The 139,346-nt window shown below is 58.2% G+C and overlaps 3 protein-coding genes across 3 annotated transcripts in view; 1 reads left to right on the top strand and 2 right to left on the bottom strand.

Moving 5' to 3' along the window:
• Positions 1–11,501, top strand: part of RHPN1 (rhophilin Rho GTPase binding protein 1) — a 20,584-nt gene extending 9,083 nt beyond the window's left edge. The window contains exons 4-19 of the mRNA XM_069465589.1: positions 110–185; positions 996–1,073; positions 1,484–1,608; positions 1,690–1,856; positions 2,049–2,242; positions 2,661–2,817; positions 2,896–3,009; positions 3,471–3,665; positions 4,474–4,550; positions 4,805–4,951; positions 5,035–5,196; positions 5,622–5,769; positions 6,399–6,622; positions 7,298–7,416; positions 7,643–7,739; positions 11,469–11,501. Of these exons, the coding sequence (XP_069321690.1) occupies positions 110–185; positions 996–1,073; positions 1,484–1,608; positions 1,690–1,856; positions 2,049–2,242; positions 2,661–2,817; positions 2,896–3,009; positions 3,471–3,665; positions 4,474–4,550; positions 4,805–4,951; positions 5,035–5,196; positions 5,622–5,769; positions 6,399–6,622; positions 7,298–7,416; positions 7,643–7,739; positions 11,469–11,501 (2,113 nt within the window). The remainder of the gene's footprint in view (positions 1–109; positions 186–995; positions 1,074–1,483; positions 1,609–1,689; positions 1,857–2,048; positions 2,243–2,660; positions 2,818–2,895; positions 3,010–3,470; positions 3,666–4,473; positions 4,551–4,804; positions 4,952–5,034; positions 5,197–5,621; positions 5,770–6,398; positions 6,623–7,297; positions 7,417–7,642; positions 7,740–11,468) is intronic.
• A 34,183-nt stretch (positions 11,502–45,684) lies between these two features.
• On the bottom strand, positions 45,685–46,728 carry MAFA (MAF bZIP transcription factor A). The gene has a single exon (XM_069465909.1). It carries the CDS (start codon positions 46,726–46,728, stop codon positions 45,685–45,687), a length of 1,044 nt encoding a protein of 347 aa, XP_069322010.1.
• An 8,281-nt stretch (positions 46,729–55,009) lies between these two features.
• Positions 55,010–137,100, bottom strand: ZC3H3 (zinc finger CCCH-type containing 3). The gene is made up of 12 exons (XM_069465908.1): positions 137,054–137,100; positions 134,368–135,685; positions 132,435–132,631; positions 104,634–104,784; positions 78,310–78,497; positions 72,356–72,398; positions 72,123–72,281; positions 71,976–72,045; positions 69,480–69,611; positions 57,772–57,956; positions 56,868–57,202; positions 55,010–55,097 (listed from the first exon to the last, which is right to left on the bottom strand). Exons 1-12 carry the CDS (start codon positions 137,097–137,099, stop codon positions 55,066–55,068), a joined length of 2,856 nt encoding a protein of 951 aa, XP_069322009.1. The 5' UTR covers position 137,100; the 3' UTR covers positions 55,010–55,065.
• Positions 137,101–139,346: the final 2,246 nt, after the last annotated feature.

Raw genomic sequence — 139,346 nt, 5'->3', positions numbered from 1 at the left:
CACTAGGACAGGTGATGCATCCGTGTGGCGGGAGATGTGGGGTGGAATCCAGGCGCTCTGGACGGCAGGGCCCAGCCTGAGCATTTGCGGTTGGTTCTTCTGGTTGTAGTGAAGGTGTTGCTGCCCCCATGATCCCCCTGGGTCTGAAGGAGACCAAGGAGCTGGACTGGGCCACACCCCTGAAGGTAGGTCCTAGCCTGTGGGCTCTGAGGGACAGATGAGGAAACCGAGGCCCAGAGGGAGTACCCAGGGACCTGACAGGAATGTCCTGCTCTTGGCTGAGCCTCCTGCTGCTTCCAGGGCCTGCACTGGGGCCCACGCCCCGGCTGTAGGTTGACCCGAGTGGGTGGGTTTGGACACATGCCCTGCTCTAGGACACTTGATGGGGCCTGGTCATCCTGCAGGGAGCCCCAGGATGGCCACAGGGTCCCGGGCTGTCCTGCTGAGGGTCCTGCTGACTTGGGGCCACTGCCTACCGCTGGCTCACAAGTGTCCTGGAGAGGACTCAGGCCCAGAACAGGGCCCATGGGAAAGTGACCTGCACTGTGCCTATGTCCAAGCCCCTCAGGTAGAGGATGGCACCTGCCTCTCGGGGTTGCCATGGGGATTAATAAGGGAATATGCATAAAAACAGCACCACTGGGTTTCCTGGCCCCACTTCTGTGGTGGGGATGGGGGTGAGGGGAATGCCAGGGCCAGACGGGCAGGACCCCTGTCAGTACCCAGCCCCAGGGCCCACCAGGCGCTGCATCCACACCGGCCGGCAGCCCTTCTCTGGGGCTTCTAACAAGAAGGGGGGCCATAGCAAGAGGCCCCCGAGGACGCACTGCTGGGCCCGGCCAGCCTCTCTGCCCCCTGCAGCCACTGCAGCCAACTTGTCCCATGGCGTGGACCCTACTCCCCACTATGGGTCTTCCCCCACAGCGGGCTGGGAAACCCCAGGGAAAGTGGCCAGGCACAGGGGTGGCCAACACCTGCCCCACCGTCCCCGCCAGGAGCTGATCTCGGGGCACTTTGGAGAGGACGGCGCCTCCTACGAGGCAGAGATCAGGGAGCTGGAGGCCCTGCGGCAGGTGTGTGGGCTCCTCCCCCACTGCAGGCCTGGAGACAGATGAGGAGGCTGAGGCTTGAGTCAGGAACTGCGAGGGTGAGATCGAGCTCAGTGTAGACACTCACGTGGTAGGAATCCCCACATCTCGGGGAAGCTGGAGGACATCGGGGAGACAGGCACTCCCAGGGGTCCCCTTATGTGCAAACCCTCCCAGTATGCAAGGAGGGGCTCACAGGTGGCTCTGTGCACGCCACACACTGCTGGCCTTTGGGAATGGCAGCTCCCCAGGGCCCTGCCTGCCTCTCCCCCACACTGCCCTTCCCTTGCCCCCCCTACCCCCCAGGAGCTGATGCTCAAGGGGCCTCCCGAGGGTGCATGTGAGTAGGGTGGGCCGGGGTCGGGGTTGTGGGCCCAGCGGCTCCTGCCCTGCAGGCCATGCGGAACCCCAGCCGAAATGAGGCAGGCCTGGAGCTGCTGGCAGCCTACTACAACCAGCTCTGCTTCCTGGACGCGCGCTTCCTCACCCCTGCCAGGAGTCTGGGACTCTTCTTCCACTGGTAGGAGGCTTGGCAAGTGGGGTACCCTGGGGGGGGTGGCTGGGCTTTGTGGGAGCTCTGCCAGCCTGACCCACCCCACAGGTACGACTCGCTCACGGGCGTCCCGGCCCAGCAGCGTGCCCTGGCCTTCGAGAAGGGCAGCGTGCTCTTCAACATTGGCGCCCTCCACACGCAGATCGGGGCACGCCAGGACCGCTCCTGCGCCGAGGGCACCTGCCGCGCCGTCGAGGCCTTCCAGAGGGCTGCTGGTGAGGGCAGCCCGGACCCACAGCGGGGCCCACCTTCCATGGGGGCAGGGCATTGCAAAGTCCCTTGTCTGGGGCAGGAACGGGGAGGCGGTCAGGATGTCCCCCCAGTGTGAGGGGCCAAGCACTCAGGTGCCCTCCTTTGGTGCTGTGTGGGACCAGAACTGCCCCCTCAAGCACCCGCTCCCTCTGCAGGGGCCTTCAGCCTGCTGAGGGAGAACTTCTCCCATGCGCCGAGCCCAGACATGAGCGCTGCCTTGCTCTGCGCACTGGAGCGGCTCATGGCTGCTCAGGCCCAGGAGTGTGTCTTCGAGGGCCTCTTGCTGCCTGCCCCTGCAGCCCCCAGCGACGGCCCTGCCCAGCTGCATCTGGCTCAGGAGGCTGCCCAGGTGAGTTCAGGGTGCACTGCCTGGATCCCTGGACAGCCTGGCCAAGCAGCAGTGGGCAGTGGGCAGGGACTGGGGTCAGGGCATCAGGGTTAGGGGTGAGGGCTGAGCTGGGGTCAGCCCGGGAAAGGCAGGGCTGGGGTGCCCGCCTCCTCTGTGTGTCGGCTCCAAAGCCAGCTGCATCCTGGTCCCTGTGGGGTCCTGAGCCCCTTCCTCTGGGGCACCATGTGAAGTGGAGTAGGCTCTGACCCCTGAGCTTAGCTCAGCGTGGCTGATGCTCCTAGGACATGGTCGGGGTAGATGGAAGCAGGGCCCAGGGCTTAGGCTGACTTGGGGTACCAGGCTGGCCTTGTCCTTTGTGTCCCACGGAACCTCCAAGAGGAGAATGGGAGGCCCAGAGCACTCACTGTGTCCACGACAGGTGGCAGCCGAGTATAGGCTTGTGCACCAGACCATGGCCCAGCCGCCTGTCTGTGACTACGTGCCCATCTCCTGGAATGCCCTGGTGTGCGTCAAGGCCGAGTACTTCCGCTCCCTGGCCCACTACCACGCTGCCGTAGCCCTCTGCGACGGCTCCCGTGAGTGCCCCGCCCCGCATGCCCCATGTGTGCTGCAGAGGCCCCGGCGCTGGGGCTCACAGCCTCTCTGACCCCCAGTGGTGGCCAAGGGAGAGCTTCCCACGCACGAGCAGGTCTTCCTCCGGCCCCTGGAGTGCTGCACACCCCAAGGACCCGCACTGCCACAGGAGCCCGAGGAGCGCAGGAGACTTGGTGAGGCATCCATGGACAGAGGGCACTGGGCTCAGTGGCAGGCCAGGTCCACAGGGTACCCCTGCTGTCACTTGCATCATTTAGCACCTGGTGTCCCGGTGCCGGTGGGTGGGGCCACTGACCTGTCCCCTAGCCTGGTGGGTGATGGCCAAGAGCAGTGGCCCCAGGAGCACCGGGAAGCCTCTGGGCAGGTGGGCACACCTGGTGGGCATACTTGCAAGGCAGCTCTCCCTGCCCCTGGCAGAGCCCTCCTGGACCACCCTGCCCCTCGTCTGCCCCTGTAGCCATACCCTGTTCTTGGCCATGGCTGCAGACCCTCAGGATGAACCTGGGAACGCTGGCCTTGCCCACTCCTCGTGCTGCACCCTGGGGTGGGGGAGCTGGGACTCATCCTGGAACGGCTGACTGGGCTGGGGGCCTGGGAGCCCTCTTGGTGTGACAGCACTGTGCCCCACCTGCAGGCAAGGCCCACCTGAAACGCGCCATCCTAGGGCAGGAGGAGGCACTACGGCTACATGCCGTGTGCCGCGTCCTGCGCGAGGTGGACCTGCTGCAGGCTGTGGTGGCCCAGGCGCTGCGGCGCTCGCTGGCCAGGTACTCGGAGCTCGACCGTGAGGATGACTTCTGCGAGGCTGCTGAGGCCCCTGACATCCAGCGTGAGCAGCCAGGGCCAGGATGGGGTGGGAACTGGGTCCTGGCAGAGGGTGGGAGATGGGCTGAGACCCTGCAGCTGCTGTTAAAGGTGCAGTCCCCATGATTAATAAAAAGAGCAGTTGCGCTTTTTTTTTTTGAGACAGAGTCTCACTCTGTTGCCCAGGCTAGAGTGCCGTGGCATCAGCCTAGCTCACAGCAACCTCAAACTCCTGGGCTCAAGTAATCCTTCTGCCTCAGCCTCCCAAGTAGCTGGGACTACAGGCATGCACTGCCATGCCCGGCTAATTTTTTCTATATGCTTTTAGTTGTCCAGCTAATTTCTGTCTATTTTTAGTAGAGACGGGGTCTCGCTCTTGCTCAGGCTGGTCTCGAAATCCTGAGCTCAAACTATCCGCCCACCTCGGCCTCTCAGAATGCTAGGATTACAGGCATGAGCCACCGCGCCCGGCCCCATTGCACTTTCAACGGCTGGGATCTCAAGGTCCAGGAGCTGTCAGTCCTGCCGGGCACCTGGAGGAAGAGTCCCACAGGCTCTTCCGTTCCTCAATGCCTCCCTCCCCGCACCTGACTCTCTGCAGACCAGGGACAGGCCCAGCTGGGACTTCAGAGAGGGCTCCTAGAGCCACCTGGGGCAGGTCGAGAGTTATGTGTTCAGGGGACCCCGGGCAGCTCCTCCCACCACTAGGGTCAGGCAGGCCTGGAGGTCCAAGGAAGGGCCAGTGTGCAGGCAGGCTGCCCTCACTGCAGTCTGGCTAGGTCCAGTCCAGTGAGCCTCGGCTTAGTGCTGCCCCCCCTCGTCCCCCCTTTCAGCTAAGACCCACCACAAACCAGAGGCCAGGACACCCTGCCTGTCCCAGGTGAAGGTGGCTGACATCTTCCACCGGCTGGTGAGCACACCCCTGCCAGCCAGCGCCTCTCCCAGGCCGCCCCTCCCGGCAGGCTTGGGCCGCTGGCTCTGCACTGCATTTTCACTGAGGGAGGGAGGCTGGGGCAAGCCCTCTGTAAGGCTGCAGCCGTGCCCGGCCTCCGTGGCACCATGCTGGTTCCTGTCCTGGGAAGTACGGGTTGGGCGGGGGTGCTGGACAGACCTGGGCTCTTCAGACTGCGGCCCAGCCAGGTTTCTGACCTCTGACTCCCTCAGGGGCCCCTGTCCGTGTTCTCAGCCAAGAACCGATGGCGACTGGTGGGGCCTGTCCATGTGACCCCAGGAGAGAGTGGCTTCGGCTTCACACTTCGGGGAGACTCACCCGTCCTCATCACCGCTGTCATTCCAGGGGGCCAGGCTGCGGTAAGGGCCTTGCCAGCCTCTAAGCCTGAGCCCCTGGGCAGCCAGCCATATTGTCCCCACCTTACCATCCATGCTCCCCGCAGGCGGCCGGACTCAAGGAGGGTGACTACATTGTGTCGGTGAACGGGCAGCCGTGCAAGTGGTGGAAGCACACGGAGGTGGTGGCCCAGCTGAAGGGCGTGGGCGAGGCAGGAGTGAGCCTGCAGGTGGTGTCGCTGCTGCCCGGCTCAGGACCGCCTGGCACGGTGAGCCCCTGGGTCCCTGGCAGGGTGGTCCTCAACCTCCTTGGACCACCCTGGCCCTGGGCCTTGCCCTGGGTACTTCAGAGACTTTGGTAAAAGGCAGGTGGGGCGCACCCTCCCTGGGGGTGGCCTTATACGCAGTGGCCACCTATGTGGCTGCCTCCACCTGGGGGCCACTATTCTGCCTGAGAAAGCCCCACCCACTCCTCAGTAGGCCTCTGTGTCCCCAGACTTGAGGCCTCCAGGCCACAGGCTCCATCCCAGAGGTTCACCACCCAGCATGGCCTACACGGGATTCGGTGAAAACCTGTGGGGCCCCTGCTGCATGGCTGCCCTGACAGGAGCCCCCAGACAGCCATCTCCCAGATGGGCCACAGGCAGGGGCAGGCCAGCAGGAGCTGACCATAGTCTGTCTGTCCTGGCTGCAGGGGGACCGCCGGCCAGCCCTGCTGGGCCCCGGGGCACTTCTGCGGAGCCAGAGGGAGCGAGGTTGCAAGACACCAGCGCCTGCTCGGGGCAGCCCCCGGCCCCTCCTCGGCTGGAGCTGCAAGGCAAAGCGGGACAACAGCAGAGACAGTTCCCAGCCCTGCACCCCAGCGGGGGCTGCTGTGACTGTCCCTGACCCACAGGCACTGCCCTCACCCTCTGAGAGCCCAGGGTGGCCGTGAGGGGCCGCTCCTTGCATACCTTGCCCAGTACAGGCTCCAGCTGTCTGGGAGCAGCCGTCATGCCCTCCCCACCCCAGAGGACCTTCAGGCGGTGCCTGTCCCCTCAGTGCCTGAGGCTGCATGGAGTGTGCCTGCCCACCCATTAAAGACCAGGAGCAGAAAAGGGGGGACTGGGCCCAGTGCTGGGGCCTGTGACCACTTCACCCACACAGGAGCATCCCAGTCCCCTCTGGGCAGTCCTCACACACCCCAAGTCACCATCTGGGGCAGGAGGGGGTGGGTTTAGGGGGCTTAGCACAGTCTCTGCCTGCAGACTCCGAAGGTGCTGTCCTGGGGAGCCAGGGCTGATGCTGCACCTGCCACAGGCTCCCTTGGCTGGGCCATCCCCTGACCACCCTCCAGGACCCTCTCCACCCTTCTACTGCCCTGGGCACGGACCCTCCAGTCTCAGCCGTGGCCTGAGCCAAGCTTCCACCATTCTAGCTGGACAGGGCTCACTGCTGCCCACCTTCAGGTCTCCTTCCTGCCCTGCTCCAGGTCCCAAGAGGGGTGGGCTGAGGACCTGGGCTCCAGGGGGTGCTGACAAGGGCCGAGTGGGCAGGCCCGAGCTGCACCTAGGAGAAGCCATGGGGGGCTCTCCCCTGAGGGCCCCAAGGCTCCTGCAGCCCAGGACGGGACAGGGCCAGCCAGGAGTCGCCCTCAGTGGCCACCAGGGGGCAGCCGCTACCCGCTCAGGAGGCAGGAGGTGGTTCTTCCGGAAGGTGCGATTTGGGGAGGGGCAAGCAGTGCACCCAGGAAAGCAAGGGGCCCCCCTTGCAGTCTGAGACCCCCGCCCTCTCATCCAGTCCCTTCCAAGGGTCCCCAGGTGGGAGCAGCCTGCTCTGCGTCAGAGCTCTGAGTCCAGGGTCCTGCACCAGTCACCTGCGTGCTTCTGCATTAGTGCAGGTCTTGGGGCAGGGGTGTGTGACTATGGGCTGGGGGGGTGGTCAGGGGAAAGGCCTGCCTAAGGCTGGGGGCAGCGCAGGTGCTTCCCTCCTCCTTGGGAGAAGCCCATCTCAGCAGAACGGCCAAGGTCACACAGGTCTCAGCACTTATTAATTTGATTAATAAAACTGTGCGTCAAAGAGGTTATTACTTGCTAATCAGAGACGACAGGGTGGCAGGCCCTGTCGAGGAGGGCACGGTGACTCCCTGCCTCCTGCGGCCTGTCCAGATGGAGGGCCAGGAGGGGACAGGAGCTGCCACCTGCCTGGTGCACTGACCAGCTCTGGGCCACCATGGGCTAGCAGGGAGGAGGCTTTCCCGCCAAGAGCACAGCCCTCCCCGGGGCCAACAGCCTGGTTGTCCCCCTGCCCTGCTCTGCAGGCCCCTCCTGGTCTCTGAACAAGGCTGGCCTTTGCTCCTGGCCCCTGCTGGCCATGTCCCCCACCTCTCAGGCCATCGTGTCCCCTGCCCCTCTGCTATGGGGGAGGCTCCTCACAGCTGGAGCTGGGCACAGCTGGGACCAGGCTCCTGATGGCTGTGAAATGGGAGTTACTGCCAAGTTCTCCCAAGGGTAATGAGGAAGCCTGGAGCACATGGGTTTTCAGGAGCTGTCAGTGGTGGGTCCCTGAGGTCCAAGGGGGAGCTCGTGGGGTCAGAGGCCTCTGGGGAGTTCTGGGCCAGGCAAGGGTGAGCAGTGGAGAGAGCCCACCACGCCCTCCTAGGGCAGCAGGGGCCCCTTTCTGAAGGGAAAGTAGCTGCTGAGGCCCACCTGAGCTCCTTGGGCCTGGCCCGCACAGCTCTGGCCACTGCGAGGGCCTGCTGGAGAGCCGCCCGGCTGTGGGAGGGGGCCGCCACCCTGTCCTCACACCGCAGCAGCTGGCGCCTGCCTCCTGGGTACGCGGGGATGGATTGCCGTGTCCAGCCTCCCAGGCCCTCCCAAGTCCACCCAGACAGCTGAATCGGCAGTGGGTGGAGTCCGCCGGCCGGCTCCAGGAGGCCTCAGGGACCAGCCAAGGCCATGACTCCAGGCCTGGCAGAACCCTCAGCTTTGCCCCAGCGGCCAGTCATGGCCTATGCCCCGACATGGGGGCAATGCTGTACCCCCCCAGGGCAGCACCTGTGGGGGAGCCCCACCACAAGCCCCCTCAGCAGACAGCAGCTCAGGGTCCAGGGTTGGTTCTGCCCTGCCCAGGCTGGGAGCAGAGCAGGAGGCCCTGGGCTGTGTGGGCCTCCAGGCTGGACGCACAGGGCTGGCTGCACAGGAGCCCTCCCGGGGGCTGTGCCCTAAGAGCTGCCCAGGGCCAAAGCTTCCCCAGTGGGCAGCAGCTGCCCTGAGGGCCGCGGCCTGCGCGGGTGCCTGCCTGCTGCGTCCGTGGAGTGCATTCTCGCACACGGGCCCCGCTCACTTGTTCCTGGGCTTTCCTGGCTGGCACCTTCTCCAGTCTGGCCTGAGGACACCTGCGTCATACATGGCCTTTAGCCACATCACCATTTGTCACTGTGTGCCACAGACGGGTCCCTGGGCTGTGGCAGGGGCTGTGCCAGCTTGTCCATGAGCTCCATGAATACCTGTGGACAGTTCCCACCCATGAGCTGCAGGCGAGGGGAAGGGCCCAGGGACTGCTGAGGCGGGAGTATGGGGCCCTGTCCCTAGCGCCCACAGAGGACGTGGAAGAGGGCAGGGCTGGTAATGCATGGGGGCTGCGTGTGCAGGGACGTCTTAGCCAGGACGCCCCAGCGCCCCACCCAGGTACCCTGGCCCACGCAGGGACACTTCATTTCGGAGTGCCCCCCCGCGGGAGGTTGGGCCAGTGTGCGCTGCAGTCCTTTTTGCTTTGCCAACAGAAAACTGCCGAGAGAGGAGAAGGCAAACTGCATTTTGCTTGGGTCAGCAGTGAGGGATTAATGCCGGGAGTGGGGCCACGGGCGGGGGCGTGGACAGGCTTGGGGTGGGGGCTGGAGGTAGACAGGGTGAGCCAAGCGAGGGCAGGTGCCAGGTGTGGTACTGGGGAGGATCCCGCATGGCACGCACCCCCTTGCCCCTCCCAGCCCACGCCACCCCCACGGGGACCCTGGGCCAACTCAGCTGGTCGTCTTATTCAGCTCTTTCTCCCTCTGCCTGGTGGCTGCCTCAGCATACCCCACCTGGAGGGAGGTGGCTGCAGACAGAGTATCTTCTGGCCTGAAGGCCGGGGCAGACAGTGGCAGTGGAGGGAAGGGTTTCCCAGGGCACAGCCAGCTGTGGGGGCTGGGCGGAGGCCCTGATAGGGAACTGACTCAGAAGACCGCAGACCCTTGGGTGGGCAGAGTGGAGGGGTCCCAGAAGGAGGGGGTTGGTGGTGGAGGGGCAGGTGAGTATGTTAGCCTGTCAGTGTGGCCACTGGGCAGAGGGCGGATGGTGAGGGATGTGGCACCAGGGGCCCAGGACCCACCTGGAAGCACTGCCGTCCAGGTGACAGATAGTGGTGGCCAGGCCAGAGCACAGGTTTAGAGAGGGGTGAGTTTTGCCTCAATTTCCCAGCACGAGGAGGAAAGGAACAAAGGCTCCATGGCAGCCTCCTTGAGTGACCTCGAGGTGGCCTCCTGGCATGTGTGTGGTCACCTGCCTGCAGGTGTGAGTGGGGGAGTTGGTCTCCAGAAAGCCACCATCAGGCCCCTGTGAAGCTGCAATCCCAGGAGAGGGTGGGGACCAGGCCCGAAGGAGCTTCCTCCCTCCCTGCCATCTGCCAGGCCTCGTCCATGAGTCCCCCTGGGAACCGCTTGGCGGGACCCAGGCCAGCGCTCTGCCAGGGCGGGGCAGCGAGTCTCCTGGGGAGGATGAGGGCATGCCCAGCCTGGTTTCCATGGTTGGGGTGGGGTCCTTGTCCCTGCTCAGAGAAGACACTGACCAGACCCACCCAAGGCTCTGCCCTGGGGTCAAGGAAAGGTCCTCCAGGGCTTCACTCCCCCAGATCCCTCGGGAAATCACCAGCTACCTCCTGTAGGCTAGAGGAGAGAGGAGCAGGGCCTCCAGGGCAGCGCATCCGAGTCCAACCCTGGGCACCTTGTGTTCACCAGCCATAAACCTCCCCTAGCTGTGGAGACCTCCAGCCCCTATGCTGCTCCAGCTGCTGAGAACAGCCTCCCCTCCCCTCCCTTCCTCCCAGAACTCTCCTCTCCTCCCATCCCCCCTTCCCCTCCCCTCCCCTCCCGCCCTTCCTCCAGGGAGCCTGCACTGTTTAGTGGCTCCCTTCACAGCTTGACCACCTGTCTGCCTGGTGGCCAACTCCTTAAGGAATACGAGGACCTCCTGGACAGGGTCTGAATCCACCTCACCTGCTGAGGGTCGGTGCTCCTGATACCTGCCCCTTGGTGGAGCAACTGTCGGGTATGTGGGAAGAAAGGCAGGTGGATTCAGAGGGGACGGGGAAGGACAGGGCAGCTGAAGCCCAGGGTCCCTGCCAGAGGTGCTGTCCCAGGGGAACCAGGCCAGGTGGAGGGCATTCCATTCCCAGCCTGCAGAGAGGGCAACTCCGAATGAGTTGCCTCAGGGTCCCCACCAGCAAGCTTAAGCTGTGTCCAGAGCCTGTCTGAGAAGCCTGCTGGAGGGGACAGTGTGGATCCTTTGAGGAGCGGAAGTGCCTGCTGGACTGATCCCCTCCTCACTTCCACGAAGGCCAATCGTGAGTCATCCAGGCCAAGGGCAGCCCATGCATCAGGTGGCTCAACACAAGATGACCACACACACCCACAGCCCACGCAGACACACCCGACACAAACAAGGGAACACACACAGAGGACAGCACATGGACCCAGGAGATGAGGCTCAAGGGCAGGGAGACAGGACCAGCCTCTTTCCCTGACTGGATTGTCCCATGCTTGCACTCTGGGTGAGGCCAGGGAGGCAGTGAGGCCTATTGCAGAGGCACAGAGGGGCGGCCAGCCTGGCCCACCTGCCACCTCTCCCTAAGTGCGAGAGTCCTCTTCCCCACCATCACCTTGCCCGCCTCAGATCACCAGAATTAGGGTCAACATGAACATTACCACAAGTGACAGTGCCACCTCAGTCCTCATGAGAGCCATTGCTGATGTCAGCAGAACCATAACCACCCCATTACTGTCCCCCATCCCTGATGTCACCTCACCCATCACTGTCCCCCCTTCCTGAAGTCACCTCACCCATCACTGTCCCCCCTTCCTGAAGTCATACCACTGTTCCCTATCCCTGGTTTCTCATCACCCATCACTGTCCCCCCATGATGTCACCTCACTGTCCCCCATCCCTGATGTCACATCACCATCTCCCCATCCCTGGTGTCACATCACTCATCACTGTCCCCCCTCTCTGATGTCACATCACTGTCCCCATTCTTGCTGTCACATCACCGTTCCCCATCCCTGATGTCACATCACCCATCACTGTCCCCCTCCCTGATGTCACATCACCGTCCCCATCCCTGCTGTCACATCGCTGTCCCCACCATGGTGATATCTGTTGCAGCATGACCTCCTCTATCACCACAGCTGTCTCTGATCAGCATCAGGCCGTCATTGGTGGCGTCAGTATCAGTGTCACTACATACACCACCACCCCCTCACTCTTCGCCACACTGGTCCTGTCACTGTGGCGCTCCCCTACTGCAGGGCCTTCGGTCCTCCAGCTTCATTGCCTCGTGAGCTTCACTGTCACCACTGTCCTTTTGTTGGCTACGCAGAGCAAGGCAGGACAGGATAGGGGGTCTCACATTGGGCTGAGTTGATATTCCCAAGTGAGGGGAGGTCAATGGGAGGAGGAGGGACCGAGGACCTCTGGGAGTGGGCTCAGAGGTCACAGCACATCCCTCCACCTTCCTGTCCTACCCCAGGGCCATCACCGCCCGGCAGCAATTACAGAGCTCTTGCTGCTGGGACCCTGCTCCTCGGGAAGCCCTTGGCAGCTAGCCCCTCTCTGCACACTCTTTTTACTTCCTGTACCACCTAACGACAATCATGAAGAATGTGCTGCACTGGAAGTCAGGAGACCAGGGCCCAATAGCTTTGCCACTGGGGCCCCAGGCTCTTCGTCTGCAGGATGGAGCTGCTAAGGCAGCCTTGCAGATTCAGGGGCTGGCAAGGTCCCTGACACTCCTGAGGACCAAGATCCAGCCTCAGCCACACCTTTGTTCTGCCCACAGCCTCCAGGGGGCAGTAGGTGATGGGGTGGGAGCCGGCAGGGGTGGGCAGCACAGTCAAGGTGTGGGGTAGGGGGCAGGATCCACTCAGGAGAGCCACCAGGGACCCTCCCAGCTGGGCTGGGCTCTGGGCACTAGAGGCTGAGATAGGCCCTGGCCCTGAGCCACATCTGGGGGCTGAGGTGGGCATCCCCGGGCAGAAAGGAAGCTCTGGGGGTCCTGAGGGGTTTGTTCAGGTTGGGCCTCCCAGGGAGTGGGGTGAGGAGGACGCAGAGGGAGGAGTAGCCAGCTTGGTGGAGAGGCAGAGGTGGGGCCCAGGCAGGGACGGGGAAGAGGGCCGGCCACTGTGGAGGGCACCTGGAGAGCTGCACCCCACACCTGGAGGTGGCCCTGGCACCCTACACCCTGAGGACCAGGGGGCACTGACCCAGCAGTGCGGCTTGCAAATGTACTGGGCACGGTGTTGGGGTGGGGGAGACATCCCGGCTGGGCCTGGGCAGTGGTGGGGCTGTGACTCCAGCAGGACGAGGGGTGAGTTAGGGGCAGGGGTGAGCCCGACGTGGCCCTGCTGGTCATGGGATGCCAGTGGGCACAGATGAGTGGCACCCAGGAAGCTGTTGGTGCATCCTCTGTGGCTGGAGGGAGAGTGAGGTGGCGCAGGGGGCGGGGTCTCCTGAAGCCCTTGGAGAGGGGTGGGGGCTGGAGTGGAAGGGAGGACAGCCGGGCCACCGTGGGAAAGAAGTCTGGGGAGAGTGTGGAGGAGAGCAGAGGTGGGCTGTGAGGGGCAGGGGCGAGGGGTAGCGAGCTCGCTCTCTGGGGCTGGGAGAGCTGGCACTGCAGGGCCTGGGCAGTGCAGTCCCTGGCACCCCAGAGGAGGGCAGTGGGCTGGGCCTGCGGGTTTGGCAGCCCAGGCCAGGGTGGGGGCTGGCCCTCCTGGGGTCCGAGGGGCCCTGAGCTTGTGGGAGAGGCCAGACAAGAGGCCTGGCAGGTCCCCAGTCAAGGTTGGCCCATCTAGGGTCAGGGCTCTCGCCCAGCCTCAGCCACCCTTGTGGGAGCAGGGCCCCCAGCCCCGGAGGTTGTGCTGTCTTCTCAGGAGCCAGTGGCCTGCGGGGCCAGGTGTCTGAGGCCCACACTAGGGAGAGGCCCTGCTGGCAACGCAGGCCAGGAGGCCCTCTGGGTGCCCACCCCAGGGTGGCCTGGGCTCCGGGCTGATGCAGCACTCACCTGGGGGATGATTGGCAGCCCCCGCGGCTCCGGCTCCCCCCGCGGCCCCCAGACAGTGAGCCAGACGTGCATTAAGGCGGCAGTGACTTATCGAGCTGTCAGGGGGAGGTTTTAAGACAGAATTATAGGGGAGAGGAAAAAGATTTTTACCAAATTAATGAAAAATCAATCTGGCCTCAAAAATCCATTAGCCTTCATAATGCACTGGTTCCAGGCTGAGCCGCACAATCCGATATCAGCTGTTAAATACCGTGGTGGCTGCCCCGCTGCCCGCCGTTCATTACTGGATGGTGTTTACTTCGGAGAGTGACACCTGCCCCCATGGCCAGAGCCCCTGGGGGCCCAGCCCTGGCCCACCATGTGGGGCATAGCCATCGGCACCCCCAGCACACACACAGACCAGCAGAGCCAGGCTGCGGCCCAGGGAGGTAGGGAGGCCCAGGGTGAGGGAGTGTAGACTCAGGCAGACGGTGGTGTAGACTGGGAGATGTGCTGCTGGTTTGGGTGGTGGCCATGGTAACCAGCGCCATGTGGCATTGCCATGGTGGCAGAGGGCCCGGGTGTGGTGCTGGTGAGGGCAGCTAACAGAGATGGGATGGGTGACTGTGGGCTGAGTAACCCTGAGGTGGGTGACCCTGGGGTAAGTGACCTTTGGATGAGTGACCCTGGAGTGAGTGACCCTTTGGTGAGTGAGCCTTGGGTGAGTGACCTTTGGGTGAGTGACCCTGGGGTGAGTGACCATGAAGTGATTGACCCTGAAGTGAGTGACTTTTGGGTGAGTGAACCTTGGGTAGTGACTCCGGGGTGATTGACCGTGGGGTGAGTAACCCTGGGGGGAGTGACCCAGGGGCAAGTGACCCTTGAGTAAGTGACCTTTGGGTGAGTGACCCTGGGGGGAGTGACCATAGGTGATTTCCCTGGGAGGAGTGACCCTGGGGGTAGTGACCCTTGGGTAAGTGACCTTTGGGTGAGTGACCCTGGGGTGAGTGACCATGAAGTGATTGACCCTGAAGTGAGTGACTTTTGGGTGAGTGAACCTTGGGTAGTGACTCTGGGGTGAGTGACCCTGGGGTGTGTAACCCTGGGGGGAGTGACCCTGGGGGGAGTGACCCTTGGGTAAGTGACCTTTGGGTGAGTGACCATAGGTGATTTCCCTGGGGTGAGTGACCCTGGAGGGAGTGACCCTGGGGGAGTGATCCTGGGGGGAGTGACCCTAGGTGGGGTGAGTGACCACAGGGTGATTTCCCTGATATGAGTGACCATCGGGTGAGTGACTCTGGGTGAATGACCCTAGGGGGAGTGACCCTGGGTGAGTGACCCTGGGGTGAGTGACCCTGGGGTGAGTGACTGGGGCAGTCTTGCTCTGACCATGTTGCTGCATGGAACCAGGGCAGGTGACATGGAAGGCTGTGGGTTCTGAGGCTGATGGCTCTGGTGACAGTGCTCTGCTACATTGGTGGGAGGTGATCGTGAAGGCTTAATGGTGACCACTGGCTGTCTGGGCACCCTGAGCAGGACGTGGGCGGCTCTCCTGGGAACGGACTCCCTACAAAGGCAGGTGACATGTCTGTTCCTCCCTCCCACCACTTGGGAGTACAGCTGGGACCCAGGGACCCTGGGAAGGTCAGGACTGGAGGTCCTTTGCCCTGCTCACAGGCCTCGTGTCACAGCCCAGGGAGGCCACAACCCAGGGAGGCCGAAGGGGCCAGGCAGGACACCAGGAGAGCTGGTGAGAGCCTGGGATCAGGAAGAGTGATCACCTGCCTGACCAGGCTGGGACGCTGCCCGCTGTGAGATCGGGCGGGCAGGGGCTGGGAGTCTACATCAGTTTTTCATTAAATTGGCAAAAATCTCTCTTCTCCATGTCTCCTGGAACCCTGCCCTAAAACTCTCCCAGCCACCCTGACAGCGGCGTCGGTCGGCAGCCCCGTCCCTCTGACCCCTTGCAGGGAGGCAGGACCAGCACCTCTCCTGCCCTTGCCTCCCCAAAGGGGTCTCCCTGGAGCTGGCCTTGGTCTGGAGCTCTGGACCCTGCTCCAACCAAGGTCACAGTGGCCTCTGTGGTCCCCCTGCCCTGGGCCTACCCAAACCTCATTCTGCAGGGAGGTTAACTGCCCTGAAACTGTCCATTCCCAAGAAGTACCACTTCTCAAATTCTCTTGTTCTCTCCCCATCTCATTTATTCATCTATCCATCCATCCCTTCACTCATTCATCAAAGGGTCCCCCAACCCTCCTCAGAATCAGTCCTGCCGGGTACAGATGCCCAGAAGGGGCTCAGGCTGGCTCCTGCCCTCAAGGAGTGGGTGGGCTGGAGGGGGGGTGCATTGGGGTTGAGTTTGGGACAGCGTGGGGGACTCGGGGACTCCAGGCCCTGTGCCCACACCCCAGCTGCCTGGTCTGGCCTGCTGCAGGACGCAGCTCTCACAGAGTCCTGGTGGCTGCAGCCAGGGAGGGACAATGCTGGGGGCCGGGAGGAGGGGACACTCAGAGATCTCCCCACCTGCGTGCAGGTGGGGAGCCACAGACCACAAGGGGGGATGTTGCCCAAGGGCACGAGCCTGCGGGTGGTGGGCAGCTCACCTGGGGGCTCCGTGCACGGTGCCTGCTGCCTGTCACCCTCACCAGCCTCGCTGGAGCCAGGCAGGTCCGCTGTGGTCTCATAGGTCAAATCCCAATTCATTAGTGGTGGAGCTGAGCGGGAGGGGAGGCTGTGGCTGCCCGAGGCATGTCTGCGGCTGTGCCGGTGGCCTGGCGGCTGGCTCCAGAGCCTCCCAGAGTTCCCACAGCCCTGCTTCCATGCAAGCTGGAGGACGATGCCCTGAATCCCTCAGGCTGCAGGGTCCAGGCAGGGTCACCCCAAGCCTCCCAGGCCTGGTCCCACCTCTGAGGGGTGCCAGAGGGGGGCCCAAGTCATAACAGGCCCCGTTGCTCCCTCCCCACTCCCTCCTGCAGGAGAGACCCCTACGCTGCCCCTCACTGGCGTCTGTCTCTGCCTCTGTGGTTCCCAATGTCTCTATTGCTGGGTCTCAGTTTGGTGTTTTGGGGTGTCCCTCTCCGTCTTCATCTCTCTAAGTCTATGCCTGCCTACGCCTCCTGGCCTCTGGGTCTCGGATGCTGCCTCTGTGGCCCTCCCCCCGTTGCTGCCCCCCACCCCTGGTGGTCTCCCATCCGTCCTTGTCTCCTCACACCTGGGAGGTCTGGGGTGTCCAGGACCAACCTGCCAGTGAAGGGGGGTCAGGTCCTCAAGACCAGCAGGCCCCTGGGAACGGCCTGCAGCTGCCTGCCAGGGAGTGGCCTGGGGATGGGGTCCCCCTGCCCAGGCCTGGGCATTGCTGAGTGTGGGTCACAGCAGGGATGAGCCGCCCGGTGGGGCAGCGAGCTCAGGGAGCGGGGATGAGGGGGCAGGCCTCAGCTCTGTCCGCTGCCCCAGGGCAGTATCAAGACCCCGTGGGCCTCAGGGTCAACCCAGTGCAGCTCAGTCCCTGCCTCCCGCCCAGTCGGGGCAGCGTCCGTCTGATCGATGGCCAGGCACATCCTGAGCCTAGAGCGGATCTGCTGACCCAGGCCCCCGGCCCACCCCGTCCCCACCTCATCAATAGCGGATCATCCGGTACGTGCTGTCCTCAGCCCCCTGGGGAGTCGTGGCAGGACAGTGGCGCCGTCCTGAGGCAGAAGCCAGGCAGTCAGCTGGTGGCACCCAGCATTGAGACCCTGCCTGTCTCCCCAGTGGGCTCCCAATCCCAGCAGGGTGGGTGCCCCTAGGCTGCCGGGGGGCCTCGCCACCAGGACTGCTGCATAAGCACTTGGGCCACTGACCTCTGAGGTCAGGCCAGCCTCAGAATCCAGCCAGGGTCCCTGGAGGAACTCCTGGGCCAGATCACTCATTTTGGAGAACTTTCTAACGCGCAGGGATGACCCAGACAGTGTGGGCCAGGGAGGGGGAAGGGAAGTCCCCGTCACAAGGGTGTCCACGGAGAGGCCAAGTGACCCTGCCTGGTCAGAGGGCCTATAGCTCACTGTCCCCAAGAAGAGGGGTCAAGGCAGCTCACTAAGCCTGCTCATCCCCTGCCACTCCCCTTGAACAGCCCTGGTGACAGTTCACATGGGGACACTGAGGCCCGAGTCACACAGAGATAGAACAGAGATGAGGTTAATCCCTCTGGGGTCAAGGCAGACTGTGGGTGCTGCCCCTGCTCCTGGGCCTCTCTGCACGGCCCAGATGAGGGTGGGGGCCACCCGGCCTTCCCACAGGCCCACCAGGGGCAGCGAGAGGGAGTGTGTCTGTCCCGCTGGGTGAGGGCTGTGGAGGGACAGGCAGTTGGTCAGGGGCAGCTTCCCAAGGAAGGGCCACGGAGTGGGGGGCTGGGGGCGGGACTTGTGAGGGAAGAAATGAAGGCGGCCCCTCCAGCCCATGCCCAGCAGTCCAGAGGTCAGAGCCCCGGCCCCAGCTGTTCCCGGTTCCTGGTTCACGCTGTGGGGTGACTGGGCAGAAGGCGTTCCCAATGGAGATGCCCCAAAGCCAGGCCGAGCACATGTGACCTTCATTTCCTGACCAGTGACAGTTCTGGCTGACTCCAAGGCAGAAGCTTGCAGGAGTGGGAGTGGAGAACTTGCATTCGCACCTGCTTGTACCTCGTTGCGTGTTTTATGATGCACATCATATATAAGTTCAGTTGAACAGATAAATTCTTAAATAAGTTTGTGTGTTTCTGGCTTTGTGTGTTTCATAATGTACGTAATATATTAATATAAGTTCAGTTGAACAGATAAATACTTAAATGTATAAACAAGAAAAATTGCAGATTGGTTTACCAACCCACTCTGTAGAACCTGGGTCTTTGCTTGTCACTGAGGCAAGCTCCATCCCTATGGGGGGGCGAGGGGACAAGGGGCGCTGCCCAGGGATGAGGATGGCATCTGGTGCTCAGAGCATAGGTGCCAGGATAGAACTATCCAAAGGGGAGACCACAGTTCTACCTGGGAAGGGGCAACTACAAAGGGTTTTGAAGAATGAATAGGCATTCTCTAGGCTGACTGGAGGTGGGGAGGAGGAAGAGAATGTAGGATGGGCTGGTTCACGGGGCTGCTGAGGGGGCTTCAGCAGGGCTGGGACTGTGGACAGAAGGTTGCTTGGCCACTGTGGGAAGTGCATTGGAAGGGCAGCTGGGAGGTGCCCTGGGACCCTCAGGTCCATGGGACTGGGCTTGGCCTCCTGTTTTAGTGGCAAGAGAGGTCCAGAGACCAGTCCAGGTCACATAGCATTTGGGACCCGGCTTGGTGGGACCTAGACTCTCACCTCCTGGCCTGTTCAGGGTGGTTTGTTGGAGTTCGGGGGCCCTCATCCCTCCCCTGCCCTGCCAGGTGTCCCAGGTGTGCACAGTGAGGATGGAAAGAGGTGGGGGGTGACCCCTGCGTGTTGGGGCTCCTCCAGCTGCCCCTCTCCACTGAGTTGGTGTGGGGGCTGGGATTTATCTGTTCTTGGAACCGGTTTGTGAATATTCCTAAAGAGGAAAGTCAATCAATTATCCCAGAGGATGGCCATTTTTCTAACTGGGAGAACAAGCAGTTTCATACACGTCGGAAGAGCCTCCCAGGGCCGATCGATGGCCAAGCAAGCTGCCTTCTGGATCCTTTCCAGAGCTGGTGGCCGCCCCCAGTCACCATGGGCAGCCTTACATCTGCTCCCCGGGCTCTGCCCCCTGCCAGGTCAGCAGCCCCGCTGCCTGCACGTCAGGAAAACCCGAGGACTCCAGGGCTCCAAGCAGGGAGCTGAGACTCCTCGGGGGCCCCTCCTGGGACAGCACCACTCCTTCTGTTCAGCCCAAAGCCCCCTGCCCAGATGGGGTCCAGGCCTGAGGGCCTCCCTCTGTCCCACCAAGAGTCCCATGCATGTTGGCTCGGGGGTCAAGTGAGGAGCCCACAGGGCTGGTCTGGTGCTCCCACCCTGCCCCGTCCCAGACCCTGCCCCGTCCCAGACCCTGCCCCAGCAGGCATCCCAGGCTCTCTCCAGTGGGGCGCCAAGGGCAGAGGCAGACTCAGGTAACAAGTCCTGGACTCCCAAAAAAACCTCCAGCCGCAAACACCCCTCCCCCAGCAGACCCACCCCCTGCACCCCGCTGTGTCTGCCCATCCCAGTGGCTGGTCGCCAACTGACTGTGGTGCCCCAAGAGCCCTCAAAGAAGAGCCAGGCTGGCCTTGAGCACCCTGGCGGCCTGGGCCGCGGCAGAAGTGATGCCTGAGACGGTTCCCGCTCTGAGCCCAGGGTGGGCCTCCACAGAGGGTGGTGCGGGACAGCCAGATTTTTTTTTTTTTTTTTTTGAAACAGAATCTGTTTCAACTCTGTTGCCTGGGCTAGAGTGCCATGGCATCAGCCTAGCTCACAGGAACCTCAAACTCCTAGACTCAAGTGATCCTTCTGCCTCAGCCTCCAGAGTAGCTGGGACAACAGGCATGCGCCACCATGCCTGGCTAATTTTTTCTATATATATTTTTATTTGTCCAGCTAATTTCTTTCTATTTTTAGTAGAGACAGGGTCTCGCTCTTGCTCAGGCTGGTCTCGAATTCCTGAACTCAAATAATCCACCCGCCTCAGCCTCTTAGAGTGCTAGGATTACAGGCATGAGCCACCGCGCCCAGCCTTTTTTTTTTTTTTTTTGAGGCAGACTCTCACTCTGTCACCTGGGCTAGAGTGCCATGGCATCATCATAGCTCACTGCATCCTCAAACTCCTGGGCTCAGAATATCCTCCTGCCTCCACCTCCCGAGTAGCTGGGACTACAGGCGTGTGCCACCATGCCTAGCTAATATTTTGTATGTTTAGTAGAGATAGGGTCTCGCTCTTGCTCAGGCTGGTCTCAAACTCCTGAGCTCAAAAGACCCCCTTGCCTCAGCCTTCCAGAATGTTAGGATTACAGGCGTGAGCCACTGTGTCCAGCCATCAGCTAGATTTTTGTAAAAATTTTTGTTGTAAAATATACATAACATCAAAGTTAGGATTTTAACCATTTTTGAGTGTGTACTTCAGTGGATTTAAGTGTGTTCACATTGTTGTGTAGGTATCATCACTGTCCATCTCCAGAACTTCTTCATCTTCCCAAACTGACGCTGTCCTGGTGAACGCTGACACCCTGTGCCCCGGCCCTGGCCACACCATTCCACTCTAGTCCCTAGGAATCTGCAGACTCAGGAACCTCCCATCAGTGGCACTGGTCCTTCTGCGCCTGGCTTCCTTCCCTCAGCATGGTGTCCTCCAGGTGTGTCCATGCCACGGCACGTGTCTGAGGTTCTGAAGGAGGGGTGGGTTTACTGCCCAGGCCAGGCAGGTCAGAGTCAGGGCCTCACCCAGGAGGGGTGGGGGAGCAGAGAGAGACCCAGAGAGGGGAGGGTTGAGGGTTTGATGGAGGAAGCACAGGGAAGGGGAGGAGGGAAGAGGGGAGGGGGAGGGGAGCGGCAACCACAGTCCAGCAGCAAATTGACGTTTGGAAGAGGCCGGCGGCTGGGAGCGTTTCTAATGGCCCCTAAAGCCCGGGTGAGCCAGCGCTGAGCTCAGCATCCTCCCGATGAGGCTGGGAGGGGCGTGGGCAGCCCAGAGCCCACCTCGGACCTCAATGCCCGCCCTGCCTCCTCCTTCCCTAACAGGGCCCCAAACTCCATTAAGACCTTGCAGGGAGTGGGGAGGCAGGATGAGCCCTGCCCTGTGGGTCCCTAGGCTCCCTGCAGACCCTTCAGTGCTGGGCTGGGACTGCTCTGCCCTTGGGGCTCTGCCGGGGTAGGACAGGGACAGATCAGAAGCCCCCACGCCCCCACCCTATGTGTCACAGGCCCGTTAACTGGCGGCTGCTCCCCATCTGCCCAGCTCAAGGCAGGGCTGGCTCCCACCAAGCACAAACCCTGGGGTCTGCAGCTACTTCTGCTGGTCTGGGCTGGTGGCCTCCGAGGGCAGCCTCCCGAGGGATTGTCCATCTGGGAGGGACATGGAGGAGGGAGCCAGAGCTGGGGGGCCAGGCCAGGGCGGGGGGGGGGCGGGGAAGAGGCCATCTGTGCCCAGCACCTACTGCAGCCCAACCCTAGTGGGTGTCCAGAGCCCCAAGGCACCTGCCTGGGATCCGGGGCCTGGTTTGTCAGCCCGCTTGCCCCTCACAGCCCACCCAGCTGGGGCTCAGGCCCAGGCAGTCCAGACAGGGTCCAGCCACTGGCCTTGTGGGCCTGAGCTACTGGCCATGGGTGTCCCCAGGGAGAGGGGAGCCAGTGGCTCCTCCGGCCCTCTGCTTGCCGGGGTCCAGGGCTTCCGGGAGCCTCCTCCGAGCCCATGGGTAATGTCTGGAGGCTCCTTTGCTCTTCTTGGAGGCTGTGGGCAGGCCCTGGGAGCAGGGGACAGCCTGGCCGGCCACTGCAGCTGCCCCGGGGTCGGGACTGCCCAGCAGGCCGTGGTTTATTTATACAACACAGCATATTTATTTATAGGGCTCTTGATGGGAGGTGCTGGCCTCAGCCTGAGCCCTGGAGATGCTCGAGCCCACTGCAAGGGGCAAAGAGGCCCCCTGGACTATGGCCAGTGCCACCAGCCCTCTGGAAGCCGTCCCCAGTTGCCCCTGGCCTGGCCTCCTCCCTGGCAGGGAAGCGGAGGACACAGAGGTGAGGTCAACGGAGGGCATCAGTCATGGGGTGGGACTATGGTGATGACAGCAGCCTTGTGTGACCACGTTCACCCAGCCCCTGGCCTGGGCCCGCTCTCTGTGCTCTTTGTAGACCTGCTAGTTTGTGCTTCGTGAAGGTGGCGCGTGCCTGGGGCACGGGGCTGGGCAGGGCTGGGGGGCCCCAGCCAGGCTCTGTGGCCACCAGACTCCCCTCCTGCCCTTCACACCAAGGTCTGCAGACAGATCAGAGGACGCTAAGCACTTGGGCGTTTTAGGTAAGCAATGAATCATTTTTGGTGTAAGTATATCCCAAACACTGCATGGGACGTACTTACACTAAAATGATTTTGCTGTTTTTATCTGAACCCTAAATTCAATCAGGCCTCTCGGGTTTCTATTTGCTAGGTCTGGCTGCCCTCCTAGCTGGGCAAACCCCTGCAGGGAGGCCGCTGAGGAGAGCAGGAAAGAAGCCCTTACTTCAGCCCAGAGGGCTCCTGAGGGCTGGGAGGTGCTGGCACGTTGCTGTCCCTGCCCTGTTTCCTGTCATATTTCAACTTCCCACTTGCCCTGTGCCCCCTCCCGGAGGCCCAGATTAATTTGGGAAGGACAATGTTTATATTAGCCATTCATTTATCGACATCTGCTTGCCGGTCAATGGCCGAATTTATTGTCTCGAAAGACGGGCTGCATCGAGCTGAGTGCAGCCCTCCCTCCCGGCCAGCCCTGGGTGGGTGGACGCTGCCAATCCGCAGCCAAAGCCGCTGACCTTGGGCCTGACGTCTCTGCGGGGGCTGCGGACATCCCTGAAGGCTGCTGAGCAGGGGAGGGGAGCGGGCAGTGGGCCCATCCTGTACCCCACATTGCTGTGGCTCCACAAGGGGCTCAGGGGTGGCACTGACACAGGCAGGGGGAGTCAGAAGCCCCAGAAGATGGGGGCCTGGGGGCCTGGGGGACAGCAGCCCACTAGGCACTTGCTAAGGGCCAGCCCTGCTGCTGGTCTGAGGGGCAGGCAGTGTGATCAGAGGACCCGGAATCCATGTGTAAGTATGAGTGGCTCATGTGCCAAAGGAAGTGGCTTCCGGGGGTCTCAGGCCCCCTTGGAGACACAGCCAGGGACCCCAGAGGGGGAATCTGGAGGAGGGAGAGGCAGAGGAGCCTGAGGGCAGAAGGAACTGCTGTCAGCTCCTCCTGGGCCACTGGCTGTGTCAGCTGGGCAGAGGAACATTGAGGAACTGTGTTCTCGTGGGCACAGGCCAGGGGACACCTGTGTCTCCAGGCCGCCCCACAGCCTGGCTAGGGGAGGGAGGACCCTCAGGTTGGAGCTGTCCCACAGTTTGGGACTTGCCTGGATGCAAGGCGTCAAGGTGGGCCTGCTGTCCCTGTCTGCCAAAATCCCTCGGTACCCCAGGTGCCACTCAGCATCCGCTCCAAGAAGGACCCCGGCCCCCAACTCCTGGGAACCCTCCCAGCCTCAGCAGACATGCCCGGGAACGGGAAGCTCCTCAGGTGAGCAGCTCGTCCTGCTCAAGGCCACTGGAGGAGGAAGGGTGCTGGGGTCCCTGCCCCGGATGTCCTGCCCCTGCCCTCAGCTCCGGGCTCGCTCCTACATCCATTGGCATTTACAGCACGTCCTCTGTGTGCCAATCCTGAGGAACAGCCAAGGCCCAGCACACAAAGCCCCCTGCCCTCTCGGAGCGGCCCAGGGCCAGGGTGTGGGCTGGGCAGCGGCAGTCCGCAAGGCGGAGGGGCTTACAGACCCTGTGGGACCTGCAAGTGCAAAGGTCCTGAGGCAGGAGGGAGCCTGGAGCAGAGTGGGGGAGGGGTCTGCCCAGGGGGTGGGCAATGGGCGCGGGTGGTCCCAGGGCCCAGAGGAGGCTGTGCAGGGGTGAGGGGGTGAGAAGAAGGTCAAAGAGAGGAGCCTGAGATGGAGGCCTGTGCTGGGGCCTCCTCCAGACTGTCCAACGCCCGGACCTCACCACTCCTCCCCGTCACCCCCTTGGCCCTCTGGGCTGTGCTGCGCCCTGCGGCCACCAGGAGGCGTGCAGAGCCTGGGCAGCCACCGAGGTCCTGTGGGAGGCAGGGGGCATAGCCAGTGGGCTCATTTGTTGGCCAGGGCCGGCAGTCGATGGGCCTGGGACAGCCGAGGCACTGATTAAGATGCCACATTTGAGTTAGAACCTCCTTTGAGCAGTGATGGGACATTGATCAGCTTGTCAGGGGAGCAGGGCCAGAGAGGGGAGGGGAGGGCAGGAGAGGGGAAGGGAGGGAGAGATGAGAAGAGACAGAGACGGGGAGATGGGGGGAGGTGGACATCCCAGGGCTCTCTGCTGCCACAGCGCTCTGCTGCCTGTGACCGAGCATGGGGGGAGGGTGGGTGCCTCTGGGCCAGGTGGTCCCAAGCCCCCAGACCTCCCCCTCGCCCTGCATCCCTTCCTGTAGCAGTGAGGCCATCTCAGGCCCCTGTACCTTTTTGTTGTTCCTTTTATGTGCGTAATTTTTTGTATTTACAAAAAAATAAGCAGAAAGTGCAGTGTTCCCATATCCCCTCAGCCCTTCCTGGTTTCCCCTATTAGCATCTCACACCAGAGTGGTCCGTTTGTCACTCTGCAGTGACACAGTGTCGTCACCCAAAGTCCACAGTTCACTCGGGGCTTCACCTTCGCTGCTGCACAGTGACATGTGTAAATGACATAACAGCATCACACAGAGCAGCGTCACCGCCCTAAAGTCCTCCGTGCTCCACCCATTCATCCCTCCCCCCGACCCCTGGCAGCCACTGATCTTTTTGCTGTCCCCACAGTTTTGCCTTTTCTAGAATATCATACAGTGGAAATCCCACAGTATGGCCTTTCCGGATGGGCGTCGTTCACGTAGTCATATGCACTGAGGTGCCTGCACGCCTTGTCTTGCCTGCCAGTTGTTTCCTTCCAGTGCTGAGTAATAATATTCCACTGTCTGCATGTCCCACAGTTTATTTTTCCATCCACCTACTGAAGGACATCTTGGCTGCTTCCAAGTTTTTGCAATTATGAATAAAGCAGGTTGTGGTGTGCACACAAGTTTTCCCTCATCCGGGTAAATACTGCGGAGTGCAGGTGCTGGGTTGGACGGGGAGACGTGCTGGTGTGAGCGGAGGCTGCTCTCGCTGCTCTCCCGCTGCACGGCGCCCTCTCCCCACCGCCTGCCCTTCCTCCTGTGCAACGCGCCTCGATCGATGGCCCCTCGCCCCTGGTTGCCCCTTCCTCGTCATCGCCACCGGGCCAGAGCACCAGGTCTGGCTGGTCATATTGGACAATGTAGATACTGCCCACAGCTCTGGCGCCCCAGGTTTACACACTCCTGAGTTAGGCTCTCTCCCTCTCCCTCTCTGTCCCCTTCTCTCCCCTCTCCCCCGTCTCTCTCCCTCTCCCTCTCTGTCCCCTTCTCTCCCCCCCCCCCGTCTCTCTCCCTCTCCATCTCTCTCCTTGTCTCTCTGTATGTCTCTCCCTGTCTCTCTGTCTCTCTCTGTCTCTCTCCATCTCTCCCTATCTCTCTCTATGTCTTTCTCTATCTCTCTGTCCCTCCCTCTCCCTCTCCCTCTCTGTCTCTATCTCTCCATCTCTCTGTGTCTCTGTCTCTCTCTCCCTGTCTCTCCACCTCTGTCCCCCTATCTTTCTCATGCTTATTCACCTGGCTGTCCTGGCCTGCATGTGGCCTGTCCCCAGACTGTCAGGAGCACCATGAGGTCAGGACCTGCTCTCTCCAGGGTGCCACCACGCTGGGATGCCCAGTCACTGTCCTGTGGCTGCTTCCCCGGTTTTCCTGGAACCCACGTCTTCCTCCTTCCTGGTTTGTCTCCCACGTGTGGAGCATGTTGCTCACTGGCTCCCTCAGGAAGGAAACTGCTGGGCCTTATTCTACGATCGTCCTCAGAATGGTGACGTTCCATGCTGATGTGTAGGTCTCTTTCCACCAAATGTCAAGATGAGGCCCAGAGGTGGGGCCTCACCACAGCCATTGGCAGGGCCGGGCTTGTCCTGTGCAATCCTTGGGGCTCTGGGGACAGCTACGTGCATCCTGGACCCTCCCAAGGAAGCTCCTACATCCCTCTGCAGTGTCCCCATCCCCAGAGAGCCCCTCCCCAAGCCACCCCACCTGTGCTGGGCTGGCCTCCCCCCAGCTGCTCTCCCTACTGACAGCCTTCCGGAGGACTGACTTAGTGGCGGAGGATGGGGGGCGGGGGCGGGGGGGCACAGGTGGCAGCCAGCTGGATGGCCAGGCAGGGTCCTGACTGGACCACCCCCCTACCTCATGTCCTGGTCAGCGGGGAAGAGAGGCTGGGGCAGGTGGGAGGCCCTGGGGGTGCCCCCTAGGCTGAGGTCACCTTCCAACCTCAGCTGATTGTTCACAGCCCAGCAGAATGGCCTAAAACCCAACCCCGAGGCTCCAGTGCCCTGTGGCTGGATGCGCCTTCCCAAACTCCCTCGGAGCCTGTGGGTGGTGGTGTAGAGGCGGTGGAGGGGTGTGCAGGTCAGAGGCAACCAGAGGGGCAGGACTGCCCCCCACCCAGCCAGCGCCCCACCTCTCCAGGCCCTGCCCCCACGGGCCCAGCTAGCCCCGGCCTCTCTGCCTGGCTGTGGGCCCCTCTGGGATCATGTCTAGCACTGCGTCCCCCAGGAAGCCCTGTTTCTCACACCTTCCCAGGCTCTGGTGATCCAGCCATGGCTGCGTGGTTAGTCTGGCCCCTGTGGGCAAATTCCAGGCAGGTCTCTGACCTCTGGGCTGTCCCCTTCACCAATAAAGTCTCCATGCCTTGGAGCCTTTCCTCCCCTGCCCTGCCCCTCCCTCCTGCACACCTGGCCTGAAGCCAAGTGTCTCCTTGGAGGTGGCAGCGTGGCTGGTGTGTAAAAACGCAGGTCCGCAGGCCAGCCCTGGGGATGTGCACTGGGGTAGCTCCTGGTGCCCCACTGCCCTTGACTGGAAGGAGCCTGTCGCTGGACTCCTCCCTGACCCTTCGCTGGGACCTCCACAGAGCCAGAGCCTCCAGGACAGCCTAGGACCTGCGGCTGAGGAGTCCCTGTCCCTCCCTCCTTCCCTCCCTCCCCACTCCCTGGCTGCCCCTTCTCAGCCTTGAGTACCCCCAACCCCCACAAAATCTATGTTAAATATATTACATTTTGGTCAAACGGGTTTGATTGGGAAAACATATTGAGCTGAATTTCATTGCTCTAAGAAAACACATTGAATGCTGCTTGGAATTAAATTCTCTTTGTTTAGATACGAGTGTACCGGCCAAGTGGTTTTTAGGAGAAAGCCAGACCCCGGTGGCCTCCCCGTCCCGCACCGCCTGGTGGCAGCACCCTCAGACCCAACTCCCTCAACTCCACTGCCTGCCCCACCTCCATCTGGGCCTGGTGGACAAGCTCAGCTGGCTCCAAGAGTCCAGGAACCTGTGCCCCTCAGCCCCTAGAGTGACCACCCCAGGGACAAAGCCACTATCCTTGGTCTCCCACCCTTGTCCCCATGGCCCCACCCCTCTACAGCCATGCATTGCTGCCTGTGCCCCTATACCTTGGGCTGTGTGCCCCTCTCCCCCTCCTGGGCTCAGCCTCTGGCCTGGAGCGGGGAGGGGGAAGGGGAGGGAGGCAGGCACCAGCCCCCAGCCCCTAGGTGCCAACCTGAGTGCCACGCCCGCTCCCTGGGTGGGGGGTTCTCCCCACAGGGCTGCTAGCTCAGACCAGGCTGGGGGGCTCAATCTACCAAGCTGTCTCACCAACTCTCCCCAGGGACCCCTCTCAGCAGGGACTCCCCACTGGGCCAAGCCCAACCTTCAGGAAGCTTCCACCTGGCCTGTGTGGAGCCTGCCCTCCCCCATGCACGCTGAGCAGTGCCCTCTGCTGTCAGGGACCAGATCGGCTCACGGGCACCCTGTTTCCCTGCAGATGCCCAGAGCTGGATGCTCAGAGTTAGGGTCTCTGTGGCAATGAGCCCCCAAGAGAAGGTGTGTGTCTCCAGTGGGGATGGTGTGGGGTCCATGTAAGCCCATGAGGAGGACATTGACCCCTCAGGTCCCCAGGATGAGACCTGCATCCCTCTCCCCTCCTCCTCCTTCCCTCCTACCCGGTGCCCCTCCCCGCAGGGACAGGCCTCCCAAATCGCACTGGCCACTGCCCATATCAAGCCATGCAGCTTTGGGGAGTCAGCTGTGCCTGCGCCGTCCTCACCTGGCCCCGCCCGCCCACTTTGGGACAGCCTGGGGCACCGGTGGTGGCAGCTTGGAGTGTCACCTCCCCCAACACCCATGAGGCACAGCAGGCACGTGGCCCTTCCAGATGCGCAGAGCCCTGGGCCCCAGCTCGCTTCCTCAGCGGTGGGCGGCCCTGGTAGGCGCCATCTGACGCTCCCCACCCCATTGCGCCGCCACCCCCTATGCCTGCTGCCATCTGTCAGCTGTGGAGCTGTGCCAGGAGCCCCCCCAGGTCCTGATGTCCCCAAACCCGGGCTCAGCTCCTCTTCGCCTTGCGACATCCCTGAGCCCAGGAATTCCAGGGGACGAGGTTGGGGGGCAGAGGGGGAACGCCCTGACCTCTGCGAGGAGCCCACCCACCGGGGTCCTCCCAGAGTCTCCCGCTGGGGCCTTCTCCTGGGGACTTCTCAGAGCTGCTGAGATCCGTTCAGTGCTAGCCTGCCCACCCAGCCCGCCCCAGTCAGCATGTGGACACCCCCATGCCCACCCCTGTGAGCCCCATCAAACCCCTCAGGTTTGTCCCTGCCCCTGGAGCCCCCTTGCTGCCTTCCCCACAGGGAGGCCGAGGGGCTTTTCTCCTCCTGGGGCCAGGACTGCTCGCAGGGCTCTCCAGGCCCCCTCCCCACCCCTCCTGCCTGGAGTGAGGCAGCTCTGCAGAACCGTGCAGGGGAGGGGGCCCACCACCTGCTCCTCCCACTAAAGGGATGGGGACGCTGAGGCTCAGCAGGGCCCTTCGCCCTCCTCCTGGGAAAGACAGGGTGTGGTCTCTCCACCTCCGTGACCCCAGCGGAGCTGGGATGTAGCCCAGGGCTGGCGGGCTGGACAAGAATGGCTGGCGAGAGGTCTCTTGGGACAGTCCCAAACCGCTGGGCTGTGGCACACCTACCCCCAGCCTTCCCTCTCTGTCGTCGCTCATCAGCCTTTCTACCCACTCCAGCCCCGCTCCCCACCTCAACAGCCTGGGGTCAAGGGGACCCAGAGGAGGACTCCCAAGGTGTAGGTCTGGCCATGCTCACCTGCCCTTCACCTGCCTTGGAGCTTAGGTCCCCCACGGGATCTGTGACTGCTTGGAGTGGGGGAGGGAGAGCCCTGGGGGTCACAGATGGCCCGACCCTGCTGTCAGGAGTGAGCTTGCTATGCTGGGCAAGGCCAGTGGCTGGAGGCTCCAGGACACAGCAGACAGGAAGCCGCCTGGAGAGGGAGTGAGGTCTCCATCACCCAACAAGCTCAAGTCTTGCTCCACTGTCTTTGGGCAGGGATGCTGAGGGGGAGGGCAGGGCAGGGACCAGGGTGTGTGTGACAGAGGAGAGCGGCCAGCACAGGAAGGGGTGATGAGGCCTGACGGTCAGACAGAGACAAGAGAGGCCACGGGCTGAGGGCCAGATCAGGGAGATCGGAGCATAAAGTAGGGGGAGCCAGGGTCAGGGCTGGGGGGACAGATGGCAGGGGGGGACAGGCCAGAGCTACAGACAGCACAGCAAGCACCTGTGGGGGCCCAAGGGCTGGAGGGGGCAGGGGTAAGGGCGAGAGGACTGGGCGCAAGTTGAGGCTGGTGTTGGGGGCTGAGGCCAGGATGGGGCCCAGCTCTGGGGTGCAGAAAGCAGAGCCCCCCCAGGCGGGGGAAGGTGCTCAGTGCCAAGGTTGCCCTTCACCCTCCTCCAGTCTCAATAAAGCCACTAATTAGCATCCTGACCACTCAATTAGTTAGGCTGCACGTGCTTAATTATGACAGAGTGTGTCAGTGGGGGTGGGGCAGCACCATCAGCCCCCACCATAGGAGCTGGGGTTTATTGACCAGAAAAGACACATGAGGAGACCACAGCCATCGGCAGCCCTGTTCCTGCAGCCGGGTAGGGGGTGAGCAGAGGGGCAGGGAAGTGGCCAAAGAGACCCTCAACCTGAGTGTGTATGGGGGATTCCCACATCTCCAGCCCAGCTCCCCCAGGACCCCCAGAGTGAGTCCTCCCCACTCCACACCTCTGGCCTCGGAGTCTATCTGTACATGCCTCTTGCCCTCAGTCCCTGGTTACCAGAGGTATCCAAGGCAGGGGTGGGTTCAAGGCCAGGGTCTCATCCCACCCTTTCCTACTGGGGTCTAGAGCTGGTGTGTCCAAGTCAGCTTCTCCCTGCAGCCTGTCTTCTGCTCACGGTGACACCAGCAGTGCTGTCCTCCCATTTGCCCCAGACCTCTTGGCCACACTGTTCAATTTATCAAATGTTCTTGCGACCACCAGCCACGGTGGCCAGCTACAAGTCCCTCTTGGGTAACCCTAGCTCCAGAGACACCTCCCTGTTTGCACTACTCTGTGGACAAAAATAGTCCATTCGCCTGTTAGTTTTTCTCAGAATTGCAAGAGGTTGTGTCTTCTCTCCCAACTAGATCATGACACTAGCAAGGCCCTGATCCACAGTGGGCACTGATGGTAAATTACGCAGTGCAGGTGGTGGTGGTGGTGGTTATAGAGGTGATATGGTCTGGACGTCTGGCCCCTCCAAATCTCAGCTTGAAATTTGATCCCCAGTGTTGAACTTGGTGCCTGGTGGGAGGTGTTTGGGTCATGAGGGTGGATCCTTATGAATGGCTTAATGCCCTCCCCACCATGCCAATAATGAGTGAGTTCTTGCTTTATTAGTTCAGGTAAGAGCTGGTTGTTTAAAAGAACCTGGCACCACCTCCTCCCTCTCTTGCTCCCTCTCCTGCCATGTGATGCCTGCTGCCCCTTTGCCTTCTTCCCCTATTGGAAGCTCGCTGAGGCCCTCACCAGAAGCAGATGCTGCCACGATGCTTCTTGTCCAGCCTGCAGAATCGTGAGCCAAATACACCTCCTTTCTTTGTAAATTACCCAGCCTCAGGCGTTCCTCTATAGCAGTGCAAATGGACCAGTACAAGAGGCAAGGCACTCTTGGGACCTGTGGCTGGGACTGAGAATGGTGAAGGTGTAGCCCACCCTGCCATAAGGGCTCTGTCTGGGGACCACCTCACAGGCTCTAGCAGTGTCTGTCCTGAATACAGCTTGGCACGTCTCTGAAGGAAGTCCCCCTGGTCCAGCCAGGCCAGGCAGGGCTGTGGGCTTCAGAGGACCCAGTGGCTTGGTGGGGTCTCCTGGGCCTGGCTTCACCCTCTCCTCAGGGTGGGGTTGTATCTGGTCCCTGACCTCTACCTGGGCTGGCACGTCTCGGGAACACAGGGGGGCTCAAGTGATGTTGGGGACCCCAGTGTGCTCTGCTCGCGTGGGTCAGGGCCTGGAGATGATAAGGCCCTGGGAGCAAGCCCGGGGTGTAAAGAGAGCACAGCAGGACTGGGGAGGGCCTGGGAAGCAGAATGAGCCCAAGGTAGGGCCCGAGGGGTGCCAAGTCCAAGCCCCCAGGTGGCTGAGAGGTGCAGCAGCTCCCGGACAAGCGAGACCAGGGGAGTAAGTCCCTCCAGGCAACTGCCCTGTGTAACTCCTGCTGTGACTGAGCTGCAGGCCTGGGCTCATGCCACACCTGTAGTTCCGGTACTCTGGGAGGCTGAGGCAGGAGGATCGCCTGAGCCCAGGAGTGTGAGGCTGCAGTGAGCTGTGATGATGCCACTGCACTCCAGCCTGGGCGACAGAGCAAGACCCTGTCTCAAAAAGAAAAAAAAGAAAGTTTCTGCATTCATTTGACACATATCTGTGACCTTCGTGCCATATGCCAGGCACTTCATGTAGCCAGACCAAGGCCCAGGAGGGTTCAAGCCCCAGCAGAGACAGAGGCCAACCAGGGCCAGCCCTGTAAAGCCAGGAAGTCCCTGGGCTGTGCGTGACTAGGGCCTCAGGGCCCGTTGGGGAATCTCAGTGCCCAAGTCAGACCCAGATGGGAGCCTGGAGCCGCCCCAGGAGGAGGGGAGGGAGGCTCTATCGGGGTGCAGCGCCTTCTCCGCTCTGGTAGGGTGTCTGGGGTGAGGCCCCATCAGCTCCGGGAAGCTGAGAGCTGGAGTCTGGGCTGAGGGCTGCGTTCCCCAGATGGCAAAGCCAAGGAGGACCCCGCTTGGGGTGGGGGTGCCCTGTGCTGGGTCAGCCTCGGGCAAAGGGCAGAGCTGTCTGGGCTGAGAGGGCAGAAGGCAGCGTGCCTCCCCCGGTTGCGGTGGGCGCTGGGAGTCAGAGACAATTACTCACTCAGTGTATCATAATTACCGCAAATAGCCCATTAAAGAGAAATTATCATCAATATGATATTAGCAGACAGTGGGGGAAATGAAGAAAGAAAAGTGCTTATTCTCCCATTGTCCCCTTAATGGGTAGGAGGTTGTGGAGAGGCAGAGCCCGGCCATTGACACAGACCCCTGCTCACTGCCTGGAGCCATGAGGGCCTCCGGCAGGCCCAGAGCCAAGGCCAGGTCCTGTTACCTGAGCAGTGGGCACCAGGCTCCGTGCTCCCCCAAACCTGGCTCCGGTCCATCTGGTGGCTCAGGCCTCCCTCCAGGTAGCCACTATCTCCCCCTTCCTCTGTCCCCTCCCCTCCCCTCCCCAGCCTCGCAGGGCCCCCAGGGAAAGTCTTGGAGTAGGAAGGGGTCTCAGCCTGGAGGTCCTGTATGTCCCAGGAACCCAGACTCCACTAGACATGGCCTCTGGTACACTGGCCTTGGAGCCTCCCAAACGCTACCAAAATGACAGAAGAGGAAGAAAAAAGTACTGTGAGTCAGACAGAGAGAATAGGAGCGGAGCCAGCAGTGGCCAGGTGGGAAAAAGTGGCACAGTGCTCGGTGGCTAGTTTGCCTGTCTTGACAGAGCAGAGGGGACAGTGAGCCAGGGGCCTGAGTACAGAACCCAGAGGCTCACCTGGGGGCCTGGCCAATGTCTTTGGTCAGAGCCACTGGCCCTCTCCCAGCCACAGGGGACCCTGGGGAAGCTGACCTGGGACCAGGTTCACTGGAGGGTGGGCACGAGCCTCTCACTGAGCACAGGGGATTGAGTGACCAGCACAAACCAAGCCACAGGCCTCCCAGCCCCTCCTCCTCTCAGCAGTGACACCAGCAGCCTGTAACCTCCCTGGGCAGGAGGAGGCTTCTCTGAAAAACTCAGTGGCCACGGGGAAAAGACCAGCCACAGAAACGTGGGTTCACCAGGAGGCTACCAGACCGTTGTCCGTGTCTCCACGGACAAGGCCACCACTGTCCCCCAGGGATCTGGAGTGCCGTCTCATCGTAACCAAGACGGGATAGCTAAGCACCGGCAGGCAGATGAGAAAAGCCCACAATGGGGAACAGATTGAGAAAAAAACAAAACAAACAAAAACCAGAGAGAAGGAGACTCGGAGGAGTGAGAGAGAATGGTCACGCCACAGGAGCAGCAGCTCACACTGACCGACCGGCCCGTGAGCAGGGCCCTGCGCTGGCACTCGGTGCTCCGTGCTCGGTGCTCGGCAGCTCGTGTCATGCGCATGATAAGCCCAAGACGTCCAAGAGGTCGGTGCCATGCGTGTGAGAGAACCGAGGCACAGCGAGGTCACATCAGCCTCTCCAAAGTCAACAGCGAGGAGTGACAGAGCGGGGATTCTGCCAGGCAGGGTGGCCCCAGAGGCCACACTTCTTACCTCATCGCTAAAAGTGAAACCGGAACAGGCTGAGGTCAGACAGAGAGATCCTGCCGTCCAAGAACGAGAGAAAGCGCGATGAGAAAATGTGTTCGCCGGCAGGATGAGAAGATAAACAAGAAATACAGGGACAGAAAACAGGAAATAAATATTGGCAAAATGTAGACTTGATCCAGGAGGTCCAACTTCTAACAGGAGTCGGAAAGAGAAGGGAGAAAAAAGGTGCGAATGGACTATCAAGGAACTAAACGAAGACCCTTGCCCAGAGCTGCACGGCGTGAGCTCCAGACAGAGAGGCTCGCCCAAGGCCAGCACACCATCGGGGAAAGACCCTTGCGTGTCACTGTGGAATTTTAGGCCACTGATGCCAAGGAATATCCCGAAAAACTTCCAGAGAGAAAAAAAACTAGTCACATACCAAGGATCAGCAGTAAGGACAGAACTGGACTCCCAGAAGTCACACAGAAGCCGGAGACAGAGCACCTCCCAAGTGCTGAAGGAAAGGAACTGCCTAGGGCACGTCTATACCCAGCCAAGTCACCAGTCTGGTGTGAGGAAATGACAATGACAACATTTACCTCCCATGCGTTTGTTCTCAGGAAGCACCTGAAGGATGCTCCCGAAAAGGAGGAGTCAACCAGAAAACAGAAGGAGCAGCAGCGCCCTGGGGCGCGGTGAGGCGGGGAGGGCCGGAGCTCCTGGAAGTGCGCAGGGGACGGACTTAGCAGGCCACTGATGCAAGTTTCTGTGCGGAAACCACCACAAGAGAGATTTCTAGAATGACTGAAGCATTTAGGAAGAATTTGTGATTGACACACGGAAAACCAAACCAAGGAGAACCAGGAGGCAATTATTGACTCCAGGAAGGACAGAGAAGTTGCTCAGGGAAGAGCAGTTAATGACAGCGTGGCTTTGTTCAGGCAAGAGCAATACGTACACAGTCACAGTAATGGTAGGGGATCATGGATCGTTCTGGTGGTCAGGAGGGACGGTGAAGTGAATCAACAAGTGTCCCAGACAGTGACAGAAGTCGAGGGAGAGTGAGCACGCAAGAGGAGAGCTCTAGGGGCCCTAGTGGGGGACAGAGGTTTCTGGAAAATGGAGCCTCAGGAGCTAAGGGGGGCTCTGGAGAGAAGAGAGGGAAGTGGGAGCAGGGCGAGAGATGCAAGGAGGTCCTGCTGTATGAACTAGGCTCCCTCACCCCATTTTTGGAGTTGTCTGCAGCTTCTTCCAGCACCCACCCACCCTCCCACTCATCCTCCCATCCCCCTCCCCCATTTCCCCATCCCCCACCATCAACCATCCATATATCCTTCTTTCCAGCCACTACTCTCCCTTCCATCTTCCTATGTGTTCCGTCTGTCCAGTCAGCCAGCCTCCACATACTTGTCTTCCGCTGACCCAGGGTAGACAGCCTTCACCCTCAGGCTCTAGCTGCTACCCCTCAGTGGCCTACCTGTGATGGCAGGAGATGGGGTGTGGTCTGGCCCTAGGCACAGCTTTCACCTTCCTCCTTCCTGGAATGCAGATGTGATGGCTGGAGCTAAAGTAGCCCTTTTGGACCATGATAGAGCATAGGCCAAGATAGACAGAGCCCGAATCCAAGAACCATTGTGAAGCAGTTACCATGCCTGACCCCAACCATCACTTCTATACTTCTACAGACAGAAATTAAATTTCCATTTAATTTAATTTGTTTGAGCCATTGTTCTTTTAGGTCTCTGTTACCTATGCATTTCTCATTTCTCTGTGAGTTGCAGGGTTTTGCAGTTAAGATATTGTTGAGCCTCAAGATGACTTGGGCCAGGGGTTCCAAAGGTGAGTGAGAGACTCAGGTGGAGAAGCATCCTTATCTCACTCCTGCTCCTATCTCCAGGAAAGGGCAAGGAGCGGGGGAGTGTGGCCCTGCCCCTCCGCTCCCCTCTTGGATCCCAGTAGCCTGTCGGCAGCAGCTCAGCTTCAGCCTGGAGTTTTCCATAAAGGTCTTTCCAGGTAAGAATTATTAGACAATGTGTTTTTTTATTTGTTATTATGTAATGCATTTTATTTTATTTTATTTTTTGAGACAGAGTCTCGCTTTGTTGCCCGGACTAGAGTGAGTGCTGTGGCGTCAGCCTAGCTCACAGCAACCTCAAACTCTTGGGCTTAAGCAATCCTTCTGTCTCAGCCTCCAGGGTAGCTGGGACTACAGGCATGTGCCACCATGCCCGGCTCATTTTTTTTTCTATATATACTTTTAGCTGTCCAAATCATTTCTTTCTATTTTTTTAGTAGAGATGGGGTCTCGCTCTTGCTCAGCCTGGTCTCGAACTCCTGACCTTGAGCAATCCACCCACCTTGGCCTCCCAGAGGGCTAGGATTACAGGCGTGAGCCACCGCACCCAGCCTATGTAATGCATTTTAAATGTTATTTAATGTGTGAGGGGAGCAGATTGAATGGCTAAAAAGTGCTGGACAGTGGGGTCTAGGAATGCTTTTCACATGAATTCTTGCAGAAATAATTCTCTTTGGGTGCTAAGTGTCACCCTTCCTGGGTCATAATTTCAACATGGCCCTAAGTGCCCTATCCAGGGCCTTGGAGCTTCTGAACTTAGCTTAATTCAGCTCTTTAAATTCAGCAGAAAATGCTGAGGGGTTGGAGCTGGTCTGTCCTCAAGAGCAGCCCTGGTGCACAGGGCAGAACAGGCTGCGTTCTGTCTGCCAGGCAGGGGAAGACCCAGTAGAGAGGAGGTGATTTGAGGAGGAGCAGCATGGGGGCTGCTGCCATAGGAGGAGGTGAGGCTGCTCGCCTCCCACCAGGAGCCAAGCTTCGTGCCCCAGCCCCTCTGAGCCCCACAAACATGGCCAAGATGTCTCTGGAGGTGAGTTGAGGGACACTCCCACAACTCAGGCCCAGCATATCTGGAGAGGCACAGCCCTCTCCATGCTGTCCCTCTACACAGCCTCCTCTTCCAGGAAGGCTTCCCAGACTGACAAAGGACCTCTCTCTTGGTCCCTCACAAGGACCCTGTGTGGGTGGGAGATGGGCAGGCCAACCGTCTTTACAGACCAGATGGTTGAGCCCAGAGAGGTTTAACTCCCACCACCAGCCGGTGAGGGGCAGAGGGAGCAGTGGGGTCAGGCTGACTCCAGCCACTGACATGCCCCATCTGCCCACAGCCTTGTGTGGGTGGGTCATGACCGGGGCAGGGGAGGTAGGGAGGTGCCTGCCTAACCTAGCCGGCTGTGACAAGGCTGTAGGCCCCCCACCTCCAGCATGGCCCACCTCCAAGGCAATGGGCAGCCCCCACCCCACTCCAGAGAAGGGGCACTGGTGTCAGGGGAGATCAGGGCCTTTCCTGGCTCCCTCCCCCACAGTGGGAGCCGTCTGCATGTCCCATGGGTCCTGAGCCTTCGGGTGCCATGGTGCTGGCAGGGCCCCAGCACCCATGGGGCTGCCCTTCACGGGCACCGTGCCAGCCTCCTGACTCCAGCTTTCCTCCAGACTGGGGGGCTAGTGGGATGGGGGCCACATTCAACCTCCTGACAACTCCCTGGGAGCAGGTTTTGTTGACTCCCTCAGGTCACAGATGAGGAAACTGAGGACCAACGGGCAGCCTTGGGCCCTGGTCTCACCCCATGGCGGGCCAGCCGTGCAGCCACTGGGCCATGGCAGGGCAGGAGGCTGATAGAGTGTCCCTGACAGGACACCCCCCAGAGCCCAGAGGGCCTTGGCAGAAGCAAAAGGGTGAGTGGCCAGGCCCAAGGCGGCTGTGTGCCCCGCCCCTGCTAAGACTGTACCCCTGGCCCAGTGATCCCCAAGAAAGTGCAGGGAGGAAAGTTCTGTTGCTACAATTCCCATTTTACAGTTAAGAACACAGAGCTTGTCTGAAACTTCAGGGCAGAAGAGGGAGGGGGAGACCGTGGGCTTCATGGGGCTGGTTACCCACTGCCTTGGACCAGGCAATGGCCTCGGGGCTCCAGCGTTTGTCCCCACAGAATAAGGGGCCCTACTGACCGCCCTGCCCCCTCAAGATGTGCCCCGATTTCCTGCCCGCCAGCCCTGCAGCTGCTAGAACCCCATTTTTCCCCACACAGGCCCAGCACTGGCGCCAGCACCTGCTGCGCCTCTGCTGGGGAGACCCCATGCCCTGCACTCCCTTCCCTGCCCGGTCCTCCCCCTCCTCCCTCCTGTACCTCTCCCCCTTCCCCTGTGTCACTGGTCACCCTCCAGCTTACTGTGTCAGCACTTGGTGCTTATTTATCTTGCTGCCTCTCCTCCCTCCAGCCCAGCCCCTCCACCCTCGTGCAGTGTGCAGAGCTCACATCCCCCTGCAGTAGAGTAACAGGTCCCAGCCCTGCTTCTCTTCTTGGCTCTTGCCCTGGCTAGAGCCTCTCACACACTGTGACTCGTGTCTGGAACAGCCACCTCTTGACACCCTCCGCTGCACAGTCCTGTTCTCCACCCTGGCAAAGCGCAGCCCCTCACCCGACTGCAGCCAAGGGCAGGGGGCTCTCAGCCTGAGGGCGCGGGAGTGAGGGGCAGCTCAGAGCTGCCCAGCTGAGCACCTGCAGGGGCTCCCCTCCCTGGCCTGTTGCTTCCTAACCCCCCGGGTCCCCCTGGGCACCCAGGTTGTAGCTGTGCTGCAACCTGGGCCTGCGAGGCCCCTGCACTGCAGAAAGCTTTGGGGCCGGCCCTGCCATGATTGGGAGGGTGGGTTGGGAGGGAGCTGTGAGGTCAGCAAGGGCGTCTCTGAGGAAGGACACACACCTGGGAGAGAGAGCAGAGAGCGCTAAGGGTGAGGGCTTGAGGGCACAGGGAACCTCGGGGGCTTTTGTCTGGAGAGAGAGCCCTTAGGGTTGCAGAGGGGGGAGGCAACTTCAGCCTTGGGACCTGGGTGGGTCCCCAGTGCCTCAGGGGAGTGGTGGGCTACGTCCCTCCCCCAAGACACCATCTGCTCCCTTGCGACCTTCTGTGCCCAGAACTGGGCGAGAGGCTGTGGGCTGTAGAGGGACCCCCTCCCCAGGTGTGTGGCCCAGATTCCCAGAGGTCAGGGCTGCCCACCTGCTCGGGAAGAGGTGACCAGGACATACCTGGGTCCGAGACGGTGGGGGGAGGAGGTACAGACACTAGGAGAAGGGGCTTCAGGACCCTCCTTAGCAGAGGAACCAGGGCCTCCAGAGTCCAGCTGGCCCTGCCGAGTGACCTTGGGTAGAGTCCTTGCCTTCTGTGTGTGGGGGAGGGGGCAGCGACGGATGGGCCCATGGGAGGGGAGGGAGGGAAGGAGGGCTGTCCGATGGGAGCTGGGGACAGGCTGAGGAGGTGCAGGGTGGTGGGGTGGAGGTGCAGTGGGGGTAGGGGGCCCCAGGGCTAGAGAGGCCAGGAGCCTGCCTGTGGGGTCGGCGATGGCAGGAATCGCCTCGGGACACCCAACCTTGGATCGGAGCGGTGGGGCCCAGAGGGACAGTAGGAGGATGCAGCTGGGCTCACTACTTTCCCCTCTTGGAGGCTGGGCCTTAGGTGGGAAAGGCCACCCCCCAGCCCCCACCCCTGGCCTGCCTCGGCCTCCAGCCGGGCACGCCCCGCCTCCTGGCTGCAGGCTAATTGGCTGTGACAGCTCGAGCCCTGGGCAGCTGAGCGGTGTCACTGAGAATTAGGCAGGCACTGAGCCCGCCAGCCGCAAATTACTCTGTCACCGCTCCGCTGTGCAGGAGCCTCCCAGCGTGAGCCTGGGGATCCGGGAGTGTGGGTGTCCCCGGCAGCTCCTCCCCCAGTAATCTGGCCCTGAGGAAGTGCACCCCCTCTCCCTCCTCCCCCACCTACCCCCAGGCAGGGGAAGCGCTAGCTCCCGCCCTGTCCAGCCTCCACCCTAGAAATGCCTCCCAGGCTGGGCGAGCTGAGGTCCCACGCCCCCTGGCCGGCTGGCTCCCACCTCTCCCTGCACCCCTCACTCAGGGCCCTACTCCTCCTGGCTGCCCTTGGACACCTCCTCTCAGTGGACACCCACACGCTGCGCCCACCCCTCTGTGACCACATGGGCCACCTGGGCCCTTATACTGTCAAGGTGGAGCCCTGCCCTCAGCTGCTCCTCTGAGACCCCCATAGGCTGCAGCCCCTCCCCGAAGTTTCCACTACTCTCCCTGCAGGTTCCCTCTCTCTGGAAAGTTCCTCCCCAAGCCTGCTTCACTGAGCCAGCTGGGCGCTCCCTCCCCTTGCCCACCTTGGGCACTCCAGTCCCCTCCCCTGTACCTTCCCTGGCCTGTGGCCGACTCTGAGACTCTGACAGGAATTGCTGACCAGACATCGGGCCCTGGGATGGGGGAGGCAGGGCTGGTCCTGCAATCAGAGAGAGGGGTGGGGACTGGGCAGGGGGAGAGCTGTGGACCCCACAGGATGGTGGACCTTCCCTGTCCTCCAAATGTCAGCCTGTCACCTCCACGGCCCAGTCAAAACTCCAACTTGTCCGCTTCTGAGCAGCTAGTAGGTGAGGGGACCCAGGCCACCTTGATGGCTTCAGCCTCCTTTGGGGCCCAGGGTGGGGTCTGGGGTCCCCAGGCTCCCAGCCTTACCCCGTGGCAGATCACACAGCCCTGGTCCCAGGCCCAGATGTTGGTGAGACTGCCTGGGACTGTCCCAGGTCCCTCTGAGCAAAGGAGCTGCTGTAGCAGGAGCCCCCCGCCCCAGCACGATTGTCTGGACTGGTTGGTGATGGTTCCACCTGAGGCGAGGGTCTGGCCTTGTACCCCACGTCGTCCCTGGAAGAGGGCATGGCCTTGGGAAGGGCCTCCACTCTGAGCCTGCAGAGGGGAATGAGGCCTCCATCCTGGTGACAGCGAGGACCAAGGACCAAGGACTGAGGCTGGGAGAGAGGTGGCAAGGAGAGACCAGAGTGACAGGGGCAGGGCTGCAGTCCAGCTCAGACCCCTCTGCCTCTGGCTCCTCAGCCTGGGCAGGGGGTTGAGGGTGGCACTTCACTGGGGTGGTCACGTGGACAGGACTGGCATAGACAAAACCCACGGGGTCTGAGTGTGTGTGGAGGTCCCCATGCATCTATGTTATACAGGGCCACGTGTGTGGGGTCCACAGGCATATGTCTGCTGTCGTGTATGTGGGTCTGCGTGCTTGCTGGGGGCTGGCCCTCTGTGTGTCTGGGTGGTGGCATCTGTGCATGTGTGTGCCTGCACCCACACGTTTGGCCGTCTGTGTGCATGCGAGTGCCGGGTTGATACTGTGGGTGCACACATGTGGCAGCGTGCCCATCCTCCTGGAGGAGCCGGGGAAGAGGACACCTCAGCCTTGCCCTGGCCCCAACCTCAGAGGCAGCTATGAACAGGAGGCAGGAGGGGCCCTGCCACAGCCACGCGGTGTAGTGCTAAGGGAGAGCTGTGGAGGAGGAAGGCAACAGATTGAGGGGCTGCAGGCTGCAGACAGAAGTGTGGGTTCCTCCCCCTGCCCGCCCCCACACACACAGCAGCCCTAAAGGCTGCCAAGGGCCAGCAGCAGGGAAGGGTGGGGCAGGGCTTCCCTAGGACAGCTGGTCACCTGGACCCAGGTTTTCAGAGCTTTTTCCTGGAGTCCTTAACCCAATGAGGACGAGGGAGCTGGCTGGGCAGCTGTGCCATTTTTGGGGGGGGGGGGCGGCGCTGCAGACCTGGAGGAGCCCTAGGTAGGGGTGGAGCAGGTAGGGGGTTCTGGGGTAGGGTAGACTCAACATGGGCAGCTTTCCAGGGCTGGGAGCTGGGGCTGCTCGGCTACCACCTGGGAATTCCAGCAGCAGGAGGCAAGGCAGACACGCCCTGTGCAGGCACCCGCAGCGCAGCCCTGCTGTGGTGAGGGTGTGGGGGCCGGCCCCCACCTGGCAATGTGAGTCCAGTGTGCAGCATGCACACGTGTCCGACGTGTGCATTTTGAGTGTGTGTGTGTGTGTGTGTGTGTGTGGCTGTGCTGTCCCTGTCCTCCCTCAGGCCCAGGCACGGGGCCGCATGCCCCTTTAGCCTCTCCCTCCCTTCTGCATCTGCGAACAGATCGCCGCCCAAAGCTGGTGGGAGGTGGGGGCCTCCTGGGGCCACACCCCCAGCTCACCTGGGAACATGAGGTCCCCTGCCCCGGGCTGCCCCACCTGTGCTCAGAGAGGCATTCCTGGCCACTCAGTCACCCAAACCCCAACCTCCTCCTCTCCCCGAGGGCGTTCCCACCACGGACCCACTCGAGTTGGTTTTCTTGTCTGTCTCCCTCAGAGCTCCAGACCCACGGCTGTCATTTTAGTCATTTTAGTCCCTACTGGGAACCCCCAGGAGGTAGGTGGGGGAGGACCCTGCCCTGGGGCCCAGGCGGCCTCCTGCAGGAGGCAGAGAAGGGCTCCCTGCAGACCGGAACCTTGCCTGCTCTGGGTCCAGGTGTTGAGGCAGGGGACACCCAGGCCAGGTGCTCTCACTGCCCTCCTGGGACAAGAAGGGGTGGGGAGGTGGTCCAGCCACCTTCCCGCTCCCCTCAGACCTGCTGTCCATGTGGCTCCAGCCAGTCCGAGTACCTTGGTGCTGTCCCGCACACCTACAGGGACAGGCACGGGCGCAGGATGAGCGTCCATTTGCATTTGCATACACCGCAGCTCGGCAGCCTTCGCGAGGACCGCCAGCCCTGTGGCCCCAGGCCCAGTGAGGCAAGTGCTCAGGCCTCCAGCCCCACAGTCCTAACCAGCCCACCCATCTTCCCTAGCCAGGGGATACAGAGCAGCTCTCTGCCCATTGCTGCCCGAAGCCCTCACCTGTCCCTGTCCCTCACCCCACGTCCCCAGCCAGGCCTGGCCGCAGCAGCCCTCCCAAATGGACACTGTCCGTATGGAGGCCCGTGCGGGGCTGAGGAGCAGGCCTGGCACTACCCTCCCCACGGCGTCAGGTGCCAGAGGCCAAGGGCCAAAGATGCTTTCCACACAGGCCATCTTCCTGTGGGGGTTCACACCCACAAAACGGTTTTTAGAAAAGATCTGTCTCTGAACGCAAGAATAAGCACTCCTCCTGCCCCAGTGATTTCCACGCTGGCCATGTCCATATTCATCCATTTGTTGGCTCCACCTTGGTTTGGCTGGGGAAGATGAGAGAGAGGAAGAGAGAAGGAGGGAGGGAAATGGAAGAGGAAAGTGAATCAAACCCAGCCGCTGCCGCCTGGGGCCCACAGCTCTCACCCAGCTTCTGAGAAAACCAAGATCGCTGTAGGCGGGATGCTGGTGTTGTGGAGGTGCAGCTTTCCTGAGCCCCCAACCCAGTAAGTTCCACGGGGCCAGTCAAGCCCCTGAGTGTGGGGCTCTGCGGGCCTGGGTAGGTCAGGGCGGGCGAGTGCAGCCCCCTGTCTGCCACTCCCCCCCAGAGGTCAGGCGGGAGGAAACTCTGTGCCAAAGGCTCCTCAGGGCGGTGGCAGGGAGCACTAAGGTGTCCGGTGTCCTCTGCTCTTGACTACAACTTCGACCTTCCACAAGCGAGCCAGCAGCCCCAGTCCGTGCATGGTGAATGTGCCCACGGGTCTTGGCCTCTCCTTGGGGAGAAAGGGCCCCTGTGAACCACATCAGGTGACCTTCATGCCTGAGCTATTCCGAGGTTGGCTGGAACCTGCTTATCCCTCCGGAAGTGGCTCCCATCAAACCACAGCCCTCTCCAAACTAGTCCCTTTAACCCAATCCCCCCATTCCTTCTCACCCCACCAGTTTTTTCTCCCCAAGAGACACGCACAGCCTGGCTCCCCTCTTGGGATTTTGCTCAACCCCCACTCCCAGACCCAAATTTCTTGCTTCAAGTCTTAGCCTAAAGGAGAGTGGGAGGCAGCAGCAGGGACTGAGACAGGACTTGTCTCTTCTCTGGGTCTCCAATTAAGACAATAAAACAGACCAGCCTGAGGAAGAACTAGACGGCGTCTCTACAAAAAATAGAAAAATTAGCCGAGCATGGTGGTGCACACACCTGTACTCCCAGCCACTCGGGAGGCTGAGGCAGGATCCCTTGAGCCTAGGCGTTGGAGGCTGCAGTGAGCTATGATCGCGACACTGTACTCCAGCCCTGAGACAGAGTGAGATCCTGTCTCAAAAAAAAAAAAAAAAAAAAAAAAGACCATAAAACTAACTCAGGCAACTCCACGGCCGCCTGCCCATTCTGAGAATCCCTGCTTTCCCCAGACAGAAAATTGACACAACCCTCCCCATAGAGCGGGCATTTGGGAAGCCCCGCAGGCAGCAGCACACTCTCCAAATTTGCAAAGCGCGGCCAGCCCTCATCTGGCTCCCTTCCTACAGCCCCGGGAGGGACTCGTCCACTACAAGCCCCACAGCTGCCCTGGGCCCCCATAGGGGGACATTTCCAGGGGTGCTGGCTCATCCTGCCATCCCCAGTCCATGCCTCGGCCATTCAGAAGACGGAGGCCAAACTGCACCTGCAGGTGGGCACAGAAGGGCTGGGGATAGTTCTTGCCACCAGGATGCAGTAGTTCTGCACTTGGGTCAACACAAAAGATGCCCCACACCCTGCATCCCAGCCTGCTTGGTGGCTCTTGCTACTGGCTTCCTGGCCTCTTCCCCAAGGAGAAGGGGACACGGGGCGGTGGGGTGCAGAGCCAGTGGAAAGCTGAACAGCTGTCACCGCAGTTTCTCTCCAGTCCTGCCCAGGCCCGGCCACCCAGAGCTAAGGCAAACCCAATTCTGGGACCCCCTTTTCTTGCTATTCGGGGAGAAACATGGCAACATCGAAAGCCACCAGACAAACCAGCCAGGCTCCAGTGACTTTTGGATCTAAACGTATTTATTTTGTTTATGTATTTTTTCCTTTCCTCAGTTTCGTAGCAAATGAAAAAGAACACAACAAAAACCAACAACGCAACAAAACTTTCAGCGAGCTGAGCTGGTGTGTCTTCTGCTCTGAGCGCTGGGCAGGACCCGCTGGAGTCCCAGTGCCGGCCCCGCAGGGCCCTGGAAAACCAGCGGATCCCCAGTCCCGGGCAGGGCCTGGCCCTGCATAGAGGGCCCGAAGCTCCTGCTTCCTTGCCCTCACTCGGGGATAGTCCAAAAAGCGGATAGTCCAAAAGCGATCAAGCTTTAAAACAAAATATTCACAAACAAAACGAAATACAATTTAAATTAAAATAAAAACACTTTTCACCCGCCCCATGCCAGGAGGTTCAGGCTGAAGCCTCCTAATTTTAAAAAAAATTTTTGCTAGAAATACTGTGCATTACTTTTTTCTTTCACTTCTCTTGAAGGTTAAAATAAGATATATTTCCCCAGGAGTCATAGATACATTCTGGTGCATAGAGAAACAGCAGCACGGGAGTCCGGGCCAGCCCCCACCCGGCTGAGCACGGCGACCCCCCCTCCCCCCGTCGAGTAGTCGGGTACAGCAGGGCAGCAGGCTGGACGAGCACAGACGACGTCCCGGCTTCAATCTCCAGGGAACGCCGGGAGCGGGGGGCAAGCGGGCAGAGGGCAGGCAGGGCCGGGCGCTCCGAGCGAGCGACACATGCTGGACTCGCCGTCCGAGGGCGGACCGGGCTGGGGAAGGAAGGGGGCTCCCTCCAAGGTTTTCTTTTCTAATTACCAAGCAAAATAAATAGAAATACTTCGCAAATAAGATCGCTTTAAAAAGGGAGAGGGGAGAAAAAAAAAAAACACGGAGAGGGAGGCAGAAAGAAAGAAAGAAAACGAAGGGGAGGGCGGGGCAGGCCGAGGCCGCGGCGAAGGACGGCAGCGCGACCGCTCTCGCCTCTCTCCCGGGCAGGGGCGGAGGCCGGTCGGAGAACATGTTTGACATATGTACAAGTGGACGCTCTGGAGTAAGTTAGACCCGGTTCAAGTTTCCTTGGAAGTCGCCGTTCTCGGCGCGCAGAGAAATCGCAGCGACATCAGGACGGCGACTGGCAAGGTGCGTGGGAACCGGGATGGGGGCAAGTGGCCGCGCCGCGGGAAGGGCCCCCAGCCCAGGCCTGCAGACTTGGGCCTTGCGTCCACGGCCTGGGCCTCGGAGTCCGAGCGAGGCTCCGGGCGGCCTGAACTTGTCCCGGGCGGCGGCGCGGGTTCGGGGTCCGGCGCTCACAGGAAGAAGTCGGGCGCGCCCTTGGCCCCGCCAGGGCCGGCCTGCGGCGGCGAAGGCTCCCGCGGGAAGCCGGCCCCGCCCGCGGCCCCGGGACCGCCCCGGCCCGCCAGCTTCTCGTATTTCTCCTTGTACAGGTCCCGCTCCTTGGCTAGGCGCCCCACCTCCAGCTTCAGCTGCTCCACCTGGCTCTGGAGTTGGCACTTCTCGCTCTCCAGAATGTGCCGCTGCTGCACCCGCTTGAAGCGGCAGGACTGCGCGTAGCCGCGGTTCTTGAGCGTGCGCCGCTTCTGCTTCAGTCGGATGACCTCCTCCTTGCTGAAGCCGCGGAGCTGCCGGTTCAGCTCCCGCACCGACATGGACACCAGCTGGTCGTCGGAGAAGCGCTCCTCCAGGCGCACGTGGTGGCCCACGCCGCCGCCGCCGTGGCCCGCGCCGCCGTGGTGGTGGTGGTGGTGATGGTGGTGGGCGGCGTGGTGGTGATGGGCAGTGTGGTGGGCGCCGTGGTGGTGGCCGGCGCCCATGTCGTCCGCGCCGCCGCCGCCCGCAAAGCCCTGGCCCCGGAAGGCTTCGTAGGCCGCGGCAGCCGCTGGGTGGTGCGCACCGTGGTGCCCGGCGTGGTGGCCGCTGCCAATGAGCGCCTCCACGGCGTCCTCGGGCGTCAGGTTGAGCGCCTCGGGGTTGAGGTGGTGCTGGTAGCCGCTCATCCAGTATAGATCCTCCAGTGCCGGCTTCCCCGAGGTGGCCCCGACGGCGCCGGGGCCCCCGCTCGGCGGCCCGGGGGTGCCCCCGGTCTGAGCCGCGCCGCCGCCGCCGCCGGTGCCCGGGCTGGGCGCGCAGAAGCTGGGCGAGGAGGGCACGGAGGAGCAGGGCGTGCTGAGCGGCGTCGAGGATAGCGAGCCGGGCGGCAAGCGGTGGCAGAAGCGCTCGGCCTCGGGCGGCTCCTTCTTCACCTCGAACTTCATCAGGTCGAAGTCGTTGACGTACTCGATGGCCAGCGGGCTGCTGGGCAGCTCGGCGCCCATCGCCAGCTCCGCGGCCATCGCCCGGGGCCCTAGCCCTGCCGCCCGGCCCGGCCGCGCCCCCACGGGCCGCGGAAGGGGGGGGAGCCGCGGGCCTCTCCCCCCCCTTGCTCCTCACAGGCGGCTGTCTGGGCGGGCGCGGGGGGCGCCGGCTCGGAGAGACGCAGGAAAAAGTTTCGCGCAGCCAACTCCGAGGCGGCGCGCTGGGGACGCAGCCAGCCGGGTCTGTCGGGCGGCCCGGGACCTGCGCCTCCTTCTCCTCCCCGCGGCCCGGCGCCGGGGAGGGTAGCGGTGCGTATGCCGCCTTGGGCTGCCCCTCCCCCGGCTCCCGCGCCCCGCCCGCGCCGCCGGCCGGCCCCGCCTCCCACGGCTGAGCGCCCGGCCGCGCGCGCCCCTTTATAGAGACGGGAGCCCGGGCCCGCCTCCCCGGGAGGGGCGCGCGCTCCCGGGCCAATCGGAGCCCCAGCCCCGCCGTCCTCATTTGCCTATCCCCATGGCAACCCAGAGCCCAGCTGTCAATCTCCTGCGGGAAACAGCTGTGGGAAGGGGTGGGGATCGGCCGCCGGCGAGAGGAGGGGGCAGGGCCCTCTGGTGGCCACCGCCCGGGAGTGCACGGGCAGAGGGCGTGTGGGGGGCGTGGGGCGCTGGGCCAGGTTGCGGCTCCCGGGGCCTTACGTCCGCGACGGGGCGGCCGCAGAGTCCACGGGAGCAGAGGGGGGACATTCTGGGCATCCTGACACGGGTGACACCGCGCAGCCCGACCGAGCGAGCGCTGAACGCAGAGCACCGGTTATTTTTAGCCCCGCGGTTCAGGCGGGTTCAGGAATTTAGTCAACAAAGTTGCTGGCACCTCAGGGCGGCGGGATCCACCGCTGGACGGCCAGGCGCTAAGAACGCGCGGCGCGGGTGCAGAGGGGGCGCGGGAAGCGGGGGTGGGGGTCGCGGGAGGACGGGAGCGGGTGGCGTGAGGGGCGTGGGCCGGCGCACTGCCAGGCCCCCCATGGCATTAGGAATCTCGGGCCCCCAGCTGCCCACAGCCCACTTTCGGCTGCTGGGCGGGTCTCGAGGCGCCTTGCTGGGCCAGGAGTGGGATTGCCTCTGACCAAGATGGGAGTCGGGGATTTCCACCTGCAGGGCCTCACCCCAGCTGGGAGACGCCTCCTGTGCACAGGAGAAACCCCGGGGCCAGCACTGGGTGCATTAGGAAAAGGAAGGTGATGGTGGGGCCGTGAGACCTATGACCCCAGGTCTCTGACTCTAGCAAGGAGGGTAATGGAGGGGCACGCAGGGGATACAGCTGCAGGATCACCCGGAGCCTGTTTTTGTTTTTTTTTTTTCCCCTAAATTCTTTGTATTGCTGCCATATGACTTTGACAATTACAAAGAGAAGTCTTAAGGGCTGGGTGTGGTGGCATGCACCTGTAGTCCCAGCACTTTCGGAGACCAAGATAGGAGGATCCCTTGAGCCCAGGAGTTCAAGGCTGCAGTGAGCTGTGATCATGCCACTGCACTCCAGCCTGGGCAAGAGAGCCAGACCCCCTCCCTAAAAGAAAACAAAATTTTAAATATAACCACCTATGTAGGGGAAAAACAGACTGGAAGGGAATGACAGGAAGTCACCAGGCGTGACCTAGTCGTGGTGTTGGGGGATTTTATTCACCAGGGCTCCTGCCTCATTCCCTCTACAAATGTCTATTAATTTATAAAAAGAAAAATGTCATAAATTAGGAGTAAACACCCTACTTCCTCAGATGTCATGGGGCTCCCTTGCCCCTTCCCCCATACCTTTCCACTCCTCTGGTGTGGCTGGGCCTGGGGATTTGGGAAGGCCAGGCCTTCCTCCCTGTGAAGCAGGGCCCCCTCTACCCTATCCTCTCTTCCTCTGAACAGAAGTCAGGACTCAATGTGGCAGCCTGTTTTCTAGGCAGTGGCCTTATAACCACCCTCCCAGTATCACCCTGTCCATTCTGCAGATGAGGAAATGGAGGCTCAGAAAAATGACACCCTCAGCATGTGTCAGAGCTAAGGCCACACCAGGTACTTGGACTTGAGACCACATGGGTTGTCAGACAGCTAGGGTTGTGGGATTTCCCCTATAGCACCCTGTGTTCAAAGGGAGGCCTGCAGATCAGAGGACGGTGCTACGTGCTGTGAGCCGGTGGTACGTCAGCCTGCCTGCAGCTCAGGCAAGAGGTGCCAGCCAGGGGACCCTGACACTGCCCCTCCAAAAGCTCAGCAGCATTTCTGGGCACCTCATCCTGGTGGCTCTTGGGCGCACTGGAAAGGAGTTGAAGAGGAAGGAGAGAGAGCTTGCACGGGGCTGCCCCACCACCCCACCTGGCCTCTGCCCCCTTGCACTGCGGCTTCAGCCAGGCCAAGTGGACAAGTGGAGGGGGTTTAGTCACAAGCCCAGGAGGGTGCTGGGGAATCTTGTGTGAATGAAAGAGGAGCCTGACTCCAGGCTGTTACAGATAGGAATCCCCCAGGGGCCACAGCTCCTGACTTCAGGCCAAGGGACGCTGATCCTATGGTCATGCTTGGGCTAAGTGGCACAAAACCCAGTGCCCACAGGAAACCCAAGCACCTTACCTGGTCCTGAGAGGTCCAAGAAGGTAGTAAAAGCTGGGTGGCCTTAAAGATCACCCCTGACTAGCTCACCCCAAGCCTACCCTGTGCCCTCCTGGTACTCAGCCACCACCAGGCCAGGACAGCCCCCCAGAATCCACCAGTGCAAGGCTGTTCCCTCAGTTCCTGGAACAGCCAGTTCCATGCTGCCCAGGGCACCCCCATTTCTAGGGCTTCTCAAACTCTCCAAGCTGTCAGCATTCTGTCCTTGCAGAATTCCACAGGGACTGCCTGTGTGGCTTGGTTATTAAATGCACCCCACACATCCTTACTGAGCACCTACTGTATGCCAGGCTGCCTGCCCTAGGGCACATTCCATCAGAGAGGTCACCAGGGACACCTTGTTGAGAAGCCCCCTGAAGGCTGGTGGCACAATACAGCATATCATCTCTGCCATAGGTTTGGTAGGCAAGATTTGTCCTGGGAGTGTGGGCACAACTGTCTCTGTCCCAACACTGGGAGGACATGGAGGCTGGGAGATGGGACAGCTGACTGATGACACCATCAGGCAGCATTTTTACACCCAGGGCTGGCAGACAGTGGCAGCTGTTGGCTGGAACAGCAGCCTGTGGCATCTCTACATGGATGCCTCTGTTGCCTCTTGTGGCTGGCTGGGCTTCCTCACAGCATGGCGGCTGGTTCCCAATGTGAGCCTCGAGAATGAGGCAGACTTAGATGTGCATCAGAAACTACCCCACCGTGCTGCACCCTCCAGGGCAGGGGCAGAGGCATAACCTGGTGCAGGTGGTGCTGAGGAAGAACATGTGGGCTGGGACACACTGCTGTAGCATTTGTGGAAAATAGAGCCTGCCAGAGTGGGCATGAGAGGACAGAAAATAAGCCATAAAAATAATGATAGTGTATTCATTTCCTACTGCTGTGTCAAATTACCACGAGCTTAGCAACTTAAAACAACACATATTGTCACACAGTTTCTGAGGGTCAGGAGCCTGGGCAGGTCCTAGCTGGTGCCCCTGCTCAGGGCCTCCCAGGTGGCTGCAGCCACATTTGGGGCAGGGAAGGTCTGGCAGGGGGAAGGATCTGCTTCTAAGCACTGTCAGGGCATCAGCAGAATTATTTCCCTGGATCTGTAGAACCGAGTGTCTGGCCTCTTGCTGGCTGGAGGCTGGAGGCCACCCTGGGCCCCTCTCTACATGGGGTCCCCAGCCCTGGCTCTGGCCCCTCAGGCCAGCAAGCAGAGGCTTTGGGGAATCTCAGGTCACAGCAGGGGTCCTGTCACTTCAGTCGCTTTCAGTGGACTGGTGGACTGTTGGACTGTTGGTGGGGAGGAAGCTGCAAAGCGTCACGCATGGCATGAACATCAGAAGGTGGGGCCACGAAGCCACCTTGGACCGGTCCCCACATAAGTCTGTGGCAGGCGAGAGGCTGGCTGGCGTGGAAGCCCCTGTTGGCAGGGGTGAGGGTGGTGCCCTCCAGGGTGGCTGGTGGAGGGAAGCTGTCTGATGTGAGGAAGGACAGGGAGGTTGCAGTGCCCCCCACCAGCCTGAGCTCAGCGCGTTTTTCCTTCGGCGGGGGAGTTGGTTCCCCAGCTCGGAAAGGCACAGGGTAGGGGCCGGGGCCGGTCCCAGCAGGGTGCCCAGAGCAAGGCATGCCAGGCCGGCTGCGCTGTCTGCAGTCCACCGCACTGTGGCCCTCTGAATCTTACTGTTAGTGTTGTCAGTAAGTGCTCTGTACTGAGCAAAATCGTGCGAAATCTGGACGTGTCACTTTCGTATTTATTGCAGCACGAAAGTGGCCACTGAGCTTGGGCGGTGGGCCAGGGTTTGCTGGGTGGAAGTTATCACGGGAACGGAAAACCTCCGTCCCACTGGCAGAGGCTCTTGTTTTCTGGGCTGGGGGGGCCACTGGGCCCAGGTGGAGCCCCAAAGCGCCTTTCCTCCCTGCCTCCCACCACAGGGGCGGCCCTTTCCCCAAGCGGGGTCTCATTTGCATTTAAAAAGCAAAAACCAAACCAAACAAAGCCCAGGACTCCAGGGAGTGAGTTCTCAGCCAGTCTGCTGCTCTGTGCCTTTCTTGTCCTCCTTGTGGTCTGTCCCCCTCCCCAGCACTTATGGAGTACCTGCTGTATGCCAGACACTACTGGGGGTGCACACTCAGCCATGAACACACAAGCTCCTGCTCTCCTGGAGCTCCCGTCCTGCTGGGCACTGAGTGACACATGGTGTTAGTGGTGTTAGTGAGTTGGAGGCAGGATGGGGAGCAGGGCCCGCACTAGGAAGGTGGCAGACTCCCCGCTGACCTGCCAGGACACTCTTCTTTCTGTTGCCTCCCAGCCCAGAGGTCCGGGTATCCTGTTGCCCACCCACACCCCCTCCCCAGCCTGTACCTCCTCCCGGCACCCAGGGGCACAGAGCCTCACCTAGAATCATCGTTTCATGTCCCCCAGGCCCATCCACCCTCCTCAGTGGCCCCCGACTTTGCCAAGGGCACCCCTTCTGTGGCTGTCATGACTCCCTTGGGCGAGGCAACAGCTCCCAGCCTCTGAACAGCAGCCCGAAGACTTGTCAGCTCGGAGCTTGGGACCTGGCCATGCCCTGCCAGGGCTCTGAGGATGGGAGGGGCTGTGAAGGGTGTCACGCATCCCTGCCGCCAGGCCTCCGTCCGGCTGGTCCACAGCCCACACCACTTGCTGCTCGTGTGGACTTGCGGTATCAGCTCAGATCTTCCTCCTTGGGGGCCAGCCCTGTTCTGAGCACCCAGCAGGGGAAACCCATGTGACTCATGTCACCACCTTTGTCTTGGTCGTCCTCCTGTGAGGCACAAGCCACTGCCTGACCTTGAGCCATCACCTGAGGAGCCACATGACCTGCCCCATAGGGGCAGCCCATGGGAGGGTGGAAGGGGCTCCCTCCCCACCAAAGCTTTGTGTGGGTGCCAGCAGGTGCCCAGTGTTTCCCCTGGGCCCAGGGACCAAGATGTGCACACGTCCTGCCCTGAGAGGGGAGGGCTGGGGGCAGCCATGCTCTCTAGAGAGACCCAAGGTGAGAGAGGCCTAAGGGAGCAGCTCCAGGCCTGCCTGAAACTTGCCACCCCCAGGACTGGGCTGATGCCTGGGGCTGGCTCACCTTCATGCCCGAGGGTCTGCTTTGGCTCCAGATTGCTCTTCAGGTTGGCTCATGGTCACTGCAGGGACCTCAGTCAGTTTCCCTGGCAGAGCAGTCACCTGTCTGCTGCCTGTGTTCCCTTGGCCTGAGGAGCCTGGAGTGGCTGCGGGTGCGCTCAGCTCAGATGGTGCCAGGCACCACGCCAGGCAGAGCCCAGGGCTGCATGGCGGCCTCCTAGAGGGCAATGCCCAGCCCTTCCTGAGCCTTCTGGCCAGCTGCTGCATTGGGGGACAGTGGGGCCTGGTCCCAGGATCTGGTCACATGCCCTGTGTCTGGGGCCTGTTGGGCTGTGTTTGGCTGTCAAACACGCCGTGTGGCTGGGGGCAGAGCTGTCTCCCCTGTGAGGGTGGGGTCAAAAGAGCAGAACCCTGCTCATTGGCCCCCCACCCACTGTGGACATTTCAGGTGCTGTATGTCAGCACCAGGGTGGCCTAGGGCAGTAGCCATGGGTGAAGCCAGCTGGCACCGGGCTTGCTGGGAGCCCGACCTGCAGTGGACACTCCCAGTGGCTGGACAAGAAGCACGAGGATCTGCCCACCCGAGTTCACCACTGCCCACCCTCGAAGCCTGGGTTCCCAGAGAGCCTGGCCTGAGGTGTGGGCGTGTCCCCTCATTTACCATGGAGGGAGGCCGGGAGGTGAGGTGAGCGGTCAGAGGCCAGTGGGATCAGAAAGAGGAAGGAGAATTTATCCCCCAGCCCTTTGTGGAGGGCCTGGTGGGGGCATCCTGGGAGCCCGGGGGAGGTGAGAGCCTGAAGTGGCCTGGCAGGCTGTGCCTGTGAGGGACCAATGGCCACAGGGGAAGTGGCACCAACGGCCCGTCCATAGGCAGCTGGCCTGAGCTCTGGGACGTCTGCACTGCGGGGTGCAGCCCGTTTCCGCAGCCCCCCTCCATGACCGCAGGACCCGCAGCCCCCTTGGGCGGCTCTCCTGGAGGAAGGAAGAGGTGGGGCTGAGGGGCAGCCAAGGGCCCACACCATGGCTGGCACAGACAGGCCCCCAGCAAGGTGTCCAGGTCCACGAGGGGATGACTGAGCCAGAACACGAGGCCCTGCAAACATCTGGCCCCAGGTGTGCCCAGCTGGTGCAGGTCAGGGGACAGGCCCAGCAGATGTGAGCTGCTCCCCCAGAGGCCTGGCCGCAGGGGTCACTACACTCCATGATGGGTCACCCCAATTCTGTTGATGGGGTTGGGGTGGGGCTTTTGTTCCAGCCAGGTCCAACTTCCAGAATGCATCACCCTACTGAGCCGGCTGCAGCAGGGGTCACACACTGGGCCCCAGGGCCCCAGAGCAGTGGTAACAAGGATGATCATTGTGGAAATGACCACAAACCACCAAGGCCTGAGCGTCTGCCCCGGATGTCCCTCCTGTGGATCAGGTGCCTCTCCTGGGGTGGAGGGCTGGACCCTAAACCCAAGCTGGCTGGGGCCTTGTGCAGGGTAGGGCATCCCTCCGTCTGGGTGTGGCTCAGGTCACGGGACTTGCTTTGGGACATGGGGTGTGCAAAGGCCTGAACTGAACACGTACTAGGTGGTGCTCTGGCCAGCACCGCCCCTTCACCCTGGGCCCAGAACAAGCCGGCAGAGGACGAGCAGCTTGTTACATGGCAGCCAGGCAGGAATGACTGACACAAAGATGGAGGTGCAGGGAGGCCCCAGAAGGAGTGCTGGCTCACCCCACCCAGGCGCCACCCCTCATTTCTCTGGAGGGGGATGGAGAAGGTGGACCCCCTGAGTGACCCTGTGCCTCTCGAGGCCTTGCCAACCGGCACGATCCTCAGCCAGGCCTCCCAGCTGGGCCGTCTGGGACTGGGCACCCTTATGGGGGAAGGTGGGAGCTTGGATGTGCGGCCCCCTCCTTCAAGCTGGGCTCTGGCTTGCTGCCATCTTGCCCCACCCCCAACCTGTGGCATCCGTGTCCACAGAGTGCCCCCTCTCACGCTTTCCCCTACCCCAGGTCACGCTGGCTCAGCCACAGGGAGAGGCTACCTTGGACCTTCTGAACCATCTCGGGGAGGCAGGAAAATGGGGCCTGATACTCCTGCCCAGAGGGGCTGTGCCTTCTGCCCAGCCGTCTCCTGTTTAGGTCCAGGGCCCCATTTAGGTCCAGGGCCCAGTGTGGTCAGGACAGGACAATCAGACACAGGACAGAACCTTTATTGCTGAACATAAAAAGCCCACCAGGGAGGCCTGGCTGGTGGCCGGTTCCCCGGGCAGAAGTCCTGGGTGGAGAGCACTAAGGGAGATGTGTCACACAGCCACCACCACACCCACAGCGGGGGGGCAGGCCTGGGGGTGAGCCCTGCCAGGCACCCTGAGGGGTAGGGGATGGGGGCAGGTCCTGCGTGGAAGCCCGAGGGCCCAGGGGCAGGGAGGAGAGGGGTGCAGGGGGTGGCTGGACAGCTGCCCAGCCCAAGGGGGAAGGACAAGGCCCCGGGAACACACTGGTCACGAAAGGCTGAGAGCCAGGTGGGCAGAGGAGAGCCCCTGTGGCCCTGGGCAGGTTAGGTGGCAGGTGGTCCCTCCTCTGGGGCGGAGTGGTGGGCAGAGCTTCCTTCCTCTCCGAGGACGAGGGTCTGAGGTAGGTGCGGGCTGGTCCCCGGGGCCCTCAAAGACGCGGTTTGATGTGCAGAGGCTTCCCTGCACAGAGAGGGCGAAAGTCAGGTGCCAGGCGACCCCAGCCCAGAGGAGCCTCCCCACCCCAAAGCTGGTCTGGGGCTCAGGATGGGAAGACTCCGTCAGCCCAGGCCTGCACAGTGGGCTGCAAAGACATGATGCGTCAGAAAGAGGGGAGAGCAGCTTCTGACAGGCTGTCAGCTTCTGGCCTCTGTGCTGCCTAGCCATGGTGGGCTTGGACCTCGGGGTTGAGGGGAAGGGGACTGAGTAGCAGCTGGGCGGGCTGGGGGCAGGGTCCCTGGTGGGAGCCACAACAGTCGGCAGGCTGAGCTATAGATACCAGGTGCGCGCAGGCACGCAGACACACTGCACGCTCACGCCTGGGAGCAAGGCTGCCCGCCGCACACAAGGTGGCCGTGCCGCACCATGCTGCGCCTTCAACGTGAAAAGCCGGGGTGCGTTTGAGCAGCTGGCTGTGCGGGGGCGGGAGCTGAGCAGAGACCCCCCTCCCATGCAAGGTGAGGCTGGCAGGGCCTGCCTGGAAGCAGGAGAGGTGAGAGGGAGAAGATCCTGTCAGGGGCTCCTGCCTGGGGAGTGCACACTGGTTGGGTGCCAGCACCTTACTCCCTCCCCATGAATGCTCCAGGCCACCCTCACGGGCACCCCGCATCCCACTGACCACACATGACTTTGTGTGGCTGCCCATGGCACGGCACTGTCCATGTGCCCCCTGCGAGCCCACCTCTCCTACAGTGGCCCCTCTTCAGGGCTGCTGACGCTGTTCACTTACTCAGGGCTGGGGCTCAGGTCTAGCAGGGCCCAGGCCTACAGATTGCACTGGCCTCTGCCCTGTCAGCCTCCACCTACAGTGGCCACTTCAGCAGGTGCAGCCACACTCCCTGTCTAGAGGCTGTGCCATGCCCACCTCCACCTGTCCCTCCAGCTCCCAGTCCTGGCCAGGCCACAGGAGGCCTCTGGAGCCTTTCCTGGGCCTCAGGCACCTGCACACAGGGCCCCTCAGCACCCTGCCTGCCTCCTCTGGCTCTGGAATTGGCTGCCAGGTTCCTGATGTAAAAAAAAAAAAACAGGTGGGAAGTAGCTGCCTCAGGCCCCACCTGCTCTCTCCACCCAAGAGGCCTCCTCAGAGGGAGGGAGCTGCTCAGTCCCAGGGGACAGGGGTCTGGCCAGGGCTTCGTGCCCTCCACGTGGAGGCTGTAAGCAGGAGGCGGCCCCTCCGAGGCAAGCGTTTGAGCGTGCTCAGCGGAGCTGTTAGAGAAGGCTGCAGCAAGCATCTTCCATTAACGTTACGACCGTGAAATATGACAATAAAATGATAGCCGTATGGTCGCAAATGTGCAGCCCGCCGAGCTGCGTGGGGTTTATCGTCACTCAAACGCGCGGAGAGCTGTAAAATGTTTACAGAAAGGGTCGTTTGCAGCCATAAAATCCTCTTTTCTCTCCTAAACAAGGCTGAGTGGAGCCATTTACCAAGCCCCAAATGTTCATCAGGGGAGAGGGAACATCTGTTCTCTCCAGGAGTGTGCAGTGATCTTCCAGAACAAATTAACAGAAATGGGTGCTTTCTAATTAAATCAGCCCTCGGCTGGGGTGGTCTGCTTGGGCGGCCACTGCCAGGCTCGGACCTCGGCTGGCCCTGTCCCGTGGGCCAGCAGGCGCACACACGGTGCCGGCTGCACTCATCTGGGCCCCACCCAGAGACTCTGACCAGATGGGTCCAAGGTGTGCATTTGAAATGACCCCTGTGCCTGAGCTGGGCTGGGCTGGGCTGCCTACCTGAGTCCTTAGTCGGGGGGTTCCTGGGGTTCCTGGCCCTGGTCTGGCCTCCTGGGCTCGGCGAGGACTGCAGGGAGATGAAGGAAGGCAGCTTGCAGAGGCTGCTGGAGCCTGTCACCGCCGCTGCTGAGGGGGCCTCCTCCTGGAGAGATGGCTCCTCCTGGTCCGAGGAGGAGGGGCAGGAGGGGGAGGGGGAGGGGGAGGCCTTTGATGACAAGGGAGAGGCTGAGGCTGACGCGGACACCCCTGGGGAGGAGGGTGGGGAGGCCAGGGCAGCAGCCACGGAGTGGGGGGAGCTGAGCGTCTGTCTGGTGGGCTGCTGGGCTGAGGGCTTCCTGCAGAGAAGGAAGGGAGCAGACGTGTGAGGGGAGCTGGCTGCTCAGGCAGGGCACTGTCCGATACCTGGCCCCTCCCCGCCACATCCTGCCCCAGTAGCCACCGGATATCACCATCTGGGGCAAAACTCGAGGTTCTAGGTCCAAGCTGGGCTCTCAGCCTGAGGACAGGCTGGTTACAGGCTTCCCACCTAAGGAGCTGGGGTCAAGGGAGCCCTGAGCCCTGCCCACACCTCCCAGGGCCTCAGCTTCCCTTCCTTGTGGGCTCCCAGGCCCACACAGCAGGTGAGCCTCACATGGGAACCCCCTGCCTCTCCCAGAGGCTGGGCTCCTTCCCCTCTCTGAGAAGCCGCCACCTTCTTCCGGGGATGCCTCTAGTCCAGCACTGGGGACCTGGGCTGGGGGCATCTTTAAAGGTCACCTGGTCCCCAACCTTGGGCCAGATTCCTTTTCAGGCCTGAAGCCCAAAGAGCTGGGGTGGGAGCTTATCCTAGAGGGTCCTGAATGTCCCCCAAGGCAGGGAGGGCCCACCCCCAGGCTCACAAACACAGCATAGACTGCTCTGTCACCTGGGCCCGTGACTGGCCGAGGCCCTGCTCCTGAGCGGGGCGTTGCTGGGCTCTGGAGTGCAGGGTACAGCCGCCTGCTGGCCGTGGCGTTTCTGGTTGCGGTGGAGCAGCTGGCACTGGGCACCACGGGGACACGTGCCCCTGCGGGCGAAGTCAGGGCACAGTAGTGTGTGCTTCTTCTTGCACTGAGGAGAGAAGGGGTTACAGCTGGGTGGGCCAGGTGGAGGCTTCCTGTTGGAAGGCTGAGACCACCAGGCCACAGGGGCTCTACCAGGGCCCTCACATCCCCACCCACCCACGAGATGCCCTCAGTGATCCATGGCCCTGGGAATGGACTGAGGACAGGGACTGGGCCGGCCTGGGCATTCCCAGAGCCTGGGCCCAGGCCACTGCCCAGGGCTCTGCCTGCCTGCTGCCTCTGCCAGACCCCAGCTGCCTATCCTGGCAGGCATGGAGGGAGCGCTGGGAGAGGTGGGTAGGGCTTGAGGCTTTGAGCTGGGCCGGGGGATGGGGTAGGTCGGCCAAGGCCGGGCCACACTGGGCCAGGGCTGGGCTGGCCACCGGATCCACAGCACCTGTCACGGCGCTAATTATACCCGTGGGGGGTGGGGCAACGCCAGCCGGCAGGTGCTCTGGGCAACGGTGCAGACTCAGCTTTGCCCACTCAGCCCATAGGGAAATACCAACCCTCTGCCAGGACCCAGTGGGACCCTCTTCTGGTCCCTGGAAGACCCAGGGAATGGGGTGCTTGGGGTCTGCCTTTCTCAGCCCTCCCCACCCCTTCCTGGGCTCAACTCTGCAGCCCTGCAGTGTGACCACCTCATGCCTAAGGCCTTTCTGGGGTGTCCCCTTCCCCCCTGCCACCCCTCTGCAGCTGGCTCAGGTAGACATGACTTGGAGAGGAGAGGCAGCTGCTTGGGGCATTCCACCTGCTCCTCATGCGGCCAGGCAGCCCCAAGGTGAGCCAGGACAAATTCCCTGCCAAACCCACCAAGAATCAAACTCAAAACCACCCTGGTGCCGGAGTGGCTACAGTGCTGCCTGCGTGTGGGGTGTGGACTAGCACAACCCAATGGAAATATGCGTCAATAGCCTTAAAACCACTTCTTCCCAGGCCCCCTAACCTCCCTGCCAGGAATTCTGTCCTCAATCTGGGGTCTCGGCCCTGCTCCCAGCACCCAGGACTGAGCCTGGCAGGAGGACCTCATTGGAGCACATGCCCACCCTTGTCAGCATGTAGGGGGCCATGCTGTGCGTCTGCTCAGAGCCCTGCATACCATGCCCACTCTGGCTCCCAAGCTGAAGGCAGCCTCAGGCCAGCGCTCCCTACCTCACTCATTCACTCATTCCTTCCTTGCACATGGAGCCGAGTCCCCTCTGCACCAGGCCTGGCCAGTGACACAGGGCCGTGAAACCCAGAGGCCCATCCTCAAGGAGCCTGCAGCTGGGAGAGACATGGTGGTCCTATGGCAGAGCCAGCCTACAGGTGCCTGCTTTAGGGACCTGGCGGGCAAGGCCTCCTGGAGAGCAAGGGTAGTTTGGGCAGGTAGAGGGGACAGGAGACACATGGCCACAGCCATGCCAGACAAGAAGAGACCTGCTGCCAACATGTGTGTCTGCATGGGGCCCTGTGAGCAAGCCGGGTGCACGAGGGCTCAAGGTTCATGAACAGGGCAGGACTGCAGGCGTTGCATGTGTCTCAGATCCACCAACAGCCCCAGACAAGAGTGGACACAGAGTGCCTGGCTGAGAGATGGCCAGAGGGCAGCCTGCACCTGTGCCCATCACACAGTGGCCACTGAATGCCTGAAACACAGCTGATGTCAAACTGAGGTGGCTCTGTAAGCGTAAGCCACATGCCGAAATTCAGACTTAGTAGGAACAGTGTAAAATATTGAATTTCTATTTTTCCTTAATTACATGTTGAAATTTTTGATAGACTGGGTTAAATAAAATATATTATTTCACTTGTCTTTGCTTTGTTTTTACTTTTTAAAGGTGGCTACCAGAAAAATTGAAATTACACATGTGGCTTACACACATTTCTACTTGACAGGGCTAGTCTGAATTAATCTTCCTCTTGCAAAGAACCAAAAATCTAGGATCAAATGTAAAGAATTTGCTAAAATCATGCAAGAGTTATGAAGAAAGTAAAATGATGGAGGAGAATGTACTAGGAAGTACATGGACATGAGGCAAATCTCAAATTTTGAAGAACTGAGATTTTCATCTCTTCATCTCATGTTCATTTTGCCTTCAGTGTTCACTGAAGAAAAACCAAAATCAGCCAAACAAAAACCCCAGAAAATCCTCCAACGATCTGGAAATATATCAACATTTACGGAATATAGCTAAGGTGGTGCTTAGAGAGAAATACATGGCCCTAGATGGCTTTTTGTTTTTTGTTTTGTTTTGTTTTGTTTTTGAGACAGAGTCTCACTCTCTTACCTGGGCTACAGTGACTGCCATGGCATCAGCCTAGCTCACAGCAACCTCGAACTCCTGGGCTCAAGCGATCCTCCTGCCTCAGCCTCCCGGGTAGCTGGGGGGACTACAGGCACGTGCCACCATGCCCGGCTAATTTTTTCTATTTTTAGTTGTTTGGCTAATTTCTTTCTATTTTTAGTAGAGACGGGGTCTTGCTCCTGCTCAGGCTGGTCTCGAACTCCTGAGCTCAAGCAATCCTCCCACCTTGGCCTCCTAGAGTGCTAGGATTACAGGCATGAGCCACCGCGCCCGGCCCTACCTTTTTGTTTTTTTAAGAGACAAGGTCTGGCTCTGTCACCCACGTTGGAGTGCAGTGATGTCATCATAGCTTATGGCAGCCTCAAACTCCTGGGCTCAAGGGATCCTCCCACCTCAGTCTCCCCCACCAAGTAACTGGGATTAACAAGCACGTACCACCATGCCTGGCTTTTTAAATTTTTTTGTAGAAATGGGTCTTGCTAGGTTGCCCAGGCTGGTCTTGATCTCCTGACCTTAAGAGGTCCTCCTGTCTCAGCCTCCCAGAGCAATTTTCTAAGGTTAAACTCGAAGAAATCAAGAAAACGTCTTCAATTTGGCAAAAATCATAAGTCTATAGATTCAAGAAGTTGAGCAAACCCCAAATAGGACAGACCAAACAAATCCACCCCAGCATACATCAGAGTGAAACTGGTCAAAGTTAAAGACAAAGAAATAATCGTCAAAGCAGCCAGAGAGAAATGAGATTTCACCTACAGGGGAAACATCCAAATGACAGTGGGTTTCTGACCAGACACCACAGAGGACAGAAAGTGGCATATTTTTTCAAGCTGAAAGGAAAGAACTGTCAGCCTGTAATCCTATATTTAGGAAATATCATTGAGGAATAAAGGCAAAGTCAACACATTCTCAGATGAAGGGAAACTAAAAGAATTTGTCATCAGCAGACCTACTCCAAAAAGTGGTTAAAGGAAGTTCTCTAAACAGAAAAGAAATAATAAAAGAAAAACCCTTGGAACAATAGGAAGGAGTAAAGAATAAGATAAGCAAAAATGTGGAAAAATATCCTAGACTTTACTTCTCTTCTTGAGTTTTCTAAATCATGTTTGAGAGTTGAAGGAAAAATCATACCCGTGTCTGCTGTGCTTCTAAAGCGTATAGAGGAAATGCTCGAGACAGGTATAAATGGGAGGGTAAAGGCAGGCAAGTTTCCTACGCTTCCTCATGGGGTAAAAGATCATGCCAGCACCTCTGGCAAGTTGTGAATATATAATATAATACCTACAGTAACCTCTAAAAAGCTAGTAGTCCCGCCTTATCCATGGTCTCGCTTTCCATAGTTTTGGTTACCTGCAGTCATCTGTGTTCTGAAATTATGAAATGGAATATTCCAGAAAGAATTCATAAGTTTCGAATTGAGTGCCATTCTGAGTAGTGTAATGAAATCTTGTGCTTTCCCGCTCTGTCCTGCCCTGATGTGAATCATCCCTTTTTCCAGAGTATCCATGCTGTACACACTACTCAGCTGTTACTCATTTAGTAGCCATCTCGTTTATCAGATTGACTCTTGTGGTATTGCAGTGCTTGTGTTCAAGTAACCCTTATTTTACTTAATAATGGCCCCCAAATGCAAGAGTAGTGGTGCTGGCAATTCAGATATGCTGAAGAGATGCTATAAAGTGCTTCCTTTAAATGAAAATGTGAAAGTTATCAACTTAAAGAAAGAAAAAATGGTATGCTGCAGTTGCTAAGACCTACATTAAGAACAAATCTATCTGTGAAATTGTGAAGGATAAATAAATTTGTGCTAGTTTTGCTGTCCCACTTCAAACTGTAAAAGTTAGGGCCACAGTGAATGATAAGTGTTTAGTTAAGATAAAAAAGGCATTAAACTTGTAGGTGGAAGACATGACAGAAACATGTTCTAATTGATAGCAACTGGGTTCCAAACTATCCATAGTTTCAGGCATCCACTGGGAGTCCTGGAATGTATCCCCTGCAGATAAGGGGGACCACTGTATAAAGATCTATACTGAAGAACACTATAAATAAATCAAAATAAAATTCTAAAAAATGTTCAAGTAACCCACAGGAACGCAAGAAAATAAAAAAGAAAACCTAAAGGGAAAAAAGACCAGAAAGAACTAACAGAAAACAAAAAATCAAATGGCAGACTTAAGCCCTACTATATCAATAACTACACTAAATGTAAATGGCCTAAATACACCAATTAAAAGACAGAGATTGGCTATCTGCTTTCTACAAGAAAGTCATTTCTAATATGATGCATAGGTAAATTAAAAGTAAAAAGAGAGAAAAAAAATATATCATGCAAACTTGACCCAAACAAAACAGGAGTGGCTATATTAACATCAGACAAAGAAGACTTCAGAGCAAAGAACATTATTAGAGACAGACAGGGACATTACATAATAATAAAAGGGTCAATCTACAAGAAGATATAGCAATTCTAAATGTTTATGCACCAAACAGAAGAGCTGTAAAATGTGTGAAATAAAACTAATAGACATGAAAGGAGAAATAGACAAATCCACAATTACAGTTAGAGACTTCAACACACCTCTCTCAACAACTGAAAACTAAACAGAAAGTTAGCAAGGATATAGAACTCCCAACACTTTAGCAAAATTATCAGACATTTATAGAACATTCTACCTAACAACAGTGGAATATACATTCTTTCCAAGTGCCCAAGATAGACCATATCCTGGGCCATAAAACAAACCTCAAGAAACTTAAAAGAATTAAAATCATACAGAGTGTATTCTTTGCTATGATGGGGTCAAACAAAAATGAATGACAGAAAGATAACAGGACAATCTCCAGACACTGGAAACTAAACAACACATTTCTAAATAACCCATAGGTTAAAAAAAAAAAAAAAAGTCTCCAGGGAAATTTAAAAACCAGAAATGAATGAAAACATGACATCTCAAAATTTGTGGGACACAGCTAACTAAATTCATACATTATAAAAAAGGAATCAAATTCAAATCAACAATCTAAAAACTTCAAGAACCTAGAGGGGAAAAAAAGAACAAAATAAATCCAAAGCAAGCAGAAAAAAAGAAAGAATAAGAGCAGAAAGCAATGAAACTGAAAACAGAAAAACAATAGAGAAAAATCAGTGAAACAAAAAAATGGTTCTTTGAAAAGATCAATAAAATCAACAAACCTCTAGTAAAACAGACAATGAATAAAAAGAAAAGTCACAAATTTCCAAGAACAGGAATGAAATTTCTAATATCATTATAGACCCTGAAGACATCAAAAGGATAATTAGGAAATATTTCAAACAATTCTACACACATAAATTTGACAACTTAGGTGAAATGGACCAATTCCTAGAAATACACAATTCACCAAAACTGACTGAAGACGAACAGAAAATCTGACTAGACCTATACATATTAAGGAGACTGAATCGGTAATCAAAAACCTCCCAGGAAAGAAACGCCCAAGACCAGATGGCTTCACTGGTGAATTCTGCTAAAATATTTAAAGAAGAATACCAGTTCTTCTCTAACTCTTCTAAAAACTTGAAGAAAAGGAAACATTTTCTCAATATATGAGGCCAGCATTACCTTGATAGCAAAACCAGAGAAAGACACTACAAGAAAAGGAAATGACAGATCAATATCCTTTATGAATACAGATGTAAACATTCTCAACAAAATACTTGAAAAACAAATTCAGCAGCATATGAAAAGGATTATACATTGCAACCAAATAGAATTTATTCCCAGAAAGCAAGGATGGTTTAACATACAAAAATCAATCAATACAACTGATTGTGATTCAATATGGTCAATGTTATTAGTTGATCACCTTAAATAGAACAAAGGAAAAAAAACTATAAGATCACCTCAATCGATGTAGAAAAAAATTTGACAAAATTCAACACCCTTTCATGATAATACCCAATAAATTCGGGATAGAAGGGAATTTCCTCAACACGATGAACACCATACATGAAAACCTCACAGCTATCATTATATTTGATGATGAAAATGAAGGCATTTTCTTCTAAGATGAGGAACAAGACAGGGGTACTCACTTTTGCCACTTCCATTCAACATAGTACTAGAAGTTCTAGCCAGAGCAACTAGGCAAGAAGAAGAAGAAATAAAAGGCATCCAAATTGAAAATGAAGAAGTAAAACTATCTCCGTTTGCAGATGGCATGATCTTATATGTAGAAAACCCTAAAGAAGCCACAAAAGGGCCGGGCGCGGTGGCTCACGCCTGTAATCCTAGCACTCTGGGAGGCCGAGGCGGGTGGATTGCTCAAGGTCAGGAGTTCGAGACCAGCCTGAGCGAGACCCCGTCTCTACTAAAAATGGAAAGACATTATATGGACAACTAAAAATCTATATAGAAAAAATTAGCCGGGCATAGTGGCGCATGCCTGTAGTCCCAGCTACTCGGGAGGCTGAGGCAATAGGATCGCTTAAGCCGAGGAGTCTGAGGTTGCTGTGAGCTAAGCTGACGCCACGGCACTCACTCTAGCCTGGGCAACAAAGTGAGACTCTGTCTCAACAAAAAAAAAAAAAAAAGAAGCCACAAAAGATTTGTTAGAATTAATACATGAATTAAACAACAAGGGGTGGGGAGGATATAGAGAAACTGGAACCCTGTGCACTGCTGGTGGGAATATATTATGAAATGGTGCAGCCACTATGGAAAACAATTTGGCTGTTTCTCAAAAAACTAAATATAGAATTACCATATAATCCAGCAATCTCACTCCTAGGTATTTACCCAAGGGAAGTGAACAGATACTTGTATGTCAATGTTCACTGCAGCATTATTCACAGTAGCCAAAAGGTGGAAACAACCCACATGTCCATCCACAGATGAGTGGATAAACAAAATGTGGATACACACACAATGGCATATTATTTAGCCATAAAAAAGGAATGAAATTCTGATACATGCTACAATATACATGAACCCTGACAACATTATGCTAAGTGAAAGAAACCAGACACAAAAGGACAAACATCGTATGATTCCACTTATATGAAATGTCTAGAACAGGCAAATTCATCAAGACAAGTAGACTGTGACTGCCAGGTAGGGGAGTGGAGAGATACTGCTGAATGTCTACAGTGTTTCTGTTGGGGATGATGAGAAAGTTTTGGAAATAGATAGTGGTGATGGTTGCACAATAATGTGAACGTAACTAACACCACTGAAGTGTATACTTAAAAATGGTTGAAATGGCAAATTTTGTGTTATATATATTTTACCACAATTTTAAAAAATTAATAATGTAGTATACCGAAACCCATTGAATTGTACACTTAAATGAGTGAATTGTATCTCAGTAAAGCTGAGACAGCCAAAACAGATACTAACAAGTGCTGGTGATGAGAATTACCCCTGACCCAGCGATTCTACTCCTACCCAAGAGGAAAAAAGACTTGTACACAGAAGTTCACAGTAGCATTAGTCACAATGGCCCCAAACTGGAAACAACCCAAATGTCCATCCACTGATGAACAGATAAATAAACGTGGTGACCACACAGTGGGTTTACTCAACAGTGAAAATGAATGAAGTGCTGGCATAACTGTAACATGCATGGATCTCAAAAACATTGTGCTAAACCAAAGAAGCCAAAAGACAGCTGCGTGTTGTATGAATCCATTCACATGAAATGCCCAGGAAAGAAACGTACAGAGATAGAAGGAAGAGCAGTATTGCCTGGGGGGATGGTGAGAGGAAGGGTGGCTGGGATTGACTACAGAGAGTTGAGGGAATTTGGGGAGTGATGGAAATATTCTAAAACTGCACTGTGATGTGCTTGTACAACTTTGTCAATTTACTAAAAACCAATGACTCATACACCTACAATGGATAAATTGTATGGCATGTAAATTGTACCTCAATAAAGCTGTTTATTTCTCTTTTTTCCCTTTCTGTTTTTTTAAGACAAGGGTCTGGCTCTATCGCCCAGGCTGGAGTGCAATGGCGTCATCATGGCTCACTGCAGCCTTCAACTCCTGGGCTCGAGCCATCCTCCTGCCTCCACCTCACACAGTGCTGGGACTACAGGTGTGAGCCATGACCTCTGGTCTATTTATTTCCTTTTAAGTGGCACCACAAATCAGAGGGTTAGAATGTAGCTGGGGGGGGGACACTACATGAAAAAAAATTAAGTGAGGTCCTACCTCCCACAATGTTCAAGTAAATAACAGCTAACTCCACTAACACTTAGGGAGCCTTCCCCACAGCTGCGAATTCCCACACTGACCCTTTTAATCACCGCCATCCCCCTATGAGGTAGGTAGTAACATTATCCCAATTTTACATAAAAGGAAACTGAGGCCTAGAGGATGAAGTTACTTGTGTAGGGTCACAGCTGCAGGTGGCAGGGACAGGTTGGACTGAGGTCAGTCCCCTCACCCACAGCTGCCACTTGAGCCATCAGCAGTGGACGCAGACGCTCTCTGTGACTGTGGATGGAGACTGATCCTAAAGAAGACCCACAGGGTGAAAAATGGAAGAACTCCACCCGTAAGAGATGAAGGATTTGGCATAAGGAGGGGGAGATGGACAGGGAGACACTGTTTGTGACCAAAACCAAGAAAGGTGCTGTCCAGAGGACACAAGAAGCTTCTGCCAGCCACGGGTGAAAGCAGGGGCAGAGGCGGCCACTGCAAGGGGGAATCCCTGGTGACTCAGCTCATACTGGGAGCTGAAACCTAAGACTCAACCAGGGTCCTCCCTCTTGGGCAGCAACATGTGCAGGCGGGCGGGGCGGGCTGGCCAGGATGGGGCACCACCCAGCAAAGCAGTCAGCAGAGGCCCATGGCACAGAGCTGGGGATGGGGTGTGTCGAGCAGTAAGTGCCCCCCGCACATGCACGTGTGCATACACACACAGATGTACCCCAACTCTGTGCATGCGGGCTGGCAGCAGTGACACCTCAGCTGCCCTAAGCACACGCAGTGCTCAGACCCTGAGTTTTAAACATGCCCAGGAGGAACCAGGGCTCCCTGGAGGAGAGGCTGTTCTAGGGCTGGATCATCTCGTTGTGCTAAAAAGCAAGGAAGTGCTCAAAAAATGTTGGGGTGCATCACAAGGAACAGGAGCCAGCTGCAAGGGCCTCCCACTGCCCACATCTGGGGGCAATGTGAGCATTAAACTAAAAAGCGGTAGTAGTGGATGACAGTCCATGGGATAAATAGGCTCCGAGTGCGCACTGGCAGAAACACATGGGGTGGATACATGGCGGAACGGCTTGTAAAAGCAGGAGCCACAGTGGAACCAGCACTCGCCAGACAAGCAGCATCAGTGGCTGTCAGGGCTCATGGGTGCAGGTGGGGTTTTCCAGAGTCTCAAAGAAACTCCCTACAAATACATGTCCACGGGGAAGAGGACCAGACCAATGGAGGAGCTGAGCTGACATCAGCTTCACCAAGAGAGCAGGCGAGCCCAGTCAGCACCCTGAGTAGAAGAGGAAAAACACAACGCCAGGTCCGCGACATTCTTGTCAACCTATGAGAACACAGCAGAGCCCCTAAGGTGAGGGGCACCACACAAACCAGGACCTGTATGCCTCAATCTGTCCGGGAGTCCAGGAGGGACTGGAGGGCTGCTCCCGAGGCGACGGGACTGGGCTGTCCGGGGGAGGCTGACCTCTGAGCCCCCAAAGGGGGAAGGAGCGGAGATTTACTCCCAGCCTAAATTATTCACAAGAAAAGGGAACGCGCCTCTTTAACAAGCCATCGCCTTATGAAGCAAGGTTAACAATTTCACTTGATTCAGTGGAATATTATAAACTCTCTGGGGCCCATTTGAGGACTTCTACTTCAGGCGCAAGGTGACGACTCAGCACTTTTTATATTATTTAGAGAATAAAATTAACCCTCACAGGCCCAGGCTGCTGCCTCTCCTCCCGCTGGATCTGGCCGGCTCAGCGCTTTCCCATATATAATTACAAGCTGCTATCCATCACGCGGAGCCGCAGCGCGGACACACCAAAGGCACGCAGTAAGCACTTCCACTAATAGAAGCAGGACTTAAATATCGCTTTGATATTTTCATTGAAATTGGAACATTTTACAATAATCAGCCATGGCCTCTGCGGCCCCCCACCCCTGCCAGGCCCCAGGGCGCCGAGCCCACTTGTCCAGCCCTTGGCCTTGCGGCAGGAGGAGCTGGGGGCTAGTTCCAGGTACCCACTGTCTCCTGTCCTCCCCGGAAGGGGGTATGGGCCACACCGGTGGGGTGGACAGGCCCAGGGAAGGGGCACACTGGAAGAGCTCAACCAACTAACTGTAGAGAGCTATGCACTGGGAGGGAGGCCCCCCCCAGACTGCAGGCCCCGGGGCAGGCCCACCTGGCTGAATCTTGTGGGGGGTGAAGGAGTCTGCTCATTGTGCCAGGGACTGAAGAGAGCTCTCCAGAGCCCTCAGCCCAGGGCCACACTCTCCCTCACGGCCTCCTACAGCCTAAACCAGGAGCCCCAGGGCAGGTGGGGGGTAGGGGATGAGAGGCCCTGGCACCTCCAGAGCAGCCTATCCTGCCGGCCTGCACCACGGGGGTGGGGAGTCCTTTGTGATGCCAGGAGGGTGGGTGACTAAAAGGGAAGCCCTGTCTGCCTGGCCATCGGGAATTCCCCACGACAGCCCTCCCAGCTACGAGTGCCTCAGTGAGATGAGCAGCAACTGCCATGCAGGGAGAAGGAAACCCAGTCACCCAGCGAGCCTGGGGGTGACTCTCCAATCAGCTCCCCAGTCCCCACTGGGTGCCCTGCAGTAAGCTCCAGCCCCAGCTCACCCCAGCCTCTCTGCCGCTGCTCAAGACACCCGTGGCTCTGCCCTCTGACCCAGGCAGGTGTGAGCACCCCATTCACCTCCTGCCTTCCAGGGGATGCTGCTGGCCCCTCCTACCTACGGCCCTGACCTCCTACATCCCTTCACCCCACTGCCTCCCTCAGCAATAGCCACCCCCCACCACACAGGGCCTGGTCCTGCTGCACCTGGGGGATCTGAGTCCTCTGGGCCTCACTTTCCTGAGGCTCAAACTGCACCCTGCGCTGGTGCTGTGTGACCCTGGGCAAGTCACTGAACCTCTCTGAGTCATCTGTGAGGTGGATGTGATGACAGTGACTACCTCACACAGGCCACCATGGAAGATGCTGAGCAGTGTTTAAAAGGACAACCAGGCTGAGGAAGTACCCGGCCCACCCGCACCCCACCTCGGCCCCCTCACCTTAGCGCCCAGGGGGCAGTAGCCTTTGAGGAAATCATTGCAGACTTCGGCCTTCCGGGACACATAGACGTGGCTATAGGGACAGTTGCTGTTGCTGCAGATCCCCTTCAGGAAGTAGGAGCACACGGGCATCTGGGGGAGGGGTGGGTGGTGAGGACCAGCAGACCTGCCCCCATGGCCGCACTCCCCAGCCCACCTTCTGGGTCCACACCTCAGTTTACAAGGAAGAACACCAGGATTCAGCAGCCTGTCAAGGCCCCATGGCCAGGTGATAGCACACAGACTAGGGCTGGAGACCCTTATTCGGCCCTGCCCGGGGGTAAGTGGACACAGCGTGCCTGCCAGCAGGAGCTGAGGGGCAGAGGGCCGCCTGCTTAGAGGTTGGAGCCCGGCTCGCCCAAGTGACCAGCACATCTGCCCTCGCTCTGTCCGGGTGAGCATTCAGGGCAGCTGTGCCCAGGCTCAGGTATGCTGTCCCCCAAATCTCTCTCCTGCTCTGAGCCTGCACAGCGTCCAGGGCTGGGGGTGGGCAAGATGTCAACTAGAGTCTCCACTACTAGCCCGTGGCCTAGGCTGCCCTCAGAGCCCCTCTGGGGCTCTGTGTCTTGGGGGAGGGCAGTCTGTGGACCTGGACATCCAGCAGAGGGCTCTGTAGACCTGACTCCTGGGCTCTGGGTGGGCAGGGAGTCACCCTGGAGCAGGCCTGGGTTGGCACTGTGAAGGACCAGTGGCGGGAGGGCCCAGGGGAGGCCTGGCTGGGGACAGGGAGCAGGCAGCCTGGGGCACACCCTGCCTGGTGTGGGCGGGCAGGTCTGGGCAGGGTGTGTGGCCGCTGGCCACAGTCACTGCTTGTTATCACCATCTGTGCTGGGAGAAGGAAATGTAACTCACCTCCTCTCAGTTGGGGGAAACTGAGGCCTGGGAGACAGAGGCCGGGACTGGGGCGGTGTCACTGTCCTGCCTCAGCCTGGAGCCCACACAGAGCCCCTCCTCATGCTGGGTCAGACGTCCAGGAGAGCCGCTGTGGCCCAGTCTGCCCACTTCACCCCCCGACATCGCTAGAGGAGCCCTGGGTAGTCCTGGGCAGCAGAGGCTTTAAAACCTCACTTTCCATGGGGAGGGGAGAGGAACCTGTCTGAGGCTGAGGAGGAGGAAGAAACCCAGAGAGCCAGCCCAGGTGAGCCATGAGCTGAGACAGGGAAGGAGGGAGAAAGCAAAGAAACAAAGGGTGATTTAACGAGCAAGAGTTTATTTTTAATTGTCTTTTAACTGCAGCCGCAGAGGGGAGAGGGGCTGGGGGCCTGTTTGGGGCTGGCGGTGGTGGGCTGTAGACAATTCCCTTAATGTGGTTTTTGATATAGAGCCCAAATTAGCTCTAATAAAAAGGGATAATAAAGCCAACTCTCACACCAAACGCAGCCCCTCCTGGCTGCCAGAGTGGGCCGTTATCAAGAGGAAACTGCATTCTCATTTCAATTAACCTTGTTTGCACCCCACCACGTCCATACAAATAACAATAACATTAATTCAGGGCACTGGTGCGGGGCGTCCACATTAGACAGCTTGGAATGTGCACCGGCTTTGGAGCTGGGAGCTAATGAACCCGAAACTCGACGTGAATTTCCAAATTGCTCACAACAGAGTTTCGAAGCTCTATTAGGGAGAAAAATGCTGATTCTTTTCAAGTTCCTCAAGGGGAAAAGCTGTTGTAGCAGCAGCGTGTGGCTCCCCATGCTGCCTCCCTCACCTCGGAAGCCTCTCACCCGCTTGCCTCGGCCCCTCCCTGGCCCAGGTGCTGCGGCCACACCCAGTGAACAGGGTCTGGACATTCCCATGGGCCAGTGGATGGGCCTTGGGCATGGGACACCACGTGGGGTCTCCAGCCCCCAGGCTCCATGTGCCCCGGACAGCACTGACCCCTGACCTCAGAGCTCTCACAGTGAGAAAACCTGGGCCCTGGTGGCAGGCACCCTCTTCCCTGCACAGGACTGCCTGCTGCCTGCGGCTCTGCCAAATCCCAGCATTGGTATTGGGGGTGGGGTTGGCGCTGCTGTGGCCATGAGCCCTGCCATGGCTCTCCTCCTGCCCCTCCCTCCTCCCAGGGGACCCCCCACCCAGCACCCTCACACACAGCCCCCCTGGCCAATCCCAGCCTTAAGGGGCAGGTAAGGCCCTGGCCCTGGGCATGTGGTGGCGGGTGGAAGGGAGTCTGGCTTCACTGGGGGGGGATCTGACAAGGCTGGGTGCTGCCTTGTGCCAGGAGGACAGGGAAGGGGACCCTGTGGGCAGTGTGTGGTGCTGTTGGTGCTGCTTCCAGCTGGGGTAGGAGGTAGCTGAGCAGTCACTCTACCATGGGGACGATGGTGTTGCGCCAGCTGCTTATGTCAAGGGCAGAGGTCTGTGGGTCCCAAGCCCAGGGAGAACTGGGGCACCATCTGCATGGAGACAGGCAGCTGAGGCTCAGGGAAGCGGGCCTGGGGAGCAGGGCATACTCACCTTCTCCTTGGACACGTGGTGGGAGAAGGGGCAGGTCCCATCCGTCTTCTTGCATGTGCCCCGGAGGAACCTGGGCACCAGAAGAGGGTTTGAGGGGGGCTGGTGGGAGACCCAGGGCTGCCCCTGTGCAAACTCCCAGGCCCTCACCTGGTACACACGGCCACCTTCTCGGGGTCGTGGATGTAGGGGCAGTGCTCACCGCGATTGCACCTGCCAAAGCGGTTATAGTACATGCAGTACTCCTTCTTCTTCTCCTTTTTCTGCCGCGCCTGCCGGATGATGGCCAGGCTGCGCTGGACAGCCCGGCTGAGGACAGGGCAGAGGTGTGTGAGCCTGAGGGGGAGCAGGGGGCCCCCCAACTTCCCCACCCAAGGAAGTACCTGGCCAGGGAACGGCTACAGCTGCTTGCAGGGTCCAACCGGCCTGTTGGGGAGAAAGGCCCAGATCACATCAGGCCACAGCCAGGCCCGCATTCCCTGCCCACTCCTCCAGGAAACTGCCCAGAGGCCCCCCCGCCAAGGTGGGCCAGATGCCCTCCTTGGCCCTGCCAGGCCCCTCTTCAGACACAGCACTGAAGGTAGGGAGTGCTGGGCCCTGTGTCTGGCTCCTCTCGAGGGCAGGGCTCCTGTGGGTGCCCTCAGAGCCAGCACAACCAGGCGGCACCACGGAGGAAATAGACTCCTTGCATGAGAGCTCAGGTCTGATGCTCCTGCCTGTCCCTGATGCTTCCTGCCAGCCTGGTTCCCCAAGGCCATGCTGGGTGCTGGCTGGACCTTGCACCCACTGGCTTCCTGCTCCCTCTGAGTGCACACACTAACAGCCAGGCAGCCCCTGGGGCAGGTCCTTGGGCTGAGCCAGTGACTGGCCTGGGGACATTTTTCCAGGCTCTCCCTCAGCCCTGGCCACCCAGAGGCTGCCATGCAAAGGGTATGGCTGCAGAGGGCAGCGGGGGTGGGGGGGGTAGGGAGGCACCTCCCTCTGCCAGAGCCCAAACTGGGACCTGAGCAGGACCTGAGGGGTTGCCTAGACAGTCCACAAGCCACACATATGACTTGACCTTGTAGGAACAAGAATGGTTTTTACATTTTTGAAGGCAGATCTTGTGGGGGTATCTGCGCACTGTGACCTGAGGCCTCAGGCTGTGTCCTGGGATGAGGATGAGCAGCCCCAAGGCCCTGGGCCGGCCCTGGTGGATCCTGGCAGGTACGTGTTGCTTAAAATTTTAGAAGTGCCTCGTCAGACATTTCTCAAAACTCTAAGCAGGGAGACCACCCCAGACGTTCTGCGATCACAAACTATGGCGTACAAGAGGATGGGGGACAGGAGGGGAGAGGGATGCTGGGCTGGGCGTGGCTAGGCCTGTGAGAATCCCAAGAGCCAAGGTGGGGCTGGGGTAGGGGAGGGAGGAGGCCGCCTGCAGGAGGAGGCCCAGTCCAATTACACAGCCCTCATCTGCCTTTTAGAGACCCAAAGTCACCCCCAGGGTCACAGGTGGCAGGGCTGGGTGTGAGCCTACTGAGGATGGCTTTCCCAGGTTCCTCAAATGCACACATGACCCTTCCCAGACCAGATCCAATTTCCTGTGGGCAACTGCTGAAACAGATACATGGCAAGAGGCAGAAGTGACATCACTTAGAAATTCTGGGGACCTGAGGTAGTGACAAAGCCATCCAGGTTTAAAAAGGGATGTTCCAAAGTCACCTGGACCCAGATAGCTGGTCCCTGCTCCTTGGCCTCCAGAGCAGCCCCTTCTCACACCTCCAGAGCAGCCTTTACCAGAGATAGACCAGTGGCTCCCCAAGGCCATCTCCTGCTTGGCCCCTTCTCTCCAGGATCCGACCTAGACCCTGCCTTTTGTGCTCTTTGTGCCCTGCAAGCTGGAACCTCCTCCCTCTGCCTCCAGCTTCCTGGGCTCAGCTGGGTTAGGGGTGCCAGCTGTGCGCTTGGCCCTCAGGGATGCTGGGCCCAGCCAAAGACCCTGAGCTGCAGGATGGGGGCTGGGATACTGGGCTGCTGGAGCCACATGGGGCCCCAATGGCCGTGGCTGCCCCCTACTCTCGGTCGCCATCTCGCGTCTCAAAAGGGCTGAGGGGCAGGACCCCCAGTGGGAGAGAGCTCTGTGACCAGGCAGCCCAGGCCGGTGGCAGGGGTATAAGCAGGCGCTGCAAATGGGGGACAAAGGCAAAGGGAGGATGGTGAGGGGGCTCAGGGTGCAGGGAGGGGACTCAGGGCACAGGGTCAGCAAGGTGGACTCAGGGCGCATGGGTGGCAAGGTGCTTAGGGCAGCTTCTGTCCCCGGGCTGGGACACCTGTCGGCAAGGCGCCAGTGGAGCCCCGTCCAGGTGGCAGGGACGCACCCTCACACCTGCCAGCCTGCATGGCAAGGACAAAACGTGCACAGCCTGTCAGTGAGCACTGGTCCCAGACTGTCACCCAGGCTGCCGTGACACTGTGGCGCCATCTGCTCCCAGCCAGGGACACGCTGACGTCACTGCCTGCCTGTCAGGAACCGAGGGGGGGTCTATTCCCTTTCACTGTTTGCTCTTTAGAAAAAATACCAGTGTGGGGCTCACAGTAGGAGTTTTGACAAGAATAGGAGGCACCCTTTCAAATGCTTTGCAGTGTTAAAAAATGCACATAAAGTAGCTGGCTTGAAAAGAGGCAGGGGCTGCTGAGAGGTGCTAAAAAGTTCAACTCCATAACCCTCGGCAACCTTGAGAGCAGAAGGTGCCGAGCATTCTAGAGAACTTTCACTTCCTGGGATCTTCCCAAAATAGATGCTGGTTCCTTCCAGCCCCACCCCCACTGAGTGCAGGCTCCCAGGGGGGCCCTCTGGGGTCACAGCTGCCTTAGCGCCCCAGCCCTTGTTCTGGCCAGAGCCAATTGGACGTCAGTTGCCTGGCCCCGAGACTGTGTCTGAGGTGGGCAAGGATGAGCTCAGGCAGCCAGACCCCAACGCCACTAGGCAGGGCTGGGCTGGCCCTTTCCCAGGCTGTCGGAGGAGGTGCTGCACCAAGTCCTGACCTGCTCAGCTGAAAGCCCACCAGGGCCTCCAGGGCATGCCAGGCACATGGAAGCTGGGCCCTTGGGAAGACTGAAGCAGACCCCCAGGGAGAGGCCTCCCCAACAGCACCGAGGGAGGGGTGGGCAGGCCACAGATGGGAAGAGGAGGCACAGAGGCCCCGCTTGCCGGGGAACACATGGCAGCTGGTCAGTACAGCGAGGAGGCCACAGCCCACATCTGCCTCACATGGGCCTGGGGGCTTTGGGGTTGCCTGGAGCCGGCTCTGGCAGGCAGGCTCAGAGCACAGCCCCCTGCAGGCACCACCAGGCTCTTGGTGGCCACAGCACAGGCCAGGCCCAGCAGAAGAAAGTAGGGAGGGATCCTAGGGTTGGGCCCTTTGGGAGGTAGGGGCTTAGTTTCAGGGAATCAGGAAAGCCAACAACTGATGTTGCTGCTGTCCCTGAGGGCCCCGGGAGAGGAGCAAAGAGAGGAAGTAAAGCCCCTGCCCCTCCCAAGGAGGGCTGCACTTTCTTGATGAAGTCAAATTTTTGCTGATACTGGGGGAGGAGATTTATTTCTTTAATTATTATTCATCAAAGTGGACCGGTCAGCAGCATCCCACAGCTGGGAGCAATCTACCTTCCTCATTGCAAGGCAGGGCCACAGGGGGCCAGGCAGCAAGGCCCTCACCTGCTAACTCACAGGATGGGTGAGTGGGTGCAGCCCCCACGGCCCCTGCCTAAGGAGGAGAGTGTGGAGCCCCAGGACTGTCTCACAGTCAACACCAAGGCTGGCTGGTGGACATGGGCAGCTGTAGCCAGCCTTGCTTGGTAGCAGGCTGGCCTCCCCACCCGCCCTGGCACCTCTGGGCACTGGGTCCTCCTCACTTGCACAGCTGAGGCTTAACCGAGGGGGCTCTGGGTTGCTGCCAGGACAGGGGTGTGACACGCCCCAGAAGGGCAGTGGTGGAGTGGGACTGACTCTTAGCCAGCTCTGGGGCAAGGGAAGGGCTGGGACGGATTGTCCACAGTGTAGTGACGTCAGGGGCTCTGTGCCCGCCTGGCTCTGCCGTGTGCAAACGGGAAGACGAGATTCTGCAGGGCTCAGCACTTGGCACAGAGGGGAGCAGGGAGCGGCACGGAAGCCTCCCAGGGAGGAGTGTGACTGCCCCACCCTCCCCCTATGCTCTGCCATCTTCCAGGCAGCAGCCCAGGCACTCTGGAGCTCAGACCAGGGCCATTCCAGTGGAGGGCACCATCTGAGGACCACCACCCGCCAAGTGGCACCACAGCCATGTCTCCAGGACACCAGGGTCCAGCATCCAGGACATGCCCTGCAGGAGCTGGGGCAGTGAGTGGGTGCGCGCTGTCTGTGGGCAGTGAAATGCCCTGACACAAGCTTCATATTCGTTACTTGTGGCCTCCTGGTATCATCGCTGGCTCTCAGCTTCACACCTCCCTGCACTGGGACTGCACAGGCTGCCTGTCTGCCAGGATGGGCAGTTGTGGGTTGGGCACCCTCACTGGGCCCCACCAGGGCTCTGCCTGGCAGCTCAACCCACTGCCTCTGGGGCCAGAGAGGAAGGCCGGAGCTGAGAAGCCAAGGCCTCCCCAGGCCTCAGGTCCTGCCTGTGGGGTCAGCCTGGGCTGGGGGCACACTCACAACAAGGCTGGGCTTGCCCTATGCCAAGGAGGCCAGGGGACAGTGGGACCAGCGGGTATGACCCACAAAGAGGCCACCTCATGGCCTTGTCATAGGGGCCAACCCTGATGTCCCTGCAGAGTAGCTGCTGCTGGCTCTCTGTAAGCCCACTCAGCTGCACACCAGGCCCTGTGGCCCTGTCTACTGCCACACGGCTGCCCAGCCTGCGGCCCGCCTTGTCAGGGGACGGGCTCAGCAGTGGGCCGCAGGCTGGGAGAGGGGATACCCCTGCCCAAGACCCCCACCCTCTGTAGTGCCAACTGCTGTGTGTGGGGCCCCATGGGCTACCAAGCTCTGGGCTCAGAGGTGACCAGCATGAGCCCTACCGGGTGAAGGGAGGACCTATTCCCCAGCCCAGCGGTCCCCAACATCTTTGGCACCAAGGACTGGTTTCATGGAAGACAATAGTTCCACAGGCCATGGCGGTGCGGGGTGGGGGGGCGGGGGCAGGGAGGCGGAGCTCAGGCGGTGATGCCAGAGATGGACAGTGGCTGTAAATACAGATAAAGCTTTGCTCACTGGCCCACCGCTCACCTTCTACTACTGTGTGCCCCCACCCGCCACCATCTCCACCAAGTTTCATGGAAGACAATTTTTTCCACATATTGGGGGTGGGGGGCAGCAGAGCTCTGTGTCCCGGTTCCTAACAGGCTATGGACCATTACTAGTCTTTGGCCTAGAGGTTGGGGACCATGGCCCCAGCCCCAGGAGATCGAGCAGCCAGTCCCTCGAGGCATGGATGGGAAACTGAGGCACACAGGGTCAGGCAGAATAGGGATGCTTCTCTTTGGGAACCATGTTCCCTCTGTGTCCTGCCTGGAAAATGGCAGCTCAGAAGCCCCTTGATCCCAAAGACAGGGCCTGGAAGCACAGTGGGTAGGGTAGCCAGTAGGACTGGCTTCTGGGGGGCACGGCTCGCCTGCCTCTGACCCCACAGACCCTGCCATTGGCACCCACTTCCTGCCAGGCTGGGCCTCTGGTAGGTGGCGGCTGGCGCAACGGGCCACTGCAACCCCATACAGCTTGCAATCTTGCCTTTTTTTGATGGACAAGGAAGGGGGTAAAATCGGACTGAAACCAAAATATTTTTCTAGTTAATTTGTACAATAAGCGAATCCAAAGCGTTTCCTTCTCCTCAGCCTGTTTCCCTGGGCCGTGAGGGCACGAGGTGGCGGTGGCGGCTGCCTCCAGACGCAGTTGGTGAGGCGTCACCAATGCGATTACAGGGCGCCGTGGCCCCAGGTGTTCACTCACCCGGGCGTGTTTGCCATACCTGGCTCATCCTTTGTCCAAGAGCAAAACACAGACACTGTGCACAGCCCCCCACTGAAAGTCAGGGGCCTCTCAGCCCAGCGAGAGGCGGACGCCGCTGTGAGCCCCTTCCCAGGGGATGGCAGAGGCTGTAGGGCCTCCTGAGGCCCTCCCTGCTCCGGCGGCCCTGGTGGGCCTTGGGAGGGACAGCTACCAAGGCTCCGAATGTAGCGAAGAGTAAAATTAATTCCCAGGCTGGGATGTGACCCACTTGGGAAGCGCTTTTGTGGATCGGCTCCCTGGGAGCACCTAGCCTGGAGGAGCCATGAGATGTCAGGAGTTGGAGGGGCCCAGCCTGTGGTGCTCATCACCCCTCACCTGTGCGGAGGAGGGGCCTGCTGCCCCCATCACTGGGCCGGCTGCAGGTCTTGGAGAGCTTGTTGGCAGACACCTTGTAGAGGACCCCTCCGATGCAGCGGTAGCCTTTGTTCAACCACCGAGGGGAGCCTGGCTGTGCTTTCCCTCCCCCAGTGGTAGCTGGACGCAGACGGTTCAGCACCAGGGACCTGCAGGGACAGGAAACGCCATCAGACATGGCCCCAGGATGGACTGGAGCTCTGGCAGTCAGTGCCGGGGCCATGCCGAGGCCCAGGCTCTGACTGGGACAGAGCAGAACCCACTGCCTGAGATACCCTGCAGCAGGGAGACCACAGGCCATCAACCCAGCCGCCCAGAGACCTCTGCCCCCTGCTCCTCCCTGCCCCGCAGGGACAGTTCTATGGCATTTGCCAGGGAATGCAGAACCCCTCCAACCAGGCTGGAGGCTTGCGAGTCCCCAGAGGGCCCCGGGGAGGGGACAGCTTCTTCTTCCAACATGCACACGTCCCCCTCCCTTGGGCATCATCACCCCTGGGCCCTGCCCACCTGGCTGGGCACAGCTGGGCAAGGTTCCCTGGGGCTGCAGTGTGGTGGGGAGGCCACCAAGAAGTCTATATTTTGATGAGAAGTGCAGAGCAGGGCCCTGGCCCTTGGCAACTGCCTTAAGGCAGCCCTTGAATCTATGCCAAGGCTGGCAGCCACCTCTGCAGCACATGCCACCCTGAATAGCAGACAACACAGGGTCAGCAGGCTGTGCTGCCCATCCCCTTTGCCTAACACTCAGAGAGCCCTGCACTGAGAGCAGGCAGGGGACAGCCACTCAGACCCCCAACCAGGCCCCTGCTAGGGAAACGCCACAGTAGCATCAAGGTCCGGGGCCAAAGAGGCCTGAAAGAGTCCCTGAGATTATCAGAACCAGTGACCCTGGCCAGAAAAGCAGACCTGAGCCGATGGGCCTTGAGCCCAGGTGGCCGCCTGACCCCTCCTGTCCCCCCTGCCCCTACCCCCCGCCCCTGGTAGGACCTGAGCCCCATCCTGCCAGACACCCACAGGCCCCAGGGAAGCCCAAGGGCTGAGTGAGTGGGGAGCAGGCCCTGAGCCACCTGCCGCCCGACAGCTCCCTGCCGCGCCTCCACTGTCTCCTGGGCAGGCTGCCCTCAGACCTCCACAGTGGGTGGGTCTCCTCTGCCAGGGCACAATTCAGCAGTTATTTGCTTACCAAATTGAGCTTAATTCCTCATTAGCGTAGACTCTGCTCACACTGCTATGACCATTGAGTGTACACATTGTGCCCGTGGGCACATCTGGGCAGATGAAGGCTGGGTTGTTTTTTTGTTTGTTTTTTTTTTTTTGAGACAGAGTCTCACTCTGTTGCCCAGGCTAGAGTGCTGTGGCATCAGCCTAGCGCACAGCAACCTCAAACTCCTGGGCTTAAGCAATCCTTCTGCCTCAGCCTCCCGAGTAGCTGGGACTACAGGCATGCGCCACCATGCCTGGCTAATTTTTTCTATATATTTTTAGTTGTCCAACTAATTTCTTTCTATTTTTTTAGTAGAGATGGGGTCTCGCTCTTGCTCAGGCTGGTCTCGAACTCCTGAGCTCAAACGATCCACCCGCCTCAGCCTCCCAGGGTGCTGGGATTACAGGCGTGAGCCACTGGCTGGGCTGTTTTTAGCAGAACCCCGAGGATACAGCAGCCCTCACCACCAGCAGCAGCTCGTGGGCTGGCAGAGGGAGCAGTTCAAATAGGAGGTGAGGATGGCCGGCCAAGGCTGTGCCCCTCCTTCCTGGGTCCTCCCTTGTGCGCATGGCCTACAGCCCACCCAAGCCCGAGACACAGGCCCGTCCTCTGGGAGCACACCGTACCCGATCCTGCCTGCAGCTGCAGGAGATCATTTCCCAGCTGGGGCGTGTGCCCCTCAGACCCAGGTCTGTCGAATACACAGAGGTGGGGCCTGGCTTGGTTGGCTGGCTGGATGGGGCAGGCCACAGGTGCCACTGGGGTGTAGTCACCAGGAAGGGAGGTGCCAGGGGTCAAGCAGTCCTGCCCTGGGCTCAGCCGCCATCTCTACCATTCAGCATCGTGGCCCCTCTGGGCCTTGGTCTCTCCATCTGCAAGCAGCGGCCATTCTCACCAGCCCATGGCCTCTGAGGACCCATTAGAAAGATAATGGGAGCAGAGCCAGCCAGGCGCTTGGGACCGAAGCTGCGGTGTAAGTACAAACACAACTCGGGAAGCACTTAACCCAGTTTCCCTTAATTAAAATTCAAGTTCACAAACACCAATCTTGGAGAGAAAGAGCCCACCGAGGGGCCTCACTGGGCTGCGAGATCTGCCTGGCCCCTACTTCCCACCCATCCTGGCTGCGTCCGACAGGCTCAGCTGCCCCCACCACAAGGCACCATCTGGGCAGGAGGGACCTCCAGGCTCTTGTCAGACCTTGGGACCCTGGTGTGGCCTGCCCTGGCCTCAGGGCACCTGCCCTGTACCTTCAATGTGCACTGGGGCCAGTCCAAGCCTGAGGGACAGGGCCCTACGACTGTCCCCCTCTGGACCCTCACCACCCACAGGGCAGCTGCCCCTTCCTCCAACAGCCAGGGCTGGTGCACTGTTGGGAGGGGGAGAGAGCTGGTGGCTGGGGGACACCCTCATACCACAGCATAGGCCACTTGCTGAGCCTCTGCCCATAATACCACTGGGCAGGAGTCCTTGCCTCTGGGAGCCCCCACCTGGGGCCCATGCAGGCATTGCCTCCAGCAGGCTTTTGTGAGGGTGGCACCATTCCTACATGTCCTACCCTCCAGCCACAGCACAGGCCACCATGAAGCAGGAGGGACAGGCAGGCAACCGGACCCATGCCCAACTCTCCTCCTAGGCCTGGCTTCAGGATGCCTTGGGAAGGTGGGAGGGAGGGATGCCCCAGGAGCCCAGCCCCGCGAGAACTCACCTGTGGGAATATGCCCCTGACTGAGGTTCAAACGGGGACAGCCCACCATCTCCTCATCTGTGCCCTTTTCCCCAGGAGCCCCAGAGGGCTGACATGAGCGGTGTCATGGCCGAGCAGTGAGAGCTGCAGCACCTGCTCCCTCCCCCGGGACAGCCCAGAGGGCAAAGCCACAGGACTAAAGCAGCATGATGCAGCTGTGGAAAGAGTTGGCCAGGCCCAGGGAAGGGCCCAGTGGAGGCAGAGACCTGCAGGGCCTCCAGGGGGCAGGAGGGGTGGGAAGCTTCCAGGATGGCCGAGTTCCAGGCACAAGGGCACCATCCCTGTCCCATGAGGTCCTGCAGCCCCTTGGCTCTGCACAGAGGAGCCTCAGTTTGGCGCTGCTAATGGGCACATCCCAGGAGCAAAGAGCCAGCCATGGGCTCAGGGTCGGGTGCTGTGGCCACACTCACCCTGCCTGTAACTGCATGTGGAGCAATCCACCTCACTAGTGGCCACTTTTCATGATTTGTTTTCACAGCTGAAAGGCATATCTTGGGTGACATTTCTTCCCACGTTTATTCTCATGGGTGAACATGAACAATCCATTTGTCCATTTCTCTCCCCTCCCCAAAACATAACTCACTGGAATTTGATAGCAACTACAGGAGGTTCATGGGTCCACTTGGCAGAATGGAAATATGGCGGCCCCTCTGCTAGACTGTCCCAGGCGCTGCTCACTTTCCGTGCACACACATGCTCCCAGGCCTCCAATGAAGGGGGACAGATGCTGTCTGCTGCTTGGCACCCCCAGGGGCCTAGAAGGCTCGTGTGGAGAAGCTGCATCCGGGATGATGATGTGGGGGGACTTGGGGAGGCCTGGCCAGAACCTCGGGGCTCAAGTAGGCCAGGGGCAGTGCCCGCCTGGCTTTGGAAACTGCAGCTAGGAGGGCGCTGGGAGGGCGTGCGGCGGGGCCTTGTAGCTTTTCACGGCCATGGGTGTCACAGCACTCCAGTAAATTGTGACCCTAACAGAGAGAACAGCCTTTGGAAAGGAACTGTATTGAGAAGAGGGGATAAAATTAATGAGATAATAGCAGGGCCAAGGACCCGGAGAACGCGCCTGCCCTCACGGCAAGCTCTGTAATTCCTTTTCTGCAACGGGAGCCCGCAGATCTAAAGGCTTCTCCCATCCGTCCGGCAGGCCCACGCCGCCAGGAAATTTCATTAACGCCGGAAAATAGGAAAGGTATTAAGCGTGGATAATGAAGGCCAGGGAGGGAACAGTGCCTTAAGATAGTCTTCCTTCTCGCCTTTGTAATGGGAGGCATGAACTTTCCCTTCAAATCCATTTCTAATCCATTTGAAATACTACAGCAAATTATCTTTCCTTCAGCCCGAAAGCGGCCAGCCAATTTACTCCGAATAGAAGTGACAATGCCCCAGGATTTATCACCATAACCTTGACTACACCAGGGTGAGGCTGGGCCTCCCCTCTTCCCCCTGGGGGGGCATGAAGGACAGGAAGGGGGGAGATAACATTTTAAATGAAAAGCAGTAGTAATGGGGAGAAAGACACACACACCACAAAAGTAGGTTTATAAAAAAAAAAGCTGCCTGTGCACCCACGCCTTGGGAATAGCTGGAGACTTCCAGGCCAGAGGCTGCTCAGGCCAACCAAGGGGCTGAGGTGGGCACTCAGGTGGCTAAGCCCAGCTCTTTCTGCCTCCTAAGGCCACCTGTCTGCCTTGGGCCCGCTTGGGCCCCTCTGCGGCCCTTCTCCTGGCAGCGCCAGAGCAAGGCAGGACTGGAGACCAGCCTGAGTACAGCCCAGCTCTGCTGTGCAAGAGGGACAGACATTGGCTCCAACCACCAGGGATTCCTTTCCACCTGTGTTTAGGAGCAGAGGGGAAGAACCAAGTGAAAAGGACACACCTGGGGTGGGCGTGCTGTTGGGGATCTGGGTAAGACAGAAGGGAGGCTCTCCCTGAGACCTGTCTGTTTCCCTGAGAGCCCAGGGCTGGGTGTGGTGTGTCCCCTGCCTGCATCTGCAAGGCACGTCCATAGGCAGAGAGCCAGCCTTCGGGCTCCCACATCCTCCAAGGCCTTGGCCTGGGCCGCTGCTGCCAACTGGCTCACATGAGAGGTTTGAGGGCTAACTCTGGACACCTGTGGTCTGCCCGCCCCCTCAGACCCCTGCCTGTTGCAGGTCAGTGCAGCCCAGGGCTGAGATGGGGCCTGGCCCAGGGCCACTGTACCACCTCCCAGGCACTGATGCCCACACTCGTGTAAGACTAGCCCTGTGGCCCCTCAGTCGGGCTTGTGGGTGTGCACGCACAGATGAGCAAATAGGCTCCTGGGCCTGTCCCCAGGGTGGTGGCCTCCACACCTGTGTTACCAGCGGCAGAAGCCCGAGGCTCTGCAGAAACACATCTGATAAATGCACGTGCCTCCTCCTGAAGGCCCCCCCACTAGGACAAGTGCAGCCCTCGGAGCAGTCTGGTCCCAGTGTACCCCCAGACTCTGGGTGCCACCCCCTGCTTGTGGGCAGGGGCACTCCTGTGCCCTGTGGTGTCTCCATGGCATGGGATCCAGCCATGGGACTGACCAGAGAGAGCAAGGCACCGGCGCTCCACGCTCCAGGGCCCACTGGGCCAGGACACCAGCCTGACTAGGCCACATTAGGGGTAAGGGCCAGAAAGGCTCTCTCTCCTGACTCAGGCACAGATGGTGAGGGGAGGTGGGAGAGGCATCCTCCATCCTAGGACCCTGGAAATAGCCTGGCCCACCAGGATACCCTGGGCCAGGCACACACAGGTGGGATCGGAGGTACCCAGGCCACAGCCAGGCAACTTTCAAACTCGGAAACGTCCACCATTCACCAGATTCAATCGCACCTTTAAACAAATACTCCCTCAGGCCACACTGGGCAGCCCACAGCTTGTTCAACAGTGGGGTCTTTCAAGGCCTCTCTCCACATGGGTCACATGGGCCAGAGAGTGAGGCCAGGTCAGATCACAGACAGCTCTGGCAAGATCAGGCCTCTCTGGAGCATCGCCCCTACCTGGCCCCCCAGGCCCAGAGATGCAACCAGGGGTGGCACAAAGGCTGGCACAGACCAGAGTTCGCACCAGAGACCCCTAATCTGAGGAGAACTGCTGGCAGGAACTGAGGGCTCTTCTCCCACCACAGCAGCTCAGGACTCCTCTCGATACCCTGAACTTCCCATCCAGCCCTGCCTCTGACTGTACCCCTTTGCAGATGGCCCCCAGCATCCACCCTGGCAGAGCCCCAGGCCCAGGCCTCCCTGCCAGGTGCACTCGCCTCCCGCTGTGGTCTCTGCCGACTGCTGAGCTGGCCTGGACCCACCCGGGGCAGGTTGGGGCCCTGCACACACCCTGGCCCGCCAGTTGGTTTGACAACTGCACATTTGATCATGTGCCCCCAAAACCCTGCAGCCGGTCCCCTTGCTCTTACAACAACCAAGTCATGAGGCTATATGGGGCCAGGTTCTCTGATCCTTGTGGGCCATGGCCCCCATGCACCCTCCTTCTAGCCCAGAACTTCAGTCACCCTGGAAAGTTCCAGTTCCTAGAAAGCACCATGCCCCCTCCTGGCATTGGGCCTTGGTACATGCCGTCCCTACACTTGGACCTCTGGGTACACCTGAGCCCAAGCTCTGATGTCACACCCTTGGGGAAGCCTTCCTGATCCCTGATGAGGGTGGGACCCTACCGGCCTTGGCACAGGCAGCATTGGCTCTGCTTATGCACCAACTCCACACCCACGTGGTGCTGCCTTAGGGCTCCCAGGATCTCTTGGGAGGGCTCGGGGGGCCCTGGTCAGTGACGGACATGCAGGAAGCAGCCCTGTGGTGGGGGCACCTCAGCCAATATGCCCAGCAGCTGAAAGAGGGGACAAGAGGGGCTGTGTGCTCTGCAGAGGCAGGGCACCAGCACAGGGCAGCAAGAGGGGCAGCTAGGGCCAGGCACTGGGATCAAGGCCAGGGCAAGATGGGCTTTCTGAGAACAAAGGGAGCAGGGGAGAGTACAGGTTCCAAGGGCTCCGGGCTGCTGGGGTGGGTGGGGCATGGACATGTATGCTTTGAAGGACCCTCATGAGGCAGGAGGGGCCGAGGGCTGGAGGAAAGGGCTGAGGGGGGTCTGGGCTTGGCCCTGGCAGCTGGACAGGAAGGACTGTAGGAGCAGGTGCCAAGGTGCCGCAGCACAGGGACTGGAACACAACCTCCAACCCCTGCCAGCTGCAGCAGGGTCAGTGCGCTGGCCCGGGACCCAGCAGCCCACTGGCCAGGCAGCCCAGGCCAGTGGAGACATGTAGTAGGTGGGCAGGCCAGCTGGGGAGCAGGGAAAACAACTGGGGAAGCATTTTTCAGGAAATGGAGCACGATTTTTCGAAGCTTAGAGCCTGAGCGGGGAGTGCGCAGTCAGCAGAAGCGGGGCCTGGGGAAGCGGCTCGCGCGGCGAATCCCCAAGTAGGTCAGGCGGAGCTGCTGCGACAGGCACGAAACTGCTTAAGCGGGGCTTTCCACCGGAAACGCTGACGGCCCCCATGTCAGCCCGCTCAGAGGGTGAGTGTGCGCGTGTGCACACGTGTGGGTAAAGGCACGGGCGCGGCCATTTGGAAGCCTTCCTCCCTCCCGGCTTCTCAGAGCATCTACCACGAGGCCTGAGCCCCAGCCTCTGCCAGTGGGAAGCAGTTCCAGCCCCCAGAGCGGAACTGGCCAGACTCAGTCACTCGCGGCCGGGCCCAGATGACCTGGACCAACAGAGAGTTCTGCTTCTGGGGGAGGCAGACAGAGTCCCTGAGAGGCAGGGCCTGAGCTGGGCCGGCAGGGTGTGGTGGGGGAGGGGTGGCCTCGTTACCCCAGACACCAGCCTTGTCTCAGAGAGCTGTGTGCTGGGACCCAGGACTGCCTTCTGAATTGCCAGACGTGCGGACACACAGGTCTCACAGTGGCTGGGGCCGCCTGACCCCCAGGAAGGACCTTTCTCCACCCACATAACTCACTCATCTTGAGTCTGGCCCCTGGCCCCTCAAAGCTCCACACCCAGGCCGCTCAGGCCCCTCAGACTCCCCAGGCAGCAGCCCTGGGGGTCTGCTCAGCAGAGGCCATAGCATGACCGGATGGTGCTGTCCAGCCTCCAGCCGTGGCTCTCCTGCAGCACCCACCCTGAGCATGTGTGTGTGCACCAGGCCAGCAACTCGGCTCTCCAGGACACACTGGCAGGCAGGCTATGGGCCTGGGTGGGGGCCGAGACCTCTGCACTACAGGCCAGGGGGTACTATGAGGCATCACCTGCACAGCTGCCGGCAGCCCCACGGGGACGCAGTGAGGGTGGGCATGGCCTGAAGAGGGTGGGAAGGGGTGCAGGCAGGAAGCTGTACATGAGTGAGGCAGGACACAGCTGGCACCCCCAGGCCCTGGGGCTGACCGAAGGCAGGGCTCTGTTGTGTCACCTGAGGACTTCGGGGCTGGGTGCTGCTCCTCCCCAAGGAACACCCCTGCCCTGTTTCTCCCCAGCAATGAAGAAAAATGATTCAGGGCGCCCCTTGCCAGCCCAGCCCGCGTGGTGCTGGGTGATACTAATTGCGCTGCCTCCATTACAAACGCTGCTGCTCCATTATGAGGGGCCGGGACTATTTTATGTATTTTATGTGCTCACATCTATTCAATTGGTATTTCGATCAATGGATGCATTACAAGCTTTCCCTTTAAGAGCCTAATAAACAACAAGATGGAAAGTAAAATTCTCCATAAAATGACACTTTTAAAAATCCATTTCAGCTGAAGCTATTGGTGTTTTGTATGTTAGCCGCAAAAAAACAGGTATTACTGGGACTTAATGGCCCCACTCTAGAGTGCAGAGTTCAGCTCGTCAGGCAGAGAGGCCGGGCCAGGTGGCCAGGTGAAGCTGCCCTTGCAGGGCCTGGCTGGAGGGATGCTCTGCATCGGGTGCCATGCCCCAGGCTGAGTCATCAGCCCAGGACCCACTCTGCCCCTGCAGGCTGGTGAGGGGCAGGGCTGGCCCAAATCCTGCCTGGGCCCTCAGGGACCCCTCTGGTCACTGCTATCTAAGGGACTGCTATCTAAGCAGATCCTCCCCCTACCCTAGACCCTAGTGGAATGGCACCCCCTGCCCCCAGGATCCCACAGCAGATCCAGTCCAGCTCCACTGGAAAGGGGTGGTGACCTCAGCAAGCTTTGCATAGCCTAGGAGCCTTGAGAGGATGGTGGCATCTGAGAAAATATCTCGAAAGACCCAGGAGCCTCAACACAAAACCCAGTATCTGTAGAACGATGAACAGCAGCCTGATGGTGAAGAAAATACACGTGAAAACCAACAGCCTTCCAAGACACCAGCAAAAACCAGTTGGAACATACGAAGAAAAGCCACAGAAACTCTAAAACAACTTAGGAAAAACTCCACAGCAGGGGTGTCCGGCCAGCAAGTGGAAGGTTCAGAGAAGCACAGGAACCTGGAAGACCCGGCCTTGCTCTCCCACCCCCCTGCACTCAGTGCTGTGTAAGTGGGTGGAATTACAAGAAAAATAAAATGTCACTTCGTTGATTTGGAGGATGGTTGCTTGGGGAAGCTGAGAATCTAACCCAATGTTTCTGAAGTTCATCTGGAAGAAGAAACATTTGGGAATAACTAAGAAAATAGACCAATAGGTCAATGGTAAGAATGAAGAGTCCAGAAATAGTCCACATATCCATCTGGTCACCTGAGTGACAGCAAATGCCCTTGCACTTGGGTGGGTCAGGAGGCTCATAAATGTGTCTCTGCAGGGAGACAAAGAACCTTGACCCCCACCTTGGACCACAAGTAAAAATTAACTCAAGAAGGACCATAAACTTAAAGGTAACAGCTAAAATAGTCAAGCTTCTAGAAGAAAACATGAGCTTGGGGTAGGCAAATGTTTCTTAAATAGCTTACAAAGAGCACTACTCATAAAAGAGAAGACTGATAAGCCAAACATCATTAAAAAGCCAGTCCTAGACTGAAAGAAGACATTAGGAGAGGAATGTATCCATAATATTAATATATAAAGAACTCTAGCCCAGGAATAAAAAGGCAAACTAATAAGAAAGCAGGCAAAATGTGAAGAGGTACCTTACAAAAAAGCACAGCCAAGGGACATAAAGTGAAGAAAAAGATGCTCAGCATTGTCAGTTGCTGGGATGTACAAAGTAAGATCTTGGTGTGATGCCCCCACACCCTACGAGCATGGCTAGAGCAGGAAAGTCTGGCCGCAGCCAGTGCTGGCCAAGGCCATGGGGCGACTGGAACGCTCCTTAGCTGAGCAGATCGCAGGCTGGGACCACCGCCACGGGAAACGGTTTGGCCTCAGCTACTAACACTCGGCATCCATCACCCCCTGAGGCAGCACCCTCCATAGAAAGGATGCTTCCTGGTCCCCCAGCGACATGCCCAGTAAGACCGAGAGCAGCTCTGTGTAAAACTAGCAATGATGGGAAATAACCCAGATACCCATCAACAAAACACATCAACTCTGACATAGCTTCATCATGGAATATCACACGGCAGGGAGAAAGAATGACTTCCTACCATACACAGCATCACAGAAAAGTCTAACAAACACTGGTGCACAAGTCTGCTCCAGATGCTGTAGCAGAATACCACACACTGGGCAGCGTCCACAGCAGAAATGTATTTTCTCCACAGGCTGGACATCGCAGATCAAGGTGTTTCCAGTGAGGCCTCTCTTCCTGGCTTGCGGATGGCCACCTTCTTGCTGTCCTCATGTGGCTTCTTTTCTGTGAGTGTGTACCTGGTGTCTCTTCCTCTTTTTAAATTTTTTTAAATAAAAAAAACTTCTAGGCTGGAGTGTAGTGGCTTGATTATAGGTCACTGAAACCTCAAATTCCTGGGCTCAAGTGATCCTCCCATCTCAGCCTCCCAAGTAGGTGGGACTACAGGTATGTGCCACCACACTCAGATCATATTTTCTATTTTTGATAGAGATGGAGTCTTGCTATGTTGCCCAGGCTAGTCTTGAACTCTTGGCCTTAAATGATTCTCCCACCTCAGCCTCCCAAGTGCTGGGATGACAGGTGTGAGACACTGCACTCAGCCCTCTTCCTCTTACAAGGACACCAGTCCTGCTGAATTAACCTCAATTCCCTCCTTAAAGACCCCATCTCCAAACACAGTCATGCTGGGGGTTAGTTTCAATCTACGAACTTTGCAGGGGACACAGTTCAGTCCACAACAAGTGGTAAATAAAAGAAGTTAGATACAAAGCAGCACCCACTGTATGAGTCCATGACTGTGCAGTTCGGGAACAGACAAAGCCAATCCAGACCAACAGAGACAAGAGAAGCGGATGCCTGTGGGTGGAGACGTGAACAAGAGGGGGCATGAAGGAACTTTCTAGAACTCATAGAATGTTGGGGCAGGGAAGGCTGTTCTAAGCAAATCAATATATGACATCTTAAGAGACTGACAGATTTAAGTGCACAGAAACAGAAAAACTCCTGTTAAAAATTTTCACAAAACTGAGAGGCAAAATTGAAACTGAGGAAAATGACAAAAAGATGACACCCTGAATACTTAAAGGGTCCTCCTATGAATCCCTAAGAAACAGGCATTCCAGAGACAACTGAATAGTGGGTGTAAACAATGTTGAACTTGACAAAGAATATGAACCACACGAAAAAGACTGGGCAGCATCCCTTCCACTCAGTCCGAGTTTCTGGCAATGGCTGCGGATGCTGACAAGGGCACAGGGCCAGCGGTACGTGCCCTACCCCGGCTCTCCCTAAACCAGTGACAGCCCCAACCACCAGGACTATGCTGTGGTGCAAGCCAGTGTCATCTGGATCAAGGAACCTCATGGGGTAGATGTGAGACCAGTAACGGAGAGGAGTGATTTCAGCGCCAGGCCTGACAAGGGACCCAGGGGGTGATCAAGCTGTGTCTACCTAACCAGCAAGGCAAATGTCACCTCCTACAGAAAGCCTTCTGGCCTGCAGACACTTAAGAAGGGCCAGAGGTATGTCTGGAACCAGCCCTGGCTGAATCTACTCTCTGCTCTGCCACTCCCGTCCATAACATGCAGGGACCATTCTAGCACGTTCTGGCACCCACTGGGCAGAGGATACCCCCGGTGGTGGGAAGCACTCAACCAAGGCCTGGCCCCAAGCAGAAGCTAGGAGAGGTGGGGAAGGGTAGGGGGAGTCCTGGAGGAGGCATGGCCAGCAGGGAGGAGGGGCTGGGCCCCCATAGCCAACCCCTGGGGAGTGTACCCTCCTGCTACAGCTGGGGCACCGGCCTGCCCACTAGCCTGCCTGGCCCTGCCCATATGCCCATACGCACCTGCCAGGGAGGAGCCCCACAGGAACAAGCAAGGCCAAGGCCATAGCTCGAGCCTTGGTGTGTGGGGGGCACCTCTCCCCTGCCCCACCCAGGACTGCCCCCCACCAGACCGGCGAGAGGGGGACCGAGCAGGGCCGTAATTTATGCCTGCTCGCCTATGCTTTATGGCTTTCTTAATTCGGCTCCTGCTACTATTAATGTAGTTAATGCTGAGATTATATCTATTTTCTGGCGTCAGGCAGTGATTTATTCAAGCCATTTTTCCGGTGGAGGCTCCCACGCTGTTAAATCAAGCGCCTTGCCAATTAAGTGCTGACTTGGGAAGTGGACGCAATCTTAACAGACATCCAACCGCAAATTAAACCCGGCTCCTGGCTCTGGGGAGTGGGCGGGACAGCCTTGGAAACCCTGCTGACTCGGAAGACAGTCAGGGAACCACAGGCCCTGTACGGGGCTCAGCAGGGCCTGGGCCCCACCAACCTGCTGGGGTCCCCGGTCCTGTCCTGGCCACAGGTCTCTGGAACTGCAGTGCCCAACTGAAATCCAGGGCAAACATTTCACACGAAGCACCCTCAGACATCCCATGCTTCCTAAACCACTGCCCAGTGGTTGGGTGAAAAGGCTGGACCCTCTGACAGCCTGAGTGGCAGCGGGGGGCTGGGAGGAGGGGGTGCTGAGGAAGGCGCCTTACCTCCCTGATGGGGGCTGGGCTGCACCCATGGGGTGGGCTGGTGATAAGGTCTTACCCACGTGCCACCTCTGAGGACCCTCATGGCAGTACAGTGGGGCAGATGCAGAGGGAGGGCAGGGAGGCATGGTGAGGAGGGGCGGGCCAGCACCGTGCACACATTGACCACAAGGGTCACTGGGTCCAGGGGCCCAGCCCAGGGAACCCACTGGGCACCCTCTTGACCAAGACAAGGTGGAGCCAGGTTGGGCCCACCTGTGTCCCGACTGAGCACTGGTGCACGGGGCCCTCAGTGCCCTGTTAGGCTCCCAGGCCCCCAGTGCAAGGCCGCTCTGTCCCTCCATCAGGTCCCCAGCTTGGCCGTGAGAGGTGAGTTGAGTTTTGGGGTAAGATCTGCCTGGAAGGTTGATCTATTTTAGGAGTTAAGTATGATATTGATTATTTGAGTGACACTTTACTACCACCTCTAAACCAAGGTAAAAGTGGTATTTAAAATGGTGTTTAAGCATGTAAGGCACCCAGGTAGCAGTGGGTGACAAGGACGTTTTATTTCTTCCTGTCAGGGTGGTATTTTCAGTTTCCTTCCTTCCAGGAACAGACACGCTTGCCCCTTCCCCACGGAGCCCAAGGAACCAACTGAGGTACATGTGTGAGACCCATGTGCCCACGTGCTGGCCGAGCGCAGGAGGGCCTGGGCACACGGGGCTCACCCCCAGGCTGAGGGCGATTTTGTGGATTCCACAGGAGAAGCCTGATGGGCTTTGCATCTTCCTCCCCAGCGGTCCCTAGGCAAACTGAAGGAAAGTCCCTCCAGATTTGTCACCAAGCACTCTGTACAGCTGATCCCCACGGTGTTACTGCCGGCCCACAAAAGGCCTGAGTGCTGCTGTGGCTGCAGCAGCATCTTACCAGGGCCCTCCTGCATCCCCACAGCAGGGACAGGGTGAGACTCACCCCCTGACCCCTAAAGGCCGCTAAGCAGGGCCTCAGCTGCACACAAGCCAGCCTGAGAGTAAAGAAGCTCCCTCAGCACCAGGGGCCAAGGCTCAGCGCTTTATACAAGGGCTCAGGAGTGGGGCTGTCACCACCTGCCCCTTGGGCGCCAGCCCCGATGTCATGGAGCCATGCAGATGTCACAGTGGCGACAAAAAGTACCCCTTCCCTCGATTCCCATTCCTCTACCACTACCCTTGCCCAGCAGGGCTGTCCACATGCGGCAGGGATGGGGTGGACTGGGCCAGAGCTGACCCAAGGGGTTGGGGGAGGCAGAGGGCTGCGCTGCAAAGCGGAGGGACATGGCAGTAGAGCCCAGGTCTGGGAGAAGGAACATGTGCAGGCCTCAGCTGCCCCACTGCCCGCCACCTCCAGGAGCCATCCTCACCGGCCCACCTATTGACAGCACCACACTCAGGGGACACAGCCCAGGGCTGGTCCAGCACAGGGATCCGGGGCCTGCCCCTTCCTTTCTCCCACAAGGTCCTCAGCATCATCCCCATCCAGGGCCCCTCCTCGCCCCTGCCTACCTCCCCTCCTCTCGTGCCCACAGTCCTGCTGTCCCTCACAAGAATTCTGGTCACTGTGCTTTCTGACCCCTCAACCAACAGTCCCCACAGCCCACTGAGGAACAGCAACAGCGCATTGGGGAGCCAAGTGTCACAGGGGCATGGTATGACCCTGCAGAGGATGACCCTGTCACTTGTACCCCGCTCTGCGTCCCACTAAGGTCAGGATGGCTGAGGAGAGGGGCAGCTCAGGCTTTGCCCTGCCTGGGAGCACGGGGCCACCATATGGGCCTCCAGGGGGCTCTGCGCCCTGAGTGTCAGGTGTGCTGGTCCCGACCCTCAGCAGTGCTGGCCACAGGGCCACCAGGTGCTGCCCACCCAGGTGAGGACAGGGACTGAGCAACACACAGATGCACACTTGGAGGCCTGGCTCTCGAGGGACCAACGTTAGAGGGCCTGGGGGCTTCAATTTGTGCCCAGGTGCAGTGTTCGACAGTGTACACTTCCTACTGGGGCTTCCTCCTCCAAGTCCTGCATCCGGGCCCTACCCTGCCACACCTATCAGCAAGGGTTGGGTTCTAAAATCTCCAGGAAAAAGTCCCCCTCCCTTCTTCCGAAGTCCTGGAGAATCAGAGGTGTCCCTCGGGAATATCTCAGCCTCAGTGCCGATTAGGGCCTGCTGATGTTCCGGCAGGACTGGCTCTCCTCCCTCTCCCTGTGAGAAACCATAGAGGTGAGGCGGCGGGAGGGACAGGCCTCCCCCGACAGTGGGCGGTAGGCGTGCTGGCTCAGCTTGGGCGGACACTGGCTGAGCCCTGCTGCCACGGGCACTGTAGAGGAGCGAGCGCTGAAAGGCTTGCCTGCCTCAGACAAACAGAAATAAATAAATAACCACGGCGCACTTTGAAACGACTTCCAAATTAAGAGTTGCATCCATGCTGTCAAGCCCCTGCTAGCAGCTTCGTGTGGCACCTTCCGTGCAAAAACGTATCTCAGCCCATTTATTAGAATGATGAAGGCAAAGGGATCTAAAAATTGCACTCCTTCCTTAATGAGCAGCCGAAGGGATCGGTAAGCATAATTTCAGAGGCCAGTAATATTTTATATAATCGCCGAGTGGTTTAAATTGAAAACCCCCAACTGAATCAATATTTACTGCATTGAAACGAAATGAATAGTAATAAGTCACTAAGCTCCCTGTCCTGTTTCATAAAATAAAAAATTATAAAAATGAGCACAGGCACAGGGAGGCCATCACATTAACTTTTACGGCACTTGGGGAGCCGTAACCGCCTCTTCTCATAAAATAAAATTCTAAAAAACCTGCCGGAGGAGACCTGCCTCAGCACCATGTGGGAAGCTCGAGGGGGCAGGCAGGAAGGGGATCTTGGGGGCCATCTCCTCAGGCCCTCCCCAGGGCCAGGGAGGGCCTGAGACCCCTGCCTGTAGGCTGACCACGACTGGCACCAGCTGTAGGAGAGCCCCTCCCTCTCCAAGTGAACTGGGCCCACCTCCCGCAGAGACACTCTCTGCCACTCTCAGGCCAAACTTCCTGCTTTGATTTCTTCACCTGTTTTCTCAAATTCCAGAGCATCAGCTGGAGCATGAATGAGGAGCTCCAGAAATGCAGGTGGTAGCCCTGCATGCCTCAACAGGTCCTGGGCCCTGGGTGGGAGAGGGACATACGTGTGCCAGGGCAGAGAACACAGGCTCCAGCAAATGGCCCGTGAGTCATGAGGCTCTCGGGAAGGCCTACAATGGCCAGGGCTTCAGGGTGCAGTGATGCTGGCAGAGACCAGAGCTAAGTGAGAGCTGGAACGAGAGGGAAGTGGTGGCCCCAGAGGGACGCTGCGCACAGAGGCTGAGGGCAGCGGGCAGGGCTGTGGGGTGTTGTCACAGGCAGATACATGCAGGGGGTAGCAGCCACAGGAACACAAGCCCTCCAGAGGACCAAAACCACCCTGCACCCACCATCGGATCCTAGGCGGGAAACAAAGCCCTCATGCCAACAGGTGAGGCTGACTCAGCAGGGGCAGGAAGGTGGCACAGAGGCTAAAAACATTAAGCACATGCCACAGCTCAAGAATAAAAAGACAAACCACCAATTTAAAAACTGGGCAAAAGACTTGAACAGATCTTTCACAAATGAAGACAACAAATGGCCTTAAATTGGCCCATGAATTAGTGTTCATCACTGGTCATCAGGGAAATGCAAATTAAAACCACAGCAAGATGCCACCACATACTGAGAATGTGAAAATTAAAAAGAAGGTAACACCAAGTATAATGGGAACAGAAAGGGTCCCGCCACTTGGGAGAGGTTTGGTGGCTTCATATAAAGTTAAACATACCTCTTCCCCACGTCCCAGCAATTCCACTCTGAAGGAAAATGTACACACAGGTCTATGTGAAGAGTCGTACAAGAATGTTTAGCAGCCTTTATTCATAATTACCCTAAACCGGAAACAGCTCACCTGCCCATCAAGAGAAGTAACAAGCCAACTGCGGAACAAACCAGGGAATGCTGCCTGGCAACAGGGACCGGCAACATGAGCAAGAATCAGGCTTACTGCTGAGCGAGCGGGCGGCTGGAAACAGAATGTATGACTCCACTTAGAGGATGTTCTAGAACAATAAAGCTCATTTTCAGTGAAACAAAACTGAACACTGGCCACCTCAGGGGGGCGGAGGCCTGGCCTGGGAAGGGGCATTCGAGAATGCTCCAGGGTGTGGAGCTATTCCATACCTTGACAGAGGAGTCCACGACACAGACACACGCATCTGTTAGTGCGGTGTCCCCAGGCCAGGATCTCAGCACTACTGATGCTCAGGGCCACGTGATTTGGGGGGGCTCTCAGGGGGGACGAAAGGGTCCTGTGCACTGCAGAGAAAAGGCCAAGAGACACTGCACAAGAGCCAGGATTCTGCAGAGAAAAGGCTGACTCCAGGGCTGCAAGAATGAAAGTTCAAGATGAGCCTGGAGCATCTCATTGTGTAGAAAGTGAGGAACTGCCCAGGAAATCGGGGCCCTGTGTCGAAAGGATCCAGGCCAGAGCCAGGTGTGGTAACTCACTCCTGTAATCCCAGCATTCTGAGAGGCTGAGGTGGGAGGATTGCTTCAGCCCAGGAGTTCAAGATCAGCCTGGGTGACACAGCAAGACCTCATCTCAAAAAAATTGTTTTAATTAGCTGGGCCTGGTGGTGCCTGTAGTCCCAGCAACTCGGGAGGCTGAGGCAGGAGGATTGCTGGAGCCCAGGAGTTGGAGGCTGCAGTGAACTGTGATGACGCCACTATACTCCAGGCTGGGCAACAGAGTAAGACCCTGCCTCTGAAACAAACAAACAAACAAACAAAAAAGAACCAAACTAAGTAACAGTGTAACAGATGCTAACCTATCAAATGGAATGAGAATCCTGAGTCCACATCATTTCAAGTGAATAAATCAATATACAAAGCAACAGGGGTCAGAGGAAAATGCTGCTACGGGAGACCCACCAACTGACGCGGAAGAAAGGAGGGCCTGGGGCATCATTGCAGGATCTAGAACAAGTGGGTAAAGCTTCCATAAGAAATAGGGTGCCTGCCTAGTCCTCACCTAGCTCCCTCACCATCACTTGAAGTAACCTGCCCCACAGAGAAACCGGCTAACGTCGCTGTGCCAGGCAGCCTGAGCTTCCTGCCCAGACGGCAAATCCGAATCTCATCCCAAGGAGACATGAGACAAGCCCCGTGGAGGGCACTATTCAAAACACCCGCCTTGGCCCTCCAAACACGTCAGCATCACAAGAGACCAAGAGAAGAGACAGCCCCAAAGTGTCCTGCTCAAGGGGCACAAAAGCTCCAACTTCCATCCAAAAGGTCGTACGGAAACAGAAAAAATAACATAGCTAATGGGATGAAATGTAAATAACCAGTGAGTTTAGGGAAAGGAGTTCTGTGTGCTATTTTTGCAACTTTTCTCAAAGTAGAAAAGTATATAAAAAAAAATAAATAAATGCAAGAAACTCGTTAGGAGCGGGGACAGGAGTGAGCCCAGGAACCACAGCACGCCTCCCTCCTCCCTCTCAGGGGTACTGGAACAGCCAAGACAGGGAGTCGTGTTGAGACAGCCCCTGCCCCAGCCTGCTGACATACATTGAGGAGGGGGCAGCCTGTGGTCACCTTGGCCAGCTGCCCCTACCCAGACCCAGCTGCTGTGGTCTTTTGGACCTGCCTATAGCCATGTGCAGGCTGAGGCCTGGCCAGGCCTGGGTCGGACAGAGCACAGATGCTGTGCTGTGGTCAGCATGGCCCTGGGCAGCCTGTGGCCGTGTCAAGCCTGGCCACAGATGTTCACCTACTGGCCGGCCAGCCCCACAGCAGCAGCTGGCCCAGAGCCATCACTACAGGCCAGCACTGCCAAGTCCAGGCCCGCTCAGCGGGCTCCCAGATCTCACAATGGTCATCCAAGGCCAGCCCATGGGCCAGGAGGTCACTTGGGGCCAGCCTTGTCTTTGGGAACAGCCAGCTTCGGCCCTCCGCAGGGTTCCTGGAAAGTGGTACTGGCCTTGGGCAGGGGTTGCACACATGAAGCCTGAGCAGCCACACAAAGCCATAGGCCACACAAGCCGCAATGAGAGGAAAGCCCCACTGAGGACAGACACGGGGGCAGCAGGCCAGGCAGAATCACCACCTACTCTCACCCCACAGAAGCGCTCAGGGCAGAAGGCCAGACAGCCTAGGCCAGGCCACCGTGGACAGAGCGTACAGGCCACAGCAGGCCACACACCTGAAGGTGCATCCTGGACCAGCACCCAGCCAGCAACACAAAGGCAGCCGGAACATCTCCCTCTTGTTTTTAATACAATCAATTCAAAACTCAACTAGTCCATTAACCAAAATCAAAACTGACAATCCCATTATTCTTAAGCATTTTCACAGGCATTCAGAGCTGTTCTTGGCCTCGGGGCCTCTTCAGGTTGTTAGAGCTGCTCAATGTGCAGCCCAGCTCCCGCAGACAATGGGGCTTCAGCACTCTCACCCTCTGACCTCACCTGGCTCCTCATCAGACAGAAGGCGGGAAGCAGGTGGATGTCTGGGAACATGCCCTGGAGCTGCACGAAGCTGTCACAGCCCAGGAGGCTTGAGGAGCCCACGGCAGTGCCGCCACCTCAGCAGGCCTGTTCCTGCCTGGGTGCAGCCCCTGTCCTGATGTCCCTCATGCCCCACCCATCCAGCAGGGCCAGTAGGTCCACCTTCCCACCTGCCTGGCCTCCATCCTCTCAGCAGACATTCCAGACCCTTCCCTAGGCCCATGGCAAGGCCCTGCACCATGTGGACCCTGACCATTCCATCCTGCCCCCTGCCCTAGAGGGCTCGAGCCCTGTCATGGACACCCATGCTGGGTAGGTATCAGTGTATCCCAACAGCAGCCACCCATGAAACTCTTGGCTTCTTTGCCTGCCTGATTCCTGATCCCTGGAGGAGAGTGTTGTGGGTGGGACTTTGCCCACTCAACACCTGAGTCTGACCCTGCACACCGAAGCCCCCTTGATGTGTGGGTCTGTCCCCTGCCAGCCCCAGGCCCCAGCCCCAGGCCAAGCTGAGTGGGATTGGGGTTGGCTGGGCTTTTCCATCGCCATCACCAGAGGCAGAGCAAGGTCTGATGTCTTAGTCCATTAATAACCGACTGGGTAATTTATAAAGAAAATAAGTTTACTTGAGTCACGGTTCTGGAGTCTGGCAAGGGTCTTCCCATGGTGGAAGGGCAAGCAAGACCAGGAGAGGAAACCACAGAAAACTCATCCCTGGATCAGAAGCCCAAGACACAGCACTAGTCTGGTCACGAGGGTAGACTCTCACAGCCCAGTCACCTCCCAATACCAGTACATCGACAACTGAACTTCAACGTGAGCTTTAGAGGGGATATTCACACCACAGCACCGGGGTATGGCAACATCAGTGAGAAGGAAGTCCTGGTTTTAGGTGAAGACTCATCCCAAGTTTCTCTAACTACCACACACTTCGGGGCATGTCAGGAGGCCACGGGAACCATCCCCAGCTGGCCTGAGCAGGACATGCCCTGCTATAGACTGAATGTTTGTGTCTCTCAAAATCCACACATTGAAGCTGTAACCCCCAATGGGACAGTACCAGGAAGTGGGGCTTGTAGGAGGTGATTAAGGGTTAGATGGAGTCCTAGGGTGGCCCTCATGATGGGATCAGTACCCTGATAAGAAGAGATACCAGTTCTCTCTCTCTGTGCCACGTGAAGACATAGTGAGAAGACAGCCCTCTATAAACAGCCCTCTATAAACCAGGCAGAGGGCCCTCACCAGACACCCAGTTTGCTGGCACCCTGATCTCAAATTTCAGCCTCCAGAACTGTGAGAAATAAACTTCTGCTGTTTAAGCCGTCCTGTCTGCGATACTTTGCCATGGCAGCCTGAGCCGACCACGGCAGTTCCCAAACCAGAGAGCAGGCAAGAGGTAGAGCAGGGTGGCATGGCAGCCTGGGGGCTGCGTGGGCACACCTGCTCATTAAGGAGACACTCGGCTCTGGGCAAGGGGAGCACATGGGAATCGCGGCCACCCTGGTGAGGACGCCTCCCATCCCCAGGCTGATTCCTCTTTAATGAGACGTCACTTTGGAGAAGCGTTTCAGAGCCCTTCAAAATCTTGGTCTAAACCTCGTCAAAACTGCACAGAGATTACTTAAGATTTACCGCACAGACACAAAATAAAATAAAATAAAATAAGGCAGCCCAGCAAGCGGCAGCCCTGTGACAGGACCATTTGTAGTCGGGATGGAAAAGCCTCCGATTCATCTGCTTAAGCACAGCGGCTTCTGTTTATTTCGCACTTTCATGTCAAACGAATTTGAAAAGAGGAAAAAAGTGACAGGCAGTTTAGGGATATAAGTCACATTTCAGCTTCAGTTCAGATTAATGAACTTGCTGGAAGCCAGCGAGGACACAGGCAAATCCACAAATCTTAGAACAACAAAAAAATTAAATCCTCACTCAATGTGAGGCTCAGCCTTTGGGCACTGCTCCTCAGACCCTCTGCTGACCTGCTGCCCCTGCACCCCAGAACCCTGGGCCTACAGGGAGGCCCTCTGAGACCCTGGGCTGGTGCTGGGCCTGGCTTCTGGATGGCAGTGGTGTGCAGTCCTGGGGCTGGCTGTGACCCCCCCTTCAGGACCCACCATGGCAGGGCAGCCTGTGCAGGGGACTCTCAGGGGTCCTGGGCCTGAGCAGCAGCCCAGTCCTGTCTACTTCCCCAGGCACAAGATGGGCACCATGTTCAGCATAGCAGCCCAATCCCACACTGCAGCCCTCTGGGCTAGATGGCACTCACCCAGCATGGCCCCCACCAGCAGGTGCCCCTGCACCCAGGCAGCACCACACCAGGCTTCTGCAGGCCAGGGCAATGTGGTCACTGACCCCCAGTACAGAGTTGGCGCCACAGATGCTGCCCTTCGAGGGCAAGAGTCCTGTCCTGCCTGCTGCCCACCATGCTGCCCTCTCTCCCGAAAGGGGCTGCTGCCCTCCCACCCTCCACCCCTGCTGCCCTGGCCTCCACACATGCTCACCTGGCCAGGGCAGCAGGTGGCCTTGTTCAGCCTGTGGTCTCAATGGGCAAACATGTCCTCAGAGACTATGGCTGGCACCCAAAAGACCTGAGAGCTGCTGCTCAAAGGCCTCCAGCCTTCTGTCTGGTTAAGGCAAGTGGTGGCTGGCCGAGAGAGCCTGAGGCCACTGGCTGATTTCCGGCGGACTCTCCCCACCCATGTCCTCCACATCCAGGCCCAGAGAGAGCTCGTGACAGACAGGAAACACTGGGTCCCTGACCAAGAATGAGGCTGTCAACAGGGCCCTGATGCCTTCTAGCTTTCCACACGGGCCAAGGCTGACCACTGGCTGAGGGTGAGTTTCCACTTAATTCAGGAGACAGAAAGAGAGCAAAGTCACTGCTGGGGGCAGAAGCATGGCTCAGAGACAATGGCTGCCGCAGTGGCCACACTGTGGCCATCTTAGGCCCTGGTACTGCCTATGGGCTGGAGGAAAGGAGTTTCTGGAGTGAGTTTCTGGAACTTCCCAGAAAGGGGAACAGGCCTAATCAACCTGCACTCTCCCCTCTCCTCAAAACAGATGCCAGTGCCAACAAGTCAGGGAACCAGGGACCTCCAGCCTCCCCAGCAGAGCAGCGAGAAGCCACAGCAGGGTCCTGGGGCACTGGATGGTTGGCAGGGCCTCCTCTCGGGCCCCTCTAGATTGTGAAGGCCCAGCCATATGCCACATGTGTATTGAATGGGCAGAGGAGCCCTGCCTCACCCAGCTCAGGGAGACAGCGGGCAGATGCCTGTGAGCCACTGGCAGGAGGGGGACAGTACCTGAAAGCGACCAAGGCAGGGAGTGGGGAGGGGGCTGCAGGAGGGAGGCCCTGGGCAAGGGCCAGGGCTGAGTCAGCAGCAGAATGGGGCTCTCCTGGAGGCCCGTGCCTAGGTCTCAGGCACCAGACTGGTCCCTGTTTCCTGTCCCCACTCTTCTCAGTACGGGACTGGCATGTGCCCTGCCCTCCTCAGTCTTTGCAAGTGCAGGCCCCTTGAGGTACAGCCCCGTCCTGCGCCTGCCTCCAGCATCGAGCTTGTAGACCCTACCCACACTCCCAGCATCAAGAGGGCAGGGCTGTGCCCAGGCAGCTAGCTGTCAGGTATGGCCGTGCTCAGCCCAGCCCCGAACACGCCACACTCAGGATGCTCCAGGCAGTGGCCCAGAGGCCTCAGGGAGCCTGCCCAGACCCCCAGGGCCTCCCCTCAACACTCAGAGCTGCCTGGATCTCCTCACCCTCTGCCCCCTCCCAGGCCTCTGCCCATAGCTCCTTCTGCCTTGGACAAACTTTCTCTGCTCCCAGCACAGCAGCTGTTTGCTTCTGCCCATCTCACCGTGGGGTGGGGGCTTTGCGTGGAGCAGGCCCAGCACCGCCCTCGGAAGGGACAGATTCTGCTTTAAGGATAGATCAAGAGGCCAAGGCTCTGAGTGGGAAGAGGCTTGCCAGGGTCACCCAGCCTGCTGGGGCTTCCCCAGGATGGCAGCACTCCATACCCACACACAACTCCCTCTCTGAGGTGACCAAATCTCTAGTCACAGTAACAGTGGCTGCAAAGGCTGGGCAAGGGGCTCCCCATGCCAACACTTGGCCGCTGGATCCCCCCACCTCACATTTCGGGTGAGTCCCTCAGCCCCCACCTCTGCCCACTGAGGCATCGAGGACTGCTGGGGCCTCCCTGCCAGTCCCTCCCAGGGCTACTTCCCTCCCAGGTAGGGGACAGAGCTGGGGACCCAGGGAGAGGCCTAGGTCCCAGGCTCGGCCCAGCCACCTGGCTGGATGGCCTGTCCAACCCCTCCCTCTGCCTAGGGAGAGCTGGGGAGCCTGAGGGCCAGGCCATGGCCAGGTGAGCCTGCCAGCCACATGCAGGCACCCCAGGCTCTGATGGAGCCCTGCAGGCGGCACATAGGCAGACACCCGGTCAGACATTGACCCAGGAGACTGGCCCTTTCTGCTGCTTCAACAAGCCTGTGTCCAGGTGCGTGCAGCCAATAGTGGGCTGGGCAGCTGGCTGGCGGCTACTCTGCTGAGAAGGCAGCCATGCAAGGCATGGGTGACCTTGGGCAAGGGAGGTCCAGCCACTAATGCCACTTTTACCAAGGCCTCCTAAGTCCAGTGCCTCTCAGCTCAGCATCCTCCCTTCCCTCACCTCCACCTCCCATCCCCAAGCCCAGGGGTCAAGCCCTCAAGGGTCCCAGCTGCTTGGCAAGGACTGGGCTAAGGTGGTCAGGAAACAGAAGGGCCCCTCACACAGCCCATGGTTACCATATCCATCCTGGAGTGGGCTTGGCCTCCATACACTGGGAGCGTGCCCAGGCCTGGGGCCCATGGCCACCAAGCAAAGCCAGGACCCTCAGCGGTGGCTGAATTACAGCTCTTGTCAAAGGGCAGTGCCCTCCCCACCTGCTGCCCACCCATGCTTATGATCTGGCCCTGTGCCAGGGCTGCTCCCTGCAGGGCGGAAGCCCAGGATCCATCCTTGAAGGGCAGGAAACATGGAGGAACAGCACAGCCAACCTGGCTGTGCTCAGCCACTTGGCATCGACAGGACGCCAATCCACATGCTGGCTGCTGCCTCAGGCCTCAGGGCTGCCCCAGGCCACCACCCTGCTCTAGAAGTCCTCGCCCCAGGGCCTGGGTACTCGCTTCTGCACAGTGACCCCATCAGAGACTCCCTGACGGCCCAGCCACAGGACCCAGCCCAGCTGGATCCACATCTGGGGCCTCCTTGGCCCTCAGAACCCAAAGGAAGAAGCCCTGCCTGGCACAATCCCGAGAAGAGCGTCCCCAGTCCCAGCCACGCCCTGGGAGTGGGGCTTCATGGGGGAGCACCCACCCAGTCGGGGAGCAGGGCGGAGAATCAATAAATCTGCACCTCATTCACAATGATCTGGGGCTCTTATTAAGTAAATTAATTTAAGTTAATTTAGCTCGATCACGACTCCCGACCACAGTGATTTAGTGAGGGGGAAATTGCATTAGGAAAGGCCATGCTCACCAGATAGAGCAACGGAAGAAAATTAGATCCACTTAGCACTGTGAATTAATATGGAAATAGCAGGTATAAATTTAACCTTATCGAGAGAATAAAAATTATCTTCATAAATTTGTAGAAATAGCCCCCAAGATGCTTATAAATCTATTTAAAACAAAAATATTACAAAAAGTGCAGTAAAATTAATTTAAAATATACTTCCAGCTATTGCCTCTAGTAAAGTTGGCAGCAGGGCCATGCTCGGAGCAGCCTAGTGGTAAGGGAGGAAGGCAGAGGCCCGGACAACCCAACCGTCTGGCTTACCTGCCACAGGCCCCAGAGCCAGAGGGTCCCCTGGGGTTAGCCTCAGGCGTGGAAACCTCTGGGCAATAGCAGGGACCCACTGGGCAACTACCGCAGGCCCTGGACTATGGCTACTCTGCCCTGCGGCCCTGACCTAGCCTCTAACCCACACTATTCCCAGCAGGCAGGCAACCATGGGAGGGTCAAGGGACAGAGGAAGGGAGTCTGCCACTGCCTGCTTCCTGTTTGCCCCTCATCCCAGCCTAGACACAGGACACCCCCACCTCAGCAAAGGAAGAACCATGCCCCTCACAGCCCCGCCTCCTGAGATCAGAGGCTGGGCAACCTCAACTCAGCAGGTGGCAAGGGGCCCCCAGAGAAGCCCCCAGGAAGGCAGGTACAGGCTGCTTCTCCAGATAGAGCTGCCCCCATCTTGCCTGTTCTCGGGCACAGCAGGCTGGAGCAAGGCCAGAGTGCCGTGCAGGCCAGCCCACGGGCGGGTGACATAGGGAAGGGTGAGGAGGAGCCCTCCTCACTGCCCTTGACAATCAACACATTGACAGCTCCCAGAGAGTCTGCTCAGGGCTCAGCCTCTCTCCCCAGAAGTTTCTCCCAGCAAGACAGCCAGGGGCAGCACTCCAGGAGCAGCTCATCGTGTCTGAGTGGTGGCTGCTTCCATAGCACGTGAGGCCCCAGCAGCTAATGGGCTTGCTAATAACCGCAGAGGACATGTGTGCACAGGAGTGTGGCATGTGTGTACGCCTTTGTGAGCATGTGGTACACATGGGCTGGCTGTATATCTGGTGTAGAAATTGCTAAACAAACAGCAAAATTAGGCCGTTCCCAAGCCAATGAGCTGTACACCAAGCAGTTCCCAGGGTGAGCACAGTTCCCAAAGCCCACAGGCTCCAACCTGCAGCCCTCGGTGCCCAGACAGCCCAGTCCCCAGGCCCGTGGGAGCCTGCACAAGGTCCTCCTACCTGGACAGTGAGAGTCGCCGGGCCCGCCAGGAGGGCAGAGACAGGGGGAAGGGCGGGGTGCTGAGAGAAGCCGGGGTCTTCTTAACAATGCGGTAGCGGGTCTTGATCACCTTGCCAGTGGGTGGAGTCCGCAGGGTGTACAGGCTGGATGCTGCAGAGAAAACCCAGGGCACAGGCAGGGTCAGCAAAGGTGGACCAGGCCAGGGGCAGAAGGGCCAAAGGTTTCCCTCGAAACTGCCCACCCCACCACCCACGCTGAGGCTGGAGGACTTTCCATCAATCTGGGATCCAGCCCCTACCCCACTTGGCACACTAATGTGCCAGGATGCCTGGCACCCGAGGCTTCAGGAGCTGGCCAGTGAGTTCTCCAGAGAGGTGGGCACAGGCCCTGAATGTCCTCACAGCAGGGGACCAGGGATGCTGTGTGACTGCCCACAAGGGAAGCAGGCACCAAGGCAGCCAGGGCCCTGCTGATGGGCTGCGGCAAGCGTCCGCACAGGAATCCTCTGGACTCCTGGAAGCTCCTGCCCTGTATCCCCCAACACACAGGGTCTGGAAAGCTCCCCTCCTTCTCCGGGGTACCTCCCCATTGCCATGCCCAGACAGATTTATATACTTAATCACTCTGTTTTTTTAACATTTTGGAGGGCAATATATACAACAGCGCTTTTTTTGCTGAACGTTTCATGCAATTAACAGGGATCTGTTTTGCCCGAGTTCCCTTCTACTTGATAGCCAGCAATTTCTCCATAGCTTCAAGGAACGCATCTTAATTGCCCGACTTTCATAATGTACAGCTCTAACTGCCCAGATAATTAAAGCTAACACAGCACTGGACACAGGCACCCGCCCCTCATGGCTACACCCCTCAAGGCCATGGGCACAGGGCCCCAAACAGGAGGCCCCCAGCCCAACCCCACCAGGTGGCCTCAACGCCCTTCCAGGCTGTGCCCAGTTTCCCCCCAACCCAGGACCCCTGCCTGCCCCTAGACCCCAGGAGGCACCTTCCCAGCCCCACGGCCCCCTGCTCCATGTACAGGACTGGCAACTATTACTGCTCCTGAAAATGCTCTTCCAGAGCCCTAAACTCAAAAGCCCTCCCACAGCCAAGGCCCCTCCTGAGGCCGTGCCTTGGCCGACTTCTCTGCAGCCTCGCCCAGCCCGCTGGAAACACTCTAAGGAGCCACTGCAGAGACCTCAGGGAGGCCAACTGTACCACCTAATCCAGAGGTCAGCAAAGAGCCCCTCCCTCAGGTGTCCCTCCACCCACAGTTGGGGCTGCAACCTCTACCAGGGAGCCCATCAGTCCACATGTGGGTGGGTCAGGGGCACCTGGACCCAACACAGGGTCAGAGCCCTCCCGAGAGGCCCCCAGAGCCCACACCAGAGGGGCTGCCCTGTTGCTGGCCCTCAACAGCAGGGTGTGCAGGCTACATGAGCCCAGCCTGGGTCAGGGTGGACGGTGGGGCCAGAAGACCCCAGGAGTGGTAAGCATGAGGGCCACCTCCGGTCCCTGGGACTGAAGGCAGGGACTTGCAGCAGCTGCCCATGAGGGAAGGCCACAGCAACATCCAGGTGAAGCCAGGACCACCCCAGCTAGTTCCCCACACCTGCCAGCATCCCCAAGCACCTGGTCCCCTCCCCATCTCTCTTGTAGCCTCTGAGGGCAGCAGCTTAGGAGAGCTGAGGAGAATACAGGGGCTCAGGGAACCAGGTGTGAAGTCCCCTGATCCCTGCTGAATAACCAAAGTAAAGGGGTCTTACATTCTGAGCACCCCCCCACCCAACACGCCTGGAACCCAGGGCAGAGCCTGGCATATGGTGGGCATTAATAAACACTGAAGTGAATTTTTAAAGTCTTATAAGTAAGGAGAGATCAACGAAAATCAACAATAGCTTGTTCCAACACAGGAATTCCTTATCAATAACTCCGAGCTGACCTCATGGCCTCTAAGCCCAGCTCCCTGCTTGTGCCTAAGGAGAGCGCCGGCCACCAGCCTGCTCCTGTCCATCTCAGAAGTGCGTCTGGACAGTCAGGGCACCCACCAGAACATAGCCTTGGTGCCAGGGCTTGGACTGCCACATACCCACCCTAGCCCAGAGCACCAGGTGACACAGAGGCCTCGGCCAGCTAACTTCTGGGCCCATTACATTCCAGCCCCTCCCTCCCGTCTGTCAGTGAGTATCAGTATTAACACATTAAGTCAAATCTCTTCATTAAGTTACTACCTTTTACCTATTGGTGCCCAATTATCACTTCTGATCACACAAGGTAATGAAGCAGATGCCCTTTTAAAAGGCCAGTGCTCCTCATTGCCCACTCCAGCGGCTGGGCACTTCCTGCACCCAGCACTTCGACAGCTTCCCCCCATTCCCCATGGCCCCTGGGGGGGAGGGGACTCTTCAAGTGGCTCACAGAGGGGAGGGTGTGGTGAACGCCCAAGCCAGGCTTCAGCTCAAGTCTTGCCCCCATGGTGGGGCTGTGCCACCCACAGCCTGGCCCCGCAGGCCACTCACAGTCCCTGACTTTCCTGGGTGGGCAGTTCGGATGCACTCAGGACCACACCTGGATCAGTAGGCACACAGTTGGACAGACAGGTGGTGAGGGACGCATTCTGGGCTGGGTCCCCAATGGCAGGCAGGAGCGAGGGCTCCTAAGACTGCCTGGCACACAGAGGCCCAGAAAGTCAGGGTGGGAGGGAGGAAAGGTTCCTGCTCCACAGCATGTGCAGAGATGGGGAGGGCAGGGGCTGCAGGACGCTGCTCTGTGGCCAACCTCAAGGGCCCGCCCTCCTCCCTGAGGACAGAGGCCTCAATGCCCACTCCTCCTTGCTGGCTGAGGGGTTTTGTGTAGATAATCATGTTATTTAGATAGGATGTTGGTTTAATTCCCTTCATTACAGACTCCCGGGGTTGTAATTTTTTTTCTCCGCATGATGTATTCCCCGTGGCACGCTTCGCTCAAATCAAGCCCCTCGAGCCTTTATTGCCAGCGATGCCCCGGCCGTGTTATCAGCCCCACACACACACCCTCTCCGCCCGCCATCCAGAGGTCACTTCTAATGACTAATCGATCTCATTAGCTTTCCTAATTAAAAACTTTACTACCGCAATGGAAGACAAACTACAAAAAACTGCTGGCATCATATGTGAATGGGCTATGAGCCCATCCATCAGCACGGCTGGAGTTCCTGCTCAGAGCCCGCGCCCTCGGCCACCCCTGGGGCCCTGCCGTGTATGGAGTACCACGCCTCCAGCATACAGTCGGGAGGGCAGCCACGAGGCCAGAGAGGCCGGGCCCAGCAGCCCCCACCACAGCAGGAGACCACTCTGCCTGCAGAGCCTGGCTCACCCTGGTTTTCCTTCATCGGACGATTCCACCACAGATGGCAGAACCAATCAGGCAGAGGTCACAGCTCTCACTCTGTTTTACTGCAGAGCAGGAGTTGAGAGAGAGTTCAGATTTTTATGGAACTTCAAAGGGAAATAACTAAGAAGAAAATGAGTTGCTAATTTCACAATTGGTTAATGAGTAAGAAGATGAAACTAGAACTACTACTTTGTACAAAGAACCATCTGCGACTGCCAACCGGGAAAGAAAAGGCTGCTCCTGTCATTCCACCATCCAGCCCAGCGGGCCCCAGGTGAGTGTCCTGGGCAGCCATCCAGCTGTCTGTCCAGCTCCCAGCTCCACCAGAGAAGTCCTGGAGGACATACTGAAGCAGGCCTTGCCCCATCAACAGGGACAGAGTCCCAGAGGCTTCTGACCATGTCCCAGGCCAACGTCCACCAGCCCCTGGCCTTACTGGCAGGGGGCTACAGAGACAGGCAGACAGAAAGCAGCAAGCCTCCAGGCTGAGGCACAGCACAAAGATGGCAAAACCTCTCAGCTGGGCTCTGGCCCCCGAGAACATACTCCGGTTCCAGAAGCCCTTTCCCCAAGCTTCCTTGGCCCATTCACCCCAGCTGATGGTTGAGGACAGCTAGGCAGGAAGCCAGAGATTGGTACCTGAGCATGGAATTTGCCAGAATCAGCTACAAAAGACACCCATGCCAGTGGAACAGGATGGGGCAGGGCTGCACGAAGGGAGAATATAATCTGCCTGACAAATACCCTAGAAACCAAGCCACGTTCCTGACAGGAGAGGCCCAGGGGAGTGGCCCGGCCCATAGGACAGGCCTGGGACACCCCCAGACTGCATGCAAGGGGAGCAGGCAGGGGAGCCTTAGGCTGCTCCAGTGTTGCGGTGGGTGTGGCCAGCCTTGGGGGGAACCAGCCGTGGGCCGGCTGCAGGCTGTGGGTATTCTATCCTGCCAGGCTTTCCGTCCCTAATGCAGCATGATTTGACTTTCTCCGTATATTGTCTAATCTGCTTTTTATCAACAGCTGCCCTGACATTTCTTCGATATGTCAGGCTCTGGTACAGGCAGCCCCTGGCCAGCTCACAGAGCCCCCAACTAAAGGCAGCTTTTACACATCCAAACTCACTTTTCTAGTGTCAGTGCTCTTAAAGGTCTTTTTTTTCCCCAGTCTTATTGCACTTTTTTGAGGAGGTGCCAACTCTGTACCTGCCCAGGTCTCTGGTGCTGGAGCCCACAGCACTGGGAAGGGCTGTCCTCAGCACAGAGCCAGGAGGAGGATGGGCAGCAGGCTCTGGCCTGGCCCCTCCACTGGCACGGACAGGTGATAGTACCTCCCAGCAGGGCTGCTGGGCCCCCTGTTAAGCAAGTGGACACAGCCTGGAGGGAGGGCAGGAGGCCCTGTACAAGTCCCAAGAGGCTCAAGTCCACCTTTGTCCACTGGGAAGGGTGCTGGCCCCCTCCCTCTCCTCCCACCCACTTGGCTGCTGACCTCACTGGCAAAGCCTCCTCCATCCTACCACCCTACTGCCAGCTCCCATGCTGTGCTACTACCCCCATGGCCACAAGAGGGCGCCAGGCTTCTCCCAGCAGAGCAAATTTCTCACCATTAATTGCCTAATTACAGTTGTGATTACAATAGAAAGTGCTCAGCGGTGCAGTGAGGTACACAAGGCAGGTGAGACCCTGGAAGCACCCTCTAGGAGTGACTGAGCCTGGCAGGAAGGAGGCAGGACCTGGGTAGAGGGGATGGCAGGGGCACAGGCCCAGTACTAGGGAGGGCTATGAGAAATAGGACAGCTTTTGGCAGGGGTGCCCTGGCACTGCAGGGAGCTGTAGGGGGCAGCTGAGGTAGCCAGGAGCTGGGGCCTGGGCCCACCCTGCACTGCCTTGTAGCAGGCGCCATACTCACACCCGCACCCAACACACTCCCCAGCCTCTGTGCCACGCCAGTCACTCAGCAGCTCAAAGGCCACCTCCTGTGGGCACACCATCCTGTCCCTCCCAATGTCCCACCCAGTTGAGCAAGGACAGTGCTGAGGGGCAATGGCCAGACAGCAGGGAGGAGCTGGGGAAGGGCCCAGTCCAGACAGTGGGTGGGAGCAAGGAGCCTGAGCTCAGGCCGTGGGCAGACCCTCAGCAGGCCCAGCATGTGAGCTGGGAGGGGCTCCTGGCTCCCCCAGCTCAGGACCAGCCACAGCCCTTCCTTCTGGCCACTCCGCCCAACTGCCTGGTCAGCCAAGGAGCCCCACCTCCCTGCTGCAGCCAGCAGGTATCCCAAGGGGTCACCAGCTCTTCTCAACTGCCCTGCCCCCAAACCGTGCAGATGGGCTGCACACCGAACACCAGGCAAAGGTGCAGGAAAACGCCGCTCAAGACCATCTACACTGAGCGAGCACTGCGTGGCCCCAGCCCACGCAGAAACCTGTCAGGCAGCCTCTTCCCCAACAACTGCTGAATTGCACTCTTGAAAAAATGGACATGAAAACCGAAACAGAATTTGCGGCATACATTTCTGAGAGGCCTCTGCTCTCACATTTCAAACCGTGAAATACATCTGAGCTATCTGCAGAGTCCCTGGGCCTGACAGGAGCAGTGCCCATGACTGTAGCCAGGCCAGAGGCAGCATCAAAGGATTCTCTGCCTCTTGTTGGGGCAGCACAGGCAAAGTGTTGCTCCTGGAGCAGGAGAGGCTCTGCTCAGCACAAGCACGACACCCTGTGCAGCAAGGGACACTCATCAGGGTGATTTCTGAGTCCACCCAGGCCAAGTGGTCTGCTGGGTGGCTGGCCCCCACCCCACCCAGTCACTACCCTGGCAGCCTTGGACTCACCCCCTGCACTTGCCATGTACCAGGTCTTGAAGGTGGCGAGGCCAGGGCTGCATTTGGGTGTGAAAAGGGCTGTGGCCTCCAAGGAGGGGCAGGAAGACTCCAGGGGCCATCCACAGGAGGCAGCCAGGAGAAAGGGGGGCTGTGGCCCTTGTGGGCCATGATGGGGGCCACAGGAGACTGCTCTCCTGCCAGGACCCCGAGATCGCCTGTTCCCCCGTGCACAGGCCGGCATGCATGCTCACAGGTGTGTGCACACATGCACAAGCACATGCACCACAAGTAATCACCTCCTGCTCTGGTGGCTCAGCTGCCAGCTCTCCAGGCAGCTCCCATGCAAGGACAGGGCCAGGCTGCTCACCCCACAATTCCAAGACCCCACACCCTTGCTCCTTTCAGGCCTTCTAGTCTTGTGCGGAGCCAGGCTGCGCGGCACTGGGGTTAGGCTCACTGGCCCTGCGCTCAGGGAGAGCAGCTCCAATGCGACACAGCCTGGAAGCCCCTGTACTCACTGCCCGGGCATGTGCCTGGGGGAAGCTGTGTGCAGCACCAATGGCCTAGGTGTTACTGACATCAGGTGAAGGGGGCAAGTATGTGGCCACTCTCCAATGGGGCAGGAGCAGGAACGGCTCCTTCGCCATTAGTCTGCCTCAGCACTCTGGCCTCCTCAGTCTCCTCGTTCAGCTGTCTGCAGCCAGGTTCAGTCTTGGGATCAACTGCAGTGCTCGGCATCTGCTCCTCTGAGATAGGAGTCGGCCAGGCCCGTGCCATGCCATCATGCAGACGTACTCCCCCTCCCCTGGACCATAGGGAACTCAAGGGACCCACCCTGGCTGCCACTGTTCCAGACTTAACAGTTCCTACCACTGTGCTCCCAGGCGACACGGTCAGTCCCTAGGCCTGGGGCGCAGGCCTCCCATGGGGCCACCCCACCCCATCCTGAAGGCCGGCCTCTGGCCTTCTGCTCCCTGACCCCCTTGCTCGGCAGTTCCTGACTGCTTTCCTTTTCTGGACACCAAGAACAGTGGGCTGGAGTGTGCCTGCACCGCCTCCTGCCTCCTGCCTCCCAGCCTCCATCACGGCTGCCGATGGCTACACAGCAGGGCCTGTGGGGCGCAGCAAGGGGCTGTGGTGATTAGTGCTGATGAGCATGGCGACCCAGGCTGCTCATGCGTGACACCCGGCTTCCTGAAGGCAGCATGGCAAGCTGTGGGGACCAGTAGTTGCGTGGAGAAGTGGAATCAAAGTGGGCACCATGGGAGGCTCAGCCTCTCCCTAGGCCCCTTACCCGTTTGGAAGAGGATCCAAGGAGGGCTCTCCTGCTGGCTCTGGCCAGCTCAGGTAGAACGTCCCCAGCACAAGAAGGAAGGAGCTCTGTTTCCCTCCGGCCCTCCACACAGAACCCACAATGCCAATTGCAAGGCAGAGCTGAAGGGCACATCAACCCCTCAGCCCACAGATGGGAAGGTGGCTGAGGCCTAGAGGAGCGTAGCCCAACTACTATGTCCAGCCAGGCCAGGTGGGTGCTGGGCTGAGGAGCCTTTGCCAGGGGGCTCTCAGGAGGGATGAAAGAGGGCTCCACTTCCACTGTCACCAGCCTGCAAACAGCTGCAGAAGCACTCCACACTCCACCCATGAAGACTGTTGGAAACACACCTGCCCACCTCCACCTGCACCTCCACTTGTGCCTGCAGACCTTCATCTGTGCCTGCACCCCCACCTGTGCCTGCACCTCTACCTGCATCTGCCTGTCTCCACCTGCACTGCCCACCTCCACCTGTGACTGCAGCTCCTGTACCTGTGCCTCCACCTGTGCCTGTGCCTCCACCTGTATCTGCCCCTTCCACCTGTGTCTGCATCTCTACCTGCACCTGTACCTCCACCTGCATCTGCCCACCTCCACCTGTGCCTGTAGCTGCTGTGCCTGCACCTCCACCTGCACCTGTACCTCCACCTGCACCTGCACCTCTACTTGTGCCTGGATCTCCACCTGCACCTGCAGATTTCCACCTGTGCCTGCACCTCCACCATCTGTGTGGGCAGACTCCTAACCGTGCTTGCACATAGGTGCACTGCCCACCTGGAGTCAGCCCCAGGGGTACCCACACTCAGCACCCTGGCACCAAGCTGGCACTGGTGGGTTCTAGCCCAGGCCCCACAGGTGCAGGGAACATGCAGGTGATGTGGCTGGGCCCTCCTGTTCCCACTCACAAGGACATAGCTGTCTCATTACAACAAAACCCCCTGCCCACCCACCCTCCCCCGTGAACAGTTGTTCATGTGCTTCCAGGGGCCTGTCCATTTCTCTAAATGAGCCAGGATGGCAGCAAAGGCAGGGGGTGGCTGGTGATGCCCCGCCCCCACGCTGGCGCGGCGGGAGCTGCCAGGGACTGCATTCTAACAAGCTCAGATGTGGGATGACTGGAGTCACAAAGTATGAATTTTTATGAGCTAATAAATCACCCCACTTTTCTTGAGCTTGATGGTTTTCAGCACTTCAAACATACGGCAAGAGCCCTTGTGTCTGGTGAGAGGGCAGCCAGAGGCCCTGCTGGGCACCCTCAAACACATTGGCTCTGCGCCCGGGGGCCACCAGAGGGCAGCATGTCCAGCAGGCCCCTTGGGAACGGTGGCAGGCTTCTCAGCACAGTGGAGCGCAGACGGTAGATTCACTGGCCGCCACTAGAAACCCTGCCGGAATCCCATATCAGCAGAAACACTTGTCTCAAGCTTTGTCAGCATGGAAGGAAGCTCTATGGACAGCCACAGGGGCAGGCCTTCTCACTTCCAGTCAGAATGAGCACAGGGGACAGTGGACACAAGTGTACAAACACACACACGTACTTGCTCACTCCCAGGCCCTGGGAGAGAAGTGCGCCCATCAGTGTCATTGCCAGGCCCACCTTGGAGCCCTGCTGGGAGGTGGAAGCTGCGACCACCCAGCACCTCCAGGTAGACAGGTGGTTTACAGGGGAGTGGCTGCCTGCTGGGGGATGACCCCTGGCTTTCCTGCCCTGGCCCCTGGCTCCTAATCCTTAGCCTATAGTGGGCTTGTCACCAGCCTTCCGTGCAGCACCGTCGGAATCAGGGATACATCTTTGACAAACATTTACGGATTATCAAATCACAACGGCAGCCCCAGGCAGGGCCATAAGTCACACTAAGCAGGCGGCCGCAGTGCAGTCTGAGGAGTTTGGGCAACTCAGTGATGACAAATAACAGCTGTCAGCCGCCCTGTCCCCCTGCGCAGGATCCGTGTTCTCTGTTGTTCCACACTACCTGGTGTTTAATGACAACACCGCCAGCCCGAGACGCAGCAGCACCGAAGCTGCCGCCACCTCAACTGTCAGAGCCCTATTAGAGGGAAGATTGAGACCCTACTCTTCTTAAAGTCACTCAAGCAACACAAGCCGCTAGTTCCTGTAATTATTGTGCGAGAGCCATCGATCGCACGCCGACACCTGACCCGTCTGTATGAAATGGGAGTAGTTTGCTCCGTGACAGTTGCTATAGATTATGAAGGGTGGGTCTTCCTCCTCCCCTCTTAACCACTGCTCTCCCCAGCCCCAGAAGCAGGAGAGGGATGGAGAAGCCAGTGCTGCCCACTAGAGCTGAGGGGTGAAGAGCAGGCTTTCGGGGGCCAGCACACCCCAGGAAGGCTGCCTGAGGGGCCTCCCACCTCAACGGGCTGGAGGGGATAGTGCAGTGGGCAGCAAAGGGGGGCTGCCATGCGAGCATAGGCCTGTGGGGCACGTGGGAGCAGGAGGACACTGGGCTGGCAGGGCCTGTACCCCCAGGCCAAGCCCAAGCACGTGGCCCAGACCCTGGGCCGTGCAGACTACAGCAAAGGGTAGCTATACATGGGCCCTGCCAGGTGTGTTTGGCCAGATATGCACCCAGCCTCATGTTCCCTGCCCGCTGTGACCCCGCTTCACAGAGAAGGGGAGTAGGGCCCAGGACACATGCTTGGTGAGCTTCCCTGAAGTGCAGCCTGTGAGCCCAGTACCAAGGCTGCTCCCCGGCTACCCTGTCCAGCCTCAGGCCCCAAGGGCATCTGACAGGTCTCTCTGTTCTGACTCACAGCTCCTGGCCTGCAGGGCGCCCCCCCCCCCCCCCCCCCGGCCTGGATGCTGCCTAAAGCCTTGGTGCAGCACACATGAGAGGAACGGTAGACTCGATCCTCAGCCAGGCTCAGTGCTGTAGCAGGGCTACAGAGCACATCAGAGGTGTGGCCACCATGGTGAGGAACGGTGGCAGAGGAGGGGGCATGTTCTCAGGGTGTCAGCCCCTGGACAAAACATTGACTCAAGTCCCTAACAACAATCTGTCCACTGTTCTCCCCTTTTCTTGGCAAGGAAGCTGAGACACAGTGGCGGGTGTTAGCCCTAGGTCACAGGGCCACTGAGTGTACAGACACCCAGGCCATGCATGGGACATGTGGGTGGACCCTCAGGGTCTGCAGGGATGCCCCCCCCCCGCCGCCCCCATGCCTCAAGAGCTACTCAGAAGTTCTCATGCCCCACTGGGTACAATGGGACCACCAAAGGCTCTGCCCCCAGCTGTGTCCACCCTCTAGGGAGCTCCCAGTGGACCAAAGGGACTGGCCGTGCATGGGCAGGAAGCTCAGGCTGGCTGCAGCAGTTGCACCCCTCCTGCAACTAGACAGCATTTACTGTTTGTTTTCAAAGGACCCAGGAATAAGCCACATGTGCAACCCCACAGAGACACTGCCAACCCCACCAGAGCTGGAACAACCTTATTGATGGTGAACAGTACAGAGGACTTCCTGGGAAGCCAGCCCTACCCAAGCTCCCTGCCTCACTGCCTCAATTTATTCTCACATCCCCAAGTGGCCAGGCCAGGAGGCAGTGAGGCCAGGACGCATGTCCCCACCAATGCTTGCTGAGATGAAGTGAGCAGCTTCCTGGCCTGTACCTTTCTGGGGCTCTAGAGGCCTGCACCCCCCAGAAAGGATCCCCAGTAAGATGGCAGGCTGAGCACAGTGCATCTTTTTGGGGTGTCATGTCTCTCTTTCACTGGAATGGGAGTAAGGGTTTTCCTGTTATGCTCTGCTGTGGCTCCAGCCCCTGGCCACAGAGGGATCCCCATATTGAAAGGGGCCAAACCACTGTCAATTGATGAGATGTGGGGGGAGTTCTTTCTGCTGGGGTGTCTGGGAACCTGGAACCCCCCTGAAGTGGCCTCTATGGAGGGAGTCAGGCTGGAAGGGAGGTAACTGCCCAGGCAAGAGTCTGAGGTCAGTCACTGCTAGCCATGTGAGAGGCCCCAAGCCCCACTGCAGTGCCCCCCGCCCCCCGCCTGGCCCTTGGTTGGCATTCCCTTGGGGTCCAAGTTTACTCCTGAAATAGAATGTCACACCCCTAGTCTCAGCAGAGCCTGGATGACTGCAGCCGTCATAACAGGCCTTTAAACGTGCCACGCACAGTGCCTGGTGGGGACAGCAAGCACTGCATGGAACAGGTGGCTCTCTCTGACTAAAGGCCTATTTCCTTTGGCTCATTAAAAATGTATTGCCCTTTGATTTCAGCAAGAGCCCTGTCCCCAGCAACTGAGCAGCCACCCATCCTAGGCCTTCACGCACACTGGACCTGAGCCTCCTCCAGGTCGCCAGCCGCAAAGGTGCTAGAGATAGGACCCTCATCCTGAAAGTCCAGGGCGCTGAGGGTGGAGGTTGGCAGTGGTGGCCCAGAAGGAGCCTCTGCTGGTGGGCACGCTGGTGGGCCAGTACCCGGCCCAACCACCCAGCCCACGGCACACAACAGCCCACATCCACTCTGGGCCCCCGGGGGCTGGGAGAAAGGCAGACATACAACGTGAGAGCGCCTGCTTGCAGTGCCAACGGCTCAGAACCAGGCACACATCCCACATGGGACAGTTTCAGAGCACTCCCTGCTGCGCCCCTGCAGCTCATGTCTTTCCCAGTGGTGTCTGGAAGGTAATTTCAGAGCCTTTTGCCTTTCACAGACATCCTGGTAGAAGACCCAGTGGGGAGGGGGGCCACTGAAGACTCTCCCGCCCATGAGCCCCCTTTCCTACTTAGGGAGGAAGGACTGCCTCAGGACCACCTGCGGCCATCCCACAGGCACCCGGCTGGTGAGCTCACAGGGCTGAGTGAGGCCACAGTTCAGAATTCCAAGTCGTGCCCTGCCTTGCTCAGGCAGGCTCTCTCTGCCAGCTGCGGGGGCACCCCCAGCTGTTCCCAAAGCCTGCTCAGCCAACTAGGCTCCAGGGAAGTGGCCGCTGTCCCGCTTGGCACCACCAGGAACGTGTTCTCCACAGGCTGCCCCAACCCACCACTTAACTATCACTTAACAGATGAGGGGAGGGCGACCAGCACAAAGCTGTCAGGATTCCATCACGGAGTGCAGGTCGGGCTGTGCTGTGAAGAGACACAACAGGCCACAGAGCAAAGGTGGGTCCAGGGACTGGCAGCAGCCTGTCTACCGGCCCCAGGAGAGAAGACTGGCCCTTGAGTTCCAGACACACTTGACACCTCCACAGGGGCAACTCCTTGGGGCGAAGGGGAGCGAGCTGTGCTCTCTGCACTGGTGGCTGCGTGGCCCTGCTGTCCAGCCCCCTGGGGAAATGGGAAGCAATGATAGAGCAGTAGCTTGCTCCCGCCCACAAGACTCTCCTGGCAGGGTGGCCTGCCAGGCTCCCTGAGCTGGACACCTTGTGACGACACTGCCCCGACCAGCCAGCAAGCCTAGTGTGGCCTCAGTGTGGACCCCTCAGTCAAGGACACCAGAAAGGAGCTTGGGATGCTGGGGCTTTTCTCTGAGGCCAGAGCTCCTTCCTGCCAGTGCTGGAGACAGACACTTAAGCAAACCAACAAATAACTGGACACTTAATAATCAGAAACTGCTCTGATATGACAACCAGAATTTATGGATTTCCTTCACAAATCTCATCTATTCTGTACATTTAGACCAAATCTTGAAATTGGAAGGCTGTGAGACCTGAGGAGCCTGGGCCAGGCAGGGCGACACTGGGGCAGCTTCAGCAGGTCTCCCATCAGGGCTCGGCTTGGTGTGGCTCCTCCAGGAGCTGTTGAAGGGGCCTCCTGCCAAGAGTGGGGGTCCCTGACGGCAGAGGAGGCATCGTTAATCATCCTGGAGAACTGCTGCCTTCTCCATGGACATGAGAGGGAACAGGAAAGTAGGAGGACCATGGAGCAGAAGGTCACACTGGACACAGGCTCCTTCCCTGGATCCCCACAACCTGTCCAGAAGCTCTGACAGATGAAGAGGGACACACAGTCTGGTCCTTTCCAAAACAGCTGTGCCCACAGACCTCATGTAAGGAACCCCAGAGCACAGAACTGGAAGAGTCTCAGCTTGGAGCCCAGGGGGGAAGTCCATCCTTGGGGCCCACCCTGAGGGGCTCCATTCACATCAACATGCCTCCAGGAGGAGAGGGACCAGGGGGCTGCAGTCACCAGGAGGACCAGCCAAAGGGACTCGGCCCTGGGGAGGGGATGCTCTAAGTGAGGGCACCACAGACAGCCCACCAGCCAGCAGGTGTCCAGGCAGCAAGCACAGTAGGGCCTCGGGCACACGCAGGTGGGGGGCCCGGCTCTTCCCCTGGCTGCTGGACTGACAGCAGCACTAGCCCACCCTGGGCTGCAAGAGCCAGGAATGAGCTATTTAACAGGCCTGAGGCTCAGCCTGGCCTGTCCTCACAGACCCATGGAGGAGAACGGGGATAAGGCCAATCCTCCCCACCCTTTCCCAGCTCACTCAGCACCCACACAGCCCTCTTTGCAACCAGGCAGGCCCTGAGGTCCCAGGCCAGAAGGGGCATCCCCAAGATAGTCAGCTCTTGTCAAGGGCCTGGGTTACAACTGGAAACCACATCTCACTCCCTCACATAGCCCTGAGCACCACTGCCCTGTGGCCACCCCAAAATCCAGGCTCTCCCTGAGATTCCCTGAGGGGCCTGCCAGCAAGCACTGCCACCCCAGCTGTCACTCAACCCCACTCAACAACCTGCCTCCCTGGGCTGGGTGCACATGCCAGAGGTTCCTCCCTCAGAAGTGGCCAGCTGCAGCTGCCACCTCCCCAGCCCAGCCTCCACTGCCCCACGCCCCACCGCAGGCTTGCCCAGCTTGGCCAAGGCAGGCTTCACATCCTGACTGGGCATGGCAGCCCAAGGCCTCTCCTAGGGCCTGAGGCTGGAGCAGGGAGAAGTCTGCAGGAGGAGAGTCACTGTCCAGAAGCTGCCTCAAAGGACCCCAACCACCAAGCAGCCCTCTCACCACTATGCCCTAGAAACTTGTCAGAGGCCACAGGTCAGCGAGCCACCTGTCCATACACAGGTCACCAGGACACTCAGAAAGCCCTTCCTCTCCCACCAATCACAGACAGCATGAGAAGGGTATTCCAGCACACCCATCCCTTGGGTGGGAAAGTGGGCTATGAGACACAGGGCTTTTGGCCAAGCTCCCACTGCCCCACTCTGGCACAGACTTCACTCCGCCAGGCCGGCCTGTACAGCATAGAGAGCCCTAGAGGCAGAGCCAGAGGCTGCTGAGGGAGTCTTGTACCCAGTGTGGCCCCTCAGGACCTACAAGGACTAGCTCCCTGAGTTCCCCACAAGCCACCCAGGGCCCATAGGGCCACAAGCCAGCTAAGCCCACCCAGCCATTCTCTGGGCAGGACACCATCCACGGGCCCAAGGGGTTGCGCTCAGGCCAGCTCCCCGGGCAGCCTGCTGGGCATTGCCACTCTGGACACATGCTTCCTGCACCGTTTTCAACACTACAGGCCCTGTCTCCCCTGTCTGGAAGAAGATAACATCATCTAGTTGCAAAGTATCTCCAAACTCTTCATACACAATATCTACCACTTAATACATAATAACCAGAGAGAAGAGCAAATCATATTTGACCCAAAACTAAGAGAAAAAACCCAGAAAACGAATAGACAAGGATCCAGGTAATTGAGTAGACTTAAAAAAAAAGATTAATATGGTTTTTTTGCAGACACAGACTTTTTTTTTTTGAGACAGAGTCTCGCTCTGTTGCCGGAGCTAGAGTGCCGTGGCGTCAAGCTCACAGCAACCTCAAACTCCTGGGCTTATGTGATCCTACTGCCTCAGCCTCCTGAGTAGCTGGGACTACAGGCATGTGCCACCATGCCCGGCTAGTTTTTTTTTTTTTAAGATATATATATATACTTTTTTTTTTTTTTTTTTAGTTGGCCAGATAATTTCTTTCTATATTTTTTTTTTTTTTTTTTTTTTTTTTTTGAGACAGAGTCTCACTCTGTTGCCCAGGCTAGAGTGAGTGCTGTGGCGTCAGCCTAGCTCACAGCAACCTCAAACTCCTGAGCTCAAGCGATCCTCCTGTCTCAGCCTCCCGAGTAGCTGGGACTACAGGCATGCACCACCATGCCCGGCTAATTTTTTTTTTTTCTATATATATTTTTAGCTGTCCATATAATTTCTTTCTATTTTTAGTAGAGATGGGGTCTCGCTCTTGCTCAGGCTGGTCTCGAACTCCTGAGCTCAAACGATCCGCCCACCTCGGCCTCCCAGAGTGCTAGGATTACAGGCGTGAGCCACCGCGCCCGGCCTCTTTCTATATTTTTTTAGTAGAGATGGGGTCTCGCTCTTGCTTGGGCTGGTCTCGAACTCCTGACCTTGAGTGATCCACCCGCCTTGGCCTCCCAAAGTGCTAGGATTACAGGCGTGAGCCACCACACCTGGCCTAGACGTAGACTTTTAAGAAATGATTACTGTGTTCAAGGGTTTAAAACATTGTAAATTTTGGCAGAGATCTAGAAACTATTTAAAAAGACAAATGGAAATTTTAGAATTTAAAAACAATAACTAAAATTACAACCTCAATGATGAGTTCAGTAGCAAATTATACAAAGCTGAATATAAAATAAATAAACTAGAAAATAGGTTATAAGATTATACAAAGCTGAACAGAGAATGAACCAGAAAATAAGTTAGAAGAAAATATCCAGATTTAAGCATGGAGAGAAAAGAATTGTAGAAAGTAGAGAAAAGAATACGTAAAACATACAAGATATGGTGAAAAGGTTTAATAAACATGTAGCCAAGATCCCAGAAGGAGAGATGAGAATGCTGCAGAAGCAATATTTAAAGATATACTGGCTGAGAATTTTCCAAAATTGATAAAAACCATCAAGACACAGATTCAGGAAATATTATTATACAAATACTAGGCAGGATAAATTAAAAAGCACACCTAAATGCATCATAGCAAAATTGCTAAAAAAAAACCCCAAAGACAGAAAAATCTTAATAGCAACCAGAGGGGGAAGACAGACGGATTATCTTCCAAAGAATGACAACTGATTTCTCAGTAGCAACTGCTTACATCAGAAGACAATGGAATGACACCTTCAAAGAGCAGAAAGAAAATAACTGCCATCCTAAAATTCTTTACTCAGCAAAAACACTCTTTAGAAATTAAAGAGGCCGGGCGTGGTGGCTCACGCCTGTAATCCTAGCACTCTGGGAGGCCGAGGCGGGTGGATCGCTGGAGGTCAGGAGTTCGAGACTAGCCTGAGCAAGAGCGAGACCCCGTCTCTACTAAAAATAGAAAGAAATTATATGGACAACTAAAAATATATATAGAAAAAATGAGCCGGGCATGGTGGCGCATGCCTGTAGTCCCAGCTACTCGGGAGGCTGAGGCAGAAGGATTGCTTGAGCCCAGGAGTTTGAGGTTGCTGTGAGCTAGGCTGACGCCATGGCACTCACTCTAGCCCGGGCAACAGAGCAAGACTCTGTCTCAAAAAAAAAAAAAGAAATTAAAGTAAAAATAAGGCCCGGCACAGGGGCTCATGTCTGCAATACTAGCACTTTGGGAGGCCAATGTGGGAAGATTGCTTGAGGCCAGGAGTTTAAGACCAGTCTGAGCAACATAGCAAGATTTCATCACTGCAAAAATTTTTAAAACTCAGCCAGGTGTGGTGGCACACACCTGTAGCCCAAGCTACTTGGGAGGCAGAGACAAGAGGATCACTTGAGTCCAGGAGTTCAAGGCTGCAGTGAGCAATGATTGTGCCACTGCTCTCCAGCCTGTGTGACTAGAGTGAGAGAGACTCTGTCTCTAAAAAAATAAATAAAGACAATTTAAGATTTTTTAAATTAAAGGTAAAGTCCACCAGGGAAATATAATATAATAATTGTAAATTGGTTTGCACCTAGTAAAGTGATCTTGAAATACTTTTTGCCAAATTAAAAACTAGAGAAATGAACAAATTCACAAGCACAGTGGAAGATTTTAACACACTTCTCTATAAGTAACTGTGGTAAAAACAGACTTCCTCCCCACCAAAAATCAGTAAGTATACAGAAGATTTAAACAACATGGTGAATATAATTTCCTCTATAGCACCCTACACCCAACAACCGGAAATCACATTCTTTTCAAATGCACACAAAAGATTTACCAAAACCGACCATAAGCTGAGCCCTATAACAAATCCAAGCAAACTTCAAAGTACTGAAATCATAAAGTGCCTCAACAGTGGAATTAAGCTAGAAATAAATAATTAAAAATAACTTAAAAATCCCATGTTTAGAAATTAAGCCAATACCCTTCTAAATAACCCAGGGGTCAAAGAAAAAAAACTGCAATGAAAATTATAAAACATTTTGGGGAAAAACAAAAATAATTAACTTACACAATACAGCTAAAGCTACACTTGGAGAGAAATTTATAACTTTAAATTGCATATTTTAGAAAAAAGAGAGTCTGATGATCAAACATCAACCCTCTGGTCCTGCCTAGCCCTTACTTGGGTGCTCAGGCTGACTGGCCTGTCTGGGCAGCTGGGACCCTGAACAGGAGCCCCTCCCATCTGCTGCACCGCCAGCTGCCCCTTTGGGTGCTGTCACCCCAACCAATCTCCATTCCCAGTGAAGCCCAGCGGGACCTGGCATGGAAAGGCAGTGTGGCTCTGCAGCCCCTTCCTCTAGGTACCACCCACCCTAGCTCTGACACCCAGACCCTTCCTCTGTGCTGCACAAGCCAAGGGGACAACACAGCTGTGTGGAACAGGGCTGGGGAAGTGGCCTGAGCCAGAACCAGACAACCAACCCTACCCAGGCACATTTTCCCTTTGAAAATGAAAGGAGTCAGGACACCCAGGCTAAAAAAGAGAACTCCAAAGAACACGTTTCCCGAGTTCCTTTTCAAGCAGTGCCTGTCCCAAGCGCAGTTGCACACCCCATCCTCGCTAAGCCCTGGACCCACTAGCTGAGCACAGGGGCAGGCCCTGAGCATGCAGAGGGGAGGGGGCTCCTCTCTGTGCATGACCCTCAGGGAGCAATGGCAGACTGGGCTCCACAGCCAAACGGTCTTACCCTGCTCCTCCCCACAGGGCCGGAGCACCCCAGATCCAACCTGAGAGACTTCTCTGAGCAGCTCCTCAGGAGGGCTGAGCCCACCAGAGCAGAGGGACAGGCCTCCCCACCTCAGCTACTGCCTTCTCCAGAGCCATCTGAAGGCACCTCCTGGCCCCTACATCCCTGTCTGCCACGATGAGCCCTGGAGCCTATAGGGGGATTCTGAGGGGACCCCCAACACCCCTTCCATTAGTGTCCTGGACTTAATGGGACTAGGCCAGGCCCTGCTGCTGCACAGCAGCTCCCCAAAGAGGCAGCCCCTGGCAAGGGCACAGGAAGAAGCCTGCCCTGCCTTGGAACACCACGTCCCCACCAGCCGGCTGCTCTTCCTCCTGTGCCCAGTTGTCTTCAGAGGAAAAGAATTCACCTGGAATGCTTAGGACTGTCACGAGAACACCCTCCCAGGCCAGGCAGCTCCCAGTGTCGCTTGGTAGGGCTCACGTCCCTGAGCGGCTCTGAGGAGAGGACAAAGTCACTTATCAGTGACCCCAGGCTGCCTGGCACCCAGCATTGTGTCCGCACTCCTAGTCATGTGAAATGTCCAGACCAGGAGGTATGCAGGGGTCAGCTGGATCCCCCCCAGCCTGGTCTGCCAGGTCTACAAGGTGAACTTGTCCAGCCCTAAGCACCAAGGGAAGCGGCTGGCAGCAGAGGGAGCAAGACCTCTGCTAAAGAGGGCCAGGGCCTAAAAGAGCAACACAGGGACCCATGGGGTGGTGGCAGAGAGGAGGTAGCCTCCTCTTCAGGGCCCCTAGCCCTCGCACGGCCAGGCACATGCCCCAAGGTCTCTCAGCAGAGGGCTGTCACCTGCTCCATCATACAGAGGCAACCAGTCACTAACTGAGGACGCCCAGGCCCCTGAGCACAGCTGAGGGACAGGCCAGCAGTGTGAGGCTCCTGTAGGGCTGCCTAGCGTCAGGGCCTGCCCAGTGTCAGGGGGTCCCACACTGAAGCTGGCATGCAGGGACTCTGTGTCCTGGCCCCTGTGCCTCTGCCAACCGGGGACACTACCAGGCGGCCTGCTGGGACGGTCATTCAGGACGCAGACGCAGCAGCCAGGGCCATCAGCTGCACCAGATGCTTACCACGGATGAGAGGAGTGGGCAGGCTGGGGACAAGTGGTGTCTCTGCTCATCCCTTCCAGGAGGCCTCTCCTGGCCTGCCTCCCGCCATCTGGAGTCTTCCTATCACACAACCCCAATTCTGCCCTCTGGCAGAGACTGGCCCACTTCAGTGGCATCTGCCTGCAGCTGGCGCAGAGCCCAGCAGGTTGGCACGCCCACTGGAGGTGTGCGGGGCCCAAAGAGCCCCACAGGCTACCATGGTTCAAATCCACACCAAGATAGCACACGGTCCCATCCGGGGGTGCAGACTGCTGCCCTATGGGGGATGGCAGGTCAAGGGAAGGAAGGGAAGGAGCAGGGCTCCAGAAGCCCAGTCCTGTGGCTCCCGGCAGGCTGGGCCTGGACAGGCACATATTTTCCCAAGCCTCAGTCTCCTCCTCAGTGGAGTGGACTCAACGAGCGTGGTGTCTGAGGGAGCAGTTGCTCAGCAAATGTGCTTTGCCTCCTGCCCTCCTTCTGGCTGCCCCACTGTGAGCCCAGTGTCCAGGACAGAGGTGCTGACGGCCGGCTCTGGTCTGTGCTGGGCAGCTGGGAGGACAGTGACAAGAGGACTGCCTCGACCCATTCAACAAAGAAGCATCCCAGTTGTGCCCAGCCTGAGGACCCACAGCCCACCACAAGGACACGAGTTCCAGCCATCCTGAGAATGCCACCCTTCCTGGGCTGGGAGTTGGGCTGGGCAAGCCCAGGTCTTTGGCTTTGCAGCCCTTGTCACCTCGAGAGCACCACTGTGGCCCACATGCACTCCTATGCCAATTCTTGTGGAATAATTAATTAGCACAGCCACGACAAACGTAAAATTGGAGGCCTCCGGCGCGCCTGATAATTTATGCAAGATTCAAGGATCGCTGTGGCTGCCTTTCCCAGAGACTAATTCAGCACTTTCTTTTTCCCTTATGAAAGCAGGACTCCAGATTTAACTGCTCACACCCTTTCGTGGGGTTTGCCATAGGAAAATCGAACGGCCCAGCTGCACACCAGTGAGCAATGATGGATCGCAGACCCCAGAGGCGACGGGTAGGGCCTCCCAGATGGGCAATGCTGGCTGCCAGCAGAGCATGGTAGGAATACTAAGCCAGGTCTAAGCACCTATAGCTCCACTCCCTCAATCTGAACAGCACCCCTCAAGGAGAAACAACCCTTAGCCCCGTTTACACATAGGGAAATAAATGCCACACCAAGAACACACGGGGCCCAAATCTCCAGGAGAAGCAATGCCAGCACCAAGCCTGAGCTCATAACCACGATGCTCCCTGGTGTCTCAGCAAATGCCCAGGATATGAGCACCAGATGCTGGGCTGCTTCCCAGCACCAGAGGCAAGAGATGGGGCACTCAGCCTGTCAGTAGCACTAGGGCCATGAGAGAGTCACCCAGCCCCTCTGGCCCTAGCGCCCTCCCCTGCTGAAACACAGCAAGCCCTCCCTTCCTGACCACCCACCCTGAGTTGGCATCTTGGGGGCCCCAGGTGCTCTTCTTCCCACCACATCTGCACCTCAGCTGGGGCTGGGCGGGAACAACCATGCATCCTTGCATGCGGGGCGGGGAGAGGCATCCTGGGTTCCATACTGCAGCTCTCCAGCTCACCCACAAGGCCAGCACCCGTGCCTAGCCAACTCAGGACAGGAAAGCGGCCGGTACTGCTGAGAGGCTGTTGGGCCAGCACATGTGCCTGGGCCAGGCAATGATAGACACCGTCACGGCCAGGCCTCTGCTCCTGAGGCTCTGTGCAGCAAGTCTGGGCACCAACGATGCTCCACGTTCTAATCAACAGCCAGCTTCCCAAGGCAACTACCTCAGAAGACCCTCCCGGCGGCCCAGCACAAGAGGCTAAAGCCATATAGACAACTACCCAGTGGCCACTCACTGCTGGTGATCCCTCTACTCCTCACTGTCCCAAATGCCCTCGTTGAGCACGAGTGGTCCACTCTCTGTGGCGGTCAGGGCGTGAAGCTGGTGGTGGCGCTCTGCTCCCTTTGCCCATACAGTCTCCTAAACATGCTGCTGCTGGCCCCTACCTACCTCCACACCTCACAGGGGCAGGAGCAGCATCCTCACAGAGCACCCTGCTGCTTCTCTCCTGACAGGCCTGCCAGGCGAAGGTGATGACACCCCAGCATTCCCAGTCCCTGTGAGGGCAGCTAACCTGTCCATCTCCTGCCCTTATGGGGGGCCCCTGTGATGGACTGAGGTCCTTCCTTCTTCCTCAATCCTGTCTTCTGGGTGGGCGTCTCGCCCCACATCAGGAGCTGCAGAGCCTCCAGCAGCTCATGTGCGCATAGGGTTGAGGGGATGCTGTGTGCAGGACAGAGCACTCGCCTGCAGCACTTTCCTAATGGGCGGCATGGACGACAACAAGCAATTCACACAATATGGAAAATGAGGCAGGAGGAGGGGATAGCCCAGCAGCAGGGGCATCTCAGAAGAGATGGGCTGACAAGGCCACAGGGCACCTAGCAGACGCCGTGACTAAGTGGGCATGCTGTAGACATGAGAGGGAAGAGTGATCCGGTAGAGGAACAGTACCTGCAAAGGCAGGCAGGCACACCAGAGAGGGAGCAGGCCGTGAGAATGGGGATCTGGGCAGGGGCGGCAGGGCTCCCCGTGCACCAGGAACCCACACAACTTTAGAGAATGAAGAGCAATGAGGCTGATTTAAAGGCTCTAGGAAGGGCCAGCACATTCCTCAGCTAGTACCTGCTCACTGAGAGCCACATGAGTGTTCAAAGCCATGGCCGCGGTGAGGGGTCTGGAATCCGGCCAGGCCTCTGGTGCCGGTAAACTGCCCTCCCCCAAGGCCACGAGGAGCCATGCCTTCCTCAAGCCTGAGAGACCCAGAAGGACAGAGAGGCCTGAGCACCGCTTCCACACCCCGCAGTCAGGGGCAGACCCCCGCCAGGGCCTGGAGGGGCCAGCCAGGACTCTGGGGAGGCTACCTTCAGGTTGGCTGGGGCTAGAAGCAGAACCCAGTGCCCAAAGGCACATTGGGTGTGCCTGAGAGGCCCCCAGCCTGCACGGGTCCCACGCTAGGGCTGGGGGACAATGAGATAGCTACCCAGTGGGCTGTGAGGGGTCCACGAACTGGGCAGCACAGCAAGGGCTCCGGACGCTGACAGAGCTCACATGGGCAATTCCCTGAACATGTCCTCAGAAAAAGTCGGACTTGGAGAATGGGCATCTCAGTCCCCACAGACTCACCCAGGGCAGGGTAGCCCTGCTCACTTAAAAGCCTGGGTAGCCTGCAGGTCACAGCCACCAGCTGTCCACACGTGAGACTACTGTGGAAGCCAGGCCCTTCCTATCCACCACAGGTATGCCTGGGGGAACACCCCAGCCCTGCCTAGGCCCCACGCTGGCAACTCATCCAGGAAGGCTGCCACTTCCTGGGCAGGGCCCTGGGCTCAAAGCAGGTAGTGGAGAGAAAGAGGGTGGACTATCACCTCCACAGTGTCCACCATCCTGGACAGGGAAAGCAGGGGGGCCCTCCTACCCCAGCAGACTTCTCAGAGGTGAGGATATCTCAGCCCACCCTGTCTTCCTTGGCACACAGCAGCAAATGTATCCAAGTGGCTGGTAGAAATCCCGTGACTTATTGTCAGCAAGAAGCTCCCCGGCAGGGGGCACAGGGTGGCGGGTGGGAGAGAGGGCCCTCCCTCCCGACCTGGCCTGGGAACCTACAGGCTGGACAGCACCCCAGCACCACTTCTGCACACGGCCAACCAGGCTTAGCAGCCTTAAGCAGTCAACTCAGGGCAGCTGAGCCACAGCGATGGACCCACGCTGTGGCCAGAGGAGGTGGCCCTGAACCTCCAGGTCCCCACCTCCCCCCACACCAGAGTAAGGGTCCCACCATGGGTGGCTGTCAGCCACAGTGTGATCACTGACCGAGATGAGTACATGGGTGGCAAAGTGGACACCATTTTTGAGATCCCCAAAAGGTCTTCCTCTTCTCTGCCTAAGTGCCGTTTCTAGCATTGCCCCACTGGAGACAGATCAAATCAGGTCTCTCCTGCAGCTCCCAGCACCTGCGGCTCCCCCAGGCTCTCAGCGCCCTTTCTCAATCTCTTATCTCAATCCCACAGCTGCCAATAGACCCATCCCCAGGAGAAAAGGGAGGGAAGAGATGGGAGGCAAGGGGCACACTGACAGCAGAGGGGAAGACTCCAGGAGCCCCCTGCCCCATCCCTAGCCAAAGTCTGACTCCAGGCCCAACCACCTGCAGGCCCGGAGAACTCTGGAGAGGGAAGGGGTGGCAAGGAGGGGAGGGAGACACGAAGGAGTCAGGTGGGAACCTCCCTAACACTCTCAGTCCTCAGCGGCCACTAGCCTGCTGAACAATGCAGTTTTGAATTCAATTAAAGCGATTATCTGTTGTGCCAAATAAATTGTGTACAGCATATATCCTGCGGCACTTTACACCTCTGGGCTCATTATTCCCTAACTGTTTCCTCCTGTTTATGCGCTCTCAAATTAAATTGCTGATAATATGCACCAAAATAAAAAATGAGCACACCTTGTCCCAAGAAAATTGATTCTCCCTTTTCCTGAACTGGCGATTGCCAGGTTTTATATACTCTGTTCCTGGTGATCATTAGTAATTCAATTTTCTTTTTATTAGCCCCCTTATCTGCTGAGCAATATAGTGGCAGGGCTGACCTCTTTCGCACGGGTAAATGTTTAAAATCTTTTCCCTGATTAATTTTGCCAGTTAAGAAAAAGAGGAGAAATGGCCCGGCTCTTAGCCATCACAATGAATAAAGCTTAATGTTGATTGTGATGGAATTTCTAATGCCAAGGAAATTGATTGAACGCAGCAATTATGCTGCAATAGTAACTCAAGGGAGATGGGATCGCTTTCTCCTGGCCGTAGCCTTTTGGTTATTTAAAACAATCCAATTTGCAAGGATAATTATGTATTAGCGTTTTATCTGCCACTTGAAATGAACAGGGGAGTTTCGATACTGGCCCAGCATTAGCAGGTTATTGCTGCAAATTACTTGATATCTGCTTTCTTTCACATAAAGAGGAAATTAGGCGATCAATTACCAAAAAAAGGCGCACTGAAGGGATAGGAGGTGCAGGCACGCCCTCTGCTGGCCACAGGCATTTCTGGAAGCCTCTCTCCTCCCTGGCAGAGATGCCCATAGGTGTTCAAGTCCCTCCCTGGACACTGGGACACTGCCGCCTCCTCAAAGAGGAGAGCAGGAGCTGGGCTAATCGTTTGCTGGGAGAGAAATGGGGAAAGAGAAGACTTTGCCCCAGATGAAGGGGGGGCCTCAGCTCTGACCCCACCCATGGGAGGCCCTGTTGTCCAGCAACCATAACTTCCTGGAGACCAGAATGCACCATCTTCACAAGATGGCAACACTTCCAGCCACTGGAGGCCTCGGCCGCCCAGGAAGGGCCAAGGAAAGTGCCAGAAGGGCTCATTGACTCACCAAAGCATCTATACCATTAAACGGAAAAAGGTGTGTTGGAGGCCACCCAGAGAGGTCTTTCCTGCCCAGGAACCAAGGAAGCCCTGGTGGGGCTCAGGACCGACAGGCCTCAGTTCTTGGGCAGGCAGGCAGGGAGGGAGATGGCAGGCCTTGCAAGAAAGAGCCTGGGGGAGCCACACGCCGACTTCCTGGGACCAGCCAGGGTCCATCGGGCCCAGCCCAGGATGCCTGTCCTCACCCCATCCCCGCAGCACATGCCCTGGCCAGGCCCATCACCTGCTGCAGCCTGCCCACCACAGCCATCTCTGCCTGCCTGGGGTGTTGCCGTGGCTGTTTCTGGAGCTACCTGCCATACCAGAACGCAAGCTCAGCAGCTCACCGCTCAGCATATATCTTCCGTCGGTTCCCTGCCCCTCCTCCAGTGAGAGGAGGAGGACCCCCTCCCTTGGCCTGGCATCCACAGCCTCCCGACTCATTGCCTGCTCCAAGCCTGCTGGACACCCCTGGGTCCCCTGACCCTACCACTGCATGTCCCTGAGTACAGTGATGCAAATCCCAGGTCCCTCCTCTGGCCCCCCCTGGCTTCCCAACATAAGCTGAACCAAGCCCCTTTTCCTTACTGTGACCAAGACCCTTCCTCATGATCTAGTCCCCTCCCCACTGGCTTCCTCCCCTCCACCCTGCACTCCTGGGTGGTGCACCAGCCCCATGGGCTTCCTTCTGCTCCTGGAATACATCAAGCTCATTCTCACCTCCACCCTGATCCTGTAGAGCTAAGTACTCTTTGCTCCTCTCCTGGCTTGGGTCACCTCCTCAGAGAAGCCCTCCCAACTGCCTGGCCAATACCAAGCACCCTCCCTGCAGCTTACCTGTGCTACCCTGCTTCCTATTCCCAAGAACGCTCACACCACCTGGAAGATCTTGCCACCTGTTTACAAGTACTCAGGTGGTCCAGTGGACCTCCAGCTGGAGTCTCCAGCATCCTCATCCTCTCTTTGCTGTGTCCCTGGGGCTAGCATGCTGCCTGGCACAAAGATGCTCAGCACATTAAGGCAGCCCCTGGGCCACCCACTGCTCAGCAGATGGAGCTGATGACCTCTGAATCCCACATAACTCTGCCTGGCTGTTCCCGGGGGGTGGGGGAGGTGGTGCTGCACCGGCTCATATCTGCCAGAGGCAGCCTCTGCTGTCCCAGCCTGCACAGCCCTCTCTGCTCAAGATCTCAAGAAGGAACAGGCCAGTCACAGCACTAGTAGACAGGGCTGCCCCTGCAGACAGCAACTCCTGGCAAGGACCCCATGCAGCCCTTCCTCTCACCCAGCCTGGTTGTGAAATCTGCAGGCCCTCCACCTCCTGGGGGATCAAAGCTGGAGGCCCCCTCAATCCCTCCTCCCTAACTGGACACAGAGCACCTGCCCACTGTCCAACCCCCTGCCCCCTTCTCTCCACTCCCAGTCAGTCCTGCAGCCCAAACCCCACCCAGCTAGCTACCTCGCTGCAGCCACCAAGGACCGCATCAGGCTCTGCTCGTACCCCATCACCCAGGATGAAGTCCACAGTTGCCCTGGTATGCAGCAAGTGTCAACCAACTCAGGACAGCCTGCCAGCCAGTACCCGCAGCCGCACTGCCTCATGTATCCCAGCCCCAACCCCCTTCAAGCTCCACCTGGGACCCCGAGCCCGGCCCTCCCATGGCAGCCCCCACACCAGCTCTCCGCTCTGCTCAGCACCACTCTTCCTAGAGCCTCCTCAAAGGCTTCCTAGACCAGCAAGGGACAGTGCCCTCTGCTGGGGACACTGAGTGCCACACAGCGCCCTGGTCATGAGCACCACTGCCCAGGGCCAAGCTTGTCCCCAGACACCCCGTCTTTTCCAGCTGTCTCACACATGAGCTGGGGAATCCACCCGCCCTTGTGTGCCTCAAATGCTCAAAGGAGAGTCACGGGACCAGGTGCACCCAGATAAATCCCAGCTCCCCACACCAACACCTGATGGTGTCTCAGGTGAGCATCATCCCCAAGGGCTCCAGAACCCTCACCAAAGATCCCCAAGAACACTCCAGCCTGCAGGCAGCTCCCCCAGTGTGTCCTGGTGCCATCACCTCACAGCAGGGACAGGGTGGTCCTCGAAGGGGCCACGCCCCACAACCTGCAAGCTGGGGCCCACCCAGGACACCACAAGGGGCTCTCAGGGGCTCAGACCAGTTCTTTTCATACGAGATTGGGCACATTCAGGGTGCTGTGGCTATATACCAGAGAGGTCTTTTCAGCTGCTCATAAAGCACACGTGGCTCAGAAAGTGAATAATACCAAACCCTCCCAGGCCAGCACAAGCCTTCCTCCCCTCAGGTCTGAGTGGCCACCACCCTCTCCTCCCTCAGGAGGGATGCAGCTGGGTCCACACCAAGGGATGTGCAGAAAAGGTCATTACTCGCCTGCCCAGCAGCATGTCCACCGCCCAGACTGCAGGGCACATCAGCCAGGACCCTCTACTCTGCCCACCAGCCCACCACCCACTCTCTGCCAGTCAGAGCCATCTGGGGCCAAGACCCTCTGACAGCACAAGGTGCTGGAGGGGCATGTGGGGCTCCAAAGGGGGTGCAACCCACAGCTTGTGCCCAGCCCTTCCTCCTGGACATACCTTCCTTGGTAGGGAGGTGGGCCCGGCTTGGTGGCAGGCGGCATAGCCGGTGCCTGGTGACCTGCACCAGGCCCTTGGTGGGGGTCTTCTTCAGAACGGGGCTGCTCTTCCCCCGGAGGGCCTGTTTCCGCCGGAGGCTAAGGTGGCTCTTGGCAGTGGTGGCAGGTGAGGGGCTGCTCTTCTTGTCCCCAGGAAGGCTGTGGAGACAAAATGCAGGCTGCTCTCAACAGGCTTCCCAGGCGGTTCTGCCTATCCACCCTTCCTTACCCAGATCCCAGCATGCAGCATGGGAACAGCCCCAGGGGCAGGCCAAGCTCCTTCCGAGGCCCTGCCTTCCCCATCAGACACAGCCAACTAACTATTGCTCTGCTCCCTCCCTTCCAGACCCACAATCCCAGAGGACCTTGGCACTAAGGCAGGCTGCCGCTCCCCAGGGAGAGCAGACGAGGGGCCTTGGCCCCTGATCCCTGCCCAATGTGCCCACCCCCTAGCTCCCCAGGCCAGATGAGGACCCAGGTGGGACCAGGGGAGGCAGTGACAGAAGGACAATGTCCCCATGGAAGGGCTGCCACCAGCCCTACATGGCCTTTCCCAGCCCTCTCTGTAAAAGGGGCAGCTTGTCCAGGTTCCCCTCCACACTTTCTGGAACAGAGGAAGCCACCAGCATGGCTTAGAGCAAAGCTGCCACCCAGAAACAGCTAGGCATGCAGGGGGAAGCTCATATAATTCAAGACAGCATCTGTCTGGGTGACCAGAACCAAAGGGAATGAGCTTACCCAGAGCCAAAGACCAAGGCCAGACCTCAGGAAGAACTTCCTGTGGGGGATTTGCAAGCAGGTGCCTTCTACAATGGCACGTGCCACTGTGTCTGATGACAAAGGCAAGCCCTTTGCCCAGCTGCCATCCCCAGTTACCTGCTGCCCTGATGAAGTCCCTCACCCCAGGCCAAGCATTCTGGGCTATGACAGCATCTTAGCATCTCATCATAATTTGGGAAGGAGGGCGGCTAGGAAAGTGATGTGCACTCAAGGTAGTGTCTTGGCCTGGTCACCTGGCCACCAAGGGGGCGGCTGGGACGTAATAACAATCTGCTCCCTCTGGGGGCAAAGACCACCTGCAGCCTCAGCACTCTACAATGGTGTCCAGAGCCCAAAGTCAGGAGAGCCTAGGAAGCTGCAGCCCACCGGCCCTCACCTGGGCCTGCCTGCTGCAGCCCAACTGGAGCAACCTCCAGCCTGGGCCCAGTTGGGGCACCCACCAAAGGCAAAGCCTCCTGGAGCCCAAAGCCCTGAGCCTAGGGCAGAGCAAGAAAGACCATACACCCCCAAGCCATGCCCAGGGCCCCAGTCCACCTCCCAGCCCAGACACAGGGCCTGTAGCTCTCAAGCTGCCTCACCCCCCAGCAAACACAAGCACCCTACACAGGTCTGTGGGGGCTGCTCCCCTGGCACCTGGCCTGGCATAAAGCCATCCATATGTGAGCCCTATGCAGCTAGAACAGAAGCCAGAGGGCTTCCAGTCTCTCACCAGCAGGAGAAAGGGTGGGCCTGCTGGCATCACAAGGGCCAGGATTCCTGCCTCCCCCTGGCATTGAACCACCCTGAGCCAAGCCTCACACAGCCTTACAGGGCAGCAGTACTCCCTGCTTCATTCCTTGCTGGAAATAGGAAACACATCACACACAAAGACCAAGCTCAGGCTGACACACCAGTGGTACCAAATAAACCCACCAGGAGACTTCATCGCCTCCTCACCACCTCCCCAGGGATGGGCCTGCCCACCCGTTCTGCAGACCAAGAAGGGAGCACAGGCTCAAAGATGCACAACTGCTCATAATTCCACAGCTCAGGGGACATGAGGGCCTTACTGTCCCCAGCCCTGACCCGACCTGGCCAGACAGGATGCTGTGGTGGCAGCAGGTGGAGACTCCTACCTGGTACTTCCCCGCCTCCGGATGATCTTGGTGCGGCTCCTCACTTTGTAAGCTGAGAGTGAGCTCTCGCCAAAGAGAGGTTTCAAGCTGCTAGATCCCACTGCTGGTCTGTCCCCTGGCGGGGACCTAGAGGGGACTGGGGAGAGCTGGGAGGTATGGTCCTTGCTACCAGCCTCTGACTGCCAACGGAATGAGGAAGAGGAGGAGGCGGAGGGACTGGAGGCCTTCCACTTGTACTTGCTGGGGGCTGGCCCCGGCTTGGAGGACGTGGCTGGCTTCCTGGGCTTGGCCTCTGGGTCAGCTCTAAGCTGTGGCTTCTCCATCTTGTCTGCTGTGCCAAAGGGGTCCCCGCACACATTCTCTGCAGCTGCTCTGGGGCTGAGGGCCCTCCGAGCCCCCCGAGGGCTCTTTGCTGAGGCAGCCACCCATTTGTAGTTGTTTTTCCGGAACTTGTTGGTTCTACACGACACAAGCAGTGAGGTCTCCCGGGCCTGCCTGGGTCCTGAGGCAGGTCTGGCTGGGCTTACCACTGAGCCAGAGGGAGCTGGCTGATCTGGGTGGCTGGCATTCACTCTCCCGTCGCCAAGGAGCTGTGCAGCACAGCTGGCTGCAGAATGAGGGCCCACCTTCCGGCCCAGGGCCATGCTGGAGCGCAGGGGCAGGACAGAGGACGGGAAGCACTTCCTGACAGCAATCGCACTCTCACTGACTGTCCGGCGGGGCTCCAGGGAACTGTCACCCACACTGCCCACAGACTTCACCACCCTCGGCTTGCCAGGCTCCTTCTGGCAGACCAGAAGGGGGTCCTCTGCACTGCAGTTACCCCTGGCTCTTCCTGGCCTCGAGGGCTGTAGCTGCCTGACAGGGGGGTCACCTTCACCTTCCTGCGGTCTTTGGCCATTCCAGGGATTGTCCTCATATTCTTCCAAAGAACCCCGCTGGGCCCCTGAAGCATTGGCAGAACCAGACTTGGGTGGTGGTTTAATTTTGATGACCATGTTCTGATCTGGACTGAGCTGGACCTGTCTCTCGAGAACATACTGCTGGGTGTCTGGACTCTGGCTGCTCCCAGCCCCAATAGGGAGTTGCACAGCATGGTCACCAGGTGGGTCTGAGGACCCCGGGGGCCGATTCACCAGAGAGTATTTCTTGCGCCATGCAGGCCCCTGGTGTGAGGAGAAGCCCCTCCGGCTTGGACGGGGATAGCGGACACTGAAGGTCCTGCCACTGTGGTAAGGGGGCGGCTGCCACCGGGAAGTAGCTGAGGTGCCTGGGGCAGGGGCATTGCCATGGAGGTTTTTGTAGTCATCAATGAGACCTGAGAAGACAGAATTACAGGCTCAGTTAACCAGAGGGTGTGAGTAAAATTACCAACAATCATGACTACCCTGGATAGGCATCAGCTGGCAAGACGCTCCCAGGCCCCATCGCACTCCTGAGCCCCTGCCAGTTTCAGGAGGGACAGCCGGCATTACCTGGGACACTGACAGTTCAGCCCAAGTCCCCTGGGCCTGCTATTTGCTATTCTACTGGGTCCACTACCCTTTGAGGGGAAGCATCACTCAATATGAAGAAACCAGCAATACTCCATGCTGTAATGCTTGGACCAGAGGGGACAAGTCAGCCACAGAGGCCCTCTGGCTTGCTCACAGAGAGATTATTAGGACTGCACCTAATAATCTCCACTGAGTGTAACAGGACTGACACACCTAACCACTCGGTGCTGGACATGAGGAAAAAAAAAATTACTAGGAACATGGGCCATTGACCTGCTAGATGTCAGGCCATCCTACCTACAGAAGAGGAGAGAAGTGATGGGCTGCAGTCCTTATGTAGGGGACAGACACAACCACAAGGACTTTCCAAATAGGCCCTTAGATAGCTGTCCTGGTGCAGGAGGGCAGGAACATAGGCATGAGCTAGAACAACCAGGGATGTTCTAGGACTTAATCAGCAAATCAGTAGCCAGCCTCAAAGTTATCAACACTCCCCGACCACATGTCCTGCCCCCCAACGCACAGAAAGCCATGTCCAGACCTGGGGACACCTTAGGGCAGGTGTGATGGAAGCCCAAGAAGTGGCCCAAAGTGGAAGGCAGCCCACCCTCTCCTCCATACACGCCTTCCAAATCCTTAAGTCTTCTCGTGAGAATAAAAGCAAAGTGGACTTTTTTTTTACGTTTAGAAAGACCAACTTGGCTTTAAAAAATTTTAAAGTGTGGAAGCTGAGGCCTGGGGAGTCTGGACCTGGAATGCCAAGGAAGTGTGACCTAGAGAGAAAAAGAACATCAAAACTGGGCGTCAGGGAAGAAACACGCGCGCCGGAACCGGCTTTGGGGCGCCGGACCGGGGGACCAGTCCTGCGCCCCGCCGGCGGGCGCGGGGAGTTTGCGTGGGCGCCGGAGGACGCGATCGCCCGTGGCAAGGGGGGGGCCGCCACCCGCCGGTTACTAAGCGACGGCCCCGCCTCTACCGCCGCAATCCTAGAAGGGCCAGCAGCCTTTCCCTGACGAAGCCCGGGCAGGGGACAGATCCAGGCCGCCTGCAAGCCTCTTGGGGTCCCAACCCGAGCCGACTATCAGGAGGACGCCGGCGGAGAGCGACGCCCTTCGGAAAGGTGGGCGGTGCCCGTCGCGAGGTGAGGGGGAAACAAAGGGACGCGCGCCCGGGCCCCCAGCCCGACCCACCCTGTAGGAGGCGGATCTGCCGCCGTAATTGCTCCTTTTCCTCCATCTCCGGAGTCCGCGACGCCCGGCCAGGCCCCCGCGACGTCATAGCTGCGCGACCGTCTCCCCGCGGGCGGGGCGGGGCGGAGCCGAAACCGTGGAGCCGCTGGGGAGAACCGAGACTGCGCGCGGCGGCCAGCCCTGGCAGCGGCCGGACATACCAGTAACGCGCCGTCACCGCGGCAACGCCCGCGGGAAGGCGGGGCCGCGCACGGTCAGAGTGAGGGGTGTGACGTCACTGGTGAGTGCCGGGAAGTGGTCCGGTCCCTCTGAAGACGGCTGGGCGGCTCCGGAGGCTTGTGTGCGCTGGGGGTACTGGGCGCGGGGCCGGCACCTGTGCCCCTCGCAGCTGGTACTGCGGTTCCTCCACACTCTCTGCCTCGAATTACGCGCTGGGGGCTCCACGGGGCAGACCTAGTGGAAGAAGGGCCGGTTAATAGTTACTCTTGATCCAGGAGTCTCTCTTAACGCTCTGTGGCCAGAGGAGAAGAAAACAGTCGGAGAACAAGGTTCCCTGGATAGACAGGTTGAGTTTGTGGAAACATGACAGACTGTGGTTTGTCAGTGGAAACTTGTGTCAATCCTTGTGCGCCGTTGGTGGGAATGTAGATGATGCCGAAGTACAGAAAACAGTATGGAGGTTCCTCGGAAAGTTAAAAGTAGATTTTCTATATGATCCATAAGAATGGAAATCAAGGACTGAAACATATACAACCATGGTCATTGCCACATTCACAGTAGCCAAAAGGTGGAAACAACCCGAGTGTCCATCAGTGGATGAGTGGATAAACAAAATGTGGTGGCCGGGCATGGTAGCTCACACCTGTAATCAGAGCACTCTGGGAGGCTGAGGCGGGAGGATTGCTTGAGCTCAGGAGTTCGAGACCAGTCTGAGCAAAAGCTACACCCCTCCTCTACTAAAAATAGAAAAAATGAGCGGGCCGTGGCCTGTAGTACCAACTACTCAGGAGGCTGAGCCAGGAGGATCACTTGAGCCCAGGAGTTTGAGGTTGCTGTGAGCCAGGCTGATGCCATGGCACTCTAGTCCACGTGACAGAGCAAGACTCTGTCTCAAAAAAAACCAAAAAAAATAGTGGTATGTACATACAATGGAATATTATTCAGCCTTAAAAAGTAATGAAGCACTGATACATGGTTTCATGGATGAACCTGGAAAACATTATGCCAAGTAAGATAAGCCAGTCACAAAAGGACAAATACTGTATGATTACACTTATATCTAGAGTAGGCAAATTCTTAGAGACAGAAGGTAGATTAGAGTTTATTGGGGGTAGGGGGAGAAGGAATGGGTAATTATTTCTTAATGGGTACAGAGTTTCTGCCTGGAGTGATGAAAAAGTTTTGGAAATAGTAGTGATGAGTTGCACATTGTGACTCTAACGTCACTGAATTGTACACGTTAAAATGGTGACAATTTTTATGTTGTATACATTTTAATACAGTGAAAAAGTGGACAGAATGTATCTGCCACAGACATGCACAATAAGGAGTGTTAAAGGCAATTTTAAAGGCCAAAGATGATACAATAAATATGAAAACTCAGACCTGCAAGAAGAAAGAACATAGGAAATGGAAAATACATTAGTAAGTATAATTTTTTCATCATTCTTATTTTCTTTAAAGCACAATTAAATAGCTGCAGCAAAAATAATAAAAAGGTATTGGGGGCTAGGCGCGGTGGCCCATGCCTGTAATCCTAGCACTTTGGGAGGCTGAAGCGGGAGGATTGCTTGAGGCCAGGAGTTCAAGACCAACCTGAGCATGAGCAAGAACCTGTCTCTACAAAAAGCAGAAATACTAGCTGGGCATGGTGGCTCACTTCTGTACTGCCAGCTACTCGGGAGGCTGAGGCAGGAGGATCCCTTGAGCCCAGAAGTTTGAGGTTGCGGTGAGCTATGATGACACCACTGCACTCTAGCCCAGGCAACAGAGCAAGACCCTGTCTCAAAATTTTTTAAAAAAAGGTATTGGGGTTTACAACATATGTAAGAGTAAAATGTATGACAACAATGGTGAAAGGATTCACATGCATTGTGCCTCTGAAGAAGCGTCTGCTCATGCAGTGAAGGGCACGGCTCCCAGCCTGCCTCTGTCCCCCTCTGAGGTCCCCACCCCAGGTGGCTAGTGTTATTCCACTTCATATAAATGACAGGCACTGCAAGGGCTTCTCCTTTGGTGGTGAAGGGCATGCCAGTCTGGAGAGGGCCAGCTCCCAGAGTAGAAGGACAAATGG

Source organism: Eulemur rufifrons, chromosome 3, assembly GCF_041146395.1.
Source record: "Eulemur rufifrons isolate Redbay chromosome 3, OSU_ERuf_1, whole genome shotgun sequence".
NCBI lineage: Eukaryota > Metazoa > Chordata > Mammalia > Primates > Lemuridae > Eulemur > Eulemur rufifrons.
Note: the sequence above shows the minus strand (reverse complement) of the source record. Positions and strands in the feature narration are given on the sequence as shown.

Excerpts from the sequence above, each read along its gene's own strand:
- ZC3H3 (XM_069465908.1), bottom strand. The coding sequence starts at position 137,099 with ATGGAGGAAAAGGAGCAATTACGGCGGCAGATCCGCCTCCTACAGG. Across the intron at positions 72,282-72,355 it reads TGTAGCCGTTCCCTGGCCAG|CCGGGCTGTCCAGCGCAGCC; the intron begins GTACTTCCTTGG and ends CCCTGTCCTCAG. Across the intron at positions 57,957-69,479 it reads ACTGCCCCCTGGGCGCTAAG|TGCAAGAAGAAGCACACACT; the intron begins GTGAGGGGGCCG and ends TTCTCTCCTCAG.
- MAFA (XM_069465909.1), bottom strand. The coding sequence starts at position 46,728 with ATGGCCGCGGAGCTGGCGATGGGCGCCGAGCTGCCCAGCAGCCCGCTG.